The sequence below is a fragment of the Haliaeetus leucocephalus genome, unplaced genomic scaffold (assembly GCF_000737465.1).
Source record: "Haliaeetus leucocephalus isolate CR32 unplaced genomic scaffold, Haliaeetus_leucocephalus-4.0 Scaffold384, whole genome shotgun sequence".
In the NCBI taxonomy this organism is placed as follows: domain Eukaryota; kingdom Metazoa; phylum Chordata; class Aves; order Accipitriformes; family Accipitridae; genus Haliaeetus; species Haliaeetus leucocephalus.
The window spans coordinates 8,280,634-8,381,933 of record NW_010972820.1 but is presented as its reverse complement, the minus strand read 5'-3'; the positions used below and the strand labels follow the sequence as shown (position 1 = coordinate 8,381,933).

The 101,300-nt window shown below is 39.0% G+C and overlaps 1 protein-coding gene across 1 annotated transcript; it reads right to left on the bottom strand.

Moving 5' to 3' along the window:
- Positions 1 to 3,269: 3,269 nt before the first annotated feature.
- ARMC2 (armadillo repeat containing 2) lies at positions 3,270 to 65,172 on the bottom strand. Its single transcript, XM_010573455.1, has 18 exons — positions 64,955 to 65,172; positions 63,578 to 63,650; positions 61,134 to 61,302; positions 59,703 to 59,904; positions 55,928 to 55,978; positions 46,194 to 46,264; positions 42,334 to 42,426; positions 39,225 to 39,403; positions 37,820 to 37,922; positions 35,033 to 35,253; positions 29,548 to 29,693; positions 27,201 to 27,300; positions 15,475 to 15,796; positions 13,816 to 13,938; positions 11,844 to 11,957; positions 10,282 to 10,414; positions 7,848 to 8,005; positions 3,270 to 3,424 (listed from the first exon to the last, which is right to left on the bottom strand). Exons 1-18 carry the CDS (start codon positions 65,170 to 65,172, stop codon positions 3,270 to 3,272), a joined length of 2,631 nt encoding a protein of 876 aa, XP_010571757.1.
- Between the last annotated feature and the right edge of the window lie 36,128 nt (positions 65,173 to 101,300).

Sequence of the window (101,300 nt, the reverse complement as noted above, 5' to 3'; positions counted from 1 at the left end):
GGTATCTTATGTCCGTTGTGTTTTGTTGGTGGTGTGGGGGGGGGGGGGGGGGGGGGGGGGGGGGGTGGTGGTGTGTCAAAGGAAGACATGAAATTTTCCAAGAAGCCCAAATTGGCCCTTTCCATCCTACGCTTTCCAGACACATGCAGGTACCTGCAGGCACTCTCTCCCTTTTCAAGCCGTAAACTGCAGTGTGTGTGTATGTGCGTGTCAGAGGCTTCATACAGTCACATTTTCAAACAGAGAACTAACCACAACGTACAGACAATCCTAACTATGCACCAAGGTACGTACTTACTTTGGAGAAAGGGTCTGAAAATGTTTGGGGATTTTCCATTAAAAATGCTGAGGCAGTTGTGGTCCTAAGTAGAAGAGAACAAGCAAGGCTGTTAAGCACAGTGGCAACCAAAGACAGTGGGGTGGTTAGTCTTTAAAAACAGGAAAACAGTTAAGTCAGCAGATGCTCCATGAAAGTGGTGATGGCTGCACAGAGCAGCAGCTCTGTGTGATGCCAGGGCATGAGGGACAAGCCACAACACTGGCACGTGGGAGCTGCCCTCCTTTGCTGCTGCAGGGCTGTAAGCCCTGACAGCTCCCCAGTAGCTCCTGCAGAGCCGCAGCCTGTGGCTGCAAAATAGTACTGGCAGCTCACCCCAAAAGGACGCATCAGCAGGGGATCCTGTCCAAAGGGCCACACAACGCATGGAAGGAGATGGTGTGCACCAGCATGGGTGAAGGGAACTAATGGTTGGCTGCTGCATGGGCTCAGGTAGGACACTATTAAAAAAAAAAAAAAACACACAGGATTTTCTTTTGAGTCTGTGCTTAGAGGATCATGGCAGAACCATCTGCCCTGTGAGCAGCAATTAAATTAACAAACAAGGTAGGAGATGCCATAAGAATACATCAGAAATTCAGCATTTTGGGGCTCGTTCTTGTTACCCACAAGTTTCTTTTCAGAGAAAGACATGGGCCCATATGCAGCTCCATGGGAGCGGCTGCTGGGCTTTGCTGTTAGGTGCTCCGAGGTCTCCACTGCCCTCTCTGCCCTACCCAGCACGTCTCTCTCTCTTCCTGAAGCAGTTGCAGGCCAAGCTCTGAACACGAGGCCAGAGCTTACACACAGCAGCTGCCCCAGCTTTGCTCTCCACTATGGGATACCCAAATTTGCCCCATGCTACAGAACGCTACACAGCACTCCCAGCCCTTGTTTACAGTTTGATTGGTAATGACTGACACAACTAGCGTTTTCTTAGAACAAATCTTAATTGCCTGCATCTCAACTCAAGGTGGTTCAAAGCATCACTTCCATGCCGCCTTCTGACAGATACTTGGCACTTGCCAGTTCTGGTCAGACCTGCTGACAGGACCTGGCCACAAGGCCTTTTCCACTGCATCCCCACCCTGCATTACACAGGCTGGTGTTCACCTGCCTTTTGCCTTGATGTGAATGCCAAGAAGAAATGCCTCTAGCTCCCTTCCCCACTGGGGAGTGCTTACCTGTCAGCCTTGCTTTAATGGCCCCAGAAAGCACAGCCATTCTTTTTTCCCAAGAAACAAATGGGGCATTGAAGCCATTTATCCTCCCCCTCAACTTCAGCTGAAATCAAAATGGCAAAAGAAGGAATGATAATTGAGATCTTTTTGAGCTCAGCAGACTGTTGTTGGAGCCAAACCATACCCAACTGTGGAGCAGTTCTCTCCTGCGGATTGCAGCGATGGAGGCTGCCACACATGCTCCCAAAGCGGTTCACCACGGGGCTGAGCCTTGCTGGTCACAAGAAATACCCAAGCTGCTGGGACAAAAGGAACTTTGCAAATTTCATTACCTTCACTGAAGTTTCTTCCTCACCACTCCCAAAACCTGGACCATGAAATCTCCCCCCTCCCCAGCCCAGTCAACAGTAAAGAAGTCCCCAAGAATGTAGCAGCAGAGACCTAAACCAGGAAAAACGTTTCCCTGCCCTTCTACTACTGCTCTGCTTCCCGGCCTTCCCACTTCATCTCCTCACCTGGAAGCAGAGGTCCAGGCACTGCCAAAGGTACAGTAGTGCCACTGAGGGAGCTCTGAATTGCTGCCTCAGAAAAACAAATTCCTCCAGCCTCTCCGCAGGGATTGCCAGGCTGGAGACTTGCTCTCCTGGTGCACGCAGCACCACGCAAGGCTGCTGACCCTTAGGATCAGAGCCAGGAGCCCGGCAACCCCTGCACAGCTTTTTATTCTTAGTAATCTGAAGTCAGAAAAGAGACAAATGGATCAGGTCTGTAAAGCTTTCCGTAGCCAATTCGGCTGTTAATGCTTGAGGCCAGTGATGCACCTGCTGAGCTGATCCATGGGCTACAAGCAGGGACTTCTACACACTGAAAGGATGAAAACTGAGCAATAAACAAGCCAGCAGCAGTCAGAAGGAATGTGAACGATGTAGAGCCTTTTTTTGCCCCATGGATGGAGACACAAGCCCAGGGGAGATGGCTGGCCAAGATGGTCTGAGAAGTATAGGCACGCAGGCAGCTCCTGGGAATGTGGGAACAACTGAAAGAAGAACACACCAGACTCGCTAAAATCTTCTCTTACATCAGAGATACGGGTGTTTTGCCTTAAGATGTGAAGTCTCAATTCAGAAAAGCCTCTTCCCAGCACAGTTGGACCTATATCCCCCAAGCATCAACACAGGAGCTGGGACTACCTGATACTGTGTGGTAAAAAAGGGGGATCTCTGAAGGAAAGGGGAGCAACTTTCCCCCCCAGCCATTGGCAGCATTCAATCTGAAGCGTGAAGCTTAGAATGTAATACAGCGGATTGCCCCAATAGCGTTTAGGTTACTCTGTTGCAGAATTTAATACAAAGTAAAAGCTTGTCCAAGTCTGTAGGTAAGATACGGGCTCCTGTGAAGTAACATTCTTTTACAGTGCACAGCATTTCTGGTGCCACAGAGGTGCAGGTACTCAGTGGTAATTTACCTTTTAAAAATTAAAAGTTCAGCAAATAGTTTTGTTTCATTTTCCCAGCCAAGAAATTATGCAATTAACAGACAAGTCACAATGAACAGCTGATCAGCTTGAATATATTTTAAAAAGTAGTTACACATGCAAAAATTTCATGCAAGCTTCTCAAAAGATAGTATCCAGTATATAAATGCCAGGCTTTACTAACTGTTTTAAAATGAAATTGCCATGCTCTCCAACATGCTTACCAATGGCAATGTACAGGCATATTAGAAATATAAAGCTGTACAATCTACACCACAAAAGAACCCCAAACGACTGATTAAAATGGAGTAATAGTCACGGTTGGAAGAAAGTGATGGCTTTGAATTCTATCAAGTAGTTTTTCTGCCACAGGTTTGAACTCTCTTTCCCAGTATAGTTTCTGGTAGTCCCTTAAATCTCTGTCAAGGCTGTAATCCAATGCTACTTCTTCATCTGTAAGCAAGGAAAATATTGTCATCAGTTCTGAATACAAATATACCCAACTATGTACTTTATGACCACAGCACATACAGCTTATCAATTGTGTATGTTGATAGCTTAAAAACAACCCTATGTTTAAGACAAACTAAGCATCACTGAGAGACTTAATTGAAAATAAAGGATGTTAAGATCAGTAAAACAGTATAAAGGGTACTGCAGGTTCTTTTATTCTCACACCTCACAGGTGTAGCTAAACTGTGTCTCCAAGATCAAGCATTTACTGTGACTGTCAGCCTGGAAACTACTTGGGTTTAACATTTTCCACAGCAATTTTGCTAATGTAAGTAATCAATTCATCTAACTACAACTGTGTTTTTCCTGCCACAAATTGCTCTGCTAATCTGGTTCATGAAGACCCTTTCAAACTATATCTACTATCATACTTAAAGAACTTGAACCACACTGGTTACTGTATTACTGTTACCCTCCCTTCCTCACAAAATTCATAAATAAAATAATAGGACACTCTTAATAGGGACAAGCAATGTTAGGAATGAAAGGAAGTCATCACTTGTTATTCCCCCTCCATTTTGCCTGGCACTGGATGTGGCAAAGAAACAAACCCTTACAGAAAGAAGAAATCAGTCTGCAACCAGAAGCATGCTCCTGAATCAGAATCTACAAACACAACTGATAAGGCTGAACAAATGTTTTCACACAGTTTAACATAAGGATATTTGACAGCCTTTAGGCCATAAACAGACCTAAAATGAAGATACAACCCTGCACCCGATGGGCAGTGTGACTTATCTTTGTCCTAGACTATGAAAGAGCAGCAGATTCACAATCTTAAATAAACAACTTTGTAAGGGAGCTTACTGCACATTCGCAGCAGGTAAAAGACAACTTGGAGCTGAAGAGAAACTTCAGTTACCCACATTTTGAGTCAAACTTTGTGTAGAAAAGAGATACTCAAACAGCAACTAGTCCCATTTAAAAAAATGCCAAGGTGCCTATGCAGAGCACATGGCCTGAGCTGTAACAGCTCTAAAGGAAGAGACGACATGGAGATGGGCTCCATTTCATAGAAAGTTACCAGTAACTGCAAACAATACTTGACTTCTATTCTACTACAGTGTTTCTAAATTACCAAAATTAAAGAGATTCCAAAAGGGGTCCTGCATAAAGAAAAGATGCCATTTAGAGGCTTTCTGTAATAAAAATAAAGAGAAAAAAACCCCTTCTTTCAAGAAGGAAGACATGTCATATCTCTGCAGGAAGAAACCCTGTAATCAGAGATAAAATCCAGCCTCAGATCTATATTTGATGGTATCACAGGATAATTTAGGTTGGACAGGACCTCTGGAGCAGAGCCACCGTAGATCAGGTTGCTCTGGTCCACGTACTGTTGAGTACTGAACATCTCCGAGGATGGAGATTCCACAGACTTTCTGGGCAGCCTGCTCCAGTGTTCAACCCCTTCCACGGTGGAAACTTCTTTTCCTAATACTTAATTGGAGTTTTTCTTATTGCAACTTGTGCCCGTTAGCTCTTGTCTTACCAATGGCACAGTAGCCCAACATACCTAAAATGAATCTCAGCAGCAGAGAAGTGAGAGACCCCGAAGAGGAAGATAGGGGACTCTGTTTTTTGTTTTCAGGGAGAACTGCTTTGCCTACTCCTGAAATGATTCTTTTACCCAAATTAACTACCTTCTAACACAGAGCAAGAGACATTTCTCCCTTTTATTAGACAGCTGTACCCCCTAGAAGTTGATTGAATGCTTATGGAATCATTGAGGTTGGGAATTCCAGCCTACAAGAACAAGGGTCAGAAGCAGTTCAAAAGCTGAAGTGTTGAACCAAAACAGTAAATTTCCCAAAGCAGAATGTGAGTAACCCTGGGGATCAGCGAGGATCAGTGTCCCACATGCAAGCTGTGCATCCTCAGATCATTTAATTTTCCCACGATTCTCCTCAAAACTAGCAAAACTGGGTAACTGGCCAAACAGCATATGAACTGGCTGCAAGCCCAGCAACAAGACAAGCACACTGGGTCTGCATGCTATGGGGGAAGCTGAAAACTAGAGTACAGACTCTAGTCTGTAAGGGCTACCCATCCCTATAACTCCAGCAAGACAGGGGCCAGGAGCCCTGGAAACTACTATCATGCCATGTAAGAGTTCACATGTACTGAGATTCCAAATAACATCCTCGAATTGCTAGTGGAGGTAAAGGTGAGTGGAAGAAAAGTCTGGAAAAAGAGAGGGAGAAAGGAGATTTCACTGAATGACCAAACAAGAACATTCTCAAGACAGAGGCTCATCTCCACTGCTGCTCCTGAGGGACCGGAGCAAAGCAAAGCTGCTGCCAGGGGCCTGGAAACACCAGCCTCCAGAAGCTCTGAGCCAATAAAGTGACATGAAACTCAAGAGCAGCTGAAAGAAGGCAAATGATGGTGCCACTGGAAAGCGGTGCCATTGCTTCTCAGGCTGCAGGGATCAGGCAGGGAAAAGCAAAAACAAACGGTGCCTTTTGTGCAGCCTTTCTCAGGCCCAACATCTTTTCAGGCTATTTCCACTCCCTTTTGGCTCCCTCATATCTTTTGTCATCTTGTGCCAGGTAGGGGAAAGAAAAATAAAGGGGAGGAGGCCAAGCACAGCAGGTGAAGTGAGGTGTCTGCTGTGCCATGCTCCACTTTTTCCGCTTCCTGAGGGCATGCTGATGCTTAAGTACAGTCCACTGACTGTCAGCAGTTGCCTCCTGCTTCCTGAATGACAGAATCAGAGCAATGACAGTTCAAGGCTGTTACTGGATACCATGGGAGGAGGAAGATGTAGGACAATATTAACCAGCTGCTATTACTAAAACTTGTTGGCTCTTAACACACAGAGGAACCAAATCCAATGAATAAGATGCACTTTTTCTACAGCTACTCTTTTGACTATAGCGTGAAGAAAGACTAGCTTTCTGATTTAATTCTGACCTATTTTTAATTAATTGTCATTACAGTTGCACTACAATTGTGATTCTAACTGCAATTGCAATTGTACATGAAATAGCTGTACTAGTTAATGAGAGTTCCAATTACTACCCAGCCTGGACTCTGCAGTCAAATTAATTGCTGGAATAAGCAGTGTTAAATGCAGAGTAAAAAAAATAAGTAAGGATTTTCCAAATCAATGATATATATTCCTTGCTGCATGCCAGAAAATTCAAGCACAATTGTGGCTGTAAAGTTTGCAATTCTGTTGCAGAATGTTAAAAAGTCCACTAATGATCTTCAAACACTGAGTATTTTCAGATAAATAGATGGAATTACTGCTCTCAATAAGATATGCTCTGTCATAGTAAGGAATGTAATGCAAGGAATGATTACAACAAGGAATAAAAGTAATTCTGGTGTAACTGGGAAAAAAACCCCTCACAAATCCACCCACTTTTCTGATTGTCTAAAAACAAAAGAGACCATGGGGATCTCACTTTCTGTCTGGGTCTGACTAACATGCAGCCTTCTCCACAGCACGCATGTATCTTTAGTAAATTTCCAATTAAAACCAAATCAAAATTAGTTAAGGTTTGCTTCAATTTCATTTACATTTTAAAGATTTTTTTTTTAAAGATAATTGCAAATGACCTACCCAAAATAAAACCATAACCAAAGCAGTGCTCATAAAAAAAAGGAGGAAAATTACATACAGTGACTATAGGATTATTACATAGCAATTAAAGTCTGTAAAATCTGAAGCAAACATAAATGTGCAGATGAAAAGATCCAGCTGGCTAAGCAAATCAGGGTCTTAACATTCACTTGTAGGCACCTTCCAGCCTGTATTTATGGAGGAGCACACCCTCCCTAGCTTTAGGGAGCAGATGAGAAATTGTCAGGATGCCCTTGCCCACAAGGAGATCACGATTAGAAAGGAAGGGCAGCCAAGGGACTCTTGTCACAAGCAGCAAGCTCAGCTCATTGCACCACACAGCCCTCAGGCTGAGGGGAAAAGCCATATTCCCCAGACTGCCTGGTGTGTGCTGTGCAGTAACCAGGTGCATCACAGCTGAGCCCCTGCTTCTGTCAATACCTGCAATGACCTCTGAGGCCAAAAGGGCCCACATCCAGCAAAATGCATGTTTTGCACTGAAGGTCTGCAGGATAGTTGGCTCGAGCAGGCAAAAAGGCAGCTGGTGAAAAGCATTAGCGGCATGGTAACTAGACAAACTAGAGTGGGGAGTGACAGCAGCCAATTCCACCTTGGCAATCTGTAAGGTCTGAGGAAATGTGCTGAATGGCAATAGACCAGTGTGTTGCTGGATCGTCTACACCGGCCAACCACTTAAAGCTGCATGACAGACTTCCCAGCCAAACTAATACTGCTTTGATTTTGCTCCTTCTATTTCTTTCATTAAGGAGAAGAGACCAAGATTATCAATCTCACCTAAGAGTGATGTGAGCAGCACCAGCAACGTGTCAGCATCTTCTCCAAAGCATGAGGCCGCACTCGTGATGTTTTCACTGTAGTTCCACAGGGTTTTGCATATCAAACAAGCCAGCTGCCAGTCTGCTGGCCCAAAGTCTTGTAAACAGTCAACTAACCTGTCAGTATCAAACAAAAACGGTGTTTTGCTCCATGTAGTTTTCTCCTGAGCCCTTCAAAATCTGGCAGTCTAGAAATGTATGCAGACTCCATGAAAGTTTGCAGGAAAATTCTACGTTAATAAACTTAAGATGCTACTTTCTTCCTCAGTAACTTCCCCCTTTGCATTTAGTCTAGTTCCCTAAGGATGTGAGCACGACTTTTGTCTACACATATGTGTATGCCTGCCTGCATCTGTCCATCCCCCTGTAACTTTTTAACCCAACTGACCAATTTCAATCACATCGCAAATGTAACCATCTCAAAGTCACTAAAATTCCACGAAATTTCATTACAATGTGTGACTGTTCCAAACCTGTGGCTACCACTGGAGCAGAGATTGCAATGTGAGCCAAACCTTATCAGGCACCAAGAATTCATCTGGAAAAGATGGTGTGAATGCAGGAAAAAGCTTCAGTCAGAATGTCCATCTTATTACACATCAGAGGATCTGATCAGAAGACAAATCCAAAGGAATTCGCTACTTCCATGACTCACAGAATTACCTTTTACATTCAGTGAAGTCTGACTATTTTTCAGATCTTGCCCCTTATTCTATTTCCTCAGCCTGCACTCCCAATGGACTCCTCTCAGAAATGCCAGTTTTATTGAGGACCATTAGGTTCTTGACCTTTCTCCCAATCTCACTTCCTTGCAGATACCAAATGCAGGCTAGATGATGAGCAGGACTCTGAAATTAAGCTATAACTTTTCTGCCTGCACCAGCTAATGTACAGTAGCTATCCAGAGTTCCCATTACCAAACAGCAGTGTTCACAAGTCCTGGGGCAGCAGAAGTAAACGTTTTTCACTTGTTGTCCCTAATGACCTCTAATAGTAATCCTTCACTGCTGTTCTCTTCCCCAAACCTAGGACCCCCTCTTTCCCTCACTTCTCTACTTCACTGTGAGATTTATAATCTGGTGATTAGTAAAGGGGACACAGGATAACTATCACATTCAGGTATGGCTGAAAATAGCAGTAATTGAAAAGCAACCAAAAACAGGTTTTGCTTTTTCTCTCCTCTGTGGACACAATCACTGTGGAAGACTGGAAGGCATCTAATGAAAAGCCAAAAGAACTTGCCCTAATTTTTTTTAAGTTTAACTCTCTTATGAGTACAATTCCATGTTTTATTAGGGCCACTATATATTGGTACAATAACCTAATTTCCAAAAATCCACAGAGCTGGTTTGGCACAGTCAGGATGACCTCCTTAACAATCACTTCCAAATCCTCTAGATTTATTCCATACTGTTACTGTTTTTCACTCCTTCACAAATTTTCAGAGAGAGTATAGAAAATTCTATATTCTACATGATTCTATATTCTATGGAATATTCTATATTCCATATAATAGAAATTTCTCACATTTATTATTCAATTTGCCTGTAACTTCCTTTTATTCTTCTTTTTCAGCTTTATATTTTCTAAGTTAACTAGAACATGTGAAGGAAGGATGAGCAGACTATGCATTGTTTACATTGTATAAAAAAGTAATTACATGATGTATGAACAGGAAAGCATTTTGAAAGTTAGGCATATTGTTTCATAAATGTGGGTTGTATCAACTGCTTTACAAGCATAGGAACACGATCTTTCACATTGCTCTAATTAAGCTGGATCTGCAATTATCTGAACATCAAAGCCACAAGTGTTGCATCCACAGTGGTTTTCCAAGATCCAATACCGCTTACAATGTAAGTGCCTTAAGCTTGAATTCTCGGAGAGAGGAGACTCAAGATCTATTCTCTGCCAAGCATGGCTACATCAGATAGTTTTCCCTACAGTACTAAGTAGTTACAAAAATTGCAGGAGACCATGTGGGGTGTAGTTCCTGAAGTAATCTTCATAATTCCAACACATACACATTAATGGTGCCTGTTAACTGTAGCCCACGTAGGATCCAGTTAAGTCAAGCATAAGCAGCTACTGCAAAGCTATGCCTTAGTTGCTTTGTTGTATGGTACTCTCCTCTGCTGTATGTATCAGGAGGATCTTTGGGAGATTATTCTATGGTTTTTGGCTCTGCAGTAGGCTAAACCACTCTAATGCTTTTTCAAAAAACATATGAAAGAATATGAAAGGCTCTTCCTTGAAGAACATTAGATGCTAAGTAACTATTAAGTATGTATCCTTATTACAAGTTATTGGCACCAGTAAAAAAAAAACTGATTGAAACTATTTGGCCAAACTACTCAAAATTGCCTTTTTCTTAAGCATAATCAGGAACGTACTTTCCAATTCCTCCTTCTTCCATCAGAAGAGCTCGTTTGTTCTTATCTACTGTGAGATTGAGCAGAACTCCACAGGCAGAAAAGCAGACGTCTTGGTTCTTGGCATCAAGCAAAGCAATCATGAACTTGTATACTGGATTGTAAAGAAGGAAACAGTATTACTGGGAAGATGGACTTATCATACCAGTGGCATTACAAACACATTTATTAAACATGTATACTTAGAAAGCAGTCAAATGCAGGATACCCTACCCAAAAAATTTAACCTTGTAGCATATTACTGTGACATTTGTAGAGTAGGCATATGACCCAGAGTAACAGCCATTATTACATCATGCTGAATGCCAATTTTCTTCAAAACACCACCTACAAAATTCTAGTTATAAAAATACACCAAAGTAATGTGAAGATCCAGTTCCATTGACCAAACCGAATTATAGCTTATTTCTTAAAAGTATCACTCTCCTTTCAATCGCACAGTCAGCAGAAACTGCTAGGATTTGGCATTTGGCACTCAGAGAGGAAAGTTCTTACCTCTGTGAGTGGCAGGGTTGCCCTAGACTGCACCAAGTCCAGCTGGAACTGCTGCAGCCTGGGGCTCCTGTGGGAGACGGGCAAGAAGCAGACGCTGGACGTGCAGCATCTCGCAGCACTTGCTGATGCTGAACTCAGTAGGCAGCGGAAGACAACCCCAGCGAGGGAGTCAGTCTTGCCTAATGGAAAGGCAGCCTCTCAATGCTTCCTGAGCTTGGCACACCGACACCACAGTCTCCCCCAGGCAGAACATTCAGTCCTTTGACTGAGACAGCTCATCAGCAACCAACTACTAAGTGTCAGTTCTCCCTTTGCAGATACCTTCTTCTCCAAAAGTGGTGATATGTCCACCCTTGAAAGAAGGGGTTGTATATTATGGCATATCCCCTCACTTCCAGCACTGACAGGTAGATACAAAAAAAATTTACAGTGAACGGGTGTTTAATTAAACTTATGACACACCTCCTGTGGATAGCAAGGAGTTCCTGTTTTTTTCCAAAGCTCTTTAGACACCCAAAGCAAAAGGACTTGAGAAGACTTGTATCCTACTTCACCCAGAGGCAAACAGGAGGTCTCTTTGTTGAAGCAGTCAAACATCTTAAATGCATGTTACAAAGTGCTAACAAGCTGTTGAACATGGGAATCAAAAATCTGTGATTATGAACCTAAATGAGAATTTAGTGGATTTTCATTTTATATCATATCATTAACCTGTAGGACTTGAAAAACTGAGGGAGTGAAAGGAAATTTCGAAATTATAATCTTTAGGAGAAACAGAGGTTTTGTAGCATTTACCTTAGTGAAGGCACCATGGTATATTCTTCCTACTCCAACATTTCCATTTTAATGAAACGGAAATAAAATGGTGTTTATAATGACTACTATTGGATTCTAACATTTGCCTAATTTGCAAAACATCAGAGAAGATTGCTTCTACCCTTTAACTGAGACAGCTTATTAACAATCTTTCCTTTTTAGAACTATGGACATTTAAAAACAGGACTCCCACAAATGCAAAAGTAACTCACTCTTTTTCTGTATGATGAAGTCACAGATCTCATGATACTGGGAAAGATTGCCAAAGACTCTGACAGCCTCCACAACTCCATCCATATTGTTGCTCATTAACAGCTTTAAAAGCACTGTTGGTTTGCAGAGAAATGAAATAAAAACAATTACTTGTATATCACAAACATGTGCTTGGCTTTTTATCAATAAATATCAGAAAGCAAGCAGCAACAGCAATAAATGTAATAAATGGGAACAGGTATCTGTCTTGCAGTGAAGGGGGTGAGCTGATGGTAGAACAAGAGCTAAATTGTGTAGTGCTATGAAGATGAGACAAAGAGCTCTAATATAGGGCTAAATGCAAAGGAAAAAAGGAGTTAGGAAGATAGCCTAAGCACAGTTATAATAATGGGAGCCAGTTTTGCTACACAGTTTTGAGTGGGCTCATGTGAAAATCCAGCAAGACAAAGAAGAAAAAAAATGTAACGTAAGAGAATTGATTTAGATCCTGAACAGATGGTCTTATGGTGGGATGTCTTCTAAAACTCAAATTATTTTCTGACATTAGCTCTATTTCTCTCAGTGCTGCTATAACAAGCAAATGCATTTTATCTGAACAGCTACTTAATATTGCCCCGATCCGAAGCATTTACTTGCTTGCTGCTTTCCTGCTTAGCAGTTTCACATATGATTAGTGTGTAACTTCAGCAGACAGAATGAGACCTTCAGCATTTCTTAGGAAGGGCTACCATCATGTAGGTTTTCAGTGCATGACAAAGGACCAATGTTACAGAAGTTACATTTATCAGTCTCCTGTGAGTATGAAGTGAACCACTGAAATCAGTCCATCATATAAAGGACTCAAATCAGTCAACCTTAACCCTTCTACCGCAGAAATGTGAGAAAAAAAATTATAGAAAAGAGGTTGGCTTCCTTCCCATTACTTCTGTCTTTGAATGCTGCAATACTGAACATGCCCTGAACTTGTCTGCAATGATTATTTTTTGTCTTTGGGATCTACCACTTGTATCAAACAGCACATATTCTCAAAATGCTTCCTGGAGGAGGAAGCCTGCTGGTCTGCTATCAAAAGGCTTTCTCTCTCAGTTCAGGCAGAGGAAAGGTGATGAGACTGGTTCCACATGCTAACAATAAAAACAGGAGAGGGAGAGCAAATGGGACAGGCAGAGAAGTAATTTGTTTCCCCATTTCTCCAACTAGGAATAAGAAACAGCTGGTTTATGGGTGATAAAATTACTCATGACAGAGCAGCAGAACTGTTACCTAGAGAGAATATGATGTTTACCAGTTGGGGCACTAAGTTGACAGCCAGAATATTTTTTCCTGCTCCTCATACCTGTTGTGTGAACTTCTGGCTCTGTCTCTCCCCCGTGTCTTGTCTATTTAGAGAGAAAGGTACACAAGATGTAGACTCTCTGCCTTTTGTATAACATTAAAGCAATGAGTCCCAGAATTCAGATTGCAGTTCCTACACATCACTAAAATATAACTATTGTCCCTACTGTCAGAGGGGAGAGAATCACACAACTCCTGTGCTGCCAATGGATTTATAAGCTGGAAACAGACATAAATCAGATTTTGCAGGTCTAGAAGGTACTAAGAAGAAAAAAAATTTCTCTATCATACTCTGAATAGAAGTAAAAAGCAACGTGATTATTTTGGCTCAGGCATATAGATTTTGAACAAGTCTAGCAAAAATTCCTAAACAGAAAACGACATGGCAAATTCCTTTGGGGAGGAAAAGAAGGGAGGGGTTTTGTCAACAACCTATTTCCACGTAAGTCATAGAATTATGTTCCAAAAGAATAAGAAATCATTATAGGAAGAATTTAGCCCGATCAACTTTATATTCCTGCAATATGATACCACAAAACACTATCAGTGTCCTTATTTTCTGTAGTATCAAAATACAGCATGAATAACTACACTTTCAAAAAGCTATACAAAAAGTACTAGTTTAAAAGTCCTTACTTTCAGCAATGTGTAGCTTCTTGTCTTGAACAGCAGAACTCTTCACTTTGTAGTAGGATAAATTGTTGATTGTTGTTGCAGCATTGATGACCAACTCCTCACAGTCATCAATTGACTTGTATTCTGATAGCAAAAAAAACCCCAACAAACAGAAAACATATGCATATGTAGATACACACATGAACAAGAGTAACTTAGCAGTACATTATATATAAAAACATATATAAAAGCAAACTGAATCATAGTTTGCATGGCCACTATTACAAACAATACTATTCTGTTTTTCAGTAACATGGCAGAAACCAACAGGAGCAGCTGGTCCAAGAATGGCAACACAAAGTCACTCTTTCCAACTCTTCCTCTACAGAAATCATTGTGATTAAGGCAACATGGTTTAAAATCCCGTTAGTTAAGACATTTTACAGATCCTATTTGCTGTTTTAAGATGGAACTGAGGAGAATCCACATGCAGAAATAGGCCTATGTGATAGGCATAGAGAAATACCAAGGACTATTATACTTAAATGTCAGACACCATGAAAAGTTGGGGGGGGGGGGGGACTTCTTTAACAATTCTTGAAAGATTGTCTCTCTTAGAGTTCCTGACAGAATGTTAACCAGTGAAAATTACACCAGCAAGTCTGAAAGTTGTGTATATCGACTTATCTGAGGTTTCTCGTCTCAGAAACCAAGAGTGAAGGAAATAAAAGCAGGGTAAGTTCACAGGGAGACAGAACATTTAGTAGTAAACTAACTGATACAGTGCCCAAGAAGAGGGGAGCGTGGCGGAGAGCTTTAAGACTCAAAAGTGCTTACACAATGATTAAGCCAGTTCCAACCCAGGAAGCTCCTACAGGGCTTAAGACAGAATGGACGAAGCAGTGAGTCTGCCTTCTCTAATCCCCCATGGCTGGTGGGTAAGTCTGGTAAACTAGCATATAATTAAGTTGATTGTCTTTACATAATATTTAATGTTCTTGTCACACACTAAAATATTCTGAGTTCTTTGTCTTGTCAGTGCTAAACTGTTACAGGGAGAAGAGACTGCCCAGTCCTAGCCTGTAATTAGGTTTACAAAGGGATCAGTAAGTGGTAAAGGAACTGCAGTCCTAAGCCTCTGTTTCTAGGGAAAGGCACCCTCTCAAGATAAAGACTGGAAATCTGAAAAAGAAGAAAAAATAAGAGGAAATTTTTCAGGGAGACTGAAAGTTATGGGTGCAGGGAACAAAAAGAATACTTAATCCAGAACAGTCACAAAACCTGCAAACCTTAAAAAAAATCCCCCCCAAACACATCTATGTAGTACCTGATAAGAACAGACTTCCCTTATATATGAACTCTCAGTGAGATGTATTTAAAATAAAATTTATTTGCTTATCCTTAATGATCATATCTGCAAATCTGATCACTGAATTAAATGCTTCTACATCATCTTTCCCCAGACACTGAAAAGTCAGTACCAAAGCAGCAATGCTTCCACTTTCTCAAACAGGCTTTCTACATAAAACAGTTTATGAATATCAGCAGATTGACTTTGTTATTTTAGCAATGGAACTAATTTAGTTATGGCTCAACCTGGATAAGAAGGTCAAGTAGAAAAATCCCGAACTCTTCTTACAGACTGAACAAAGATAACAAACACAACACAGATTTTATTACCTAGTACTGTAACAAGTAATTCTACAACACGATGGGCAGCTGCCAGAGCTGCTCCTACGCTGGGATGAATAGAGAGATTGGCCAGCACTCTTATCAATTTTATCAGAACATCTTCTGCTTCGGAAGGATCCTTTGGGTGGGTTTTTCCTTCCCCTTCTTTTTCATGGTACCATTTCTGTGCATTCAAATCAAGTTCATGGTAGGTTTGGAATAATGATATCAAGGTGTTAACACTTCCTTTTTCTTTAAAAAATTGCTCACGGGCTTGGTTATTCTTTGCTGTTAAATTACCAAGAATGAAGATGATACGGATAACCAAATCCTGCAATAAAGTAAACAAACCATATTACACGGAAAACAGCAGAAGCTATTAGCTGCTTAAAAAGAAGATAATACTTAATTTGCTTCACAATTCAGTTAATCGCAGGTCCAGAACAACTGAAGGAATGCCAAATACAGCAACTAGAAATAATTTTTTTATACTATTACTTTTCACAACCCGGTTTACAGAAGAAGTCAAAAACATCTGACAGAACTAGTATAGCATTGGGATAATTACTAATGGGATATACTTAGTATAGGTCATCTATTTTTACTAAGCCCACAGTAATCTTAAAACATCTTAAAACAGCACTTTATATAACTAGAATAATCATATGGGCCAGAGCTTACTAATCTTTCAAGTAAGCAAGTGTCAGTTGTGATGGCCAAAGACCACCACCTTCTCTTCTTCTCTAGGCCTGTTACCCATTGTAGAGGTTAAACTACTTCCCCTTCATTTGTTACTGTTAAATCTATGTTAGCTTTTATTCATTTCCTTGTTAAGTCGAATTGCTTACAGATAGCTGAATTATTTGTTCCAGATTTTTACCAGAAATGTAATCTAAATTGACTGGTCTGTTATTCCCCAGTTCCTCCTCTTTCTCCTTTTAAAGACAGGTGCCCTACAACCTTGCAATCCTACATAACTTTCCAAGAATCCCGGAGACATTACCTTTTCTGTCTTTTTGTAAGCACCAAAGGGTAAATTTCATTAGGCCTAGTTGGTTTGAAGACACTTAGATATGCTCCAGCTCATTTTTTAGTGATAGAAGAACTCAGGCTGAAGTAGAGATTAATCATTTGATCATACCTAACCCTTTCAGAAAAAGCAGCAAAAAAAGGCATTCCACACTTCACTAATCACAGTGGCATCTGTCAATAATTCTCATCATCTTCTGAACGCTGCAGCAGTTATTTCCTTATTGTCTTCTCACTATTAATGTACTATAAGAAGTTTTCTTGCTTCTTTTTATGTCCCTTTCTAGTCACTTCTCATTTTGTGCTGGTTTTTTCTGATTTTGATTTTACGTGTTCTTGCTACCCTTTTATTCTTATCGTTACTAAATGAGACCTACTTTCTATTTTTATACAGTATCTTGAGGTCCTATGATTTAACCAAGTTGCTCTCTTAAAGCACTTTCTATCCCTGCCCTTCAGTGGGATACAGAATTACATCTCTTGTTGCTTTATTTTGGACATACTGAGAAATAGCCTTCTTTTGGCAAGGCTAGCGGATCCAAACTGAATGGCATTCAACAGCATCCCCATCTTTTTCTTACCCACCTGTATGTAAGAAGAAAAAAAGAAATTCTGAAAGTCTGAACTAATCCAAGTATAAACTAATTAAAACATTTGCCTCTGTCACTTGGATCAAAACCTACTCATTTCCAAAACCAAAAACTCATAGCTTTATCTTAACAGTACAGGTAGAGTAACAGCACTTCTTCACGTACAGCACAGCCATCTACCCATAGCTGCTAAACTGCTGTACTTGCACTAACCTAGAATTTTGCTAAAGAATTTACATGCTGTTTTTCTTCAAATATAAGTTATATTCACAGATATTCTAATCCTCCCTGGTATTAATAACAATCCAACTTGTTAAAATATACACACTAATACCAAATGAAAAAAGATGTGTAAGCAGTGAAACCTTCTTTCATACATGCCTTCATCAATAAGTTTCAGGTCTTAAGCCTCTGCTGCAAGACATTGGCAATAACATCCTCTTAGGGTCAAGAAGATAAATGCTATCCCTGAATATGAGAAGCAGGCAGTCTCCTAAGTGAGGAACAGATTCTCACATCCATGTATTTAATACGATCACTCCATAGGACCCACTTCCAATTTTTTTAACTAGGCATCATATTTTTGCTAGCATCTAAATGTCATCAAGACAAAATTTTATGAACATTCTTACTGACTAACCACTAAGAGCTTTCACCTTTGCAGGCACAACCCCCAATTCACAAAGGCTGTAAGAATTTGAAGCAAACAACTGATGAATCAGAAGAGAACTGAGAAAAGCAAGCAGTCTAGTTTGACTCGTTTATATTGACTTTCTAATTTTGGTCAAAACAGTATCAGCCCAGCAACAGCTCTACCCAATCAGAAAACAGACAAACAGGTACCGTACAGCAATCAACTGATATTTTGAGAAGTGTGATCTCAACTGTGCTTTCCACCTACAGGCTAGCAAAACAAACTTACAAAATACTTTTTTAGCTAAGCACATCTGGTTTTAATAGCATATTACCAAAGTTTCATTATCTTCCAGTGAAAATTTAACTAGCAGAGTCAAAGAGAAAAGCGTGTACAACTTCTCCCGAGTAGTATAATACTCAAGGGTTTGGATTATTTTTGTCTATATTTTTTTAAATGCTCATGGGGTAAGCACTGCAAAAGTAAGAAACACTAGCTTAGAATTGCTGTGTAAAGAAATACATGTAAAGACAAATGGCATTTTGAAACTTCTTGCAAGACTAAACCTGTACAAGGCCCATGGGCCTTTCTGTACATAATGAAAGAATCAGTATAATAGATGAGATTATTATGCATCTCCAAATGTTTGGAGTACTAACTGCATAAGAAGTTTCAGACATTCTTGCACACTTATAGGAAAATTACATTTATCAGGTTAATTTATATGATATGGAGTTCTTAACATGTATGGCACTAAAGACAAATTAGATTAAAGGTAGGAATTACACTTTGTTATTTCATCTTTTTATAATGAGGCATTCATGTGAGACATGCTGTCCAGAGAGTGTACCCAAACCTGATTTGAAGGTTATATGTAAGACCACCCAACTTCACTTACACAAATTTGAAGAAACATATAAAGAAAAGCTTGAGAAGGAGAACTAATTTTTTTATTGGCTTCCAATCTGTGATGAAACTGTGACATTATTGTTTTTAAAGTGGTAATGGCACCACATATTCCATCTGCATTTAACTTATTTTTCTGACAACTGGAACATATACATTTGATCACTGCTCTGAAAGATTTCTTTGCTTATCTACTTCTAAAAATTTATTCCTAGCACTGCCCTAGTAGCAAAGGTACCCAATGTACTTGCTGAGTCACAGAACTTGACAGCAGTTTATCTTGGCAATTAAAGTCTACCTGCCTTCCAGTGTAAAGCATGATGAAGAGAGGAACAAATAGTACAGTAGGAAAGGAAAGCCAAATAGGTCAGTAATTTCTAACTAAAATGAGATAAATAAGGGAAGGGAGTCCATACTAGAGTTTGTACTCATTGGCCAAGTACCTGTTGTTAGTCTATTTGGTGTCTGGACCCTCAGAAGGAGAGGGGTAGTATGAAACAAAAATTCAGATGCCGGCAGATGAGTTCCTATTGAATCTCCAGCTGTAAATGAAATGTGCTTTCTATGTTCCACAAACTTCAATGGAGGTAGCCAAAATTCTACCACCTGTCCAGCAGTATGAACTGCTTCTCATTCAAATCTAATTTACACTTCATTTCCAAATTTGTATTTCTGCTTTATTATGTACCTTGGAAAGAAAATTTGAGAGTTTTCTTTTCAGGCTATCATAGTCTACTTATACACAAAAGAACAATAGTTATGCCATCCTGGAGCTAGTCTCTTCCAAACACAGTAAGGATTCATCTTGAAGTGACATTCTGGCTGTGAAAATCCCTGGTCAAACCCAGAAAGAGCAACTGACTCAAAATGAAACTTGATTTAAAGAAGAAAAAAGGAGGAGGGGGAAGAGGGTAGAATACCCTGAAAGCATCAAAAGCAAATGAAGAAGTTCTTGACTGAGGGACCTGAAAAAAGGAGCCAAGAGAAGCTTTGCCACAGTGATAGCAAGGAGTACTTTGTCAGTAAAGAGGGAACCTCCTTCTCTTGTAAATGTGAATGCAGCTGAGGAGAAGGAGAGGCCATTAGAAGAATGTAGTTATATTTCTATGTATCACATGCCACGGGACCCTACCCAATAATTTCTACACCCAAAAATCTGATCTGTTTAGGTAAACTTTTCAGAAAAGGGTCCATTTGCACTTAGTGATTTTTAGCAATGAAGAACTTGTGTCCTTAGGTTTGTTTGTGGACATCTGGAGATCTGGGAAAGGTAATAAAGAAAAGCAAGCCCATTGTCACCAGAACAACATTTGATGAAAAGCAGTGTACACCCTCTAACAAAAAACATTTCAGAAGTCACGAACTGAAAAAGTTGAAAACCATATCCCCCACAGTATTGCTCCAATGATTACTGATCCCTGGTTAAAATCTTTATTCTTATTACTTATTATTCTTATTACTTATTAAATTTGTACAGCTTCAGCCACTATTTCTTATTATCTCTTTTTTCCTAGATTAAAGGATGTCCTACTAACAGAAATTTCTTCCTTGTACAGATTCTATTAGCAGGCAACTTGCTAATGGTCTGACCTTTGTCACCGATAAATTAATTTGCTTAATCTTGAGGGTTTTTTTAACTCTAAGCATTCTTTTAGCTCTTTTCAGATCTGTTCCCCAGCTTTCAGCATCTTTTGTAGAAATTAATACCAAAAACTAAGGCAAAATATTTTAGTGACAGTGTCTGTCACAGCAAGCAGTAATACCTTCTTATTACTCTTATTTCATATTCTAATGTTTACCTATGTAGTAATTACATTCATTCTCTTGTATCTTTTGATACACCAGAACAGCAGGTTTCTATATGATATATGCCAGTGAAGACTGGTTGACTACAAACTTTCAGCTCTACGTTCCTGACCATTTTATATTCAGAGTACTTTTCACATATTCTGCACTCTCCTTACCACTTTTGCCTTTTCTTTCAGACAAAAACAAAAATCACAACCAAAGTATTAGGAAGACGCAAATACACTATCAGCCCAGCATACTGTCAGAAATCATACTGTAGGGAAAGGGTGACCTACTGTGGTTATTCAGAGTTGTCAGAATATTTATCCTAAAATGGATACTTCCTTCTTGAAAAAAAGTTAATTCAGAGAGAATGAATGATCAGTTATGAACGTGCATGTGCACACACAAAACACAGGAGAAAAATCTTGTATTTTTGTTCTTTAGTAGTCAATTACTATATTCCTCTCACAGCTTTTTTAAATTTTCCAAGGCACTATTATAATGTCAGGCCAGAGGGAGGAGGAATACAACTGAAAATATGTATTTGTAAATGTAGGAGAAACGAACCACATTATCTAATGTTAAGTTCGTCATAGGGTTACCTTGACAAGCATTTCAGCAGAAGTGGTGGCATAAACAGCACCCACTCTCCTTTCCATTCACAGTTTGGTTCCTCTCCCATATTGTTTCCTCAGTATTTGTGAGCAAGGAACTATTTGAGTGGCTGTTCAACAAACTAGACTGGAAAGCAATGCAGGTGATAACAATAACCCAGCAAACACTGGGGTTCTTTTTTTCAGTTTTAAGGTTATTGGAAGCTGGGACAGTTCTGTGACATGATGTATCACGCTGTCGCACAAACAGCTGTCCTAAACCCAAATAAGGGATAGCACAGAGGGGAAAAGTGAGTAACTGAAACACAAAGAACACTTAGTCAGCACTGATGACCATTTCTTCAGAGGCAAGCTATGGATACAGAAACGCACCACCACCACCACCCACCAATAAAAATAAAAAAAATCTTTGGTATCTCATAAGGCTATGATGCCACTGAGCAGAGTACCAATAATACTCTCAAAGCATTTAAGAGGCAAACACGTATATCTCAAATAAATATAGCTGCAGCATTAGACTCTATCGTTAAGAGCCTGTGGTTGCTTTGGGGTATTACATGACTTATGTTATATGACTGACTGAAACAGACAGATAGTGGGTTCCTGGGAGCTCAGCACAGAATTCTCCATAAGCCAGCCAAAAAACAGCCAGGAAGGCCAGTCACTGCATGCAGATAAGCCTTTGCCTAATAAATAAAGCCAGAAACAGTGGCGAAATTCTCTGCATTTACAGGCCCCATCTGTGACAACCTTCCCCACTGCAGCAATCCTAAGAGCAAAAAGGACATTCAACAACCCTGATATGAGCCTTTTTCTTGAAGGAAGACAAGAAGAAGTCTCACAAGCAGAAGCCTACTTGCTTACAGAAGACTATAAACTGATTTAGGACCCGCTACCTGGCAGATGCATTTGGGAAGAAAGCTGGGCTGATCCAGGCACAGTGAACCCGATAAATGCAGACATCTTCTTAGAGAGGATGACAAGGCAACATCACTCTACTCTTCATTTAATAAATTGTTTCTGACAATCTGATTGTTAAATCAAACAGGTAAAGCAGCATGCAATTTATAATTGTAAATTAGCGCAGTTCTACTAGCTGATGCAAGAGATGCAAAAACCAGTAACAAATATTTTCAAACATATCAGGACCAGGAAGTTTGCCAGAGTCTGCAGAACTAATTGATGATCAGGATAAAGCTGGAGCATTCAGAGAAGAAAATGTCATTGCAGAGAAGCTAAATGAGTTCTTTGCATTGATTCATGTCCACTGTGAAAGCAAATGGGGAGATCTCAATGCTACAGCCTTCTCCGGGAAAGACCCATCAGAGTATCTGTCCAAAACTGAAGTGATCGCAAACAATTTTAAGGAACAAACTTACAAAACAAAACAGTAACAAATCACCAGGACTGGATAATCACCCAACAGTTCTAAAAGAACTAATGAATTAAATAGCTTAATTACTAACAGTGATGTGCAACTTCTCAAAACTGGCTTGATGCCTAAAGACTGGAAGGGTAACAAATGTGAAAAGGATCCAAGTGAGATTCAAGTCTGGTGTCTGTAGCAGATAAATTAGAAGAGACCATAAAAAAGAACAATAAAATTAGTGGACAGTCAAATAAACACAATCAGCTTTAAGACTCCCACGTTCTGACTTACCCAATTCTTGAGTTCTTTGAAGGGATCAACAAACATGCATAAAGATGACCCATCTGATATCACCCATGTGGCTTTCCAGGAGACTTTTGACAAAGTCACTCACCAAAATCCTAGAGAAACTAAGCAGCCATGCTGTAAGGCAGCATGTCCTGGTACAGATAAACAATTAGAGGATGGAAAACAGAGTAAATTAGCAGTTACTGCAATGGTGGAAGATGACCAGTGGAATTCCACAGGGTTCTGCGCTAGGAACTGTTGTGTTCAACTTGGCCATAAACAACACGGAAAAGCAGGTGACAGCAGTGATATGGGAAAGTTTGCTGATGACACCAAGATATTCAAAGTTGCAAAGATGAAGGCTGACTGAACAGCAGAAAAAGGATTTGTAGTCAACCGGTAATAAAATGGCAGATGAAATTTAAATGCACATAAACATGAAATGATGTGTGTGGAAAAACACAGAGCAGACATACCTTCATGTATAAAATTTCAACCTTTGAACCAACCATAACCACCTGGAGAGCAATCTTGGGGTTAGTGACAGATTCCTCACTGGGGTTTAACACTCACAGGAGGTCAAGAAAGCAAATAAAATATTGGGAATTACTGGGAAATAAACTTACACAGTCATGCAAATCTATGATATGGCCACATCTTAACTGCCATGTTCTAGTTTCCTCATCTCAAAAAAAAAAAAGATACAGGAATCAGGATTGTAAAAAGTTCTGAGAAAAGCAACACGGATGCACAATGGTATGGAATCAGAAAGGACTCTCTGTATCAGAAAGGACCAAGGAAGCAAAGACTCTTCAGCCTGGAGAAGAGGTAACTCGAAAACGGTACAATAAAGATCTAGAAAGTCAGGCATGGTGTGAAATGAATGATTAGATTAAATATTCACTGACTTTTCAATACAATAACCAGGGGGTATCAAATAAAGATAGTAAAGGCCAAATTCAAAACAAGCAAAAGGAATTATTTGTGCAGTGGGTAGTTGCTATGGTAACTCCTTGCCAATGGATGTTTAATATATTATAAGTTTGTATGAGGTAGAGGGGAGACTATAGAATTTCATGGAAAAGAAGTCAACTAAGGTTTATTTCATACACAGAGAATCACAGCTGGCTGAGGAAGTCTCCAAGTTGAAAAGAGCTGGAGGTTTGGTAAGTATATACAGGAAGTATCATATATGCTTGCTCTGTTTTTACTGTTATCCAGGCATCTGATTTTTACTGCTGCCAAGTATGGATAGTAGGCTGGATGAACCTTTCATGTGACCCAATATGATTATTCTTTTGCTGAATAGCTAATTGCTGCATCCAGAGATGTCAGATACTTAACAAATATTTCCTGATCAAAAAAGTAGGCTACACTTAAGTATAAAGGGACTTTCCTACACAATGGGTACAAGATTTCTTCTATGCCAATTTTAGTATCATAACCTGTGTTTGTGCACTTAGGATTGAAAATAGACTCCTAACTGTACACTGATAAAAGATTTCACAGAAGCTGGCAGGGCCCCAAAAGGCCATCTAAGCTCAGGTAGTGCCCAATTTACTGACAGAAGCCACTGCCCTATTTAGACATTCTCACTGTTCCAAAGGCATGGCCTCCTCATGACTTGTGACATTAACCACAGCCTGAAAAAGTCATCCTTCATATACCTTATCTGAAAAGCTTAGAGATTATAATGATCTGGGAAAGGGGAACAGCATCTCGTTAAAAGATTTCTGGAGATGGGCAAAAGTCTACAATGCTGACTAGAAACAGAAGCATGCAAAGCTCATCCTGCAAGATAAGAGGCTCTGCAAGAACACTTCTGACAGCTTTCATGGCATGTGGCAGGCACCAAGGATTTTTTTGTTACTCTGCATAAGTAAGCTCCAAAACCAACCACAAGTGAAGTCCAACAGAACATGATGCGTAGAAGAGCACCGCTGAATTCCCCAGTCCTAGCTTGCAGATCCAGCTTTTCCAATCTTCTGTACTCCTCTCCTTACCTAAGACCATGACACATGGAATTTAGCAAGTCTTGCCAACTCAATTTCCCCAAAAGTCTTTCTCACAGAGTTAAATTACTACTCTCCCATTCCTTCTGATTCTTTTACGCAAGAGAGAAAACAAGCTGAGAAAAAAAGAAAAGAGCTGAAACTGCAGTGTGGTGAGAAGAACAGAGATTATTTGGGTGGCAGCTGCGGAATTCAGTGTGTGGTGTGGCAGCAAGTCATTAATCCTATTTCCAGTGCTCACGTTTTTATTTTCACAATATTTAATGCTTATTTTTAAAGTAACAGTTATGAAAGCACTTGAGAAAGTCTGAATCCTGGTTTTATTTTTTTTCTCCAGTATGTTTCTAGCTTCCATGATTGCCAGTGAAAAAGACATGATCCCATGAACTTTGCAACCTGAAAATTCAGAAAACACACACACTTCCTTTCTTAACATACCAGTTCTTAGTCCTGAGGATTTTTAATGCTTTGAGTTAATATTACTGATTTATCCTCCTCTCTGCTTCTTCCCACAGCAGACAATTTTACTCACACTGCTGTTACTTGTTTTCTTTTCAACACATACCAACTCACACTATAACTCACTAGCTGTCAGCATTTTGAAAGAAAGATTAGCAGTGCCAACTACACCTCAGGAAAAACATTTGCACTCCTCACAGCTCAAGTGTTTATTATACACTACAGAAAAAGTGGTATATTACATTATCTATGTCCCTCTTCTTGTTTCTGCAGGGCTTTACTCAGCTGACAACTGACAGTTGCATGCTTGTTTCAAAAATGCAGTAAGAAATAATTATTCTGAAGACACTACAATATAATCATCACAACATAACAACTAAGTTTTTTAATACACAAGCTATTTCTTTACTAATTTGTATTTTCATAAAACAACTGACAATTTAACACAAAAAGCAATGCTAATCTAGTGAAGAAAGATGTATTTTAGGACCACTTAATAAAATAGGCAAATGAGAAGCTAAATTCTGAACACTACTTGACAACAAACAATTTGAATTTATATATGAGCCTACAATTCATTATGACACAAAGCTATTATCTCAGGAGCCTAGAAAAGTTCCCCTTAAAATTACAGATGAAGATTGAGAGGAAGATGTTACTCAATTTAAGCTCCTTATTCCCAGTCCCATCATTCACTGAGTTTTTAATACAGTGCTCACAAGGAAAAATAAGTATAAATCTAGTAAAATATTGTGCCTTTGATATTTCTTGTATTATTTACATAGCATTTACGTAGCATTTTACTACAGTGTCTTTGAAGACTATACAATGCAAGAGCAGCCTGAACCTAGAAATATTCAGACATGCTGCAGAAATGTTAATCAACAGACATTTAGAAGAATAGAAACAACTTAATCTGTGTTCGTCTTCCATGTGTACTATCACAGAAAACAGGGATGCAGGTAAACAGGACAGGGAGAAATTATTTTTGTATTTGGCAAGAGAAAGAATAGATCATTCAGTGTAGCCGATGTGATTATCTTCATTAACTGCCTTCAACAGTAGCAGCACAAAAGACCTCCTTCCAACAATTCTCCAGGAATTACTAACTCTAGGATAAATTGTATAGGACACCTAAATGTCCTCAAACTAGTTTAGATGCTGGAGCAGCCAAGAAAGTTCCTTACTTTTAAGAATGATCTTAATGTGACTTAATGTTCTATGTTTTGAAACCTTGTTCCACCTTTGAACATCTATGCTTTACATAAAAATTATTTACTTCTTAAATCTTACCTGGCAACAGAGCTAAGTAATTTGCCATACATGGGGCACTCCACTCTTACCAACCTGGCAATCTTTAAAACTATGATCCTGCACCAAACTCCCAGAGCCTGGTGCTCCAGCAAACACAGGAAAGATCACTGTGATACAGCAGGACAATACAGCAACACCTGACCCTTGAAGTTCTAATGAAGTTGGTAGCAAGTATTCTCTTATAATTTTACTTCATAATATGAGGCATTTTGACAAACTCTAAACATTTATTTCTAGGTGAATGTTCCACATGCGGTATTCTAGGCATATGGTTTTCTTGGTAGAGGAGAAATATATTCTGATACCTTATGCAGTTATCAAGGAACAAATTTCCCTCTGCTTTCGAACTGCTTAACTCTGGAAAAATCACGTCTTTTGCAAGGGAGGAGGGCAGGAGAAATCCCAACAATTTCATACTATTAAATATTCAAATAAACTATTTGCTTTAAAAAGTATTTTTTAAAACTAAGAAAAATAATTAAGTACTCAAAGGACTGTTTCTACACATGTAAAGGACAGCCAAGTTAATCAACTATCTGTCCCCTATATTGCTTTGAATTTTTAATCTAAATTATTTCAATTTTTTATTACTTAGAAATGCTGTCAATGATTTAAAATTTTTATTTGGTAAATGCATAAAAGTAGGTCACTGAAAACGAGCTTATACACAATAATACACAGACACATCAGAGGATTAATATATAAAAATCAAGAGATGAAAAAACTGACCTGCTTCTTCTGGTATTTGTTTAGTAGGGCTAAAAATAAGATGTAACATCTGGAGCAGTCTGCTAAAGCTGCACAGAAGTCATTGTAGAAAGAAAGTTTGCTACAAAGGTATAAAAATAAAATAGAAATGAATGAAAGCACTTTTTTTCCACAAAAGATTTTTTAAGAAAAATCACTCTGCTTCTGACTCTTAGGGCTGTATGTTCCAAAAAAATAAATGAATGCCAATACTCTGACTTCTAGTAGAGGCATACGCAGTTACACAGGAGCACAACAGAAGTCTAGCTATCCTTGCCACAGTGAATTACAGGAAGAAGCAAACATAAGGAGCTTCCCAACCTGCTTGCCATATGGCCACAGTATGCTAACACTAGCGCTTCTTAGCATTAAATGGAAGAACTGTAATTTCACGATGACATGGGCAGTCAGAGAGGAGAGGAAATAAAGGCTCCCTTCCTAATGCACGTCTAGTAGATCCCTGTGACAGCACTAACAGAACACACTTCTCACCAGCAAATATGGATAAAGTGCCTTCTTGCAGTCACGATTTTACCTCTGCATATTCTGTAACAGCTGTTCCTTACCTTGACCATTACAAAAATAAAGAACTGGATGTACTTTGGTCATACCAGAAATACTGCAATAACAGAACAAACTAGGATAACCTCTTACTTCCCATGTAGTCAAAACCAGCAAATATCTGTGTTGATGTTCGATTACAACCAATTACAGCAAGACTTAGACTTAGAGAAATTAATAATCTGAATAGATTGAACGTATTCTCTACAAAGAAGCTGCCTAAAGTTACCAACTGAGAGAAAAGAATAACCATTCTGTATTACTAGAAGACAAAATAAAATTCAGATCTGTGCTCTGTACTGCATACTATAATGGGTTTTCTTTTTTTTGTGACTACAATTTCCAGGGAGCTAATTAAATTGATTTTATGGCCAATTTGTATCCTCGGAGCATGCAGTTCACTAAACTTAAGAAAAAAAATTGAAGCAGTAGGAAACTTTAAATAAGACAAATTACTTTTGCTCCATATTGAATTCTAGATCAAGTAAATGTCCTTGTCAGAATTACAGTGTAAGTATCGATTACATTTAATTACAAACCCATTGCATTACCCCACTTTTCATGGCATTTTCCAAGTAAAAAGAAATGCTCTCTCCTTAGAAGAGGTAAATATACTTGAAGTGCTGTAATCATAGCTAGAACTCAACTTATTTTTAGGAACAAAATTAGAGAGACAGATGTGGACAAGGTGGCATGGCACTGGGGAAGCAATTCACTTGCTTTACAGGTAGCACAAACAGCAAAGGACCAGATTTGCCTGTTTTTAGCTGTGGAGACGAAGGAATGACAGTCCCTTATGTAGCTGCTCTTCAAAGCACAACCCAATCTCATCTAGCAGGGAGGATGTGATGGATAATTTGGAGGGGCTGAACGGGAAGAGAAGTCCATAGCAGAATCTCAATGAACATGAAGCCACGGGCAACATGACTCAATACAATAACAAAGCAGCAATGGCAAAGACTTCCTCCAGAACGGCATTCATAAATTGTGCCTATAACCCAACTCCTGAAATTACCAACAGTTAATTTCACAACTTCTTCAAAATCCTTAAATGGTTTGCAAGTCTGTTTAGCATTGGATATTGCAAACTGGTGCTTGGTAACTGGAAGATTTTTGACTAAGAAACCATTCAGACTACAAAAGGATCTTTTGGGGTGATTCATTCATACTGATCTCCCTCTAAAAAGCACATCTTGGGAAATAGCCACTGAGCTGCTCATAAAACTGAGATTCTTTCAGCATTTTCATCTGCACGCTCAAGCCCTGATCCCACAGATTAATCTCCTCAAACACTCTGTGACAGCTCAAAACAATGAACACTGATCACGTTTTCTCTTTTGTATTTTATTTCACAATACGCAGTCCCAGATATAACTTAAGCTTGTGTAATTTCTCTCCATTTTTTTAAAACGTCCTAAAATAGGATTAATAAATACTTAATTTACACAGCTTTAAAATATAAGAAATAGTACTTTAAAAATCTCAGTCAGAATCTGTGGGATCGAAGAATAACACAATACAACAAAACACTTTTCACAGGTATAATGAATCCAAGTTGTATGGCTACAATTAAACAATTCTATCAGTATTAATAAAGACAAAATTATCATACAAAGTCATTCAAAACTACACAGCGCTTTTAGAAAAAAAAAACAAACACAGTGTAAATCTTCCCATTCTTCCGCTTGATCCTGCCCCCTTTGAGGTCACTCGAAGCAGTAACACTGACTTGACTACATGCAGAAATAGCACTGTCCCCTGTACATACCTGAATATCCTGACAATATAGATGCATACATCCTTATCATCCACACGCTGCTCTAGCGCCGCACAGAGCTCAGAGACTGCGCCACTGCAAAGGAGCTGGCGTCTTGCCGAAGGTAAGTCAGCCAAGTTTCGCAAAGTAGCTGTCAGCTGTATATAGAATATTTAAAGATTTATTAATCACAGCCGTTTACAACAGAATCCACACTGTTCTGAAAATTTAATAAAGCTCAGATCTCATTTATAACGTCTAAGGCAGTCTGAACGCCCTGTTAGCATTCTGCAGGTATGTATCTACCAATAAATTATAGCAGGAAATGTGTAACAAAATTGTGTATATAGGAATAATTGTTTGAAAATGAAAGATTGATGCTGGTCTGTGCCTGCACATAACCTCCTTCTTTGAGGGAAACATGACCTTTCATAGGTTTTAAAATCTTGTATGCGTGTATACAAATATAGACCAATTGGAAATTAGGTGAAATGCTGTGGACAGTTGAAGTGATTTTTTGCATAATGTCTGATTTTGCAAATTTACATTTAAGTCTTGCAAATTCATACCGATATATATTTTGATTTTGATAGTTGCAAACTAAGATGAATTGATTTTAAAAGACAATAAAATTATTTTGATTAAAAAAATTTAGAAGTTAATCAAGATCAAGAGAAATCCACTATTCAAACAACACAAAAATGAAAAGCTTAAGTCCTCAAGTTTATTTTGGAGAAACCAAAATATTTTCAGAAGTTACTGTTCTATTTCAAGGAGTTTTAAGCATAAAATATCTATCACATACAGATACACAAAATGAATCAGCTATTGCATATTTTGAAATTTTCTGGTTCTCTTCCAAGGTAAGGGTATTCAAATGCCAAGGTCAGACAGGCAATGACATGTAAGTTAACTTTTGATCTAAACCAGAATTTACTATAAAATTAATGTGAAGTCATTTAATCTAATGTGAATATGGGAATTCTTTAAATTTTCCTTATTGTATGAATAAAGTATTTAACTTCAATTTGGTTTTAAATCTGTTCAAATTGTTTGTAATCACAAAAACCTCTAGATATTAAGTATTTTATCACTGAATTGGACTTCTTGTCTAGTGATATGTAATTGCTAATTTTAAAGGAAAATTCTGACAAAGAGCAGGTTAAGTTTGAGGAGCTTTTGCTCATAGGATTCTATGCACTACTCTGTCCATTCTCCAGCAGCTTTCAAATTCACTGTCCTACTTCAACAAATTTGCCAAAAGTGTACATGTCTTCAGTTACCGCAAGATGGCCAGTAATGGAACAACAGGAGAAGGAACAATGTGTCAAAATGGAGAAGCAAGCTACAGAGGGAAAAAAATTATGTGATAATGTGAATGTGATATGTGAATGGATTTAACTTCAGCGCTAAATATGAAATGTATACTATATTCAGAATAAACAGAAACTGAGCGTGTTTGTTACCATTTGCTTCATATTGCTCATAATTTAAGACGACACCTGGAGTTTTTTGTTATTTTAACTAAACAACTGCAAAGAATATACTTCCAGATATGCATTCTTTCACAAGTCACGATGCTTCAAAACTCAACACAACACTGAAGAAATATTTTAAAATAAAAATACTCTGATCAAATACTTTCACTTGTTCAAAAGTTTTGGTGGAAAAATTCCTGCCAAATGGAATAGACACAGAAGACTCTATTCAGCACTCACATACAAGATGTTCACAGTTAGCCTAGGATGATATTTGTTGAGCTCTAGCTAAACTTCACATAAAGGAAATGAAGGATAAACCACATATTAAAAGTGTTGTTCAAACCCAGACCAGGGTTTTCACTGCAGGAAAGAGACTTACATACTAGATGATTAAAAAAAAAAAAAAATCTTTATCAATAGATAGTGGTGCAGAGGTCTCCAAAAAGAGAGTAAAATTTTGAGACAGTTAGATGGTTCAAAATCCCACAGTGGTAAATTCTATCAAGAGGCAACCTCACACAAAGACAGTTTAGAAAGGAAAAACAATGCAAAAAACCATATACACTTAAATGTGTGAGACAATGAAATTCAGAAGTTCATAGAAGTATATATACACAAAAGAACAGTTTAGTATGCAAGTGAAATTTGAAGAGTATAAATTAAAAAAATAATAGATGCTAGCCAAACAGCACATGAATTCAAGAGAGATTCTGATTGCTTCAAGCAGACACCATGCTTCAGGGAGAAATGCATAACAATTGGCTCTAGCAATCCCCACCAGCCCTAATCCTTATGTTACCATGTGAAAGATCAAATTCACCCAAACAGAAAATTTAACAGCAGACAAATGCTATTTTTAAAGGAGAAGACATTTAAGTGGTTTTCAATTAAGGAACATGAAGTACTTGTTAAGTCTTGTTAGTGACACTTCAAAAGCTTTGGCTTTTGAATAAGCATTACCATATTTTATGTAAATACAATCAGACTATTAGGTGAAGCAACATAAAATGAGTCAAAGACGACCTTGGTTTCATGTCCTCTATTATGGAAAAATAATTATTATTACAAACATTTTTATTCTTGTATTGCGGGACTTCTGCGTAAAATCCATTGTGTAACAACGAAGAAATCAGAAAGGGACTTTATTCCCACAAAAAGGACCTGGCAAGATTATGTATAACACTGCCATCTGGTGATTGTGCAATTATACAGTTAAAGAATGAAGAGCTGGTCCCCGTTAACTGAGATACTTCAGTTATCAGGATTAAGAGATGGCAGAGCCTCCCTCAGAGACCACTGTGAGTATTTAAGGTGTTTTTCTCCTCCAATATAATTTGCTCTCTATTCCTGAAGACTTGTATTTATTCATTACTTCTGCATGTCACTGGATATTTGATCTTTTGCTACGAGTATGCCACAAAAACCTCCTTTATTCTGAAGACATGAATCACAGAAGAAACTTTCTTCGATGCTGTATCCCTGAAAACAACTATTCCTACATCTGCCTATGATGACTGAACAATTAACTCACATAGAAGAAATGGTGCACATTAATGTAGATTTAAGAAACTGATATGAGAAATTTGCACAGGAATTACATAGCAGCAGAAATCACTACTTTTCTCACAAGAAGAAGAAAAATGAAGTATCTGTACTACTACAGAAGAGAATACAAACAAGTGAAACAGCAACCTCAATAAGAGACAGCTGTCACTATTGACTTTTCCACAAAATACTCGAGGCCTTCTTAGAAACAGCCAGTCTACTCAAAACCATACAAAACAGTTTTGCTACACTTCCAATCATACTGAAAACAGCAGATAATAATGACCAAAAAAAAGCGTAAAATGTAACATTTTCCTTTCACGCATTTGCGAATTAAACCTTTGATTAAAAAAATTAAATTTATCCACATACAAATAATGGAAGAAAAAACATTTCTGCAGAGTTGTGGGGAAGTTCAGACAACTAGTCAAACAGCTGAAAATAATCTGATTAATTAGTTTTATTACTTGGACATCATTTGTTATTTTTAAATGCCCCAACTGGCAAAAACTTCTTTTTATATCTATTTAACATAAATTTCCATCTCTTTACTCAACAGGATTCCCATTATATGTATGATATGATTAATGCCAAAAGCAGCCAGCAAACTTCAGTAAGTAATATGCTTTGCTTTTAATCCTCCCCTTCCTGCTCTCAGAAGGATAAATATTTTTAAACTATATAGATGTGAAAAGAGATACAGGATACATATCTCTAATTTAGGTTTTAAAATGCCTACCAAAACTACAACCTAAGTTTCCACTCACTGAAATGACTGTACAGCTTCTGTATGTGAGGCATCATACGCTACTTCTTCACCTAAGCTTACTTTTCTTATAGTTTAGGTGTTTTAAGTCACTGTCTATCACCTTGAAAATTACACCGAGAACAGAATCTATTCTGGACCCATAATCCCGCCGCAATAGTTTTCAAAAGGGGGTTTCTAACTAAACTGATAGCCTAAGGCAGCACTGCAGTAGTATTGGGACTTACAAAGTCTAACTAGCAGCATTCAAGAAAAATATAGTCATTAAAACCTGGAGTACATGCAGACCTGAAGTTTGTACACCTTCTCTGGAAAAGGGCGGCTTGCAAAGCCCATATACCATTTTTGTATAGAATATAAGGTACGATATCAACAAAATGGCACAGATTATTTTAGAATTGTTTGGAGAATTCACAGTGCCACAAGAAAGTTAACATTCCCAATTCTAAAGACAGAAGTATATAGAAGAGAATTTTGTGATTCATATAGGAACTTAATGATGACAGGACTAGATAGGAAACAAAATAGGTACACAACAAGCACAAAATTTCCAGTTTCATCATATATTCCCCCAGTCTTTAGCATTTTGTCATTTTGGGACTTCCTTAGCCAAACTAAGTATTAAGCCACATCATTTCATTCAGTGCTTCATAGTATCTCCCAATCTGTTTATGTTCGTATTAAGATTATACACACTATTCAGGAGAGACATACCTCATAGCTCCACTAAAATAAACAAACAAAAATCATTAATAGTAACGTGATGAAGTAAGCTATCTGTATTCTCATATAATTTCAAGAAGTATGAAATCCTTGTTTGTAAGTTAGTAGAGAATTAAAGAAACCTGGCATAATTAGTAGAGAAATTTAGTGTAAAAACTACCTCAGAAAAGTGTCCAATATATTTTCCTATGAAGTCCCGAAAAGCTTACAATTACACCATTTGCTAAGCTGTACATCAATAACTTCCAAGACAAATGCCAGGAATCTACCTGGCAAATCCTTGACAAATACAAAAAAATCCCACAACCTATGCATAACTTAAGATTTAGCTACGTAACCGTTTTTTCCTAAAACACTAAGGTTGAAACAGTTTTAGGGTAAAGGATTAGTTTTCATAGCTGCCACTCATCAAGGTACCTCATAAGTGAAAACATAGTTTTGAACCCGCTGCCTTCAAAAAGATTCAAAAGTGTTGGCTTTTACAACTACCTTTTCCTTAAATTCCCGTTCTTCAAATAGAGTTTGTCAAAGAAACGTAACTGTATTTTCCTATGTATTTTTAAAAATGCATTATTCTTGTAATAAAAAGCTTTTTGTAATCTCCTAGAGGATTGCAGAGCCGGTTTGTATTTATTATTTCAGTTTAAAGAATTCAGACAAGGAACACAGTTTTATCTGTTTATGGTAATATCCAGAACATTGTCAGCACCATAAAGTAATAATAAGAAACTGGTTTTATTAGGTACCTAAAAATATTTCTATTAACTTCAGAATTTCTAAAGCCTTTAAAATTGACTACACAAAAATATCTATGATAATTAAATTTAGGTCCTGAACAACTTCATGTAAACTTCTTAAAAAAAGTCTATTCAAATATAGGTACAACTCTGTTGGTGGCACACGGAGGTAGCTTATCTCCTCTAATTACATTTTTCATTTGCCCTTGAAGAGTGTACTTTTAGAAATAAAAGTAAATGCTAACCTGGACTAATAGGTGGCCCAAGTTGGAGAAATATGTGTCGTTTTCTTTTATATTATTAATCTGCTTCATTAATTGCAGCAACATTTCAACAGCTCCTTTGTTGACCATTTCATTAAGGAGTACTGCATTTCCAGACATTAATTTTATAGCTCCCATGCAATACAGGAGAGCTTCATTGTTTTTTTGTAGATCTTCAGTTCTCAGGACCTCCAACAAACAATCTAAAAGGAAAATCATTATTCAGAAAGCCTAATATTAACATTTATATGTGATACAGTCCAGTCATTGAAGAGGTTAACAATTGGGGGAAAAAAAACCTCAGATTGAACTCTTGCATTTCTAATAAGTGGGCTAGAAATATTGGGTATTTGGATCGAAACCAAGAAACAGTTATTGATGAGTAAGAGAATGGGCCTGACTTGTTCTCCCAGGCTTCAAGAACCAGCACCAGTTGTAAACATACAGCAGTAATCATTGAAATCCTCAGTCAAGATTTGCAAAACTGATCGTGTGTGTGCCTGGAATTTTGTGTACTAAACTTGAGACATTCTAAAGAGGTTTCTTCCCACTAATTCCTTAAAAATCAAATTTCTTAAAGCATCTCAAATGGAGCACTAAAAGGCACAAGTGCCCAATTCAAATATCACATTTGAATTCTATTCATAGCCTTTTTAAATTTACTTTTTATATAGGTAAAGTTACTGTAAAAGTTTTGCTTTATGCTACCACTGTCAGATATCTGAAATGTTAAAATTAACAGCTGTTAGCACAAGCCCAATGTATCTTTCACAGTCAAATTGAGACACTCTGAATTTGGTGGGTGTATCTTAAACAAGTAATCCTTACCAATTTTACACTTTTGAATTCCTAGTAATTGATTGAAACTGATATTTACTTCTGCTTCCTGTGTTCCATCCAGTGGAATAAAAACATTTTCCCATCTCATTAAACTTAAGAGATTTCTGAAGTTTTTTCTGTCTGAAGTTGAAACTCTCCCCAAGTATATGGGTGTACACAGATGAAGTACACACAATCTAGGCTCTTGCTCAAACTCTTACCCTCACCAACTGCCTAGCAGTCAGCTAAATCACTTGGGTTGTGGGAATGTGAGAAATCAGTTTCAGGTCCCTGCCCTGCTCAGTATCAAACAGGGTCTTCAACAGTAATTGTCTCTTTTGGGATGAACAGTTAATTTATTTCTTCTACTGGAGCTACTCCACTGCACATAAATAGTTCACAGGGCCAGAAGAAGAAAAAGAAATTGAATCTATAACCCAGTGACTGCAACAGGAATCTGGGTGATTATGCTGATAACCCAGGTTCATGTCTTTGGCCTGGATAAAGTGGGTCCAAAACATAAAGAGTTAATAAACAAACAAACAAAACCCTACAAAAAAATGTTCTTTCCTTCACTAGTTTTTAAAATAAAGGGGAAAAAAGAGCAAGCGAAAGAAAAGTGAGTGAAGATGGAAATCAGAGCAAAAAACCCCAATGCTTACACAGCCATAGCCACTCAACCTGTTCAGATTTTTGTATGATACTAATCTCTACAAAACTGTAGTTTTCAGTATTCAAAGTCAGCTGAGCAATTAGAGCTGTTCTCTTTTCTCCGAGTCCTTTCCTGTCAATCTTACTACTGGAAAGTCTTATTTGGTCTTTATTTCTGACAACACTCCCATACTAAACTTTAAGACCATGAATATTCTCATTTATTTAAGCAGATATACACATATGCTTTAACTTATGCGCATGCAATAAATGCTTGCAAGGTCAAGGCCTATGTTAATAAAACATAATGAAGTTTTAGTGAAAGGAACGACCATCAATCAATACAGAGTATCATTCATACACTGTCATTTTCTTAATATTTCTCATATTTGCATGGTGTGTGTGGATGACACACAAATACAGTTACAATTGTAAAAGAGATGTTGGAGCCATTGCTGACAATTCTCCAAAACCATTGGCTCAATGTGCAGCAGCAGCTAAAAAAAGCCAATGATCATTCTCAGTATGCTTCCTGATGATGGCCAACAACACAGACACCATTATTTCGCTTCTATAAAGTTTGGTGCAGACACATCTTGACTTCTATGGAAAGTTTTGTTCTGTACATCTCAAGAAGGATCTACTGGAGTTGGAGAAGGTACAGGGAAGGGCTACAAAAACAGCTGAGAGAATGACACAGTATCCTTTCAAAGAAAGAGCTAAAAGCCTGAGGTGCCTCAGTCTGAAAAGAAGGCAGACTTATGTGATATGACTGCAGTTTAAAAAATCATGAAGGCGGAGGGTAAGCTGGCTGTAGAAACTCTTATAACTCCTGCAAAACTACAAGCAGAGGCATAATGAAAAGTAGATACATTTAAAACAGCAGACAGAGAACTTCTGGAACTCGTTGCTCTATGAGATCGTAGAGGCAGACAGAATAAGAAAGTTCAAAAAGGAATTAGGCAAATTAATGAACAAAAGATCTATAAACAGAGACTAAGAAGGATTAGGCAGGGATGCACCATCTAATGTCCATAACAGAATGTAACAATTCTGGATCCTGGGGTAGTATAGGGGAAATGGATCACAGAAAACACATAGGCTTCCATGCTCTCCCTAAACAGCATCCCCTTTTGCCATCATTAGACACAGAATACTGGACTAGGTGAACTGTTAGTTTGACCTAGGAGCCAATTTTTAGTGCATGACTAAGTTAACTCTGAGAATATTTCTTGAAAAATGATCAATCTAACTACTGAATTTCAACACCTAACTTATACACAAGAACAGGATACATACCCAATAATCTATCATTTTGAATGATGTAATCATTTTTTTCATTCCTGCAAATTTTAAATGCAAGCTTGCAAACACTGAGAAGATTTTTTCCATCCACTTTCATCTGCAAAGAAAGTAAAAGACATAAAAATCACAGCTAAAATCTACATACAAAAATGCACCATAACATTTTACAAGTTCAGACACCATGGCAAACTTGTATTCTCACAGAACTATTGAATTCCACCTGAAACCCTGACACTACACTGAGCCAAACTGAAAAGTCTGCAGAATTCAGGGACTCTGAAACCTAGCTAGTTTAACTCTATTTAGCAAACTGTGCTGACTGACTTCAAAATAACAGATGATACATAAACTTTTCATTTATTTTCTGCAGGTAGCATATCAATAACTTGCAAGTTTTTTTCTCTAATTTACTCTTACAGACAAATTCTGCACAGGATTCACTGGTTTGGCATCTATGGCCATACCACAAAGAACTCCAATACAACAGTACATGTCATAATGAAAGTTATTCTCAAATATCAGAAAACAAGATCTTATGATGTACTAAAGGTCATTGAGAGATAATGAAAGGGAAGTAAAAATGTTAAAAATACAATGACAAATCTCTTCCTTTCCTCTGCATTTCAAGGAAGATTTCTTCTTTTGTTCATGATTTGTGAAAGACTCCACAGAAAAATGTCTGTAATAGAACTTTTTTTATATATAAGCACCACTTAACATTTATGTAGTATCTGAATATATAATTATATCTTCTGATTAAAACAACACATGCTACCTTAAAGGAGAACACACTCCTGCCCAACACACACTAATTACTAAAATGTCTACAACATGACACTAGCTGGTATCCTTTCACCAGTGACTGTCTATAGACACTTAGTAGAAGCTGAACCAATAGGTTCAAAAGCACCAACTTCACTGACACTTTTAACTGGAAATACTAGAGAAAGAGATAATTACACTTACTCACTTTCCAAAAAAATTATTGTGGTATATTCAGATAGAGGTGCTTAATAAGATCAAGACATTATTCAAAAACTAAGCTCTATTTCTATGTGTAATTTTTTAAATTATTGTTTTGTTTAAATCCCTGCATGTGTATCCCAGCTTAGGACACTGTCTCTTTTTCATGCCTATGCAAAATTCCTGCAACCATACACCAGCTATCCTATTTTGTGTCCCTCCTTCCTCCCCCAGACGTAATTTCTCTGCAAAAAATAGGCTCCAACAAGTGCTGATCTGGATGAATGGGAGACTAGTATCTGTATGGCAAGAAACTGTGCTTAGGAAAGGGTTAGTTTAGACACAGTTTAGGAGTATGAAATGAAAAATTAAATGCAAGTTGTAATTCACAATTTTGAGCTTCACATTCTACCAAACAGCATTTTAAAACACTTACAGCCAGAATAATCTTTGCTAGCTTCAGGCAAAGTGGATCTGAATCAACATCTACAAGTTTATATAATGTCTTCAGAAGCACACTTCTTCTTTTTAATCTTTTTCCAAGCATATTTTCTTCATTCAAGGCTTGATAGAGCTTGGTGCAAGCCAGACAAAGATTTTCTATATTGTCTTCTACTTGAAGGGGGTGGGAAGGGAGAGAAAAATAAAAAATAATTATCAGTGCCACCTTTTCCAGAGCATCTCAATAGACAAAGACGCAGGAGAACAAATAAAGAATGGGCTGCAAAACTACAAAAATAAGGTGCCCAATAAATCTCTTAAAATGGTAATGCAATCCTCAGAACCAGTTTTATTCTGCTCTTTCAAAAAGAAGAGACTCAAGCCAAGAAATCACAGAGCCAAAATAATACCTGAAGCCAAAATGAAACTCACCTTTAATGCTTAATAATCAGATTGACCAAATGTCTACCAGGAAACTGTGAATCTGAATATATTCTTTAAAGCGCTCCACCAAACATTACATGTGAAAAAGAGACAGTTAAGAAGTATTTTTCTGCCCATAGACATAACCTAATATATCAAACCTTGCTGGGATTAAGAACAAGTGAATGTAAAAACTTGTTGGAACTCTCCAACGCATAGTAGAGGTACAAGATATATTCGAGTGGACTGCTGGCCTATTGACAAAAAAGTCATCTACCTCCTAACCCGAGTCCCTCAGACACTATTTAAAAATACAAAAATAAAACCTGCAGTAAATTATTACAAAATCTGCCTCTCAACACAATGGAATCATGTGCATGTTTACTTTAAAGGGAAAATGAAAAGTCTTGCGTATTTTTGAAATTCAAGAGTGAGGGTTGTGGATTTTTTTCTTTTCTTACATTTGCTTTTGTATATAAGGTGACACTAATAAAGCACCATATAAACCCACTTAAACTGCCTGTATAAACTCTGCATTTACTCAGGATGTATTTCACAGCTGAAATAAGAGTCATATTCAAGGAGGCAAAGCACTTGTGATGAAATATATATGGACAGGAAATTATGAAAAAAACCAACATTATATCTAAGGCCCCAAACCTGTAGGCAGATTCAAGGACTCGCCTCTCATGCTGAGCAGTGCCTGGAAGCTCTCAATTTGCCATCATCATACTCAAGGAACAGCAATGACTATTCCATTTCTACTCCCATCGTGACAGAAAATTTAACAAAATTTAGCATGATTCTAAACCCTCTGCTCCAGTAAGCAGTGAAACAGGACTGGCAAGGAACCAAAACTGAAAGGTCTCCACTCCATTTCATCAAAATTAACAACAACAACAAAAATTATTTAATACTCATCCCATGGGGCATTTTTGAAGCTTATTCTCCCTTGAGTACTGGAATGTAACAAAATAAATTATTTTCTCCTTTAGAAAAAGAGACTTTGGGGTTCTATTTGGTTTTGTCATATAACAATCATCTCAAGAGCACAATATTCATAAGATTTTAGACAATAACTAAGTTCCAGGTTAAACCTCAGATTTGTTTTTGAATGGAAAGTTTTCCGCAAATATTTTTGAGGGAGAAAGGGGAAGAAAAAGGCTTTTATATCACTACATAAAAAAACAGATGTGACCTAAATGCATGTGCAGGGAATTAGCTGAAACGTATGAAGCAAGTGACTGCACACAAAATTTTAAAATATTGAATTAGCAACAGACCCACTCAAAACATTAAAATTATGAAATTCTGATATTCATTTTGATAAGAAAAACTGCAATTGTGCAGTTAACAGCCTAAATAAAACAATGTAAAATGCAGGTGCAGGAGGCAATGATGCAATTCAGTTACAATCTGTGTGAATATTCAAGCAGCAGCAAAACTCTTAACTTTAAGGTTTTTGTAGTACTAAATTCAATCAACTGGTTAGATAATTTCATCTATTATTAGAAAAACTAAGCCATAATCAAGTTTTTAAAAAAAGCTAAAAAAACCCCAACACACTAACCAAATCAAGTAAAGACTGGGGAAAAGGGGCATGAAAATTTATTTTCCTTAGTTACATTCATGACAAGGGAAAGACATGATTAGATTTTTACCTCTAAATAATATTTTGCTTACCTATAAAGGATATCTCACAATGCAAAACTTTAACTCGGTGGCTCATATTTAACAATCTCAGCATTAAGCAAGGAAAATGTGAAGTTGCATGGCTGTTTTCAAATTTCCCGATCACTGTTTTTCTACACATCAGTGACAGATGTGGGAATGAGAATCCTGTCTTTTTAAAATAATCATATATTCTGGGAATCACGCAGTACTGTACAGGTGTTTCACACTCATCAACATCTTCAAAATTATGCAAAAAAAATTCTAATCTGTACCATACTCTAATGAACACTGCAAAAGATCCCATAAAATAGAATCTATCCCCTAATTTTACACTCACTTTTAACCACTTGTAAAAACAAATGTACTTTCTATATTCCCACCATTCAAATGAATACAATGTCTATAGAAGGCAACTAAACAACCTTTTGAATGAAATATTAAAATGGATTTCAGAGTTCAATCTTTCAAGCCATACATTTACTAAGTTTTGCTTCAATATTCTGGGTCAACGTACTTTTCTGAGTCATCTAACACTTTAAGCACAAATGGAAATTTTCATTACGATTTCCTTAGTCTTCTAAAATTAACTGAAACCTTCAATACAGACTATGCTTAAAACAGTGAATCTGTGCAGTACTTTCTTCTTAAAATTATTACCTCATCACTGACTGCTAAGCTGGCAGAGCTATGTTGTCTAAAATAAGGTAATTTAATCAGACAAGACCTTCTCTAACCAGTATTTTTTTTTACAGAATCACAGAATGGTTGAGGTTGGCAGGGACCTCTGGAGGTCATCTCATCCAACCCCCCCCCGCTCAATCACGCGGGGCCACCTAGAGAGAGTTGCCCAGGCCAGTTTTACACTGCAACATCACTGAACATAGGAAAGCATAAAAGGCTACATAGTCCAACTACTGTTATTCTTCTGCAGTAAACACAAATAAGTCCCATGTTTCCTGCAGGAAATAGTTCAGAAATTACACCCTTTCAAGAACAGTGTTACCCACCTTTTTCCAGTTCATGTAGAATTGGTAGAATTTTTATATGCCAAAAGCTTTCTTCCTCTTCTGATTCATTTATTCTTGTTTCATCCTCTAAGCCTTCAAAATACATTCAGAACAAAAGCACATATTCAGTAAAGGTTTCAACTTCTACACAAATAAATAGCTACAAATACTTTATTCATCAGTCAGAAAAAAAATATCTAAAAACGTCACATTTTGCTATATTCTGGGTTATGCTACCTATTCAAGCTTTTGGTTTTAGTTACATTTTCTCAAAAACAAAAGTTTCAAACAAAACTAGATAGATAAATGTTTTGATATGTAAAGCTGTACTGTAAAGCCAGATTTGTTTTTGTCTGCTGACATTAATGTTTCATTTGATCACTGGATTGGAAGGTAATGACTACTTTTACATCAACATGTCCCACTATTTTTCAGCTCTGTGTCCACGTGACAGCTTTTTCTGTGTTAAAAAATATCCATACTACAGACAATCCTCTAGGATTGTACAATTTTATCTAGTACACATGCACAATATTACACTAAGCTTGGTTAACTGACTCTTTGGTCAGTTAGGGAAAAACAGCCTTGTTAGTTATTACATCCTGTTAGCAATTCTAACCACTTCATGCAATTAGTTTTGAGAAGTTCTCGACTAAATTTTTGTAAAATGCATGTTTCTCTCCTATTCTTTGTAGGTGAAACAACTTCTCACACAGCATCTTGGGAAAAACTACAGCTATCTGAAAGATGTTTTGCCTCCAATAAACGTCAGAAACCTTGAAGGCAACCAACTCCCAGTTTTCTTGGCCACCCTCAACCGATTTTCTCCACAGTGACTGAGAAAGAGCTACTGTTCATTATCAGAAACTTGTCCACTTCACAAAGAGAAGTTTTAAAAAAATATTTCAGCTTTTTTTATACTTTGCTTCAAAAGAAAACACAAAAAAAGTCCATCAGCAGACATCAAGTTCAAAAGTGGTAGACCAAAAAAATCAGCAGTCTAGAATTCTTCTGGAAACAAGACTGGGAGCGTGGATCTGTTTTCAGATTGGACAAAGGAGTTGGTGAATCATGGTTTATTAAAAAATGGATCCCAGGACTGACTTTCATATGGATGCAGTATCACTAGGAAGTATTCTGACTTGCTGAACATCCTTTTTACATTCACCTGGCGCTACGCGAAGTGACAGAATTCTGGTCTCAACCATTGGCCCGCTACAGCTGGACAGCCAGAGTTTCTGCGCAACTTGAGTTTTAAAGGATCTAACAATTGCTTACAAGGTGCATGTAGGCATATTTTTTTACTTCAAAATTAGGTTAAGCTCCTTATCTTGCAGGCAACCAAAGTTGTTTTATAAAGATGGGGTTTGGTTTGGTTTTTTTGAATAGGAAAATAAGTCGCACAAGTCCACTAAATAACATGAAGAAAGCCATTAAGACTAGAATATATACTTTTTTTTAAGTGACAGATTTGCTAGAAAGCATCTCCTACTGTTCATTACTAGCTCTTGCCCTTAAATGACAATGTAAATTTTTAACATAATCATTATCAAACAAAAAATACTGTACTAAATGAGAACACTAATATTGAGAGGTTTGCATCATGAGAACAGTATCTCAGATCTTAAAAAAATGATTGACTACTGAGCATTACTTGGAACTGACTATTTAAAAAGCTTGGTCTTTAAAAAAAAATCCAGACTCTTTTTGTGTATCTGTATTAACTTTAACTGTCTACCTATATTTTACACGGAATGAATCTATCAGTTACATCTATTTCAACAGATTATACAAAAATGCTGCTGTTTCATAAGTAATACACTGGTAAGTATGTTATTACAATAACTGTATATTGTTGGTGTGTGCATATGTACATATTAGTATAAGTACATGTTATTAGGTAATATTATTATTACTTATTTTGCAGACTTTTTTTATTTTCTAGATCAAATGAGTTAATAGTCTTATTTGAATTGATGAGTAGCTTAATTAATAAAACACTATGCAGCATTTGCAATGAAGTGAAAGTTCTGCTCCAGATAATGTAAGAGCACAGCTGAAATGAGAACACTAGAATAGTTTGCACTGTTCCTTCCTGCCACAAAACCCACATATTGACTCAATTATTTCTTTTCTTTCCAATTTGTAGCCACCTCTCTTCTTAAACTGAAAGATGGGACTGACTTTCTAACTATGCACATGCTTAACTGTATCAAGCAAGAAATAGAATAGTTCATGTATGCATTTGCAGATATGACCAAACTTCTCACTAGAAAAAAAAATTAACAAAGCCATTCATTTTTTAGTTCAGAACAAAAAGAACTGATTTTTTCTGTCACTCTGCTGCAGTTGTCTTGCATTCAATCAGAAAAATAGAGCAACCTAAAAGTTATAATGGCATAATTTTTTTAAACAAATATCTCTTATAACTAGGAAAAAAAGATAATCAGCTTTTACTAAACAATATTAATCCTAGCAATAAGAATGAACAGCAAATACATGATTATAAAGAAACTCAACATTAATAAATTGTAAACGTGTATGTGTCTCTGTCCTGGGAGATTTTTAAGCTGCTGATGAAAAGTTATGGCACTAGCTGTATTTAAAATACTGCAGAAGCTGTCCTGAACCTTCTAACTGAGTAAATCACAATTCAACAGCAAAAATACTCAAGCAAAAGAATTCAGCAAGTTGAAGTTCGTTGGCTCAGTTTTTCGTAAGTCTTAACCACAGCTTTGCATTCTCATAAAAAAAAAAAAAAAAAAAAAAAAAATCACTAATCAGTCTACATTTATTGGTTGCTGTTTTTAGCATGTAAATACAAGAGCCTTAGCAACACTGAGCTTTCGAAAGCTGTGTACTGCCTGACTTATCATGTTTAGCCTTTTCATAGAATACTGACTAGCTATGAATATATCAATATTAAAATAGTCTACCTCCTCTCTAAAATGTGAAAGTATAAACACAAATCATATGAGAAAATACAAATAAGCTGTAAATGAACACTCCCCCCCCAGAATCTCACTATAGAGAAGAAATGACTGAGAATTCCTACTGCCATCCCACTGTTTATTCTGGGATTAAAGATGAAGTATGCACAAACTAAGGAAGCTACATAATATTAAAAAAAAAAAGGTATAAAAAGAAACAATCCTAATAACACAAATTATTTTTTCAATAGCATCAATGAAATAGCACAAATAAATTAAAAGGCTTATAAACAGAGAAAATACAGCCCCACAGAATACTAACTCCCATGACATGGTAAATACTCTCAGCTCCTCTGAAGGAAATGAAAGCAGAGCATATTACAGCCTTCACCAGAATGATTCAGAATAATGCAACTTCTCAGTTCTAGAAAAACAGCAGTAAGGCATAATAATAGCAGAGTAGAAACTTCAGGTTTCCATACCAGACTCTCAAATATGCACTTGCCTTGTATGAAATGTGCCAGTTAAGAGGCAATAGTAATTAAAATCTGTTATGTAAAATTAGTAAAACGCATCCAGAATCTGTATCTTCAGCTAATATAGCTTGGCATAACTTTATTAGTTTCTGTGCAGCTATACCAGTTTACAAAAAGTGATGAGCAAACAAGGCGTTAATAGATTGGCAAATTCTTAAGACTATATATGGAAAAAACAAGACAGAAAATATCAACAGATTTTTAGAGTAAAGATCTCTTGAGTATTGTTTCTCTTTACCAACAACATATAGTAAAAAAAACCAATATATCTAGAAAACCAAAAATATTGTTCAGTGACTAAAGAAGAAGAACTTCAAATCACAAAAATTAGATTATTTCTATTTGACCGTATTTCACATTTGTTGACCGGAAATTGAAATGCCTAATGAAGTACCTGTTACTCTTCTCTTCCAGCCTGTAATCCTTGGCCGCGATGAATTTATGCCAGGCTCTTTCATCTGGTCACTAAAAGATACAGTATAGACACACACAAAGTATATCAGAATACAATGCTCAAAATGCTTCTTTGTTCACATGCACTCAGTATGAGATCTGCATATTAATAACTAACTGGAAAAGATTATAAGTTATTTTAGTAAGTTAGTAGGTTATCTGCTCATTAAAAATGACATATAAATACAACTTCTTCCAGTATGTATTACAAAAAGCTCCTTCAGAAATACTGACATATTTACACCACAAGAGGTCACCATTATGGAACTCAAAACCTAAAGCTTTCCCACTTGTACAATAAAACTGAAAGCTGAACCAAACTAAACTCAGAAAAAGCCAATTTTTATTTTATCATCAGCTTCATTAACTGAATATAAACTCAACTAGCTTAAAACTGTAAGTTCATCCATTCACAAGGACAGTGATTTCTTCTGATGAACACTTTTAAAAGATTTAATGAGAAGAATTTTCAAAGAAATAAACCCTTTAGTAACCTTTAACGTAAATATTAGAGTTTCCATGTCTGCCTGTGAATTACTGCTAACTGCACAGTGGTCACTAGTTCTGTCAGTACACGTATGTTGTCATTTCTTTGTAAAGCAGTAGTGAGTAATGCCATAATTCCTGCTGGTGGTATGATTAGTCTTTCTTTGGCCAGAGGAAACTACTACATACATCTGTGATAAATCTATTCTGTTTGCCTAGCTACACACTCAAGCAGCACTGATCTAAAAGAAATATACAAGATGGACTCTCTCTTTGCTAGTAAACAGGAATCTTTCCTCCTTTAAATCCTGTACTAAAGACAAAGGTCTTAATCTATGTTTCGTATTCTCAGCGTATGTTTAATTTAACACTTCTTACTCCATTTATAGTTCATGTACCAGTACAACCTAATCTCCTAAATTTCCTTCTAAAGATAACAGTAGTGCGTTAGCAATATTATTTCAATTTTTTTTTAACCTGTTAATTTAGTTGCTATAAGGCTTAAAGCTAAACTGTTGTTTAAGTGGGTTGCTGGATTGGCGCCTAAATCCTGTCTGCCAGTCCAGACAAAAGATGTAAGTCATGCTATCAACAGATGGAGACAGAATAAAAGACAAAGCTCTTGTAAGATCACTTTCCTACAAAAGGGACTGGATAGCTCACTGTGATCAGTCAAAAATTCCCCAAGCAACCACATTACAGAAGAACACTTGCTTCATTATGGCTAAGAGTGAATAATGCTTTCTTTTTACAGCATGAGGATTTAAGTGCTCCAAAATCCAAATGCTTACACTAACTATCTTGAAATTATTTCAGCTCATATACAGCAATTCCAACTCCTCTGGGGAAGCAATGCTTAAAAAAAAAATAATAGTCAAGTCCTTGCATCTCTACTCTAAAATAGACTGACATCTGTAAGAAAGAAGGTTTCTAAAGCACACATTAAATACAGTTCAGTGTACTAATAGAAATCAAAATTTGGTTCCATTTATGTGAATACCTTGTCCTACAAACTTTAAAAGTTTAAGAAATGATTCTACAAGGTTCAGCTATCCCTGAAAGCAAGACTATAACCTGAAAGGATACCAGATAAGCAAGAAAATAACTTCAGACACTTAATACTAACCCAGCTATATTCATAAATCAGCACCTACAGAATTGTATGTAGGCATGATGATACTATCTGCCTATATGAATATGGATGTTCGAGTTTGCTTTCCTCAGAAAGAGTTCTGTAACTATATCCTGTCTGTGCCTCTTCCCCTAAAATGTAAATCCACGGGACAAATCCAAGAAACTTCAACAAAGACAATCCTACAAGTTTTGCAGGAAACAAAAGCAGCTGAATAGAAAAGACACTGAAGCAAAGGATGTGATAACCTGAACACTTATCAGACAGAAACACCACATATGCAAGATGAAGGGTAAGACCATGTCAAAGTCTGAATTGCGTTAAAAAAAAAAAAAAAAGTTGGTTGGAACCTGTGATTACTTGAACACCAGTATCAACCAGTTTAAAGACCTACGTGAGTAGGAAAGCAGATTGCTGTACTGCTGGTATTCACAGAACTATCTGTACTTTTGGGAAACATCTTCATAAGTTAAACAGCTTAAGTGGAACTCTCATTATTTTCAGAAAAAGAATACACTGAATACATACATAAACGAGAATGACTGGTGGGCAGGCTTATCTTTAGGGAGTACGTGCAATTTATGAATCTTGTGAGAGATTACAAAATCCCTTTATATATCTTTACCATGCTGCCAACACCATTTTAGTTAGAGACTTTTGCTTCTTTGTTATCTTTTCACTTTCATGTAGGGCTGAAACTTAAGTAGCAATATCTTGTTAAGAACTATGCAGTTAAAATGTGATCAACCTACTCTAGAAAATAAGTTACCTAGTATTGAAGGGAACTGGCTTATCAAGAGAGTGGTTGCCTTGGAAACAAAGCCAACTGGCAGAAATCTGATCATCTGATAAGGGACTCATCAAGAAATCAACTGACAGAGGCTCTGATGATTTACAGAGGAAAAAGAACTTGGCAACTGGATCATCTCTGTCCTTCTCATATAAGGGAGATCATAGTAGCCCCTATGAGGAACACTGATTTCTTGAATGTACACAGACAATGAGGACTTCCAAAAGGAAGGTGAGCCAGCACTGCAGTAGTGTATTCAGTATTTTTCCCTGGTGAAAGAATGTGTAATTTAAGTGAAAGCAGCACTTATTTGGAAAGTCTGTACGTTTAGAAGTTTACTTGCTTGTTCTTGCCATAAGCCTCTTGTTAATGGTAAATCTGCAAACTCTCACCTTCAGTGGTATTCCAAAGAAAACTACATTTCTAAGAACTGCAACCCAGAGGCAAAGAATTGGCCTAGTTCTCTCCAAAGAAGGTACACACAACAGCCAGGTCTGATTCACAAACGCGAGCGTAAGATCCCAATACAGTAATAGTGCATGGGCTCATCCCTTATGCTGCAGAGCCTTAAACATCTGAGAATCTGGCTACCTCTTTACTTGTAAAACAGAGTCTGGCAATGGGCCTGAATTTTGGGCCACACCATTTCCATACAGTTAGACCCTTAGCATGATGCCTGCTATGGTTTTGGCCCAAGAAGGGTAGTACTTTCCTTGACAAATGCCTGGGCACAGGGTACAGAGGTAGGAACATTGCCAGCCAATACTTTGTGTGTGGTAGGGAGAGGGTTAAAAATACTTCCATTGTATTAACATAACCCATGACAAAGGATTTGGCCACCAAGCCAGAAACTAACTCCTTTGTTTGATTTTTATTAATTATTAGTACAGATATAGCCGTGGTGCCCCACTGATTATTTAGTTACCAGTTAAGAGGGACACATAGCCCAATAGTAACAAGTTAATGCTTCTCTAAAGAATCGTCCCTAACAAGCACCTTTGATCAGTGAGGTAGCAAAACTTAATTAGAAAGAAAAGAGAATATGATCATCTTTTCTGAATTGTCGAACTTGAAGGCATTCCCTCTACACACTACCCCCTCCTCTCCTCATGGTAAGGTTCTTGTAACACCAACATATTCTTACAACTTTGGGAGGCAAAACTAGAAAATACGGAAGTGGGAGAAAAACAGTAGCACAGTAACCGAGATATTCTTCATCCTATATTGCACTGTGAGAGTTAGTTTTCAAAGAGAAGAGTAGGAATAACGAGGAAAGAGCAAAAGATAAGGGTAGTGGGTATGGAAAAGGCCATAAGTCCCACGCTATCTGCTTCTGCAAGTGCAAAGATCTCACATGACTTTGCTCCTCCAGAGACTATGAGCCTCTTCTCTTGCACCCATGTAAACTGAATCTGTGGAGTCTCTCTCTTGAAGTAGAGATAGGAACTGGCACTATCCCATGTAAACCAGAATCGGAACAGAGTCTTACGAAGGCAGAGAGCTACTTGAGTGCAGACAGTGCACTGCATGACCTGAGTAAAAGCTGTGAGGAAGCCATACACAGTAGACACTAGCTGGTGTCTGGAAATAGATATATTTTCCATTTTTAAACAAGGAAATGAAAACTAATTACCAACTTTGTGATCTGAAAGATAACAAGACTCTGCAAAGCACCCTTAACTTTGTATTTATAGGTATCTTTTGCAGGTGAATTCTGCATGACTGCTTAAGGCAACTTCTTTGGGGGAGGGAGGGTTGAAGACGTCAGAAGAACCAAACTCGCTTCCACTGACAGAAATAGAAGGAATATTAGGCTTAACATCCAAGGACTTTATGCAGACTGACGAATAAAATGCCATTTTCTCTCAGCTCCACACAAAACTTCCCAAATAGTAGTAAATCTCAAACATCAGCAACATTTAAACCAGAAAAGGTAACTTGGAAGATACTTGGAAAAACACAGCACACTGCCTTCTGAAGGCGTCACCTGCATCAACTACAGTACTACTAAAATTTACAGAACATACATTTACATACATTTTATAAATATATGAAACAGAACATGGTCTAGTTAGTCCAAAAGATTGTCTTTAACTATGTCTTCTGATAAGTACAGACACTCACAGAAAAACCTCTTCAGAAGTTCCTTCCTGATAGAAGCCTTAGTCTGTGTTGCCACCACGTGAAAGATCTCTTATCATCCATGTGCTCTCAATAAAACATTGGCCTCATTGCTAACTTCTAGTAGCATTTTCTAAAGTAAAGTAATAATTAGGTTATTTTTAAATAAATTTCTAAGGCATTTGGGTTTATTGTCTCTCAATTTCTTTTCCTTTTTTCCTTGATGCCCTTTTTCTTAAGACAGAAAACTGTAATTATGAGCATACAATTTCTACACATCTATATCTGCAGAGCATTTTCTATATCTATAGAACCACAATTCTAATCTTCTAAGTTCCTTCCTTGTAAGCAAATCTAAGCCACTGATAGTTTCACTGCTTGTCCTTAGAGCCCTTTTCTTTTTTGTCTTTATTTTGATAAGGTAAACAAAACCAGTCGTACTTAATCTAAAAGTACAGTAGCCATTTACATAACAAAAACATACAAAAGCCATAACAGGTCACGCTGAAAGTCCACCTTGCTCAGTGTCTTCTAACAGTGACCAAAAAGCTTCTCAGATGCCTCCAGCAAAATAGAGGGTGCTGTTGGGGTGCCCTGCGTGCAGTTCTCCCTCAGTTTCTGCCTTCATGTTTTTCACCTTGATGCATTCCTCCCTGCTTTCTTTTTTCTTCCATTTTCCCCCAATAGTCACTCAATTTCTCCCCAAAATATTTTCCTTAACTCCACCCCCTTCAGCCCCCACAAACTTCCTTTCTTCTAGTTAATCTAAAACCCAAAAACGTGACTCAAATTTTTACAAATTGTATTTTGGATACTTTGATATATCAATGTTTTCAGGTCTTCAAATGTCTAAGAGCAATTTCTAACTTCTCACAAGGCTCTAAAAACAGCCTAGGCACTGCAATAAGTAAAAGATGCAGACTGTTTATACATAAATACAAGCACTGAACATCTGATTTTACAAACATACATTGTCTGCATTGGAAAGCCAGACATGACATATCTACACCCCAAAATCAAGACATTTCACTAAGTGGTAAGAACAAATATAGAGCAATGCTAAGCAGATCCTGGGGGCCTGCTCGGGCAAGCCAGATGTATCAAAAGGATTACTAGGCACAAAGGTGTTCTTTCCAACTAGACCAGAGCTCAGTCCCCCCGATTGTGGGTAATCCTGAAACAGATATGCCATTTAGAAAGAATGTTCTTTGAGATGTTACTGACACGTATATTCAGAGTGCGACTACATCTACACTGTAATCTGGGTTTATTTTTAATGCTAGCAGCATCCAGGATGGCATGCCTTCTATTGATAAGGACCATTTGACTATTTAAGCATTTGTGTATTTTCCTGTCAACCAAAGATTCCCAAATGCTACATGGACTACAAAGGGAAAAGGTGCAAGGATGTGTTGTGAAAGTATATAGAACCAACAAGTCTCTAAAGAGAAGTCACAGGTAAATAACTAGTTTCTCCTCTTTTGAGTGTCTTCCATGGGGGAGAAGGAAGAGCCCTTGTCACACAACCAGTGAGGGTGTCACAATGCACCCTCCCTTCAGCTATTTATATACATTGATAAGACCCCTTCCAAACCCTCTCTCCTCCAGGCTAAAGAGTCCCAGCTCTCTCAGCCTCTCATATGAAGGACTCCCTTCATCATCTTAGTAGCTGGACTCTCTCCAGCTGGTCTGTATCTCTGTTGCACTGGGGAACCAAGAACTGCACCCAGCAGTCCAGGTGTGGTGGAGGTTTTCAAGATGCAAATGAACAGGGTACTAGATGATCTCATCTAGGCTCCCTTTTCCAGAAAAGACTGGACCAGATGACCTTCTGAGGTCCCTTCCAACCTGAGCTGTTCTATGAACTTGGTGTCCACCAGGACCCCCAGGTCTTTTTCCACAAAGCTGCCTCCCAGCTAGATGGCTCCCAGTATATACTACTGCCTGGAGTTGTTCCTCCCCAGGTGCAGGACTTAGCCTTTGTTAAACTGCATGAGGTTCCTGTCAATCCACTTCTCCAGCCTGTCAAGGTCCCTCTGGGAGGCTGCACAACCCTCTGGCATAGCAGCCAATAGGTTGCTTGTATACTGACTGCAGGTTACTGTTTTTCTAAATTGTTCAGAACTGTGGTCTCATGAACTGCCCATCAGGCCTCTTGGCAGGACCACTGGGGAGCACAGTGCAAAGATACCCAAGGCTCTAGACCAAGTTTCTCAGGGCACATCCAGACTCAGCAGCTTCATCTCAAAAAGAAGGATGGCAGCTCCAGGGCAAGTTAAAAGGAACTAATGGTGATCCTGGGAGTCAGGGCAAGAAGGATGATGCAGCAGGCCCTGAGTCAGCAGCAAGGGACAAGGTGGTGCAAGAACGCCAAGGCAAAGGAGAAAGGGAGTCAGATGTGGAGCTGGAGCAAGTGAGAGAGACTGCGACTGATTTTCTCAAACAACGGTCAGTTACACAATGCTTAGGAACCACCGCTTCAGAACATAAGGCCTCTGCTACCGTGATTCTTCCACCATAAGTGTTTAGTGATCAGGAAACGAGTTCTAACTCTAAATGATAGTTACTGATTTTAACAGCAAGACGTTGCTCTGTAGGCTTTGAAAAGAAGCGTGAACAACTTCCTAGTATTTTCACCAAAGCAACTAGTAGGAATTGGGTTTAACCTTTGGCAAAATGAGAAAAATGAGTATTTTGCTTTACCATTCACTCTCACAGAAGTTAATTTTTCCATATGCCAATTAACATTGGCATTTTTCATTAATCCATTTATTCCTATTCAATTATAATATCCAGGTCTTTTATGTTGCCAAAAGGACATCAGAATTAGTTTTCTGTATTGTCTTTCATTAGTTCAATAGTAGGGAATATGTTTTTGCGGTTTTTGTTTTGTTTCAAACCAAGTGATTTCTTCCTGACCCATAACTTCGCACTTGAAAGGCACTCTATCTATTTAGACAAAGAATTGACCTTCACTAAGCCACTTAAGACAACGTGTCCCTATTTTGCTCAACTACCACTGAACTTTCCTTTCTATGATGTCAGCTCAGTGACAAACAAGATAGATACAAACACAGTGTGGAAACAAGTAATAGGCGTGCCCTCAAAGAAAAAAGAATTAGTAGAACACCTCAATTTTTAAAGACTATTTTCCTTTTGGAAAACACAACAGAGACATAGTAAATGACTTGCAGACAGCTAAAAGAAACATAAATTATATATTAAACCAATTACAGAAACCTCTAGTCAGTCCCATTTCTCAGCTACAAAGCTTTTGAAAAGCATGCAAATAATTGAAAAACTGATGATATAGATGTCCTGGAATTATTTCAGGAATTGTAGAGGATTATTTCATAAGTAACACCACCAGAAAAGACAAAAACAAAGGGAGTGAAAACTATAACTGAGATTATAACTATAACTGATACTACTGATATGACAAAGGATAAATAGTAGAAAGGCAACATAATTTGCAAAAATATGTTGACAAATAGGCCAACTACACTCTGACTCATCCTAAAGATGAGCAAATAACAATTCCTCTATAAACACAATCATGAGCATAGTCCATTACTTACAACAGCTCTGGCGATAAAAAAAAATATAGTATTCTGTTTATACAGGCTGTTGATGAAGAACTTCATGCACATGTTAAATAATAAGGCTTAAAAGAATAATAGAGGTTGATCAAAAACCTACATCCTTGTCCTTTTTATTCTTCACAGTCTTTGCATCTTCTGCCTAATACAGAAAATATTAACAGTATCTATTTGTGGCGGGGTATCTTTAAACAAGCAGACAAATGACAGCCTAGTTCTAACGACCAAAAAAACCCTAAAATACTACCTTAAATATATTCGAGTCTGAAAACCACAGCAGCTTCACCTTCCTAACTTGAAAATTGCATAAGTATTCTCATTCTAAACAAAAATTCAATCTAAATCCATTGTTACTATAGTCCTACCTAGACTGAATTGGCATTCCTTCTTTACCCCTTGCATGGCACACTTTCCCATTCTAGAATTAACATTCAGTTGGTAATAAGGACTCTCAAGACCTAGATCTCCCAGATTTGGAGATGAGTGACCTTATCCTGAAACTAATGACTAGAGTGGAAAGACTCCCTTTGGAGTAGGCAGTAAAACTGAGTCTAAATTCTCACAAGTGAAGAGACCAGAGATAACAGCTACCTATTGCTCTTTTCTTCAGAAGTCTATAAAAAATTCTGAAAAAAGAATTCTTCATTCCCAATTTTCTCTCAGTATCCCCTAACCCTACACAAAAACATGCATCTTCTTGGAAGGGCAGGTTTATTTTCTTTGGGAAACACTGTAGAAAGCTCTACCTGTGAAGGCTTTCCCACCACTGGATTGTTTCTTTCTTAAATTAGTGGTCTCAATAGCTAGTGGAACTGAGGCAGAAGCAGAGAAAGACTAGTTAGGACTAGATTAATTTCCTGTTTCCATATCTTTATGAGAACTCAGAAGTTGTGAATATACATAATAAGAAAAGACAAATCCTGAAAGAAGTCTGGAGAGAATCTGCAGCAATATCAGCTAAACCATACAACAAACTAATATCCACACCATGTCATTAATTTCAAAAATTCATCCAGAGCAAAACAGAATGGGTGTTCCCTTCACAAAAGAAATCTACCTCGTCTGCAGAAATCCTTTTCTTTGAGGAGAAAAGGAATGAATATTTTGGGCATAGATGTGAAGCTAGTTTAAGCAATCAGACTGAAGTGATTTCCAGTATTCACTTGTCCCCTGCTTTTATCATTTTCTATTGAAGCATTCCAAAACCCTAAAAAGCACAAGAAAGAGAAACTAGTCTTATGGAAGCAGTTGATGAATACCTCTCAAGGATTCTGTCAAACCGGCATTTAAGAAGGACAGCAATGGTGATAGAAAACAGGGCATAGTGTATCTTCTTTACAGCACCTTCTAATCCTTTTGTAGCTATTTATAGAAATCACTTATTAAAAAAAGTGTAGAGCAGGCCACTTGGGAATCAACTGTTTGCCACCAAGCTTTTCCTCATTGAAGGCACCTATGTTTCTAAGGAGTCCTGGAATGACATCTAAGCTTTCAGAATATTGAGAAATTGGAGGAGGAGAAAAAAGAATAAATTCATCTTTTCTCACCAGGGAAACTGTTGCTCTTCATCAGCAAATCTGCCGTCACTGTTGACACTTCTGTTGAAATATATGAATGCGGAAAACATTTAGAAGTTTCATTTCTATACCAATCACAATAGATGGCAAGGCACAATGGCTGGATGAAGAGGTAAACAAAACTTAGGTTCCTTATGATTGTGAGAAATTGCTCCTTGCTTTCCTGAGGCAACATGTCAATAAATTCAATCTGCTTCAATTAATATGTTTTTTGAAAAACAGAATTGCAAACAAAATGACAAATAATTCTTCCCCTCAAAAGGTCCTTTTCTCTTTTTCCCCCAGCATCTTTATAAAGCAGTAGTGATTTCATTAGTGCTGTTCATTCTTTTCATCAGTCCTCTGGACAACAAAGGAATCCGAGACGGAAAGTGAGCAAGTCTCTTACTAGAATAAAATACTCCCCTTCTGTTCTCTTTGAAATAAATGTAATAGCATTAATGACAGGAATCTGCCATGCTATTTTGGCATGCTCTACAGTTTCATCATTAACAGAAAAACAGCTTTATTAGAAAAGTTATTTTGGTACCTATATACGAACTGTGGGGAAAGAGGAGTAAGGAGCCTCATCCACCTTCTCCTGTATAAAGTGTACTATTTCTAGAATCCTCTTGCCTAATTCCTGCAAGGATTTTAAATCACTGGGATACAGAATTGAGGCTGACACAACTGCTTCATATCGAGAATGACAGGACTCCAGGTAATAAAACATTCCTTTAAGCCTTCATCCTATTATTTCTGAATACAATGTACTTTAAATAGAAAATATATTTTAACTTCATAGAAGATGCCTCAAGTATTTATGACACAGAAGCAGATGCAATCTAATCATAGCAATCATCTAGTACCTGTAAACATGTTCTATGGATAAAGAATGCCAAAACCCTGTTACTGCAATGACCCACCTATGGTACTGGAACCTTTTATACACAATTCCTATCAAGACCAAACTCAACTAACTGTATTGAAGGATAGGTTTGTGATACCTTTCAACTGCCTTGTCAGATGAAGAATGACATCTCTGAACTCAGAAAAGGATATAGATCAAGGTCTGCCTGACTCATGTAGCATCATATGTGAATACTGAACCAATGTGTTTATTGGCATAAGCCTTAGCAATGAGTTAGAATGTATGAGAGCAGCTGAGATTACCTAGAGCGATTCCTTCATATGATGGCATGAACTGCTTGGGCTGCTACAGTTGAGGGATCTTTGTCCTTTACTAAAGGGAAAGTGTTTTGTATTACTTTTGTGCATATTGCAGCACTGGAGGTATGTCTGGTACACTAAGCCATATGAGCACCTAAATGTTGTTAGCAATCCCTGGTGCAAGGGTATAAAACAGCACAGGCAGCATCTCTTAGGCAGCATTGACAATAGTCATCTCTGTCTCAAGTACACAGAAAGCATGCACTACCCACAGGATAAGGTAAAGATGCACCATTCAAAAATACAGATCTTGCATTCAACACAGAAAGAGGGAGGAATATGGTGTCACTCTTGTATTCTGGAGAAAACGAATCAGAACAAGATTGGAAAAGATTTTTTTATGTTATCTCAAGGCCAGTAATTTCAAATCTAATTTAAGTGATGGGTGAGATTCAACTACCTCTAGTATTATTCTCCCTAGTTCAAACATGAATATGACAAGATACATGCATTAACATTCTATCTTTTATGGTTAGAATCATTAGTATCTTAGCTATCACATTAAGAGTCAGGAAAGTAAGTAACAGGTTGTAAAGAAATTAAGCCAGCAGAGCTTACACAAAATGAACCTTGACAACCTATTCTGCAAATATGCATATGATATTTGAAGAATATAGAATTGAAAATATATAATTTTCCCCTTTCAATTTTTTGTATTTTCTAAAACTTCTCTTCCACAGAGAAACCGAACTGAAAATGTGCTATAAGACTTCATGTTGCAACGAGCAATCTTTTCAGTAATAGGCTTTTTTTGCCTGTTCCTAAGAATATTTCAATAGAAAAGCCAGTCATTCTCAAAAATTATCATGGTAATCAAGGTAAATCATGACATTCTGTGGTTCAGGCTACCAGAAAACTCAATGACTACTGTACACAACATCATATGAATGGGTGATTGCAAAAAGCACCAGTAACAAAAAACCAAAATCAAAAATTTGTGGAGCTCTCAAGTTTATAAAGGAGAAGCATTTAATTTTGAGCAGATAGTACAGATGTATAATGAGTTAACTGTTCAATCATACCGGCAAGTTTTAAAATTATGACTCAGAAGAAAGGTCATTCTTTCCAATTAGTAAAAGTATCAACTGACTTTCTCATTAGAGACACTTGGATACCATTAACTACCGATTTCAACTGAAACACTGAAGTACTTCACACCACACCTTTACTAAATAAGTCAAATTACAGTAACTTACATAATATGATAATCCATACAGTCTTTACCTAAAAAATCTTTTGGGTTACTGATTTTAATGGAAGAAAGTGATTTTGCACTGAAGCATTCTCCTCGGTGCTTTACTTTCCTTCACTGACATTCTTCATCGCTGGGCTTATTTTCTCCTTTTCCCTACCTCCATACTCATAAAACTTTTTCTTTGCTCCCAAAAGTCACCAGTCTTTCAGAATCTTTTTTTTTTTTTAATATTAAACTGAAAGCAGGATTAAAAAGAAGAGTGCTACAATAGCTCTGCTATGTATCATTTGCTGTAACATCCTCAATGGACAATATTCTCTAAACTATTCAGTACTATCATCAAGTTAGTAAATGAAAGGCATTTCATTTTATAAAATTAAGAATGTACTCACTCCTTAATATCGAAGGTGCTTAAGAATATCCAGGGAAATATTTTTTTCCTAAGCATAAAAACATACTAGTAAAAAAGATATCTACTGGCAAACATTTACATTTAATAGTGACCAAGTGTTTATAAGATGTGTTTTGAAAATAAACTGTTATTCATTCTTTGTTTTAGAGATTGTCAGATCTATCAGTGTTATTAGCACAAAACAGTTGTTCGTCCAACTACTAATCCAGCAACTGATACACCTACTGAACATAGTGCCACGGACTATTCCTCCTCCCCGTGAAAGAATTCAGATCCAAATCAAAAGGAAAAAAGAAAAAAAAGACTTAATTCTGAATCACAGAATGGATATAATAATCTAGGTTCAGTAAAAATAGACGGCATGCACATAAGCCTCATTAACCTCTTACACCTGTTTGGTCATCAAAAAAAAAAAACCTAAAAAAAATTCAAAGCCACAAAAAAATTCTGCCTCTATTGCCAATGATTTTAAGTCTGGGTTTTGTATGATCACATATTTCCCCAATACCAGAACTGAAAACACAGCTCTATTAATCTTTGGAGCTAAGGGAGGAATGTATAGCACCTTAAAACAACAGGCTTGAACTGTAAAAGCAAGCACGTTGAATTTAAACTTGAATATTCTATATGCAATTATTAGAAGACTTAGCTTTGAAATGTTAATGATCAAACAAAATTAAAGTTATTTCATATCAAGCAACTTCCTACCAACAATTTTTGGACAGATTAGTCCTTTCGGGGTAGAAACTTCCTAAGAACAGAAGTGTAGATTTTTTTTCCTAGTAATCTAAACATAGTTTTGTTTTAATGCATAGGAAGTGCTACCTTCAAATTACATCAATTTTAGACATTTTGATACTTGCACAATTGAATAACTAGGAAGAGGGCTGTGTGGAAGGCACACATTACCATACTTGAGCAATACCAACCTTTCTCCTCTCAGTTGAAATAAAAAATTTCCTGCTGTCCCTTTTAGGAAGTCTTCCGATTTGCTGATACACTCATTACAAATTAATTGTCTACTTTCATCATTAAATGGTGTGTATGACCTTTGCTCTTCTAAGCAATTGTTATTACTTCTGCAAAGATTATTCATCATAGCTGGTTCTCCAGAATCTAGCTTCTCTTCATCTGAAATAGTCAAAGAGAATACATTTTGTAGAAGTGTTCTTACACAACAAATACACACGACAGAGCTCAAAATGAATTAGTTTGTCATGTTACATTATCAGAATTTGCTTCTATCAATTTAAAAGGTGAGAAGGGTTAAGACTATTTAGAGCAAAGTAGTCAAAGTCTTCTTAAGAACATAATTTCTTGAAGTTTTTCAGTTTTGCGTTTTAACATTTTAATCTTGCATCTTTTTTTTTTATTTCCCTTCTACAGATAGGTGGATTGTACCTTGTGAAAGAAGTGATTATATTTCAGGATCTGAATATTATGAAGGAAGTCAAACAACAGGTAGCTGTTAATCTTGTGCCTTGGTATGTACACATGATAAGAACCTGCACAAAAAAACTTACGTAAACATTTGCACGATCCCCAAAAGGGAGAAGAGGCAAACTCAGGCTATAACTACATTAGGTTCTCAACTTCTCCAGTTAGTAGCATCAACTTATTAAGGCTAACGGATTAAACTACATACAGGCATAGATATATAAATATTTATAGAATATGTACATAATAACGAAGTAGTTTAGTACTTTTTGTATAAGACTTATTTTGCAATAACGTAAAAAGTGAGATATTCAGTTTATCATGTAAAGTAACAATCCCAGGCAATGTAAGAATTGTCATTATTACAAATGAGTCTTCAGTAAAGACAGAGTTCCAGCACGTTTTATTATGGGCCAATGTGCAGGAAACCAAGATGTCAAGTCATTTCCCATCTGCAAGAAAATTACTTTTAAATCCCACATTTAGCAACCTCTATTAAGTCTCCACTAATGAAACTCTTAACAACAAATATGATGTAGTTGGAGGCCTGTCAAGACATATCATTCCTTTTTACTTCTCCTTTTATGCTCAATAATCCATCAGGGAATCTCCTTAGATGATGCCATCTCATTATCTCTTTAAACATTTCAGCATTTAATGTTAATTTTACCCACTGAAGAAAACTTCAATAGTAAAAAAGGCACCTGAGTAGCTTCCAACTCACTTTCAGAAGTGAAAGCCAGTATCATTTTTGGAAAACACATTTTCAAAACTGCCTTAAAGCCATTAAAATATTTTTAAAGTTTACTCTGAAAAGATATACGGGTACTTTAATATAATAACATAACTCATGTAATTAGCAATATTAAAACCCATCATGCAGTTATTTTTCTAGGAAACAATATGTATCAAAACATTCTTACTCTGATCAGGAGGAACCATTTTAGCAGAAAGGAAACTTCCCTGAGAAGTTCTTCCAAATAAGTGTGCCCGAGCACTGCTGACTTTTCTAACCTCTGCAGCACTGGCAGGAGGTTTTGGAAGGGAAATGGAAGAATCTTCATCTTTTGCAGAAGTGACTAGTACTGGTTTCTGTGACAAAGATGAAGACGACATTTTAATAAAAGCACAGATATTTTCATCTTCATACAAGCAAAAATTAAAAAAAAATAGAAAACCAAATTGTTTATACAAAGGGTTAAATTCAGAATAGAATAGATGAAAGTTACATAGGTTTGCTCATTAAGAAATTTTCATTTTCATATCCAGATTCTAATGATACCATACCACTGAACAAGCCAGGTTATCTAAACCATTATCACCACAGAAAGCCATTTAAAAGCAAACATTCAGGGGTGCAGAAAACAAACAAAAACTAGCCTGAGTAGAGCAACTGGAACTCAGAATTATTTATTTCCCTCATAAATACTCATTTAACATCAGCTACAGTATGCTTATTTGTGAAGAGAAAAAAAAATAAAGATTAAAATATTGTGCCAAAGACTTGCGCCAACAGTTCTAGAGGCACATCTATTCTTTATGATTTGCTTTTGAGCACTAAAGTAGTATTTCCAAAACACTTCAAATGCGTTCATAGCATATGTACCACTTCCTATCACATTGAGACAAATCATGCAGATCCAGAAACATGCAAGGTCTAGTTTTATTTATGTCAGTATCTTGCATCTTTGAGAATGTGAGCAACCCCCTAAAACTCTGGTACAAAACACTTGTTGTGCCCTCCATAAACACATTACCCTCTAAGATCAAGATTCTCTACCAATTTCCTTACAATAAGAAATCCATTAGGAAGTCTCCAGTCCGATCCTTCAGAGCTCTCCCCAGTATTAGTTGAAGATACCCAAGAAGTGAGACCCACTCCCCACAACCACCATGACTAATACAAGCTCTATCTCCACTGGTAAAGCAGAAAAGGCAGTTTTTTGCATTGGTCTTAACAGTAGTTTTCTCTAGTTTTTTTCCACCCTCACACACAAGATAAATGAAATTTAACAACAGTATTTAAATCCAACTGTAGATATATTTAATCTAAGTATGGTCAGAATTTTTAAATTTGATTAATTTAAATACATTACCTTATCAAAACTACTGAAGTGTAACATTTCTTGGAATTTTTTTCCCCTAATTTCCTAAAGAATGCTACATTCAGATTACTGTCTTGAAGAAACAATATATACAGCAAGCATACTTAACTGGTTTAGTATGCTCTGTTCTCTCAGATACTAACCAAATGATCATGACCTAATCTTATATTTAAAGATTAAATATAAAAAACCTGAGAGAGCAGATACACTTATAAATTGAAACATGCAGTTCAAAATTTTCAGAGGGCAAAAAGGGGTTCTTACAAGTACCTCTATCTGTTTTTAAATAAACTACAATCATTACATTTTATAGATGTGCAAGTCAAATAGAAAGCACAATCAACCCAGTTACTTTCAAGTTATCGATCACAGAACCACAGAACAGTTGAGGTTGGAAGGGACCTCTGGAGGTCATCTTGCCCAACCCCCTGCTGCTCAAGTAGGACCACCCAGAGCCAGTTGCCCAGGACCATGTCCAGGAAGCTTTCGAAGATCTCTGGGCAACCTGTGCCAGAGCTTCATCACCCTCACAGTGGAAAAAGCGTTTTCTGAAGTTCAGAGGGAACCTCCTGTGTTTCAGTTTGTGCCCATTGCCTCTGGTCCTGTCGCTGAAAAGAGCCTGCCCCATCCTCTTTGCACCCTCCCCTCAGGTGTTTATACACGGATAAGATCCTCCTGAGCTTTCTCTTCTCCAGGCTGAATGGTCCCACCTCGCTCAGCCTTGCTCCAGTCCCTCCATCATCTGTGTGTCCCTTCATTGGACTCTCTCCCATAGCTCCATGTCTCTCTTGTACTGGGGAGCCCAGAACTGGACACAGTGCTCCAGATGCGGCCTCACTAGTGCTGAGTAGAGGGGAAGGATCACCTCTCTCAACCTGCTGGCAACACTCCTCCTAATGCAGCCCAGGATACCATTAGCTGCCTTCTTAGTGGCAAGGGCACGTTGCTGGCTCATGTTGATGCTCATGACCTTTTTCTATTTTAGTAATCTTACACAAGAAAGCTGACTCAAGCATCCGCCTTCTGATTCTTGTTAATGTCACTTACAATTTTAATGCAATACAGCAATATTTAAATAGTTTAAATAATTTTCAGGTTTCTTTTGGTGAAAAAAATTTACAAAACTGACTTTCTAAGTCTCAGACTAACATTTCAACAGGCTTCTATTTCTCCCCAACCTATTTAAACCATATATTTTCCTAACACTACCAATACACATATTTTTATGTCAGTATTGCATGAGTTATTTCCAGAGTACTCACATGATCCAGTGGACTAAGACGAACACCAGACACTGGTCTTGATTCAGCCAAATCAAAACTGGATGCATGAAGACTAGCATAAAGAAATTAAACATAATATGAATAAAGCAGACCCAGTGTTTTCTGGTGGCTTTTGGTTTTGTTTTTTTTTTTAAATTGCATGCCTCTTCCCTTTGCCAGTGAATATGGGGAAAAGGAGGAAGAAAGGAAAAGTGACTTTTACACTATCACTCTTCTTCCATGAATGCTGTTTAACTTTGATATCTGGGAATCCAGCAGCATCAAGGGAGAAGAATTACAAGTCTGCCTGCACACCTGCCATGACACAGTTTATTTCATACACATCTGTAACAATTCTCTAATATGAGCCCAAATTCATGCACGAACCCAACTGTGGTTAGTGCCCAAGATATCTGACACAAGCTGCAGAACAGTGCAGGGCAGAAACCCCAGGTTTGTGCAGGCATGAGCTTGCTCCTTCCCATACACAGGAGAAGCACAGACAGAACAAGCATGGATGTCAGCCAGAGGGACCTCATTACCTGGTCACCAACAAACAGCCAAGTCACTCTCAGGCTCTTGCCTTCTGTAAGGGCACAACACTATGCAGTAAGGAACATCAGATACATCAAGTGCCTGAAGTCATGCTGCCATGAAAACAGCATAGATACTGACTTACTTGTATGGCCATTCAAACGTGTTTCAGCATCCTTTCTGGCATGCCTGACACCTAACATTACAAATACAGCTCACATCTCCTCCCTACAGTCATTACAGAACTGGCATATAAGGAAAGCTAAAAAATGACTGGGAAAATGGATGAAAAAAGCCCAATACACTTTTTTTTTTCCTCTTTTGTCACAAGAGACAGATCTATTGAGCTCTGTGAATTATAGTATGTAACAAAACTCCGCACAGAAATAATTTTGTAGTAGTATAAATTTTGTTTAAAAATGAGCATTTCAAACTCCAACACCTACAATTTTATATTTAAAAAGATCTGGGTAAGCTCTGAAAAAGGATCTAGCATACAGTTTATGTGGAAACAAGCAAGCTTTCACAGTTTCTAGGGAAAAGCTGAAGACTATCTCAAACACATACATTGTCTTAAGAAAAAGGTAAGTTACCATTTTCCTATACTATTCTCCACATACAATACTAGTGTAATGACTGCCTCTGGTAGCTTTAATCCACAGGAACTTCCTGGACATGTAGATTAACACCAACAGTAAGGATCATTAGAAGAAGGCAAACGATGTGATTAGGAATACAGATTAACACAGGGGGGAAAAAAAAAAAAATCACCGGAAACATAATTACAGAATCAAATCTCTTGCTGCTAAAGGATATTTGAAAAAAATCTTAAAGCCACAGTACCTAAAAACTGAAGGGGGTCTATTCTGAGGAGCTCGTGAGGATCCACATCCAAAAAGTTTCCTTTGATCCTCTGTAGGTGTGAACGGTCTCCGAGTTCTTAGCGTTCGTAGAACGTTTCTGGCTTCATTTATAATCTCAGAACTGGTCTTCTGCTTTGGCACTGAAAGCCTGTAGAATGGTTCTGCCTTTTCTGTATTTTTATTCTTTGAAGCTTGCATTCCTCTGCAAAGTAGTACACAGGAACAACGCTGTACAATATATATGGAAGGCACAGAATATAATGCTAGTTTTAAATTACAAACTATTAATTCATCAATGGTTATGCTACCACAATGTAGTTAAAAAGGGTATTATAACAAAATCCTAGACAGTGCTGAAGTAGTGGAAAATAAGGCTCATTGATAGTGCATTTCCCTCACTATTTCTCAGTTCTGTAGGAAAATACTGAAGAAGAGCAGAAAGCATCTGACATGAAGGACCTTTAGTTTTTAGAGGGAGCCAAAATACACCACACTCAGTACCACAGTGCTTTCTGAGCCAAACATGCTACTCTCCAATACTACAGAAAATCGGTTTCTTAACATCTGATTACTCATAAAACATCATAGCCGAAACAGGAATTCAATAATATGTTGTAAAGAGACAGTTTCTTTCCAATGAACTTAGGAAATACCCAATATAAGTTATCAACCTTACCAAGGGCAGCTTCCTAATAAGTCAGAGATATTATTATCAATAACTGAAACACAGTTATCAGTAATTGATAAGCAGAGACAAGGAAGAACAAGCAATCCATTTTTTTCTCTGAAAGAAATGCCTCCTCAACCCACCCCCAAGCACATGCAAACAAAGATAACACCAAGATAAGATAAACTATCAAGCCAAACTTTCAATCAGTGTTCTGTCCTGCTGCATCTTCTGGCAAATGCAGTGGGCAGTGAAAGACTTGCTTCACCATCTCTCGGGCCCCCCCAAATCAATCACTATCCTGGTGCAGTCCTCTGTAGATACCATCCTTGTCATTGCACAGCAAACCCATCATGAGCCTTAAATCACCCAAAATTCCTCTTCTGCTTTTCAAACTTAACAAAAAAAGAAAAATATGTTTCTGCACTGTCTGTGACTCAGACCATCTGGTAACTTCTGTTCTCTCACACTGTTTATGACAATGAACCGACAGTAGATCAGACACCGCCATCTTGGTTATTTCTAAACTATGGAGCAAAAAATCCTATTTCTCTAGTTTCTTAGTTCACTTCTTCCTGTTCTGCATTTTTAATTTCAAACTGTCTTTTCCGTTCTTTCTTTGAGAGCCTGTACATTCTGGCACAGTTTCTTTAATTAATACACAACCCAAACCCTTCAGCTGAACTACACAAGATAAAACTGGATGCTAAGGAGCAGTGCACCAACCTCTTTCACTAAAAGATGCAGAATTACAAAACGCAGGAACACATCAGGAACCTGAGCCTGTCGGTGTTTTCAGCCTTTCTGATTACCATTAATACATTACTTTTCTTCACTGTGACTGAATTTGGCTCTCTGTGCTCCCTACTCTTCCCTCTATTATAACATGAGTCAAAAGACTTAAGTAAGAAATTCCACTGCAGCAGTCTATTTGTAGCAATTATACAGCCATTCCTCACTGAATAGGGAAGGTAGATTATCATTCCCTATTCTCCCAGCTACTGGGAGTCATGATTTTGACCTTTAAGTCGAAGGCCTTCTGTGTAAGCCATACGTCTAATACAGTTATTATCCAGCATACATGGAAACAATAGCTGTGAATAGATACTAAAACATAAACAACATGATTCCACAAATCAGAAATTTGAATTAATTCACATTTCTGCTTTTCTGGTCTATGTATTTCCATCCACCTTGCTAAATTTTAAAATAAATCTCCTCAAGTAATCTCTTACATTTGATCTCTGAAGGACACTGTTTTCTTTCATTCTTAAAACCTCTGTGGTCTGACATCAACATGTGTATTTTATGGGATTTACATATATGTTCTTCATAGTTAAAGTAAGAGGCAACCTGAGAGATATGATGTGTTTCTGTGGAACAGGACCGACTGATACAATCAGCTTAAGGTTTTGTTAATTCTACTGTCAACTGCAAATTTTCTATGCTAGAAGTACATGTATTTGCCACAGTTGAGACAAAATTTCCATTATAATAACTTTTTTGTCATTTCACCTCTTACCTATGTATTTTTTTTTAACTGGCAAAGGAGCTTCTCTACTACAAGCTTACTTCGTTAAGTCCTGCTATTTGGGCACTGTTAGTCCCCCTTCCGATCCATTAAAACCAAAGTTTTAACAATTAACGTTGCAAAGGGAACCTGTGACTTGGTTTGAATGCTTGGCTGAGCTCACTGCTGCTTTAGTGGAGGGGGGGGAGCACGGCCCTTCCCTGCTGCTGGAGCCGCAAGGCTGGCGGGTCTCCGCTTGCAGGGTCGGGGGGAGGCAGAGAGCTGTCGCGGGGGGGGCGGCAGTGAGCACGACGTCAGACTCGCCGCTGACCCAGGAGAGCGTTAACACTTCGTCATTTTGGCGCAAGGCAGCGTTATACACGTTCAGAATTGTGGTAGTGATACAATACCATTGTATTGTTCATTGGTACCCCAGAAAATGTAACAGAACACAGAGAAGCAAGCAGTGTCACAAAATATGAGATGCGTGTGTGTGTGTGTACATATATATATGTGATAGGATAAGAAAGCTTACTCTTTCTTGCAAGCACTTAAAAACCACAAGTAATTCTATCTGAATGAGTTTGGCTGCTGTGCCATCGCAGTACAGCCACCGTCTCTTTCTCAAAAGGCAATTTATACTCTCCATTTTATAATGCCTAAGGCTGACACAGCTAAGCATCAAGCAATTGCTCTGCTGCAGCAGCACTCGAGAAAGAAGCTTCAACTGCTCTCCAGCGTCCCACACCCCAGAAGCTTTGAGGAAGCACCTTCAGCTATATTACGCCAGTTCTCTTCCTAGAAAACTACTACCTAGTTCTGGTGCATACGGGCAAAACCCTCCAGTCACCAGAAGCTTTCTTGACTTTGATGAGCATAAGGTACCTGAATAATTCAATCACAATGCCAATGACTGATTTAAAATAAGGTGCAACAAACAAGTGCAACAGGCAGAAAGTGAAAGTATAGAATGAAGGAGCAGCAAAAGAGTGGAAGGGAGATGACTGCACTGGCTGCCCAGCACACAATCTGGTTTTACCCTCTGCTTACGTTGTTTATACGAGACTACTCCTACCTGGTTCTGTTTTTATTTGTAAGAATTTCTATTTTTTCCACAAACTCTATTCTATAACCTTTTTGAAATAAAGTATCTTAGCTGCAAATAAGAAATAATTCTAATTCTTAGTGCTTCCCAGCAGTGTTCCCATTTTGCTCCCCAGTCCCAGCAGGGGACAGGTAAAGGGAATATTGCAGTGTCAATGGGGACAGCATAACTGGCACGCACAGATCTTGTCCCCCACTGCTGTCACCATTTCCCAGGTAGCCTTTAACTTGCACAGATGAAGAGCTCCTCTCTGACTCCCTCCTGGAAGGTAGGAAAGTATTACACCAGTACCTGAGAAGCCACACTTGGGCTTTTGTCTTTTTTCCTCAAGTTGTTTACTCCAGAGGTTTGGTCTTTGCTGTACAGGAAGATCTGAAAGCAGCAGATAGCAGTACAGGATCAGTTAGTCCTAGCTGTCCCCAGAATTGAGATAGCTGCGCCCTTGCAGCACTTATCCTGGGTCAATCAACACTTAAGAAGCATGGCTGACTACATCAGAGGTGGCACCACAATGACTCTGCCATCCTATCTCCCATCTCAAAACCAGTGTTGTTTAATTGCTAGCGTACAGAGTGGGTATACTTGCGATCACTAAGTACAGCGTGGAGAAACCCTGTACTCAAGCCGTGAACTCTCTGCTCACCGACGTCTGAATCCAGGTTCTGCCTGCGCAAGCAAATTTCTAGAATAGTTAGCACCCACATACAGGTTTAGTAAGAGTGAACTAATAATGGATATTATTAGATATAATTTTAAACATCTGAGCTTACCAATCACAACTGATACGCTTTCAGCTTGGCGAAATTTTGAAGCAGAGAAATCACTATCAAAAAGAAATGAGAACAAAGTTACGAGAAATTGAGCCTGCAACCCTCTAACAGAGCAAGATTTTCAGCGCAGCCGCCAGATAACACGTCCAAGAGGAACTCCCCAAATAAGCAGCACCTGTGGAGTAAAAGCTGACCCGGGCTTTGCGGAGTAACCCACCCAAATCCGGCAGAAAAAGACTCTCCCCCGGACACGGCGGACACCAAGCTACCGGGAAACGGAACGGAGGTTCTCCCTCTCCAGCCCCTTTTGCAAAGCCTCCCGCCCCCCTCACCGCACGCCCCAGCCCGGGCCTCCGCGCCCCCGCAGCGAGGCGGCAGCCCCCGAAGACCGGCGTTACGGCCGGCACCGGGCGCTGGCGGCGGGGCTCTGCCTGCCTAACGGCCCCGCCGACTCCCCCTCCCCAGCGGCGGAGGGTCGGGACCCACCACCGTCTCCGCGGGACCCCGGTCCCCCTCAGCCTCCCCGCCGCGGAAGGACCGGCGGCGCCGGCGCCCGCTGTTCCCATGGCAACAGTACGCACCATGGCCGCCGGGCCGCGGGCGAAGTGCGGCCGACCCGGCAGCGCACCGGGGCCGGGTAGGACCCTCACTCACCTCCAGCCGAGGGAGACCGCGGCCCCGGTACCGTTGCCGTTACCCGCCGCCCGCTCCACCTCAGCCGCACCTGCGGGGGTGGAGGTCGGGGAGGCCGGGGACGCCAAAGCGCCTGCGCGGGCGTCTGCAGGCGCCTGCGCAGCGCGGTGAGGGCCGCGCTGTGGAATTGGCGCGGCGGGGGGAGCCGCTGCCTGTCCGGGCCGACGTCCCTGCAGCCCCGGGCCAGAGGCCGTGAGGGGTCCTGCTGCAGCGTTGGCCCGTAGGATGGTGGTTTTCTGGTGGAGGGCGCTTCCCCCGGCCTGTCCTAGCCGACGTTTAGGGTATGGTGGTGGGTGGCAAAAGCCCAGGTTAGGGTTGACAAAAGTTACTCGGTTTGGAAGTGCTGGATGTGACCTGTTATGATACCTTCTCTCTGAACTCAGGTTTACGGACTGGAAACGGAGGCGTTGAAAGTGTTCCACAGTAAAACCGGAGGACTGGTGTGTGGTGTGGCAAAGCAGCAAAACCCGTTCCCTGGGTCACGGCGGTCAGGCACCGAGGGTGGGATCGCTCAGCTCGGTGCCTTCCTGACAGGCCAGAAGCGCCATCCCATCTCCTGTTCGCCTCCTGTTCTCCGGGAGGCCGAAAGATGGCCGTTTTCACGTCCGTAACAGAGCTTCGCACAAATCGGTCCCACGGGCTGGAGAGCTTTGCTGGGAGTGGCACGAGGGGGGTCACTTGCAGTGTCTCCCCCAAGCTGCCTCTTGGGCAAGGTCCTACCAAAGGTGCATCCATCTCCAGGTTTCGGGACCCTGTTGGCCAGGTGCACCAGACACTCGCCAAACAGCTCCCTCACGTGCCTCCCGCTAGTGGGGCGGGTAATGCGATCACAGCCCGTATCAGAAAATCTCCAGACACGTAACAACAACAAAGACAGGCCTGTTGGGGCAAGTGGGTTGTTCGTGACTGACAAGGACAGTCTCTGGTCACCATCTCTGAATGCGTTTTGAAATTTTTCTAAAAATTGCTGTAGGAGGGTGGTTATTATCTCTGTGAATAATAGAAAAACACAACAAATACAGCTCCATCTGACCAAGCTTCTTCCTTGGTTCCTTTATAACATACTTCAGATATATCTGAAAGCACTCTCTGAATAAATTCATCTTCTATATGTATTTATTTAACTTACTGCCTTGGAGTTCCTTTTACTAATTGCTTACTGACATTGTAACTTTTACTTCCTCATGTTTGTTAGACAAGAACCCTGTGGACATTTTAAATTTAATTTGTCTTTCTGAATATTGTTATAAGCCTGTTACGCCCCTTTCTTCTAGAAAAATGTCCTCTTCCAGTTCCTCTTTTGATTCTGACAGGCATTATGATAGCAGTAAAAAGATCTCCATGTGTAACACTACCTGATTTACATAACACACACCGTTATCTCTGCTAGCTTCTACTTTATCTCTAATTATTAGACATCTAGTCCTCTTTTTTCTGCAGCCAAGTTCAATACCTCAGAAGTAATGAAAACCTTGTTAGTATTGTACTTGCTTTTCTTTGTATATTCTTCCTTAAAAGCCAAAAGAATACATGTGTGTGCATGTGCATTCACGCTATTTTCAGATCATTCACAGTTAGCTAATTCTCTGTTATTTTCCTCTGAACCTTTCTTTCTTTCAGATAATACAAGCGAAGTTTCACAGAAAAACATGTAGATCTGTTTCCTGGTAAAGCCAGTTTGAATCTCTTTTTACTGTTATCAGCTCATCATTCTTTAAACAATTTTTAAATCCACCCAGTTAAACCCACTAAGCCTTCCTTCTTGGCTTCTTCTTTAATCCTTTTCATATGCACATTATTTCTTCTCCCTCTATTTTTTAGGTCATCAGATTGACGAGTTAATTTTTTATTCATTTTCTGAGCTTTGGCAATATAGCAAATATTTCTTTTGTGGTGTCTCTGCTATGTCTCAACTGTTACAACTTCCTCACTTAAATCCCTTTTCTCATGTTCTTTTTATTGAATGAACCCTCTCAGCACCTGTTTTAAATATGGGTACTTAATTAAATCTCCTTGTTTGCAATAACACTCTTTTAGGATGGAAGTATCATTAAAATACATAAACTGACTTGGTCTAGGCAAGCCAGTATTTGTTCAAGAGATTGCTGAGGTAAAAGCAACGTGTTCTGAGGAGTTCTGCCTAACGAAAAAATACAAAGTATTCAATTATGTCACAGTCATTCAAATTGCTTTATTTTTTAGATTTGAAAATCATGAAAGGGATTTTCTGCCGGTATCCAGTCTTTATTTTCAGTTTGGCTAACTTAAATTTGTCTAGAAAGGAAACTTACCTGGATATCCAAGCACACAAGGCCTATATTTCAGTGCAATTCAGAATTAGTTAACAGTGTTAAACACTGCCTGCCAAGTGTTCACTGATCATTCTTGCTGCTGCTTTGTTGCTGACCTGTAAGAGCAGCCTCCAATGCAATTTCAGCAACACAAGTGGCAATGCAATGCCCGTCTCCCCCTCTTTCTTTCCTCTTTTTCAAAACAAAACAACAGTCCCACCCCCAATCTGGACAAAAATCTTCCTGTCATACTCAACTTTGCATAGACCATCTGGTACATGCTGTTAAATAAGCTCTCTGTTTCATACCACTTGTAGCTCATTACAAAGGCAGGTGAAACAGTTCATTTTACAGCAGTTAGAAACAACCCCTATACTAGGTGGCCTAGTAAGTTTTAATCAAACAGGTTTGTGAAGATCTCCATTATATGTAGCAGGAAAATCTGTCACAGGAAAAGAGCACTGGGTATATGATGAATAGTTGGTGGATAAGGGGAGAGCAGTGCATGCTGTTTATCTTAAGTAAGGCTTTTGACTGTCTCCCGTTACAACCTCACAGACAAACTGATGAAGTATGGGCCATTTAAGTGGATAGTGAGCTGGACTGAAATTTGTCTGAACTGCAGAGCTCAAAGGGTTGATATCAGCAGCACAAAATGCAGCTGGAGGCCAGTCATCAGCAGTGTGCACCCTCAGAAAGTTTTCTGACTATGCAAAGCTGGTACACCAGGTGGTTGTGCTGCCATTCAGAGGGACCTTGACAGGCTGGAGAACTGGGCCGAGAGGGATCTCAAGAAGTTCAGCAAAGGGAAATGTAAAGGCCTGCACCTGGGGAGGAATAACCCCATGCACCAGCACATGCTGGGGGCCAACTGGCTAGAATGGTGCTTGGCAGAAAAAGAGCTGGGGGTCCCAGCTGGCACCAAGTTGAACATGAGCCAGCAATGTGCCCTTGCTGCAAAGGCGGCCAACAGCCTTCTGGGCTGCATTAGGAAGAGCATTGGCAGTAGGTGGAAGGAGGTGATCCTTTTCTTCTGTGCAGCACTAATGAGGCCACAACTGGAGTGCTGGGTCCAGTCATGGGCTCCCCAGTACAACAGAATTATGGACATACTGGAGTAAGCCCTGCAAAGGGCTATTAAGATGACTAAGGGACTGGAGCATCTTTTGTATGAGGAAAGGCTGCGACAGCTGGGACTGTTTAGAAGAGTTTATCAGTGTGGGAACTAATCAGTGTGTATAAATATCTGCAGGAAGAGTGCAAAGAAGATGGAACCATACTTCTTGGTGGTACCCAGTAAAAGGACAAGAAGCAGTAGGCACAAACTGAAGTGCAGAAAACTCCATTTAAACATAAGAAAAATTTCTATGGTGAGAGTGGTCAAACACTAGAACAGGTTGCTCATAGAGGTTGTGTGGTCTCCATCGTTGGAGGTATTAAAAATCTAATTTTAAAAGCCCCTGATGAGCAACCTGCTCTAGTTGGCTGATTTGAGCAAGGGGATTGGACTACATGATCTCCAGAGGTCCCTTCCAAACTTAAATGTTCTGTGATTTTTTTTTTAATTGCTTAAAATCTTATTCAGATTTGGCTGAAATTTAAGATTTTGGAAATTGCCATGATCAATCTCTAGCTTGCATAGCTTAGTGTGATTTGGTCACTGTGCCAGCATCCTGCAAACTCTGCACCTTACCCTCACTCTGGCCAGCACCTGATTCCCTCTATGCTCACTGTTCAGTCCTGTCATTAAAATCCTGAGATTTCCTGGTGAAGTTATGCTAGTTTCCCAAGTGAAATCCCCTTCAGTTGGTATGTTTGTGCTGACACACGGCATGCAAGGACTTCTTGTACCAACTAAGCATTGTAAGCAATCTACCAGCCGCACACCCACTATGCAATTGTCCCTACATCAATGACTGCTTTCATTGATTTCCTGTTAATTCTGCTGCCTCTGCCAGTGACTGGAAATCCCTGGTGTGTCAGTGAAATGCCTGCTTTTCTTCTAGTCTGCCTTTTGACCCAACTAGACGGACAGAACACCACATGACTTTGGTGCTGCTACTCAGTTTAAGACCCAAATTTCTACAGCCAGAGCAGGAAGGCTTACTTGGGGAAGCAGCCTTTTTTCAATAATAAATAGGTATGGAAGGAAAATGTGAAGATCATGGAGGCCACAATCCAATGTAAAGCCTGAAAGCCCAGATAAGAGTCAGTGCCAGGTAAAGAAGAAGAAAAGGCAGTTTGTTTTCTTACAATACACAACCTTAAGTTTAGCAGTCCAAGGTGTTCCTTTTACGAACAGCTTGTTGTGCACACCTTACAATGGCTGTGCACTCATTACAGACAGCATACAGAGCTGGGATACTGCTCTTATCATTCACATAAGCCTGCAGTGAAGGATACCAAGAACTGGCTAAATCAGAAGAGATTTTTGGGAACAGAGACCTGGATAGAGTCAAAACTATTAAGATACAGAACCCCTTGGGGAGTTCACTGAACACATGTAGCTAACTGAGGAAGGGAATTCACTGTAATAGGGCTGGTGTATTAACATGGTGATCTTATTTACTTTCTCAAGGTTTCGACATCAGCATGCCTTGCCTTTCCTCCTAACTCATTCTCCTGTCAAATTGTATCTACCAGCTGCTGGTGGGAGGGAATATTAAGAGTGTATTAAGAGTACTGAAATGTCAGTATTTGGCAAAAGTCCAAAAAGTCAAACCCAAAACTTTAACAGAGCAGGAACAAAGCTATTGCAAAGCAGTGAGTGAGCACGTTCATCATTTACAGAACACACTTGCTTTAAACCAATAACATGCAGTATCATTGGAACAGACCCAAGTTACTTTAGATGATTTTTAGTGACAGTGGAACGAAATGAGTGAGTATGTATTTTCAGTAAATAGTTCTATAGAAATTGGACTTCCTGATTTTTATCCAGGAAATCTAAGACAGCAGTCTCAGTCCATGTGCAGCACAGCACATACACAGTCGTGCCAGACCTTCTGTGCATGTGCTAAGCAGAATATCTGTGAATATGTGATAAACTGGATGTGTCCAGAACACATTGCACTCACTGCATGTATATAGGCTGCCTGCAGACCACAGGTGCTGCATGTCCATGACACGTCAGACTCATTGTTTGGGAACTCACATTACACATGTGGTTATGCAGAGGTCCAGCAGGTTCCATGCATGCATATGGTCTCTAAGTTCTATGTATTCTCCATCCATCTCTGTATTCTACATGTATGATAGCTATCTAAGGAATGCACTTGCCTCCAATATCTGGAAATGTCATGGGGAAAAAAAAAGCACTGCCACTGACTTTGTGCTGAATTCAGGAAACAGGATGAAACTCCACTCAGCAAATGAAGGGACCCTATGGGACTGTTCATGTTTTTTGTAGGAGACTGCTAAATTAGAGTTTTGTGGTTTGGTGGATATTTCTGTTATTTTTTTCCAGTAACAGGGGGTTTGTTTTTACAAACACCTTTCCAGCCAGAGCTACCTTGTCTCTGTTGCCAGAGTTGGGTTTCTAACTCTATTAATGACAACCGTATAGATGGGGAGGAAAGCATGGGCTTTCTCCTAAACAACATTGATGTAAAATACTGTCTAGAGAGATCACCATGGAGAAGCACTGCTTTCATTTTTTGTATTCAAAACAAGGTGAGGCCGAATTGGACATAAACCTTATTTACTGTTCCACCACAGTTAGCAAAGGCCATTGTATCAGGTTCATCTCTTATTTCCAGGACATTACCCAGCATGAAAGACCATGCAGCAGGAAGTACTTAATTTTGTGTAGCCCACTGGAGACTGAGCACCCTAAGTAATGCCAAAATGCCCAGATTGGCACAGATTCCAGAAAGCTGGCACCACCTATTTCTCCACTGTCTCCTCTTTAAGCAGCTCTTAACTCAGGGTGAATGTGCTATGAGGTTAACACAAACTTGACATCCAACTCCAAAGTGTTCTCACATCCAGTGTTCACAGTATGACTCAAAACTACAATCTGTTCATGCAGTTTAGCAAATACTTACTGCAAATCGTTATCATTCATTGTGTCTATGTTCCACTTGTCCACAGTACCCAATATTTTAGGCTGCTCTTTAGATAGGAAAGAATCCTTTCATCTGCCCTAAATGAACAAGAGAGCTCTGCTGTTTGATACAGTCTGGGTTTCTGGCAGTGAGAAATCTGCAATATGGAGAAACAACACATATAAAAATAGGTTATCACACAAGATAGAAGAGTTTTGGAAAATCTGACCCAATATTTACACATATTTTATGATGTGACATTGTACCTCACACTATACAATGGCAGCTCCACAATATGCTGCAAAAAATTACCAGAAGGCAATCTACCAAACATGGCACAAGGTATTCTGAATTAGCTTCCCATAATGCCAGACTTCTTTTGCTGATAAAAGCCTGATGCTCTGAGGACATACTGCATCTTTAAAAACCAGCCAAATATGAACACATCCTGCCAAAACAGCTATGTCAGTAGCACATGCCAGCAGAACTTCTGCCAGTAAAACTTTGTAGTTCAAACAAGGCCAGCAGCAACAGCGGCGTACACAGCCTTGGGGCGCATGAGCGGCCATCCTGGTGGCTGCTTGCACAGTGGCAGCAGTGCAAGACGTGAGGGGAGAGCCCAGCTGCCCTTCTCCTCACCAACACCCAGGCCAACGTACATTGTAACCTGTATCTCCTCTCCTGTACGCTCCTGTTGCTGGCCTTGTTTGAACAACGCAGTTTTTCTGGCAGAAGTTCTGCTAGCATGAAGTCTTGATATTCAACGGTTGATCTGCAGAGGACTTCTTCTTCGTGGGTCCAGTTACACTGGCGTTACACAGCACTTCTGACTAGGCTGCAGTGCAACCGTCCATCTCACTTTGCTTACTCCCGCCTTACCACCCACACTCCCCTCTCTGCAGTACTGTGCCAATGCACCAAACCTAGCTTCCAGCAGGTCATTCTCTGCTAAATGATAACAAGAGGCCATCTACACCCTGCTGGAAAAAACAAGATCACTTTCACTCTTCTCAGATTGATTAGCAAAACAAATGTAGCATTGGACACAGCTGAGACAGGTATGAGCTTTGGTTTGGCTGCTGTTAAGAGGAACTTTAAAATTTTTGACAAAAGATCATGTACCGCAGTGACAACCATTTTGCAAATAAAATACTAACAGGAAAAAAAGAAATATCACTTATAATTATTGAAAGATTTTCATTAATTTTGCTGACACTGAACTCTCCAACTGGAAAAAAGATAAAAAGTAGGGAAGGGCTAAGGTCATGAATCTAGCCCCAGTGTTTCCTGCGAGAAGAATGGTACAGCTGCCCAAAGTGGGAAAATGAGGAAATGTGAACTTTCAGACCCACAGAGAACAGGAATTCAGGGAGAATGTGATCTCAAGCATGGGGATCATCTTCTCCAGGGAAGCTGTGATTTGCTGGAATAGTATGAAAGTGAAAAAAATTAAATGTAAGACTGGCTAAAGGGTAAAATTGACTGCTAGGGTAAAAATTAAAACAAATATTTTAACTACCAGAGCTAAATGCTTAGAAACAAAGTGATCACTACACCATGAGTACAGTTCTTACACTCCAAATTTTTATAGCCGTAAAGAGGTATGTACATGGAATTATATTTTAAGTAGGTGATATTACATTTTAGGTAATTTCAGGTATGAAATAGTTCAGATTTTTGAAGACAAAGGTTTGGAAAGTTCAGTAGGATCTGAAATTTATTTTTCACTAAGCTGAACTGTATTTCCTGCAAATGTGAAATTGAAGAATTCAGTTCCTACTGTTGTGATACCTGGCTTTGAATGGTATTTCACTAACAGAGTTCCTCAAGGATACATCTTCAGTCATATTTTTATTCATTACCTTAAAATAGGAAGATGGAGTTTGTTAATGAAATTTGCTGATGACACGTAAGTGAGAGACATCATTAATATGGAAGGGGATGGCAATATGATACAGAACGACCTGAATAACCTTGAGAACTAGTGTAATAGAAAGGGAATGAAACTTAATAAGGCAAATTGCAAGCTTGTGGCCTTGTGAACTAATACAAATTTCTGTCATAAGTTGCAAGGTCATCAGTTCAGAAACAGAAATATGCAAGTTGTGCCTGGAAGTGCAAGTTAACCGCTGGCTTCAAATGTTAAAGGGATGTGAAAAAGGCAAATTTGATCCTTGGGTTTACTGGGTGAGATATTTCTAGCAGACAGTGCGAGTGAGTATGGCTGGAGGAGGCAGTGCTGAGACCCCCTCTGGAGCTCGGTGCCATCCAGACCATCCGCGTTCAGGACAGAGGGACTGAGACAGGGATGGGTGCAGACAAGGGTGGCGAGACTGATCAAGGGACAAGCCTATCATGGCGTAAGGCTACAGCGGCACTGCTTGTTTATTCTGCCAAAGTAAATGGTGAGAGACTCTCTCCATATCATCTCTATTTAAAGAAGATAAAGAGAAATTTATCCTAGAAGACAATATTGATTCAGGAAAAAATAGGTATTATCTGACCTGGAAAATTCAGAATGCAAATTTTTTAAAAGGTTTAAAACCACTGGAGAGGTAAGATTCTGAAACAGCCTCCCAGGAAGACTGGAGGAGGCAAAAAACAAACTATATTAAGAGCTGTATTAAAGTTGTATTAAAAAAACGGTGTGAAGTAGTTGCCCGAAATAGCTGGAGCTGAGACCCAGTTATCCCTGCTGATTCAGCATTCCTGTGAAAAACTTTGCATTGATTTAGTAGCCATTCATTAAAAAAACAAAAGTAAACAGCCTTCATTTCTAAATGAGTTTTGCATTAGCACGAATTAGATAATTTTTCAATTGGTGAGCCAATTCTTTTTTTTTCTTGGTAATATGAATAGCAGTACCAGTTCCAAGGACAAGATGAACAGATGTGGAATTTTGTGTTTCTATTTACAGAACTAAAAAAAACAAATACTATTTTTCCCTCAGGTGAAACTGAAGTTCTTAGAGCATTACTTTTTCCAGCAGATCACTTGCTGTAAGGCCAGTCATCTGCCTTAGTCAGAGACTGCCATTTGAAAACTCAGGAAAAAGGCAGCATAGCACTGTAAGCCTTGAAAAGAAAACAACTGTTTTCACTCTGTGTGTGTGTATATGTGTGTGTGTGTCTGTGTGTTTTCTCTGTTATGGTTTGTTGTGCAACAGCAATAATCTCTATTGCTTTGTAGTATACTCACAATAAATGGCTTTTTAGATTGATTACATGCCTCAACTTTGCTTTGGCTATTAATCAATCTCAGCAGCTGTTTATTGCTTTGTACATTACAAAGCAATAAAGATTATCCCTTAAAGAGCTGTTAATGCTTCATGGAAAAGTTTGAAAACCATTATTTTTAGAAATAGTACTGCTGATATATAATTTTCTGGCTTTTCTTTCTTTCTTCCGTGTTATTGTAAGAGAGATCAGTGCTTGTGAAACACACAACCATGTGCCTACCATCTTTGTTGCTTTTTTGGATTCCTTTCTATTGCCTTACATATCTTTCCTAAATTGCTAAACACGGTGCTTCATTGCTGACAATGTTTTATGGAATGGTCCAGATTCATCCTGAGTCAGCCATGGATTCTGTGTACAAGGGTAACATCCCCAGGACATCCCAGCATCAGTACTATTCCTGTTCTTCCTCAATTTTTTTAATCAAGTAATAGTTTTAGGACTTGCCTACACTGAAAAATGAACCAGTAAAAATCTAGCAATGTATTTATGAATGTAAAGCTCCCTGTGTGGACACTTCTATTCCATGATAAATAAACTAAAGAAAAAGGCAGGTTTTGTTATTTTGGAACAAGAACCTCAATATAGGCAGTGATACTATCCTATATACAAAAATATAATTCCACCTGTAGAATTACATTGGAAAAAAAACCACTCTAATTTCTGGCAGTAGCTGCACCTCAAATATTCATAGATCTTTGACTGATACTTGCATGACCTTGCGAGTATCATAGATGTACTCTCTTTGTACTTGTGCTAAGCCCACCTCCTTTTGCAATCCTACTGGCCTGCCCAGCACCACCTCTGAAGAAAGGCTGGGCTGCTCTATATTTTTGCAGCTGCTGTTTTTCACCACTTATTGTATTCTACAACCTACCCCTGAACACAGAAAGGAAAGCTTGAGTGAAATAATTATTTTCCCTTCTGTCCTTGTCCCTGTGCGTATTTGCCCAGCAAACTACAATCTGGGCCATCATTTGTGTAGTGCACAGGAGATATATTGCCAATGTTAATGCACAAGCTCAGGTTTTGGAAACTTTTCTGTGGTTGCCTGTCAGTGCAGTCTTCAGTCATGATGTAAGGAAAACCATTCTAGTGGTGAGAAGCTAGGTGACATTCAGTCATCTGCTTTTTCTACTTAAAGTACCAACAACAGCCCAGGGTGTGCACAAAATTTGGTAATAGTTACCCTCTCTTTCAGAATCTGCCCATCCTTACCACAAATACTAAGACCACTAATCAGCCATTGGTTGATGCTGAACTTGGTTCCAATCTCATTCTCATTAATAATGCCTGGAAATAAGTAAAAATATTCTCTCACGTAGTGGTAGTGTAACCTAGAATATGCAAAACTAAAGAAGAGGAAAAAAAAGACATACAAAATGGCAAAATTACTTTGGTGACAGAAAGCTTATCTGAGAATAGAAGCAATAAAAGGGAAACACTGTAAAGAAGAGGAAATAAGTGTGAAAGGGTGGATGGAATCCCTCCCCTTTCTTTTTCCTTTTAATTGACATCTATCCTAAGGATTTTTTAAATCATCAAAATATTCCTAGAGGATACAATTTCACATTTTATTAGTAGGTGAATGCAGCCCATTCATCTTATGAGTTTTCAGTTTTGTAAAATTAGTTACAGAATTAGATCCTACAGACTGACACATGCGAGAGGAAAAGACTCACCCATCTAAGAGCAGCTATTTTTAGTAGCTGTATCAAGAGGAATGGATAAATAAAGTAGGTAACATGCCATGATGAATTTTTCTTGTGAACTTCACGTACAACATCTAGGGAACTCACTGTAGACAGAGGGTATGTAGTGGAAGATTACTTATCTTTTGAGACATCACCTGTCATCATCCCTACTTATGAGGAGAAGATATAGAATACAGGCAGTGCAAAGAATTGCTCTTAAATGATACAAATATTCCCATTCTGCAAGGTTCAATATAATCAGAAAAGCCAGTGTTGCCAGGTGCTGTGAAATGTTAATAGTCAATGTTGCATAAAAACAGCCCTAAAAATAGCCCCATTATAGATTTAGTAAGATTTTTCAGCTACATTTAAGTCTAAATATGGTGGATGTAGAGTAAGGGAAAGTTGCCAAAACCAACACTACAACATGGTCTAATTTAATTTCCACAATATAAATACGTAAAAAGTATATCCCTTATTTTGAAAGCTGAGGTTATGCTTCTGATGGTAAGCCCTGGACACAGGTAACATGTTTTCATCACGCAAGGTAGCATGGCTGTAGTACTGCAGGTTGCTGCAGCGTCACTCAGCCTGGTCCAGGCAGGACGTACCTAGCAATCAGATTAGACTATCAACAAAGATCTGCGCAGATACACTTTCTTTTGCTATCCCCATGGTGGTTATGAATTTCTGTTTCTTTACTGCAAAAATCGAGCAGGCCCTTTGGCATCAAATGACTGAGCCTTGTTTGCTGTACACCACTGGTTTAAAAGTGATCAAGCCCTTCACGCATTAAAAGGATTTGGCGCAGATTCAAGCAATGAAAATTTGTCCAAGATGCTTAATCTCTGTAGGTACAAGAGGTCAGTCAGTAACAAGACTATCATTAAGTGTACTCCAGAGTCACACTAAAAAATGACCTTTCCAGTTTGGCATATGTTTAAACATAGTCGACAGACAGGAAATAAGATAATCACACCCTGTGGGGTCTTGGCAGCTGCTGACACCTTCATTCCAAAGCCGGAGTAATTTTGAAAGGTAAGCATATTTGGTAAGATAGACTGTGAGAAGCAGATGAAACTGAAGGTACAAGAAACAGCACTGCTAGCTGGGAGGGGTTTAAAAACCCTGGCATTTCTTTTAGCTGTCTTCTTTTATCACACCACATTTTTAGACAGTTCTTTTCTACCTTTCAGCTCTCCACTCACTGCTCCTGGAACAAGCCCACACAAAGGAAAAACACAAGAAGTTTTGTTCGGTAGGCTCTCAAATACTTTCTAACAGTCTCCAGCTGTGATACAAGCAGAACAGCATAATATTAATAAATGTGAGAAGCAAATAAGGATCTCTTATTGTACAGCTGCAACCCTAAGACTACAAATATGTAACAAAAGATAACTTACTGCCAAGCTAAAGCCAGCCTGTCATGTTTTATGATAATGTGGACCAATAATCCTCCTACCTACTTCCTTGGGTGTCTGGTCATCTTTAGGATTGTGTTCAACAACAATTCTAGGTTGTCTCTGGGATGGAGCATCATTTTTCTAGGGTGTTTATATATCATCTCACATTATGAAGACCTGGCCATGACTGGACTCCATGGTGTTATCAGTCTGCAAGTGATAGATGAACTAAACAAATGAAGTTGAACCACAGAGAATGGGTTTAAAATGGAAAATAAGACCGCATTGGTCACTTAAAGCAAATTTTCTAATTTTATGATTTTTAGAAGACAATTGCTGGAAACTTCTCAGATATTAAGGTTTTGCCTTATGTCAGGGGATATGAAAGGAAAGACATTTATGAAGAACTGATAGACTTTACTTCCAAAGCAGCTGTGCCCTTCCCTTGAAAATCTGACTACTGGCTAGCTAAGCAAAAGGAAATTTTGGAGCCATGAAGTTCAACAGAGAAGTCCTCTCTTAGTACTCTGGCAGCAATGTCAAATGCTAATAAGAAAATACTTGTTCTAGTCCCAAGAAGTTCTGTGGGGACTCTCATCCATGAATGATATGCAAATTGACTTTTGTTAGGAGCATGTGTTTCCACAAAAAGGACATACTGCAAATTTGAACTGCAAATTAAATGTGGAATCTAACTAAGAAGAAATGCATAAGGAATGAAAAAAGCCCCAACGACCCACCCCCCCACCTTATTCTTACAGAGCACTATTAAAAGAATGAAAGCTACTTTACATACTTTAAATTAGTTTTATAAATCAGTCCAATGATGCAACTGGAGAAAATAAATTAACCCCTTACAGGACATCATCATGCAGGAAGTATTTGTTAGAACTTATAGTAGAAGACAGAGACTCCGTGTACCATCTCTTGAAGGCCAGTACAATAATTCAAAGCCAGAAGGGGGATGCAGGTCTTTGGTGACACTCCCCACTTGACCTTACACATTGCTCCACCATGGAGCAACTCAAGAAACTCCTGCTGAAAAGCCAAAAGCAAGTGACAGAACTGGAACCTGGGCTCAGAACTCTGCTGCCATACTAACAGTAACTTCCCTAATGCATGTTAATGTGAACTAATGAATAATGATCCAAAGTCCAATTTTCAGTGCAGCTTATATTTATTTTTCATATAGAACTTCTGACTTCTGTTTTTCCTCTGTGAAAATTAGAAGTTTGCACTTAAAGAAAGGCATTTCATTTATATCAAAATACAAACTGTTCCACAGTGGCAATTAGTCATGTTTGAAAATGGTCTAACCTGGAACAAGCCCAGATCAAAACTGCAGAGCTAACATGCCTGTCCTTCACGGTACTTAGACTGTGTCACTTTGTAAGGTGAAGATAAAACAAAAATCACCAGGCAGGTCTTCCCTCTAAATAGAAGGGATGAACACCATTACTTTATCTCTCACTTCCATGAATATTCATGATTAAAAGCAAAGGAAAGAAAGCGCACGTAGCCTGGGAAAATGAAAATAAGCCCTCATCTTAGTAATAAACCATTCTAAATATTTTGTGTCAAATTATGGCTTGTCATCCCTAGTGCACAGGACAGATGCAATAAAACAACAACAACAAAAAACTAGTAAGACAGCCAGCCAATTACAATAACATTGTGAGGCTCGGGGATTAAATTTTAGGGGCTCATTGGGCTCACCACAGATGTGCTACTTAATTACCTGCATGATTGCAGCAGTACATGGTAAAAGATATTCACCTGCTATAAAACTTTTAAAGAAATGGTCAGGCTGGTCAAGCTTAGATCTCCCATTACAGTGTCCACTGAGATGTGGCTAAACATCTGGAGAGGATGCTGGACACTGCGCTCATAAACTTTCAGATAATGGACATAATTGCTTCCCTTGCTTATTCTCATTTAACAGTATACAGTTACAAACTTTACAGTGGTACCTGTATTGCTGTTCATCAAAAGCGGGGGTGGGGGGTGGTATACAGCCAAAGGCCTAGTGTCTGCCTAAATTTTGCTCCACATTTAGGAAGGTAAGCAATACTGCAATTTATAGGTGGTTGTTATTTCTGAGATAGTACTGATGTGATGAGTAATATGGAAAACCTTGTATAAAGGAGACTTCACATGTAATTAAAAAATGACCTGTTTTTTCAAAAGTTCTGGTTTCTTAAAATTACCACTGGACAGTATATACTGAAGGTTGGGTTTTTTTACTGTATCCTGTGCTTTTTTTTTCCCTGAAGTACAGAAATTGTCTGCAAACATTTTTTCCTTAAAATTTCTTATGATTTTACCTGGTGTTGGACATCACCAGGTACAGTCAAAGGGTTGCAGTTAATGGGGCTACATCTGGCTGCCGACCAGTTACCAGGGTGTTCCGCAGGGCTCAATTCTAGGGCCAGTTCTCTTCAATATATTTATCAATGATCCAGATGCAGGAGTTGAATGCATCATTAGAAAGCTTGCTGAGGATACCAAACCAGGAGGTGCTGTTGACTCTCTTGAGGGACAGGAGGCCTTGCAGAGGGATCTAGATAGATTGGAGCATTGGGCCATGATTAATGGGATGAAATTTAACAAGTCTAAATGCTGGTCCCTGCAGCTAGGACAGAGTAATGCTGGGCACAAGTATAAATTAGGAGAGGAGTGGCTGGAGAGCGGTCCTGCAGAGAGGGATCTGGGGGTGCTGGTCGACAGCAGGCTCGATACGAGTCAGCAGTGTGCCCTGGCAGCCAAGAGGGCAAACCCCATCCGGGGGTGCATCAAACACAGCCTAACCAGACGGTCAAAAGAGGGGATTATCCCGCTGTATTCAGCGTTGGGGCGGCCTCACCTTGAATACTGTGTGCAGTTCTGGGCCCCACAATTTAAGAAGGATGTGAAGGTCCTTGAATGCGTCCAGAGGAGGGCAACAAAGCTGGTGACAGGGCTGGAAGGAATGTCCTACGAGGAGCGGCTGAGGACTTTGGGCTTGTCTAGCTTGGAGAAAAGGAGGCTGACAGGCGACCTCATTGCTCTCTACAGCTTGGTATCCGGTGATAGGATGTGTGGGAATGGTTCAAAGCTGCGCCAGGGGAGGTTCAGACTGGACATTAGGAAGCATTTCTTTACCGAGAGGGTGGTCAAACTCTGGAACAGGCTCCTGGAGAGGTGGTCGATGCCCCAAGCCTGCCAGTGTTTAAGAGGCGTTTGCACAATGCCCTTGACAACATGCTTTAACTTTTGGTCAGCCCTGAATTGGTCAGGCAGTTAGACTAGATGATCATTGTAAGTCCCTTCCAACTGAAATAGTCTATTCTGTTTTATTCTTTTCTATTCTAGTCTAGTCTAGTCTACTCTACTCTATCCTAACTGTAACAAAGACAATGAGCAGGAGCAGCAGCTGCCATTATCACAATCTTGGCTTGCCCTTGTTGGGGTCACACAACCTTGTCTACATGAAACTCTGACCACTTCTTGGCCAACTGAGCCATGGCAAGTGTTGAAAGAAAAATCAGCAACCTGATGTAGATGATGGTCTAGTTCTGGCTATGGTCAAGGGGGAAAGATGTGCAGTATGGCAGCCCTCAGAGATTAATACATTGGGCTGAAATACATTTTGCTGAAATATGGGGAGGAAAATGAAACACTGACTTGAGCTAAGATCATTCCCCATGAATTGTCAGCAGGCTGTTTCGGGACTATGTATGCAATTAAATAGTCGTAAGGAGATATTAGCCTCTGTTGTGTGTGCCAGCTGGTGTGGGACTGCAGAAAAATGGCAGAGAGAACAAATTTGAGTTATGGGGGGTGTTGCTTCTGTTAAACTGTACAGTATCTGAAAAGTCTAAACCTGCCTGTTCACTTTAGGACAATAACATTTTGGGGTATGAAAGATGTGTATTGATATTTTTGTTAAGGTTTAAAACCTTTTCCTCTTCCATTATATTTTATTCCGGTTATTTGAGGCTAAATAGTATTTTAGTTGAAGTGGGTTTACCAGTCAGCACACACTGCTAAGTGACAGGCTCCCCAAGAGACTGCCAAACCAGTTGGCTCTGTGGGACAACTTCTATACTGGTAGACTAATCAGGGGCAGGGTATTTAGTCTGGATTCTGGCTTGCCACTATTCATACCGTTAAATTGTTAGACTGATACCTGCCACGACTTTGGCTCAGGAACAGTTCAGACCCCAGCACTAACCAGGAAGGATTCTCACTGGACACTTCGGCTGGTTCTTACTGTAAGAAGCAAAAAATGCAGCCATGCAGCACAGTTATAGAGACATCTGTGGGCAGATATTACAAAGTTAATCACCCAGTGCATTTTTTGGTGAGTTTTCCTGGCTTTTACCCAAAATCCTTTGGGTAAAATTGTGACTTCACTGGTCTGAAAGACTTGCCAGGGATTTCAGTGAGACCAGGATTCAGCTGATGGACCTGGAGACATTTCCTTATGGTTGCAACATATTCCATGTTTCCCATATCTGCATAGAGCCTAAGTGCCTGTGCAGTGTGAAACTTCTGCAGCATTTGATACTGGGTATCTGCCCTGCGGCATGAAGATTTGACTAAAGATGACCAGGCCTCAGACACAACAAAAAATATTCCTTTCATTCCTCTTATTTTTTTGCATTTCAGAGGAATTTCTGATATTTTTCATTTCCTGCCCCCAGAGGAATACGGCCTGCTGAGCAATAATTCTATTTTGGTAGCTCATCTTAGCAATTTCCAGTAGCAGCCTTTCTTATGTAGTCATATTTATACCAAAGTAAAGAATTATCCGAATGCACCATATTTTAAATAATTTCAATTATGATGCTGTCACTTTTTATAACGGATGGTAGCACAGAAAAACAATAGTCCATCAGTGTACAAATGTAAAAAATTAGTTGTGATTGGGTGAAAAATTGAGCATTTTTTCCTATGATTTAAGACGTTGGAGACAAGGTTTTTCATATAAAAAGTAGAATTTCACCAATAAATCAGTAAAAGCAGCTTTTAGACGTGTGCTCTATACTTTCATTAATACGCTTTTTTAGATTGGTTGAGTCTTTTTCTGTTTTGTAATTAACTTATCAAGGAGTAATGGTCTAATTTTAAAAAGCCGACTGGATGACAGAAATACTATTTGTTCTAAATTGAAAATATTTCAGCATCTGCCAAGATTAGATTTCTTTAAATTACCCTTTAAAAACATTGATTTCTAATACCGTATTTCCTTTTCTCAATAAAATAGAAATACGTGTTCAGAGGAAGCTGTTTTTAAGGAGGCATTGCTGAGAAACAAAGCAATTCCACTAATATTAATCCCTCTCCAATGAGCTGCCAAAAATACAGTCTCCATTTAATGCTACAAGTTTGGTGGGTAGTCATTTTTTATTATCCACCAGACTGAAAATCTGAAATTAAATGTTCAGCAATATTTGTATAAATGAAGAAGCCCCCAGCTCTATACTTTGACATAACTAGGACACTCTAACATAATAACTTTATAAAGATTAATTCTCCCCCAAATTAGTGCCTGATAAAAACATATGGCATGGTGTTTACCAGTGGAAAGAGCTCTGGTCTCGTAAATAGGCTTGTTGCATTCATGGCATATGACCAATGCCACTGAGTGATGCCCAATAATGCCCTTTGGATATTTCATTTTTGTTATCAAGGCAATATGGAGCTAAATGGAATATCTGAAATATCCTTTACCTGTGCTAACCTCACATTATGTGGCTGATATTAGAAGGCTCATAAGTCATTTATTCTGTTTGGAAAGTAGAAGTTAAAATGTCTGTACTTGGGCAGACCGAAATGTCTTCATAGCTTGGTTCCCTCTTCCCCACACTGGCCAATTGTGGGTGCTTATGAAAAGCTCATTAGACATATAAATTTACTCTCTCCAGGGCATATCCTGTACCTCCCAATAATTCCAAGCTGGAGATTTCTTTCTAGGCCACTGTATAATAGTCTTCAATAGGCCTCTCTCTCAGATTGCTCCAACTCCTTTTTTAACCCATTCCCGTTTCTGTTACCATAACAGCATGTGTATTCTACGTTCAATTCTACATTATGGGAAAAATTACTTCCTTGAGTTTTGAACCTGCCAAATGAGAATTTTATAGATTCCCATTCAGTTCTCTTATTGTGAGAAGCTGTACATGATTGCTCTCTATGTGCCCTAATCCCAGTTGCCATTTTCATAGACTTCTTTCACAGTATCCTCTCAGTGACCCTTTCTCCAAAACAGAAACATCTTAGCGTGGTTACTTCTCATTCACTATCTCCTCATATGGAAAAGTTCCACACTTTTGATCATTCCTCTTGCTCTTCCTTGTAACCTAGAGAAATATGAGAAAGAGAAAAGTAGAGCGCTACACCAATGTTTTCCATTTTTTCTCAGTTTCTTTCCTTGAGGTTTGCCTTTCAACTGTGACTATTTTAATCAAACTGGTCAAAATGATTCCATGGCCTTTCTTCAATGGTAGTAATGTTAGTTTAGAAACCATTAGCCTGTATTGAAAAGTTGGGATTTTCTTAACCTAATTTTGTTAGCTCTTTTCTCATTCAGCTATTCATAGGGTCCTTCTGCAACATTTTACAGCTGGCTTTTGATTTTAGTATCCTAAAGAACTTACTGTCATCAGTAAACCTCATCACCATATTCTTCACCTTTTCGACATCACTTATTAATAAAAGACCAACACCAGTGAAATTGTAACAAATCTCTGTTGTGAAAAAACTTGTATTTTTATCCATTGCCGCATAGCTTTTAAACAGTTACTGACCCACAGAAGATTTTGTCTCTTGCCTCATCAGAAACTCAATTTTTTATGAGCCTTTACTGAGGGACCTGGTCAAAAGTATTTTGGAAATCTAACTGGTTCCCTCTCAGCTCCTTGCTCAGTTTCATACACTCATCATAAAGAACTCTAATAGATTTTTGAAGTACGACTTCCCTCTGACAAAGCCATATTGACCCTTCTTATTCTACCCACTTATTGTACACACGAGTTCTAATTTTGGTTACAGTTTTACTGCATTTTCTTGGTACAGAAATCAGACATACTGGCTTATGCTTACCAAACACATGGCAGAACCTTAAAAAAATCCCAAACCCTCTACTTTTGATTCTTCTGTTACTCAGGCCAATTCAAGTGGCACATCACAAAAAGCAACACAGCAATTTTGTATTTTAGCTATACTGGAATTCAAGAATAGATACTATCAAGTGCTGGCAATTTGCACAATTCATTTTTATTAATCTGTTCCAATATCTTTTTTTAGTGAGAGATTTTATCAGCTTAAGTCATCTGCATTGCTGCTAAAGACACGGACAACCTTATGTTCTGCCCCATAAAACACATCCTTCTGTCCTGCCCCTGCCCCCTTGCTGTGTGTTGGAACTGGCTCTCATGGGGCTGTGCAGTCACAGAAGGGACCTGCCTAAGCTGAAAACAAACACTATCCCCTCTCCAAAAGCAGCTGGGTTTGCCAAATCAGGTGGCTGATCTCTGAGTATGTAACTGTAGAACCACTTGTGCAGCTGGCAGGTGTGGGGCCCAGGGGAAGGATACAGCAAAACGGACTGAGAGCAGCCTAGGCTAACTGTGAAACTGCATCCTGATACTTCAGCTTGAGGCAGTTTGCTGTCATTATAGTTTTACTCATTTATGTGCATGAGGGATTTCCACAGAAATCCATGCCAGCATAAGATTTAATGATACTGTTGAGAAAGGAGATGGAGTGATGGTCTCTGAGAGTGTGGGAAGCCCCTCTGACCAGCAACACCACATATAAAGAATGTCTCCCTTTGCTATCACAGGTCAAAAGAAATACACTTATCCAATAGCTGAGAAAAGTGGGAACTCTGCCGATTCAACTACCAGTTCAAGCACGATCAGACGAGACATTTTGAATGGGAATTTTTTTTCTTTGCATCTTCCTGAAATCCATAATGAGAACTGAAATTCACCTTAGCAGAACTTTCAGGGGTTGTATGGATACAGAGAAAAGGCATTCAAGCAGAAGTCTCATTCTGCTTGGTTCATGTTCCCGTGATTTCAGTTATGAAAAGAAACACTACTCTTTCCACCTGCCTACACAGGGGCTCTGCATTTTGATCACTGGCCTAGGACTATCTGTAAATATCAGTTCATCCCTCATTTGCTCTTCTTATAGGTCTGTGTGTATAAACCTATCCTTTTAAATACATGTATGCAAACATTTATACTTTCAAATTATGTACATAGAAGTGTGAGTGATCCTTGCAGAGAGAGAACGCTTTTGAGTATACTAACAAAATTTCTTTGACGGACAATAATGGGAGTACATGAGAATTAAAGGTGTTTTTGTTGGCAAAACAAGCCCATACACAGGTAGGATGTAGCATACCTCATCCAGATGATGGAGTGTTGCAGCTCATCTTAAATATGCAGTAACATGCAATAAGGCTTTAATGGAGCCTCAGAGTCCTCTACACACTGAGCTCTTTTCTCATCTATTAGGGATGTTAATATAAGCCAGGCCCCTGATGCAGCACGGCTGGAACTTGGGCTGTGACTTGTGGACTTGCAGGATACTGGAAAGCCATAGTTCAGTAGAAAGAAGTTTGATGAGAAAGCTCATCTTTATCATCAGATCTACTGCTAGTAATGGTCCTAATTCAGGAAAGCACTGAACAGAGTGGGACTTGGTCAGAAGTAAATATTTAATTTCTGTATCCTGCCCTGTTATTCCCACAGCACATCCAGAGATCTGCATTATGATTTTTGTCCCTAGTGCAGGAAGAATGGTATTCCTGAGATGGGGGAACAAAGGACAAACATTGCCTAAATTCTACATTTCCATCAGCTCTGGGATTTTCAAGTATTTCTAGATAGCTCTTTCATCTTCAAATACATTGTTAAATTTCTTTAATTGTAAAAATACATTCAACAGTTATGCTTCAAAAAAAAATCTCATATTTCTGGGGAGGGGGAGGGCATACTTGGATTTTTGTGATGGTACAGCCAGATGGTGTCCTTCCAAGAATCTGGTGAGATTATACAGTTTAGAAACTCTATTCCTTTAAGTATCTAAAAGAATACACATTTGCTGAGGTTTTGAAGCTGCTCTGTCTTAGTATCACAGCATTCCTGCAGTGAAGGTTGATCGAGTTTATGGTCTTGTGGTGAGGGTCCTGATCAACAATCGAAGTGCTGAATATTGGTTTTACAAACAAGGTAAGAAGGACTCCATGGCAATTTGAGCGATGGATAGAATCCTGAATCACTGACAGTTTATGTCTTCTCTCAGGAATATTCCACAAAGATCTCCTAAAATACTCCCTAAAATGACATGCTATTTTTAAATGAATACATGAATAAAATAAAAAAACCCTGTATTTCTGTAATACCTAGGAATTCCAGTCATGAATGATAAGCCAATCATATTAGATGCTTCTCTAAATACAGAGCAAAATGACAACATTCTTGGTTACAAAGATTTTGCAATCTGATTTTTAGGAAAAAGAGAGGTGGATGCAGAGAGAGAGAGAGAGAGAGAGAGAGAGAAATGGTTATTTATGAAGGAGTGGCTATAATGGTGAGGGTAAATCCCAGAATGTCTGCAACTAAATTCTGGCCATGTTTTGGTGCCTCATCATGACAGACAGTTTTGGAGAGTGACTGGAAGAAGGATAACATTTAAAATGGTCTACCATGCATATTTGTAAAGGACTACTCAGACTTCAAGACTAGCGAAGAAGAAAGCATTTTGAAGCATGAGTTGAAACTCAGGTAGGCAAAGCAGTATGGAAGCATTGGCTGAGCAAAGATAGGAACCGCCTTCCTTGAAAACCAGGAGAGAGAACAAAGGGCTTCTCAGACCACTGAAATTGATCTTTCATTAATAAAGCTGTAAGATGAAGTAAGTCCAGGTAAGTTTCAATTGTTCAAGAATATTGAACTATTTTAGGGATAACTTAGGGGAAGAAATCAGCAGTTTTACACACTGCATAGATATGAGGACCCTGAGAAGACCAAAAGCAACACCTGAATGAAGAGATGATTAGTCATGTAAGCCAGGATAGCTTGCAAGAAACACATAGAGCTGTGTTTTATTTATGCTAGGACACAAGAGGACGTTATCAATGAGGTGGATAGGTCAACTGGCCAAGATTTTAATTTGGGTAAAAAAACAGATCTGGAATGAAGAGGAAAATGTTTTATTCCCTCCATGCACATTCAGTTAGCATTAATTCAGTTGCTCATTTAAGCTAGACACAAAGCTGCATACATGTAACCTCTGCATATGCTCAAAGGCGTAGAGACAAAAGTGGCTACTGTGCCTATCAGGTCTCCTGCCACTGAGCTACAATCCTGATGTATCCAAGCCCTTCCTGACTACCACTGCACTGGGAACCAGACTTTGAAGGGAAAGGGCAAAAACTGGGAGAGGAGCTTGGAGACAGTGTGCAGGAAATACCCACCATTAATTGATCCTGGTTAGAAACCTACAAGGCAGGCTTGAACTGACTCCAGAGACTTCAGCATCTTGTGGTTTAGGTCAGGATGAGCTAAATGCACGCATTCATTATTATGCAATAATTGGATATGTGTGAAGGAGTGTGGATATTCATTATCTCTGTGAAAGAGTGATTAATAACGCAAAGAACACTACAAAGTTACAGAATAGTGGTTATCTCTACTTCCCCTTTCCTTCCCCTGCTGAGAGGACCGGCAGTTGCCAGTAGCCAGGAGGAAGAGTGTTACGTGTGCTGGTTCCAGCTACGCAAGCTTGGTCCCAGATGTTCCTGAAGGTCCTCCACAACCAGGTGTCCCTGAAGGTAGGGCTGTGTTACTGCCCTTCAGGCTGAGGTAGATGAGTTTTATAAAGTGGAGAGCACCATCCAGGTTGGCTGATCTTTATTGGTTGGTGGTTCACTATAAAGTGTTGCTCGATGATGGGTGTAGCAAGTCGCTGGGCAAATATTCTTGTACTAGGTTAGTTCTGCTACTTCTACCAATTATATTTTCTTTACAACACTTGCCTGATCATGCTTTCCCTAACAAAAATTACATCCCTAAGAACTAAATAGCAGCATAATGAAGGTCAAACTGTGGGCCTTTGACATCAGCATGACTACTTGAGTGATGTCAACTCAGCATGCCAAGACAAGGTGGGGGCAGCTGAAGAGTGCAAGGGATTTTGCCTATGCCTTGGGAGATAGAACCTGCTGTTCTGGCCTAAATAATCCTAACTCACCTTCTGCCCCCTCTTTACTTTGTAACAGGAGTCACACCAGCATCCTCTTCTTTTCAACAGAGAATAGTTAGAGGCTACAGCAAAGTCATGACCTTTTTTTCTAGGCAGAATTTAGTTGATAAAGGAAGACAGCTATAAGGTGAGAAGGAGACAGCTGTGGGCCTTGGAAGCAAGCTGGAAACTCCAAGAACATGAGGAGCCACCCCTGGGGAGGAATTGATGGGGGCAGGTCTAAAGAAGGGAAAGAGACTGAGTACAGCCTCCCCCTACTTGCCAGATCTGCCACTGACCAACTAAACCCTGCTGGCTTCTCCCAGATTCCTCCCCATCCCTACACGCATCTCCCAGCTGTCTCACAAATACCATCTGAGATTTGCCTTCCCACTCCCAGGAACCTGCTCCACTGCCACAAAAGCTGAAAAATGGCAACTGCTGCCAAGGAGCTTTAAGCTGCAAATTCCTAACAGCATTCCAGCCTGGAGGCTTGCCCCAGGCAAGTAGGTCTGAAGAGCTTTAACCCAAGCTAACTCCCAAACAAGAAACACTATTGTTTGACAGCTATAGCTGTCTGAACCACAGAACCAAATGTACTATGGCTCTCCTCTTCTTTACTAAGCTTCCTCCCCTCCTGCCAGCCACATACCAGATTATGAGGGACCACAGGCATGAGCATCTGCAAATCCCAGCAGCTGAACTGCCTTTATTGCTTGTCTCCACATTGCAGTACAGCTTGCACATTACTTGTATTCTAGAAATACTACAGATAAAATAGATAAGCAGGTCTGCCATGCTAAGCAAACAGCACTGATACACTCTTCAGCTTCCCACAGGTCCTAGCATCCCTGGTAAGGTCTTAAACTATACCATAACGGTACACCTCTGTTCCATCTCTGCACTCCATGCTTGCTCACTTCTGCTTCTCTCCCTTGCCCTCTGCTCTCTTCCTCCCCCATGAATCCTCTTGCATCCTCCAGCTGTTGCTGTGTCCATTCCAATCCTGTATTCCATTCAGACTTCCTTCCCCAGAGTCCTTCAAATAACCTCAAAATTGCCATGAAACAGCACCACATAGTCATAAGAAGCAGAAAGTAGAAGTTAAGATGATACTAAGGGTTTCACACTGGGCTGTTCGGCAATCACACAAAGCCAGAGACTCTGACACGGCTGACTCTCTTCAGCATTTGAATTCTGCCTAATCAACAGCATGTGACACAAGTTTACATACAATACAGCAGCTAGTACGAAGTATCTCACAAGATTTTCCAGCAACACGCTCCTCCACATACCCAACCAGTTTGTTTTGCTGTGCATATTATTTCCACCCACACCTACAGCATGGTTATCTCTCTCCAACATCTTATCACAGCTGATTTACTGGTAAATTAAATTTACCTAAATTAATTTAAAGAATAACATGTGCCCTCAGCTCCCTGCAGCAGATCGCAACTTCTTCTTGACTCTCATTTTTTTGAGGATGCCAGACAGAGTTTCACCCCTTTTTCTGAGCAGCAGCTGACTTGCCACCAGACACAGTTTCTGCTTAACAGTCCTTGGTTTTCTTACCTTGAAAAAAGTCATGTAAGATTCAGGCAAATGGTTAAGTGGGACCATGTTTTTTCTTATTTTCTCCTGCAGCCTAGGCTGTCACATTCTTTAATGACATCTTTATAAATGCTATGCACTTTGGTGCTGTGTGTTACCTATCAGATGTTGAATGCAATGTACCAGAGCAGGGTACCAAGGCACTTGTGACACCAGTGTGCCCATAAATACGTGTTTTCTCTCTTTGTTTTCCTGTTTTGATGTGGGTATTTGGATAACTTGGAAATTAAAATTATATTCTGCTCTAAGTGATCATTCTTATCAGACAGCATGAAAAGGGTACTTCTTATCCTTTCTACTACTGCATGCTTTGCTGTCTCATGAGCCCATCTCCTTTAATTTATCTGTTATAAATCCTGGTATGTGTATTCATTATGGACTAGGGATTGTTTGTGCAAATGAGTTATGATTCCCTTGGAAAAACAAAACCAAAACAAGACACCAATCAAACACATGGACACAGCTCTTAAACAGATAAGTAATGCTGGATTCACTCCAGGGGCTTTTGCTCTGTGTTAGGACAAGTTAACCCAGTAGCTGCTCAGTGTTCTGTATTGCTCAGGACAAGAAGCTGTGACTGCTCCTTCTTGCAGGTGTTGCCTTGTGAATGGTTGATGATTCTATGTCAGCCCATAAATTTGATATGCACTTCTCCTGCATGCTGAATTGTATAAATGGAAAAGCACTGCGTGACTTACAACTCCTAACAGAATAATTATTCAAAGGATGCAAGAGAAGTTGAGGCAGAGAGTATGTGTACCAGAGCCACAATGTACATTTTTTATCTCAGAAATTAAGGACCTAAGGAAATAGCACTAGAGACATTTTCCTCATTCTATCTACTCAGGAGTCAGACACAATTTCAGTTGTTAAAATTATCCCTTTCCTTACTCCAAACCAGGAATTCCACAGAAACCAGAGGAATATAGCATTTTAAGTGGTTATAGAAAGGAAAACAGTCCCATGCAAGCATGGCAGAGAATATAAATCAACTCTGAAAACCATGGAAGAGGCGGTGTCATGATTCCACTCATGCCACTAAGGTGAGATCTCTCATCTAGTAAGTGGGAATTGTTGTCTGAGGGCACTAGAAGCCTGATTTCCTCAGCAAGTCCTCTAATGGCTGGCCATTAGGCACGAGGTGGACAAAAACCATCTCTGCTGGTTTGCATTCTTGACTGGAGATAGCTCTGTGCTTGAACTCGGTAAGCTCCATGTATGCTAAAGATGCAGCTGTCTTCATGAAGCCACTCCACATCATAGGATTAAAACAGTGTCGCAAAGATGGTAGGTGTCTGCATATGCTCAGATGATGAAGAGGTGATGAGTGGTTTATGTGGATTTGCTTTTTTGGAACGTGGTGCTTAAACCCCACCTAGATCATACTCTAGTACCAATACATACATATGCATACCTATAGGATCTAGGTTTTATCACAGATATTTTAGGCAAGAATTTATATTAAATGTCATGCTGGTATTTGCTGTAACCGTCATCTCTGGACTTAAATTTTATGCTAGCTATTGAATAGGCTGTTCTTTGGGATTGTGGGGAGAAGGAAGACAACGCTGAAATATGAGAGCTAACTTTTAAAAACAAAAATAATCCACATACTGGAAAATTCAGCTGACAAGCTTCCCCCGTCATTATATGGGGTTGTAAAAGGACATTCCTCTCAAGTTCCCTGCCCTTTATGGAAAATTATGCAAAGATTAGTATTACCTACTGACATGATATCACATTACACTATACTTTGTCCCAAATCTAAGAGTAGTTGCCCCAACAGGCCAATACTTAAAAACCCCAGACTTTGTTACACATGTATAGATAGGTTTCATGAAAGTACAGAGTAAAACTTTACACTGTACCTAGGAAATACTACATAAAATCCCTCCTTGTGCTATTTTGAACACATTCTTATGGCCTCTTTCGTGTCCCCTGCCTTTTGATATGTGGTCCCAAGCTTCCAACAAACAAAATATCAAAATACTAGTCATACAGCTTTATCGCAACAGGAAAGCTACAGTTCAACACCATTTTAGACATACTGATCAATAACATTAAAAAAATCCTCTAAATCTCAGTGATGGTAAATAGCCCCTCCAGTCTTCATAGACAGATTGGTCTGTTCTATTCTGCTCCCTGCACTTCAACACACAAGAGTTCACCATACTCAAATTCCAAACGAGTGGCATAAATGTTAAAAATGTTTCTGCAGGTTATTTTCATTGGCATCATTCTCAGCAATGTTTTGAAGATGGAAGAGCTTTTGCAGGCCTCAGCAGGGCTGCAAGAACCCGGTTTGATTGCCAGAATGGAGAATTAATTTTATTCAAGTCCTTGATCTTTTCCCTGCAATCCTCGTTGGCCTGACTAGGGATCTGGCCCTTAACAGACCACTGAGTACTCTTGCAACCATCCTCTTTATAATCCCAGACAGTCACCAGCATCCTACATGTTTGTCTCTGGCCAGTCTGCCAGCTGGAAGAGACTTTTCTAGAGGCTTCACAAGATGCTTGTTGCAAGTGCTAACCAGGCAACACTGTGGAAGAAGCTGATGTGGGCAAAATATACAACTGAGCTCCAGTGCATGCAGAGATAGTGTGCACAGGTAATGGCCTTCTGTATAACAAGGCTTAGAAAACAAACTGGATCAGCTACCTAAGCAACGGCTGTGAAATTAAGCAGAGGACTGCTTAAGAGCTCTGAGCTACTGGTGCTACACCAGAGAAAAAAACTTGGAAGTTAGCTTATACTCTAAGAGAATTTCTGTTTGTTGTAGGCACATTTGATTAATCAACATTTGTCTGTACTCTCTAATCTAGGGCAATTTCTTCAGGCTGAGGAGCCCACGTCTGCATTTTTTGGCATACTACAGCCTCCTGCTGACTGCCAGGAGGGCTATTAGGTCCAACACACATGAAGATTGAAGCATTCTATTCCTTCAGGAGTGGTGCTGCCAACTGCAGTGCTACAACTTAAAAAACATCTCAGAATTCAAAGTTCGTCTTGAAGACAGGACAAAACAACTTTCGAGGAAAACAGATGTGACAGTTACCATTCTGTGTTGCTTTCCAAGGCCTGCTGGTATAGCCTGCTAACAGCACCGAGGTGTACAGAATTGCCCACAGCAGAGCCAGGGACAAGCTTCTGACACAACCTACTGTTCAAAGAGCCTCAGGAACAAAGACCTGATCATCAAAATGAATTAAAAGGTGATCTTAGCCTTCATTCCGTAAAAAGAATCATTAATATCTCAATTTCTGTGAGGAAAAGGTTAAATCTGAACAGGCTTTTGTGCCAAATTCTTTATTTTAAACACAATCAGTGTCCATTGGTACCCAAGACTAATTCATGCAACGGCAGCTGCAGCGATGATTTTTTTTGCTGCCTGAGAAAAATTTACACTGAAATGTGGAATAAGGCTATGTCAAAGGTAAAATAAACAAACCATCAGAGCAAATGCCAGCCAAGAAAATAAGATCCAGCACTGCAATCCTTTTGCCTGTTGAACCACTCACTCTCTGGTTTTCACATTTTCAGCCTGTGCAGATTTTTTCTGGGTAAACTCAAATGTCTGCTGGGACTGGGAATAGAAGAAAAGTTGTGGTTAAACCCTTCTTCTGTCCAGCCCCATTCCCTGAATAATCGGATGTAAAAGAAATAAACTATGAAGTCTGTCTTCCAGCAGTCATGAATATCACAAAGTAAATTGTGGTTAATCAGTAGCAACAGAACTGTCCATTTCTTCCAGGCAGATGAAATATAAAATACGCAGTAATGCTTAGAGCACTTGCTAATTATTTAACAGAGGGATTTTCTACACAAAACACATTTAAAAATTGAAAAGGTTCACTAGTCCTGACCAAAACATTTAAAATAGATTTTTATCAATTATATTTTAAAGCAGAGGACTGCAACTGACCCCATCTTGCAGCCTGAATTCAGCTGAATCCTACATAGGCTTATAGACCCTTCTGCAAAATGTGTTCTTAACAGGAAAAAAGTACAGTATCACGTATCACTAGTCTGAAGCAGCAATGATTTCTGAAGACTGGCCAGGAAGAAGCAGTGTCAGGACTGGGAGGGGATTTCCAGTTCTGCCTTGTCTGAACTTCGGTTACTCACGTGCCTCCTAGTTTCTCCATGCCTCAGTTTACTCAGCCTTAACAGCATTCTTTGTACACCTTGTGAAACTCCATAGCTGCGGTGCTGGAACAGACAGTAATTTCCAGTGAGTGTCATTTATAGTAACATTTTATTGTTCATCATTCAGTATCCCCTTTCCTTAAGCATCCTAAAATTTGGGGGTTGTTGGGGTTTGGTTCTTCTTTTTCAGTGGAGCTGCACACATCAGTTTATCAGCCAGCTGTCCCTATGTCCCTCTTTTGAGCTGATGTCATCACTTCAGCACCATCCATCCTCCCCTGCAGTGTGTACTCCTTTCCTAGGGCCTGCGAATTTCATCTGCCATGAATATTGTTCACTCACCATGGTTGTTAGGAGAAAAAAAGAACTATGAGGAAATGTTGACATCACTACTTGCCTTCTTTCTCCAGACCCTGCTGTCTCCTACCTCTGTTGCCATATCCTGCCACAGTCAAGAAACATCATTTCAATGACAGCTCCTTCACATGTAACAGTAAGGGCTTTTCATCCTTCCTTGAGGGTACCAGCTCCCCACTCCAGCTTCAGTAGCTAAGTCCTTCGTCAAACCTGCCCTCTCATACTAATCGTTACTGTGAATTTATGAAACTCCACCATGAAATAGCATGGGCTGTTTGCTCCCAATGTCCTGTTTGGGAGGCCGTAGAGACCTTCAGTCCCCTGGTTGTCAGTAACCTACTTCCTCCTGTTTTCCAGTCCCAATTTCCTCATAAGTTTTCTCTGCTACCAACAATGTTCAGTAAAGCCCTGAGTATTCAGCTCACCACACCCCAGCATTGCTTTTAGGGAACGACTTCCACACCATATGTCCTTCTGCAGCCACATAGCTGAACACACATCTTTAGGCAACCAAAATGCCTGTAGTCACAGGCCAAAATCTATGGTCACAGCACACATCCATCTGCAAACTGAGAAGAGCTTGCTGTCACCTGATGTTTACGTGCACTCCTATCAGATGAGTGACACACCATTGCATGATGGGAGATGCCTGCATTTTTGTTGCATCATGGATAAGTTTGGGTCACACAAGAGGGAAAGAGCTGTGCAACCATCAGGGTATTGGGCATCAGGCTGCAGGCAGGGTGATTACATGCTTTGGGTCAAACAAGTCTAATCCCACTTTTCAGCCTCTATTAGACTGAACATGATGAGCTCCAGGACAGGTCTCCAGCATACTGAAGCTCAGAACAAGTTACAAGACATTTTCTGCCAAGACAGACCACTGCATTTGGATCTTGGTTTTGCTTACCACCTTCTGTTGTAACATATAACACCATTTCTACTCCTTCTGCGATTGCTGTGCTGGGAAGACATTAGAAAACAGAACACTTGTGGCCAGAAGCATCTATCAAGTTTTAGCATCTAAAAGACCTCCCTGCAACCCACAGAACAGGACCTGCCATTAACTCGAATCAGAAATGCAAGACGAAGTGGCTGTTCCTGGTATCGGTATGCCTCATGGCCCAAACGTGCACCTTTAAACCAGCGTCATCAGTCGGGGATTTCTCACCTGTGGCAGTCCCTCTGGATCAAGACCAGGCCACCCTGGAAGACCAAGGGGCAAGCCGTGCCTTTCCGAAGGCACGGTTCAAGGGATGAAATTCAATGCACTTGATTGCTTTTGCAGTACCACTGAGGCCATGGGGAGGCACTGGACGCGAACCAGAGCGGCGCAGAAAGGTGCTGTGAGGTAATCCCTCCCCCTGAACACTTGCAGAAGTGTTCTTACCGCGGAGAGCAGCCCTTTTGCCTTCTCTTTAATAAAGAGATGGCTTAGCACGAAACGCGCACAACCAGCGAGCCCCCCTGACTCTGCTCACTCGCAGCGTGCGCCATGCCAACACCCCGAAATTAACCCACATACTCCAGGATCGCCAGACAGGACGAGCGCA

Coding starts and splice junctions, on each gene's coding strand:
- ARMC2 (XM_010573455.1), bottom strand. CDS start 65,172: ATGCAAGCTTCAAAGAATAAAAATACAGAAAAGGCAGAACCATTCTAC. Junction 55,979..59,702: donor TTTCAACTGAGAGGAGAAAG/GTTGGTATTGCT, acceptor ATATTTCAACAG/AAGTGTCAACAGTGACGGCA. Junction 42,427..46,193: donor CTGGAAGAGAAGAGTAACAG/GTACTTCATTAG, acceptor TGTATTTTGAAG/GCTTAGAGGATGAAACAAGA.